Below are 144,179 nucleotides of genomic sequence, written 5' to 3'. Positions count from 1 at the left end.
ACAACGCTTCTTACTATCTTTATATCTTTCATAGCCCAAAGTTACCATCCATCGTCTTAGACTTTCACACCTTTGGAGTTCACAACTCCTAGCTCATCTCCTTCTTATCTTCTTAAAGGTAGATGGTACTGCCTTCTGTTTGTGTAACCCAATCCTAAGTTCTAAGTCTTCTATTTCCCGAGTTTAACTCTTACTCTTTGGTTTAACCTTTAGTTTTCAAGTTTGATCTTTGAAGATTCCTTCACCATTGATCTCGAAAGCATCCACTTGGCGTAATTTGTTTCCTTCTGGTTGCATCAGCATTCACACTTGTCTTTTCTTCACGATTAAGAACCTTTAAACCTTCGTCTTTAAGCTCCTGTTGCTTCTTTTTCTTCATATTTGTCTTTAGTTGCACGAAGATTCTCTTCAACTTTTGGGGTTTGCTTAGGTTTTGCAGACGGTGCTGCACGTGCGAGGATGCCTCTCTTTTCGAGCAAGGACAGCTGCAACTGACTCTAAACTGCACGTGGAGTAAACTCTTCATCACGTTCTTCGATTGTCTGGATATGCACGCTACTACTTTCCTTCTTCGCAACAAAAGATCTATTTACTTCTAACTTCTTTTCTCAAAAGCAAGGATCACACAGGTAAAACACACATACAGGATGTAAGCATAACTCTTATACTTATCACATTAACAACTTTCACATAACTTTGAACTTTAAACTTTTTAACTTCTCAAGGGTATTAACAAGACTAAACAAGCAACCACTTAAACGACAAACTTGAATTCACCAATTAGGTGCACACTTGATTTGAAGGAATTTCGACTTCACAAAAGAGGAAAGTAAGAGATTTCTAAATTTGAAACCCGAGAGAACTATTAGTTACAACCCAAGTCCTGCTTATCAAAGTCAAGTTTTTCCAAGATTCAACAAAGTCTCGTGAACAAAACTGTTGATCGGATCCCAAAAGAAGGGCACAACATGGAATAGTCTCAATGAAATAACTCAATACTAACAGATTCTAAATGAAGATGTAACAAGGATTTAATCTCAAAACAATAGATCAACACTAGTGGATTCCAAATGAAGGTATAAAAGAGAGATGATCTAGAATCAATAGCTCAATAGCTCAATTGCTCAATAGCTCAATAACAAAGAAAGAATGCTACACTGGACGATCTCAATACTATAGCAACTTGATCCGAGTGTACAAAAAGGCACATAGTCAATACAATAGCTCCTTAAGAGCAAAACACTTCCAAGAATACTTATCAGACATAAGCTCATAGGAATAACTCAACAAATATGGATTCCAACGGCATAACAACAACGAATAGATCTTGGCTCAACGTCTCAATAGATTCCAACAATATGGATTTCAAGGGATATAAGCTTAATTCAAATACAATGAGATCCCAAGAATAAGGCTTTCAACAAGATCTTACTAACTTCAAGATTCAATTATACTAGCATTGCAAGTCAACGGAAGCTCACAAGAATACTTAGAAGGAATTTATAAGCATTCTAGATACAGATTCAACAACAAATCGTGGAATGTCAAGAATAGACATTAGCAATGATTCAAGGCTCAACTCAAACAAAACAACTTCTCATACTCAACTCTAGACATTAGATAGCTTCGATAGATATTGAAAGCAAACTGGAAGTAGTCAGAATGACTCAGGGATCAATATCAAGCTACGAGAAAATTTCCAGGAGCATAAACTCAAACTCGATGATAAATTTCAAGAATTATCATGCCATTAACAACAAGGGATTTGGAATGGAAGTTTGGCACAATGAGCACAACAAGATACTCAGGAATTAACTACTTTTAACTTCTCTATTCTTTAAGCAAGGCTTACAACAAGTAAGGCACATAAACAAGAATCAAGTATAAGCTCTTATACTTTTCACACTAGCAACTTTTACAAAACTTCCACTTTCAAACTTTAGCTTTCAAAGTCTCAACTTCTAGCTTTTCACTTTCAACATTGGAACTCTTGGTTTTTGTCTTTCAACTTCTCACTTTTAACTTCTCTACTTTACTTTCAAAAGGTAGATAAAAGCTCTTTAAACACGTTGATAAAGCACATAAACAGATAGGCAAACGCAAGGGAACTCACAACCTCATCGTGTTCCTAACTGATACTTAGAGCTTCTCTTAACTCTGATTCTCATACTCAGTCACTAAACTTAGAGTCTTTCTTATCTCAATCTTCATAACTTAGGGCTATTTCCCTAATCTTATCCTTCTTAGGATTTCCACCTAATGTTCTCTTCTTATATTGTCTTTCTTAGGACTTCAACTTAGAGGTCTTTCCTTAACTTGTCCTTCCTAGGACTTTCACTTAGAGTTTCTATACTCAATCTTAAGGGTTAAACTTCCTAAGTCTCTCGCGGTTCATACCGCTCTGATACCAATTTGTAACACCCCACTTTTCGAACTCTTGATTACAACTCTAAGCAGTCATTAACATAAACTAAGCAGCGGAAATAATAACTAGAAAGATAACTAGTGGGAGTGTCACCGCCACAACCACCACTCCGTGGTGATTGCACAGGCTAAGGGCTAAAACTAGAAATAAAATAAATATCTGGCATCCATATAGAATACTGAAACATAAGGGGGAAAACCGTCACCCCAAAAGTCTACATCATCCTCAAAAACATAACCTCCATAATGAGTCTAAAATCCATAACAAAATCATAAATAACTAGAGTTTAGACATCTCAAACTACGAGACTAATCTAACTCGATCTCTTCTCATTGCTGGGCCCACCTGAAAGGGGTTTTGCAAGCAACACATAGACAAATAGGAAAACACCCGTTAGCACGAAGCTAAGTATAACCACACTCAACCTTGTAAAGCATTCTAGCATTTACTTTGAAAACGTTTGATTTCTTTATAAACAATAACTCATCTCAAATCATCTTTAGATCTAACACATACTTTCGAGATGCTTGCACCCTATTATATCAGCTGGTATGCTCATATATATATATATATATATATATATATATATATATATATATATATATATATATATATATATATATATACACATAAGACTGTTCACTTAAATTCATCAGCATATAAACTTCTCAAATAACTTAACAAGTAATTCATGCTTACAGATAGGATCATGCTAATAAACCATATAACAGGTATTCTCATGCTTTCATATTCTCATCTCATAATTTGATAAACAAGAATTCTTGTAACACCCCCGATTTTACCATACTTTTAAAACCAAATTAAAGCTTAAGGAAGAGATAAAGTCTACTCATCAAGATTGAATTAAAGCAGAAGCTAAAAGACAAGTATAGGAGATGTTATGCGACACCTACACATCTATAGGTGCACAGGTTATGTCTAAACAAAACGTTATAGTCATACTTATAAAAATCCACGGCTCACAAGTCAAATGTCTAACTAAAACAGTTATAAGGAGTTACACTAACTAACGATCTGCTAGCGCGCTCTCCAAGATGCTACTCAAAACCTGTAAAGCAACATAAAGATAGGGGATGACACCCGGTCAGCGAACATTGCTGGTAACCCATCAATACGCGTTAAATAGCATATATAAATAGTATAAGCCAAAACCATTTTCGAAACGGAATACAGTATATATCATTTCAAAATCCATAGAGTGAAGTCAACTACAAAGACTCACTCACACTCTCAAAGGAAAAAGGGAAATCCACATCCCTACGACCATCAACAAGACAAGAATACCAACTCTAACTAATACAATTCGAGATTTATTCTATTGATCACAAAGTAGAATACATCAAGACATGCTTAATAACAAAGAATACACGATCACACATTGGCAACTACATGTCACAAATATCATAGTTCCAACCTTATACCCTGTTCCAACCTTATGGCTACCCCCGGGCCTTATTTTAGTTCCAACCATTACCTCTTAGTGCCGCCCTGTACTTCTAAGTCCAACCTTTTGCCTCCGAGGGCCGTCGCCCCCCCGCCAACATTTCCATCGATCTCTCAGTACACGAGGGTACCATTCAATATCATATCACAAAACCGCCAATCTCATGAGCAAAGCTCAAATAACAAACCACCAATCTCAAACAAGGCCACACGAGGACCGCATCAGTACCAAGAAGACTAAGGCCCCATAAACCTTAATCAAACATCAATCTTGGTACAACGATTACACACGTTCATATCATAGGAATCAATTAATGAATCACAACAAAGATATGAAACCATACTCAACAACGAAGGATCACAATCCGACACCAAACGATGGTCAACACAAGTTGCCACTCTCAATAGGAAAGAACAAACCGCACACACTAGCATTTCAACATCAAACTAGCATGCTTATCAAACGGGTAAACCAAAAGTAGTTCCATAGAACATACAAGACTCAACATCAATCCAACAAATCACAAAGTTGGACCACAAGCACGATTCAAGACACCAAATCCTACATGGATTCCTAACATACCGTTCTAGACATACGAAACATCAAGAAGACTCACAAATCGCCCAATAAAACCACATCGGGAGGTCAAAACATCAATACCGAGTCAAAAGAATCACGGGGAACAAATCCCCGACTATCAACAACAACGTTCCCCGCGGGTGGGGCCACGGGTGGACCTCCACACGTGGTTCCGCCCGCGGGTACGAGCCCACACACCATATGTACCCCGCGGGTGGGGCGGCGGGTGGTGCATTACCCGTCGTTCCGCCCGCGGGTACACCCTGTGCTCCAAAATAATCCCTTCGGGGATTTTCAACAACAATTCTAAATTCAAGTCCAAAACACCCAAAATCTCACACAATACAACAATATGACTTGAACCCAAGAAATAGCCAAGCAATGGCATACAAGAACCCTAAAAACAAGCTCTAAACATGCATTACCACAAGACAATGCATCAAATCTCACATTTCAACACAAGAATCACAAGTAGAAGCCAAGAAATCATCATATAAGTAAGAAAATAGGTTTTATAAAGCATGGGTTACCTTTGTAGCTTAAAACTTCACTTTCTCACCCTTAGAAAGCTTCTCCTAAAGCTCTTCTCCAACACCAACTTCATAAACAAACCAAAAGACAACAAAGATTCTATTTTAGAAAAAGACAACTAAAAGGATGCTAAAAACACCAAGAGATCAAGGATCTTACTCTCCCCTATGCTCAAGATTAGGAAAGTATGAATCTTGGAAGACAACTTGTAGGATTTAGGATACCCAAATTTTGGCTTGGAGAGTAAGCTACCAAATTCTTAGGGAGAAGGTAGAGATTTTGTGTTTAGATTGTTGGTGGATAAATGAAGAGATGATGCTAGGTTAGCTTGAAGCACAAACTTTAGGTAGAAAGACACTTTTGCCCTTACTAAAATTGGAAGAGTAAGGAGACAAGGGAACAACTCACTAGGCATAAGGTACAACCCTTTGACTTTGATTGACTAGTCAAATTCTAGTCCTTCGACTATTGGATTTTCAGGATTTTAGGATTAAATTAACAATAAGACTAGGATTAATTCTCTAATTAATCATTAACTAGAGTTTGAATTTACAGGGTGCACCAGAAGGCTTTCTCATTGTGTGTGCACCAGAAAGCTTTCTCACATGCAAAACTCAATCCAAACAAGTCCAAAACATTCTCAACAACTCATAAACAATTAGTAGATCACTTCTAAGCATAAACACAACAAAATCTCATAGTTTCTACTCATTTCTACTCAATAATAAGGCTTCATAGAGCCAAATTTCAAGAAGGAATCCATGGGGTTATACCTCTTGTAGCTTCCTCTTCTTCTAGCTTGGTTCCCACCTTCTTCCTTAGCTAGCTACAACCTCCTTCACCTTCTAAACATCTCAACAAACCACACAACCCAACTGAAACTAGAATCTCAGAGAATGATGAAAGCTAGAAGGGAGAATGAGTGGATGGAGATGATGTAACACCCCGTGTTACGACCCCTAAAATCAATTAATCATTTAACCAATTATCCAAAGAAAGAATTAAATTACAATAATCAACTAGGAAAAGGCCCACCATAGTCCATGGGCCCTCACCTCTAAACCCAACCCCTAGTCCTAAAAGGAATAGAGTTAGCAAGCCTATAGTATTTGGGCCCTAATTAGGACTCTTAGATATATAAATAGGGGACATAGGAGGCACCTAGAAACCCCACCACAATAATCCCTGACCACACAAGGAGCTCCAAGAATTCCCCTAGGAGAAATCAAGAAAGAAGAAAGGCTTAGAGAAAGACCCTTCATAGCCAAGGAAATCAATTAAGGCTAAGAGGTAACCCATGTCTCAACAAGACCTATTTTCTTAGTTATGATCTCCATCTTAGGCATTCCCCTATATTCTTGTGTCTTGATGAATTGTTTATGATATTGATGGCGTGATCTTGATAATTGGTGATATGGTTCTATCTTAATAATCTTGATGATGATAAGGGTTTCTTGATGATTGTGTGATATTCTTGAGGAATTCGGATTCGTGATAATTATGTGGTATTCTTGATAAATTGTATTGGTTCTTGATATTAAAGGATGAATTACGTTCTTGATGATTTAAATATGGTTAGAGCCTTAGGATGTAACGTGAAACTTGTGTGGTGTTATTCTTGATATGTTGGGTGGGAATTCGCATGTTTGGGCGTTAATTGTATTTAGGAAGCATGATAGAATACGTGCCTTACGTTTCTCGCTTTTGATCCGCTAATTGTCTACGTGGTGTCATCGATTGCGTTTAAAAGTGTCTGAGCATGATTTCGGGTTCCACAATGGGTCCCGGGGCGTTTATTGTGAAAGAGAGTCAATGGGGGGTAGGTGGGGGTAGGGGACCCGCCACCTACCTGCGGCCAGAATCGACGTCGCTGGCAGCAGGCAGCCGGCGGGCAGGCGACTGCCCGCCGGGCACCCGCTGCCCGGAGTCTCGTCGCCGGCGGGTGACTCTTCACCCACCGGCTACCCGCTGGAAACTCCCCCACTTCGGGATCCCGGCTTCCCCGTTTGATGTTTCCCCCGACCCCTGTGGTGTCTCAACGGACTCCATCTATCGTGCCTATGTCTGGTTTGATGTTTCGGGTACCGTTCGTAGGATAAACGAGTCTTATATATTGCATGCTAGTTGAATTGGTATCCCGTTGGCCTAGGTGAAAGAAGTATGAACCCCTTAAGATTATTCCTAGTATGTGAATGATCACGCATAGGTTTCATTATACGATTTCTCCCCCTTCCCAATGTGTCAATGTGGGTTGCATGTACTTGTTATGTGTTACATGTGCATGATACCCCAATTTGGTTGCGATCAAATTGGTTATTCCTGAGCTGCGGTTCAGAAGCTGGCTGCGGTCAGATTTACACTCTCGGGCTGCGGTCCACCGTTTGGTTGCGATCAAACGTCTTACATGAGCTGCGGTTCATATTCCTGGCTGCGGTCAGATGACTACTCTTGGGCTGCGGTCCACTGTTTGGTTGCGATCAAACATTATGATGAGCTACGGTTCATCGGTCGGTTGCGATCGACGCCTTCGTGTTGCGATACGAGGCAGGGTGCTGCGGGGCCGTGTTAGAGCTATATGCGCTGACCCTCATGTATGGGCATGCGATTGGTCCTGTGGCGCCATCAAAGTGTGCTATGTGATGAGACATGGATGGTTTGATGTTATGAATGCGCGACCATAGGATACATGCTAGTAAACCGTATATGCTTGATTATGATTATTGGATGTGCTTATCTCTATCTGTCGAAGTCTGTTCCCTATACTAGTGCGTTGTATGTGCTTGGTTATGACTGTTGACTGTGCTATCCCTATCTGTCGAGTCTATTCCCTGTTTTAAAAGCTAGAGTCTCTTAGGATATATCTTCATGCTTCGAAATTGTTTTTCTTATATCTATGTATATATCTATATGTACTGTATTTCAACGCGTTGGAGTGGGTTACCAGCATCTCTCGCTGAACAGATATATTTGGCTTTCAGGCACAGATGATTAGACACTGGAGCGCGCTAGAGATTCGAAGCATAGAGTAGATAGTTTACCTTTCGGCCTGCGTGCCATGTTTATGTATTGATACTATTTGAGGATTCTAGAAGTAAGCCTGTGCACCTGAGTTCTCTAGCTCAGGTGTGGCATAGCACCCCGTACTCTTATGTATGTTTTGGGATTTATGAGCATTTATCTTTATTATATAAGCTTCAAAAGTTTAAAATTTTCGGGGTGTTACAAATGAAGGTTGAAAACTTACTATGATGTCTTGGTGTTCTTGCAGGGGAGGGAACTCAATGGTGGAAACAAAGAGGCTAAGTCTGATAAGTGCTCAATATATAAGAGCACAAAACCCTATGATGATCTCCTATGATTGGTGGATAGCAAAAGAATAAATTTGCTTGCTCAAAATATCTCAGACAAAGCTTATAAGAATCTCATGATTCACCTTGTATCATGGACCATGGGCTAGAAATGCTAACTTTGAATACTTTGGGGTTGAAAATGAATTTTCTCAAAAAGCTAATTTGATGAACCCTTGTTTAAAATCTCTTTTGATTTCTCTCGGTCTCACTCAGATAAATTTCTCGATTTAAATCTTGGTACGCGAAGTACCCAAAAATTTAGGAATTTTCGAATATAATCAATTTTGGTGTTGAATTAATTTAAAATGTGACGAAAATATTTTTTTCAAACACCAATTGATCGCAAAAATTTTTAATGGCGTGAAAAAAAGGCTGTTTTGGGATTTCTTAATACCGGATTTATAAAATGAAATTTTGGGTTGTTACAAAACCGCTGTGGGCAAAAAGAACAAGCGAGAAAAAAAAATTGGCAACCGGCTATAACCACATGTAGCCAATTAACACACAGTAATACAACCATAAAGCGGTCATGTCCGCCATGTGACACCATGCACACAGTAAGCACTAAATCGAAACGTAAGGAAGGTGGAGAAAAACGATTGACAATGAAGCAACACAAAGCATGACTAAAATGAAGAGGAAGCGAGTCGCATGGCGAGCGGCACCCGAAGACAGCGACTGAAACAGAAGAGGTACACGCTTGTCACCCGAAGACAGCGACCGAAACAGAAGATGTACACACTCGTCACGGCACGAGAAATTCTTGAACAGTAACTACAATAACACACCATGAAGTGCCATCAAGCGTATAATCATTCCATAACTCGAATAGTGTGAATACAGATTTGTGTACAAAGCTACGTACAAACTAAAAAACAGTTAGTCCGCCAGACATTTTTAGATAATCGCAATGTATTTTTGACCAAATCGAACAAAGAACAAAACAAAGATGTACAAATGATTTCAGGCCCTTAGCCGGCCGAAATAAGTAATGGCACACATCCACGTGCAAACGAAGATGACGAATGACCACTGTAAATGAAAGCAATTAAGAGAAAAAGCAGCAGGAAACACAAAGGCAAAAAAAAAGTCAACGACAATGAACAACCGTCATAAATTAAAGGAATTAATTAGGACAACGATAGGAAACAGAAAAGAGAACAGAGAGTAAAATATACCTTAGGTTACCGAGGTTAGACGAACAAAATGACAGAAGGACGAAAAGAGTGAGTTCAATTATCAATCATCTATTATTTGTATCCGTAATATATATAGATATAGACTGACGAAATACATAAAGAGCAAACATGCAAAAATATCGCTTACAGATTTCGCCAGCAACTCCGTTGAAATCTCGGAAATCAAGTACGACCGAAGTAAGTTGCAAGCTAAAGAAAATCGAGAAAAGGTCATCTAAATCCAGAAAAAACATGTAACGAAATAAAAAAAATACAAAATTTTGTTCAATATCAGTCTACCAAAGTACGATGAGTATGGGCGACACGTGATGGGCAAAAGGTGACTGAGCAAATGACCGTAGAGACGCGGGGCCACATGGCCGGAATAGTATCACCTCTGGCGTCTAAACAGTTTGCTTACTACGACCATCGACGCATCGAGAAGGACAAAATAAACCAAATTTTGTCAATGTACAACAATCAAAACTCAACGTACAAAAATTTCCGCATGAAAAAGTCATAGGCGAAAAATAAACTGAGCCTTTATAATATACATATATATCTACTATACTAATAAGAGCTCATGAGAGTTAGAACTATAATGGGTAGAAAAAATGACGGTCAAATTTTTTTAATCAAATGAATGGCTCAGATTGATCAGATTTTAATATTTCCTTGAGATTTCCTAATTTATCCTTAATTATATAATTATCCGTTAACTTTTCAGTTAAATATTATCTTCTCCGTTATTTCTGTTGGTTCACTGTTAACTTACTCATCGATTTCAATAAGAAATGTCTTAGGTTCGAACCACATCCCAATCAAAGTTGGCATAATTAGTACTCTATTTTACTCTTATTGAATTAAAATAATAATTTAGTAGCTACAACAAAAATAATAAATATGCATTTCTTTAATTTAGAATTATGTGTCTACAATGTCTTTATTTAAAAAAAAAAATTATTCATTATCAATAAATTAAATAAGAGAAATAATTTCATTAGTTATATTGTCTTTATTTTTCTCCAATATAAAAATTTTTTACATTCAAATTCATCAATTGATTATATTCGTTACATTGTCCCTATAATGTCTTTATTCAAAAAAAATTATTCATTATTAATAAATTAATTAAGAGAAATAATTTCATTAGTTATATACGTATATTGTCTTTATTTTTCTCCAATGTAAAAATTCTTTACATTCAAATTCATCAATTGATTATATTACCTACATTGTCTATTATCTTTTTTGTGCGCTATTTTTAATTAAATATCAAACTTATAATACAAAATAATGTTATATATTTATTTACCAAGTATTTTATTAAAACCATGAAAAAATTAAAAATATATAATTAAGCCAATAATATTAACTACTTGAGGGATTTGTTGACAAAGAGAGTATTCAAATCACATAACAAATTGACGTGGTAAACTATCTCTCAATGTCCTTGTTTGGCAATCAGCAGTTAGCGATTAGCGTTAGCGGATTTGATCAGCGAATTATATCAACGATTGGTAAAAAGATATTTGAAAAAATTAGCTGTTTAGATTAACATGTAAAATGACCTAAGCGTATAATAATAATAATAATAATAATAATAATAATAATAATAATAATAATAATAATAATATTTTTTAAAAAAAATAAAACAAATAATAATAATTTAATAAAAGAAATAAAATTAAAAAAAAAAATAGAGCATATGGGGAGCCGAACGGTCGGCTCCCCTTAATTTTCCACTTTTCCCACATCAGTGGGAAAAGTGGCATGGGAGCCTTGAGGCTCCTATAAAAGGAGCCTTAAGGTTCCAATTAAAAAATTAAGCTTGCCCATCCATTGATGGGCAAGCAGTGAGCCAGCGAAACTGCCTCTTGTTATTCAAGGAGTCGAAATTGCTCTATAGTATTTTTTTTTTTTTTTTTAATATAGAGGTATTGAGATATTTTGGGGAAATCATTTTCAAATACGCTAAGTGAAAATATTGTAAATTGCAATGTTTGTATTTCCAGTGGCTTGGAACAAATTGTTATTTCAAACTGTTGAATAACTAAACACTTTCTTTAGCATTTTGATCTTTGAGTTACATCATATTTACCAATAGTCCAATATTTTTGGGTTACGTTATAATTAAAAATTTTAAATTTTTACTACTTTATTTATATTTTTCAAATTAGAAATTTCGTTATCCATAATAATTTATTCAACAATAATGGTTGAACTAAATGAACACTAAGCAAAACATGTAAAGGATTGGTACCGTTGATCTTGTATATATGTGCATTCATTAAATATATTAGAACCCTTTGCAACAAAAATAATTGGTTACTATTTAAAAAAAGTTTATTAACAATTATAATGAATCTCATATATATAATATTGTATTCATATACTATGAGTTACATATTTAAATAAACAAATTCGACATTAAATTACTTATGTATGAACTTCTCATATATAATCTTGCATTGATATACTTTCAAATATTTATTTAATTATAAAGATTAGATATTAACTCATTCGCGCAACGAGCGTGTAAAACTAGTATATATATATATATATATATATATATATATATATATATATATATATATATATATATATATATATATATAGGAAAATACTTGATGTACTCCTTTTAAACTCTCAACTTGTATTTCCTCTCACGTGTCTTTGATGTAGACACTTTTCTGTGGACCCACATGATGAAAAATAATCAATCCTGATTTCCACATCAGTGAGTATAAATAAGCACTACAAGAAAAATGCACATAGACAACACTAGAAAGACAACAGTTATTAAGAAAAGTGTTGTCTTTTGTATAAAAGACAACAGTTTGGTCCAAAACCGTTGTCTTTGATGCAACACTTTTGTCAAAGACAACGGTTTTTATATAACCGTTGTTATAAGTGTGTTGTCTTTGTGCATTTTGTGAAAAGACAACACCACAACGACAACGGTTTTTTAAAACCGTTGTCTATGTGCGTTTTTTTTTTAAAAGACAACGGTTTTTTTAACCGTTGTCGTTGCTGTGTTGTCTTTAAGCGCACTAGAATACACAACACTAAAAAGACAACGGTTGTTTAAAACTGTTGTCTTTGTGCGCTCTTTTTTTAAAAAACGACAACGGTTTTATTTAACCGTTGTCGTTTGTATGTTGTCTTTAAGCGCACTAGAATACACAACACTACAAAGACAACGGTTTTTTAAAACCGTTGTCTTTGCGCATTATTATTTTATAAAAGACAACGGTTTTATTTAACCGTTGTCATTTATGTGTTGGGTTTAATAGCACTTGAATACACAACACTACAATGAACTGACTAAGTCTCATCATCTATGTCATTTAACCGTTGTCATTTAGTTTAAGGCTCATCATCTATGTTACTTAATGAACTGACTTGTAGTATTGTTAGAATTAGTATGAGAAACTTTCTTGGTAGTTGTGTTTGATACCCCAATGGTAAGAACCACCTTGGATTGCTGGAACATCTCTCTTTAGTTTTCTCAAGTGAGACTAGACAGTCAAGGAGTATTGCCTACCAAGTGTAAGGTGGCAATCTTCACGTGATTCTTTCCCTTGGGAAGGTATCAACCATATAAGTATTAGGAATAGTAATATACATTTTATGTATTAGAGGTTTACAATTCTCTGAATCATTTTCATATGTTATAGGTTCTCCAAAGCACCATTTATGAGGTTGACCTACACCGAATTCTTCAAAGCATTCACATATACCTACAAGATCTTGGTATGGAAGAAATCAGGAGGAGGTATGTATAGACATAGTAAATAGATTGCATGATTATTCTTGTTTGTCTGGAATTTTGGTATATCTTGCTGAATGCTTGGCTCTGCTTCATTAATTAAATATTTTCTTCGGGTTTTGGTTTGATGGATTACTCAGAGCTGGAGCTGATGACAAACCATTACGAATGGTAAAAACAGTTCTACACGAACTTGTTAAGCTTCGTGGTACTGCCATAAAGGGTATGCTATATGCATGCTAGCTATCACAAAATACTATAACTTAGGGACGAAAAGTCTATTTTTTTTTCTTTTAGTTCATTCATTTCGATCATGCAGCATGCAGCTAATTTAATTATTTAATTTAATTTGCAGACAATGAAATTTACAAGTGCAAATGTGAGTAGTGATGATACTCTCCTCTACCTTTACCATAGAGAGGACATGTCAGAACTGCTACTCACTGCAAACAAGTTTGAGGTTGATGATGATGCAATACATCAACAAGTTGACCAACAAATCAATGCTCACTCCTGCTTGCAAACCATAAGAACATGCCGGACATTGATGATAAAGATTCTGCTCAAGCACAGGTAATACATTTCATTTCTATTTCGTGTTTAAAATTATTCTGATTTGAATGTTTCAAAGTGGAAATATGATGCATTTGATGCTCCAGACTTCGATGATAAAAATTCTGTTCAAGCACTGGTATTACATTCCATTTCTACTCTCTCTTCCTTGTTTCTTGCTGTTATTTAATTGCAGAATGGTTCTAGGTTTTTAATGCTTTGTTAGCTTGGGTTTAAGCCTCTCTCTTTTTCACTTGATTTGGACAGTTATTGATGATAAATTTGATTTTTATTTTTTATTTTTTAGAATATATAAGTTTGTTGCTCTCAAATTTGGGTGTAGAATGCATGTGAAAGCTCGAAATTTTGGGCATTTTAGTGCTTGATGTTTTGTAATTAATAAGGGATTTCTTTGTCGTTTGTGTTTAAGTTTCATGCATTATATTCTCATGAGATTTTATCTGAATTGTTTATCAAATTTGGGTGTCTAGTAATCTCTCAAAGACTTGAAGGCTAAGACAAGAACCTGAATCCTGTGTATCTGATTTGTTAACATTTTTTTTTGGGAGTGCATTTGTATTGCTTTTTCAAGTGTCTTTCTTTACTTGTTGGCTACACTTGTTATGATTCTCTTTAGGGAACTCATTATCTTGTTATGAACACGTTGAGTATGAATGTGGTGAGAGTAAGAGGGCAGTTTCATTTCATTGCAAATTATTTATATCTATACTAATATATTTTCTTACTTTTTACATGTAGTTTCAACAAGTTGATTATGACAAAACGGTTATTGATCTGGTGCGATCTGAATGGGCCGATATTCTATCAAGTCACATAGAGTAGGTATGATTTGGTCATTCGAACGTTGTGATCATTTGGACTTGAATTGGTTCGGGGAATTGTTTTTTGTGTAGTAGTATTATGACTTGGATGATAATTAGAATTGGTCATGGAAGTCTTTTGACTTGTTATTTTGAACCTTATTAGCTTGTGCACAATTATGTAACTACACTTTGCAACATATGGTGAATGGATAAATTGTTTTTTTTATACGATTATAATTTAAGCAGGTGAAAAACGGTTAAAAACCGTTGTCTATTTTACAATAGACAACAATTAGAAACTGTTGACTTTTCTACAAAAGACAACAGTTTATGGGTGTGACAAAAGCGATTTCAACAACACACAATAGACAACGGTTTATAACTGTTGTCTTTTAAAGAAAAGACAACAGTTAAAAACCGTTGTCTATGTACGTGACTTTTAACAACACTGGTTTCAACAACGCTTAATAGACAACGGTTAAAAAACTGTTGTCGTTGGTAGAAAAGACAATGGTTATTAACCGTTGTCTATTGCGTGACTTTTAACAACACCGATTTCAACAACACTTAATAGACAACGGTTAAAAAACCGTTGTCGTTGGTAGAAAAGACAACGGTTAATAACCGTTGTCTATTGCATGACTTTTAACAACACCGGTTTCAACAACACTTAATAGACAACGGTTAAAAAACCGTTGTCGTTGGTAGAAAAGACAACGGTTAATAACCGTTGTCTATTGCATGACTTTTAACAACACCGGTTTCAACAACACTTAATAGACAACGGTTAAAAAACCGTTGTCGTTTCTAGAAACGACAACGGTTATTAACCGTTGTCTATGTGCGTGACTTTTAACAACACCGATTTCAACAACACTTAATAGACAACGGTTAAAAAACCGTTGTCGTTTCTAGAAAAGACAACGGTTATTAACCGTTGTCTATGTGCGTGACTTACAACAACACCGGCTTCAACAACACTTAATAGACAACGGTTAAAAAACCGTTGTTGTTTCTAGAAAAGACAACGGTTAAAAAACCGTTGTCTATGCGCGGGACTTACAACAACACCGGCTTCAACAACAGAAACTATACCCCTACGACAACGGTTAATAACCGTTGTCTATGTGCATTTTTCTTGTAGTGAAGGGAGTAGAATTTTGGGAGTCTATGTAGTAGAACTCATATATATATACTAGCATTTTGTACGCGCGATGCGCGAAAACTTATGTCCAATATTAAAATATTTGTAAGTAACAAAATTTAAAAAATTAGTTAAAATTATGTTTTGCAATTTCTTAAACTGATGATACTTTTGAATTATCATATATTTGAATAATATAGTGATCAAAACAAAAAAAATAAATTATACTTTTATATAATAATAATTTACAAATAATACTAAGCTAACACTCACATATATGATATATTGATATGGATACACAAATAATATACATACATACATACATATATATATATATATATATATATATATATATATATAATTTAACATTCATATAAATATTTAATTAAAATATAATTTATAATTAAATTAATTGTTATATGATAATTTTAATAAAATTATAATTAAAAATAGGAAAAAGATATGATAGATGTAGGTGTATGGTAAGATTGGTAGATACATTAAAAATTAACGGTGTTATAACGATATAAGGGTGATTTTGTCCAATGCAAATGAATGTAAAACAATTAAAGCACAATGTATACATTTATTTGCATATAAAAAAAGGACAAAAATCAAGGACATAACTTGTATTGACACTTATTATGTTTATATATATATATATATATATATATATATATATATATATATATATATATATATATATATATATATATATATACTATACTAATAATAGAGCCCAAAAGAGTTAGGCCTATAATGGGTACAAAAAATGATGGTCAAATTTTGTAATCAAATGAATGACTTTAATTTAGAATTATGTGTCTACAACACTGTCTTTATTCAAAAAAATTATTCATTATCAATAAATTAAATAAGAAAAATAATTCCATTAGTTATATTGTCTTTATTTTTCTCCAATATAAAAATTCTTTACATTCAAATTTATCAATTGATTATATTCGCTATATTGTCCGTACAATGTCTTTATTAAAAAAAAAATTATTCATTATCAATAAATTAATTAAGAGAAATAAATTAAATAAGAGAAATAATTTTATTAGTTATATTGTCTTTATTTTTTTTCAATATAAAAATTCTTTATATTCAAATTTATTAATTGATTATATTCGCTACATTGTCCTTACAATGTCTTTATTCAGTGAAAAAAAATTATTAATTATCAATAAATTAATTAAAAGAAATATTTTCATTAGTTATATTGTCTTTATTTTTCTCAAATGCACAAATTTTTACATTCAAATTCATCAATTGATTATATTCACTACATTATCTATTATCTTTTTTGTGCATTATTTTTCTAATTAAATATCAAAGTTATAATACAAAATAATGCTATATATTTATTTAACAAGTATTTTATTAATACCATGAAAAAATTAAAAAAATATAATTAATAAAGCCAACCATATTAACTACTTGAGAGATTTTGTGACAAAGAGAGTATTCAAATCACACAACAAATTGAAGTGAGAACTACCTCGCAATGTCCTTGTTTGACAATCAGCAGTTAGCGGTTAGCGTTAGCGGATTATACTAGCGGATTTGACAAGCGAATTTATTTAATTATTAACATTGGGTAGAAAAAATGACCGCCAAATTATTAAATCAAATGAATGGTTCATATTGTTCAGGTTTTAATTTTTTTCTTTTAAGATTTTCTAATTTATCCTTAATTATATGATTATCCATTTAACTTTTCCGTTAATTCACCGTTAGTCTAATTCTAATATTAAAGTCTAATATAGAATTATAACTACACCATTAATCTAATTCTAATACTAAAGTCTTAATAGAACTTAACCACAAATCCTAATGTCGGAATCTCCTCAAACAATATTAGTATATATTTAATATTTTATGCCCTAATTTTTATTTATTCTCCCTTATATCCCGTATTTGGTTTCAACTATACCTATACAATTATTTTATTGACAATTATAATCAATCTTGACTATTATATCTTGCATTTGTAAACTTAGAATTACCTATTTAACTCGCACGGGCTTAGCTCAATGGTTTAGTGGGTAGTATTTGGGAGAAGAGACCAAGGTTTGAACCTTGGCGGCGGCAGTGCGGGAATTATGTCCAAGATGGGCAGATTCCTTGTGCGTATCAGCATTTGGCCCTGTCTGCTGAACCATTGAGTCACCGTGATTACAACTTCCCACAATGCTCTGTCGGGCCGGAGTGTGGGGGGCCCTTGGGGTTACAACTTCCCACAATGCTCTGTCGGGCCGGAGTGTGGGGGGCCCTTGGGGTTGGGGACTCAACCTTTGGAAGAAGAATTACCTATTTAAATACGCAAATTCAACCTTCAATTATCTATGCATGAACAATTTCAATATAATCCTGCCTTAATATACTTTAAAGTACTTATTTAACAAAAAAGCATTGGCCATTATCCCAATCGCACAATGCGCGTAAAAAACTAGTATATTATATATATATTAATAAGAGCCCAAGAGAGTTAGGCCTATATTGGGTAGAAAAAATGGCGGTCAAATTTGATAATCAAATGAATGGCTCAGATTAATCAGATTTTAATTTTTCCTTAAGATTTTCTAATTTATCCTTAATGAATATGATTATCCGTTAATTTTTGTGTTAAATATTATCTTTTTCGTTAATTTCTGTTAGTTCACCGTTAATTTACTCATTGATTTCAATAAAAAAGGTCTTAGGTTAGAACTACATCACAATCAAAGTTGGCATAATTAGTACTATATTTTACTCTTATTAAATTAAATAATAATTTAGTAGCTACAACAAAAAAATAATACTTTACATTCAAATTCATCAATTATTATATTCACTACATTGTCTATTATCTTTTTTGTGCACTATTTTTTAATTAAATATCAAAGTTATAATACAAAATAATGTTATATATTTATTTACCAAGTATTTTATTAATATCATAAAAAAATTAAAAAAAGAAATATAATTAATAAAGCCAATCATATTAACTACGAGATTTGTTGACAAAGAGAGTATTCAAATCACACAACAAATTGAAGTGAGAACTATCTCGTAATGTCCTTGTTTGACAATCAGCAGTTAGCGGATTATATTAGCGGATTTGACCAGCGAATTATATCAACGGTTGGTAAAAAGATATTTGAAAAAATTTACTGTTTAGATTAACATGTAAATTGCCCTAAAGGATATATATATATATATATATATATATATATATATATATATATATATATATATAATCATTATATATTAATTTAATACTTAATTATATTTTAATTAAATTTCTATGAATGATAAATATATAATTCAAATTATAATTTTTAATTATTTATATTTATCAATGTTTTAATATTGGGCATAAATTTTTGCGCATCGCGCGTACACAATGCTAGTATATATATATATAAATAATTAAAAATTATAATTTGAATTATATATTTATCATTCATAGAAATTTAATTAAAATATAATTAAGTATTAAATTAATATATAATGATTTTAATAAAATGATAATTAAAAATAAGAAAAAGATATGATAGATATAGGTGTATGGTAACAATGATGTGTTATTAAAGTTAGAATTAAAAACTAACGGTGTTATAACGGTGTAAGGGTAGTTTTGTCTAATAACATTGTAATGTACAACATTTAAAGTAAAATGTATATATTTATTTGCATACAAGGAGATGGACATAAATCAAGGATATAACTTTCATTGAGGCTTATTATGTTTTTAGATATTTAATAATAATAATAATAATAATAATAATAATAATAATAATAATAATAATAATAATAATAATAATAATTGCTTTAGAAAATAAAAATAAAAAATATATATAATTAAGCCAATCATATTAACTAATTGGGAGATTTATTGACAAAAGAGTATTTAAATCACACACCAAATTGAAGTGAAAAAGTACCTAGCAATGTCTTTGTCTAGCAATTAGCAGTTAGCTCTTCAATATTAGTACATATTTAATATTTTATGCAGTAATTTTTATTTGTTCTCCCTTATGTGATATGTCTCGTATTTGGTTTCAACCATACCAATACAATTATAAAATTGACAATTATAATCAATCTTGACTATATTAACTTGCATTTATAAACTTAAAATTACCTTTTATGCTACTAAATTTAAAATTACTTATTTAAATACACAAATTCAACATTCAATTATCTATGCATAACAATTCCAATATAATCTTGCCTTAATATACTAGAAATACTTATTTAAAAAAAAAAAAAAAAAAACACCCAAAACTAGTAACAAAAATAAAATCTAAAATCAGCTAATTGTACCCCTAGTTTAGTAGTTCCAGTTGACTGCAGTTCTGTGCCATCGCTCCAGTAGTTCCAGCCGACTGCAGTTCTGCCGACCGCCGCTCTTGTTTCCTCCGACCAGCCTCCACCGCTCCAATCTTCTCCGTCGCTCCGTCTCCTCCATTGGCCAGGTTTGTTTTATTTATTTATTTCAAAAGTATTAAGACAATAAGACTATCCTGTGATTCTGTGAATTTATTTTGTTGTGTGAAATTCGTTTTTTTCTCAGTTTTGTTTCCCCAGTAGCCAGTAGAGTAGTAGACAAATACTCAAATATTTATGTTTGATGTTTTCTGTATCAGCACTTAAATGTTTATTGTTGTAGATGTCGATAGAAAATATGTCTCCTTTTTATAATTTGAAGATTTTCGAAATTTGTTTAAAAACTTATGTTAATTCGCTGATTAACCTAAAAAAAAAAGTTCTGTTATGTTAATTCGGTAACAGAAATTTCAGTTCGGTTAACAGTTAAATGGTTTAAAAAGTTTGGTTGATTCGGTTCGGTTAAACAACTGATTTACCGAATGCACACCCCTAGTTACACCCACATTGCATTCAAAAGAAAAACCCTTCGCTAAGTCTCGGTTTTTCTGAAGTTATATATTGACTCATGAATCTACTATTCTGTAGATTGCATATTGATTGACTTAGGATAATAATATAGTATAAAAGTTAAATTTTGATGTTAAAATTTTGATTTTGTGATTCTTTTCATGTGTAATTCACATAGTTGGTAGCTAGAGTGAGTGTGCATATACATATATTTGTTCTTTCTCCATTGGCAATTGGTATTGTATGACTTGAATTTTTGGAAAACTTTTGATCTTTTTTTAGTGAAATACGAGGAGAACATGAAATTATTTGTATTTTTTTATTAAATACATTGATGTAATAGAAAGAATATTTTTAGTTAATTTTTGTCCCAGGATGTGAATATACCTACAAACAGTTCTTTCGAATTTGCCCTGTACTTCATACTTAGCTCGATCATAGTCATGAACTATAGGCAATGGCAAAGCCTATAGAGGCAGAGCAGTAGCTTCTAGGTCAAAGCCAAGCTGATACAATAAACCAGACAATAGAAATGCAACTCAGTTTATCCACCATTGACCAAAACTTCAACTTTCCTATGTTTTGAATTATTTAGAAGTTTACCCTTAGATTCCTTTATCCACCATTGACCAAAACTTTCTCATTCTATGTACTTGGTCAATTGAAATGCAACTCACTTCAAATTGTATCTGCCATTAGCTTTGTTGGGTCAGGATAAAAAGATGGTTGAAGTTATTTTAGGCATGCCTGGGCCATGGGCTGATGATATCTATGAAGTAGCTGATCATTATACAACAAAAATTGGTGGAGTTCCAGTAAGGATATTTGAATGTCTTTGTTTTGATTTATTGTTTTATAATCTTCTCTTTAGATCTATAAACTACTTTTTTCTTTTAGGATTGGCCTGTTTCAGTTAGCATGATGAGGTCCCATCTGCTTGAGTGCAGTGCATGTAAAAGCAATCTCTGTCTCCTTGCACAGGTTTTACAATTTATAACTGTTTTATTTACTAACTGTGTCATTCTTTATTTTATTTTATTCAAGAAGGTTGTTAAACTTTTGTTTTATATTTCTCCTTTCATTTGGTTTTCTCAGGTTTATGCTCCTATTTCAAGCAAGAATGCCAGCATTGAAGAACGTGTAATTTATATTTTTGGTTGTGCTGCACCAAAATGTGGGAGCTCACCTGTAAGGTCTCTTTAGAATTCAATTCCAGTATGGATTTAGTTAAATGCCATAGTTGTTCTGGTGATTGGTTACACTTGTGATTTCTGTTTGCATATAGCTGGAGAGCTATTCGGGTTCAGAAATCTGTTAGTGGTGAAGGATCAAAGCCCCCATCTGATGAGTCTGCCCATGCACCTGCATCTTCTGTTTCTACTACAAATAATGACTGGAAAAAGGATTTGTGGACATTTGATTCTACTGAAGAGGAGGATAATGAAAACAATGATGATATAGATTTGGAAGACTTGAGTAGAGCATTTTCTGAAGCTGCAAGCCTTGCTTCTCAATCCAAGAAGCAAATTCACAATCATGAATGTGATGCAAAACCTTCACCTTTAGGCCACACAGCTAGAGTGATTGATGAAAAAATCCCAGGTAGATTCTGATTCCACTGAAAAATACATTCATGTGATGGTATTTTATGCCAGTACCCCCGTTTTGCCTTTCGGGTGATGGTCATAACCTTGTCACTTGTCAGTACTGATTAACATAATGCAGGTTGCTGAATAGAGCTACTTATATTTTATGCTTAGGAGAAGCAATACCAATAAGATCTAGTTTGTTGAGTCTGTTCACTTGCTTTGCCAAAATGTGGTCTCCTAGGAGCAAATTTAGTAAATTTCTGTGGATAAAGTGTGAATTTGTTCATGATTCAGCCAATAAAACAAAAATGGTGCCTTGAGGTTTTAATAAAAGTGATAAAATTTCAAAGGTTTAAGGCCATATCTAATGTGTTTTTGGTGTATCACCTTCCTTTTTTTACTTGGCTTTGGATTTGTTAGTCTCTTTTTCAACTTGAAATAGTTATATTGTCGATTTGTTAAGTGCAGTGCTGCCTTGTTTCTATATACATGCTGAGGAGGAGAAATTCTCTAAAGAGAGCAGTTCTGCATGTTCAAAAGACACTCTGCTTTCTATCAAGGAACAAAATGCTGATTCTGATCATTCAAAAGATGAAATGTGGGAAGAAGAGAGTTATGAATATGACAGAGCACCAAATGCGGACAGGATTTACCTTAAATTCAAAAAGCGAATGGACTCATACCCTCAGCAATGTTTCAGGTAATAGCATCGGGAAGCTAGGATCTTTTGAGACTAATCAAAGCGCTTGTAATTTTCCTAGCCTGAAGTAATAATATATCTGTAGTAGTTGCTTTCTTGATAGTTCAATTTACTCTGAACTTGGTTTGGATTATCATTGTTTTCATTACACCTATAATGCATACACATTCTTTCTATCAATTGAGCCATTCTAATTTTATACTCAATAGTAAGCTCCATTCTAATTTTATCAGTTGCCCAAGAGAACATAGAAAGCAAGTTGATTGCCCTTGCTTATTAAGTGTTAATCATAAGATTTTTGTTTTGTTTTTTTTTGTTTTTTTTTTTTTTTTAACAATGAACTTTATTTTGTAATATAAGCATCATATTCACTTTCATCTTTTCTACCCCATTACACCCAGATACTCGTATGGTGGAAAGACACTATTAGCCTCTGCGGAGCACAGTGATCCTGGGATGTGCAGGCTCTGTGGTGGATCTAGGCACTATGAAATGCAGCTGATGCCCCCATTGCTATATTTTCTACATGAAGCGACTAGCAACCAACTGAGACAATCTCTGGAGAACTGGAACTGGATGACTTTAATTATCTACACTTGTTCCGAGGTGAGCCTTTCAATCTATTTCACACAATATATTTGAAGCTAGATATAAGGGTGGTCATAGGATTGAATTCTAGTGCTGGGGGCATTGGTTTTTTGGGCTGTAAAAGATTGAGAAAGTATAAAACAGATTCTACCTTGTAAAGAATCATGAGTGTTTCAAAAAAATTTAAAAAAAAAAAAAAATATATATATATATATATATATATATATATATAGGGATGCACTCAGGTGCGAATAAGTGCTCAGGAGGGAAATGCGAACGAATCAGCGCGCGGCACGTGTCCAGATCTAATAACTTAAAAAAAAATGCGGTGGCATTTTCATAAATAATTGAACATCGAAGTGCAAGTAAAATCACTTACAAGTGCACCTACTTTCACCTATAAGTGCATGTAATTTTGCCTTGTTAGCATTCACTTTCCGCAAACATTCATGCACCTGGGTGTGCTTATAACTATTTGTGCAACTATTTATAACTATAGGTGCAACTACTTATAACTATAGGTGCACCTACTTTCACCTATAAGTGCATGTAATTTTGCCTTGATAGCATTCACTTTCCGCAAACATTCATGCACCTGGGTGTGCTTATAACTATATGTGCAACTATTTATAACTATAGGTGCAACTACTTATTACTATAGGTGCACCTACTTTCACCTATAAGTGCATGTAATTTTGCCTTGTTAACATTCATTGATTTGAGTTCAGCGGGTAGTAATACCCCTGAAAACCACTCGCAAACATTCATACACCTAGGTGCAACTACTTATAACTATGTGTGCAACTACTTAGAACTATAGGTGCAACTAAGTATTGATGCTCAGTGTAAATTTTTACTTGCACCTATAATACATTTTACATTTTATAAGCTTGGCCGACTGGTGCAGCTTCTTCCGGAAAAAGGTAGCTGTGAGTATTAAGGAGATCAGCTACTTCCGATATGGTCAGGGGAGCACTTTTGGTCGTGAGGGAGGCAACGAGTGACCGATATTCTGGCCTGAGACCCCTGAATAGGTGCAGGTTCTGCTCGTCCAGTCCTATCGGCCGACCGGCCAGTGCGAGCTGTTCGACGAGAATTTTGGCACGTCCGAGATACTCGGATGTCGACGAGTTCCCTTGCTGAAGCCCCTGGAGTTGTGTCAGTAAGCTGAGGGTGCGGGAACGCGACGTCGAGCCCAAGGCTGTTTCGACCGAGACCCAAACCGCCCTGGTAGTGTTGTGGCCGATTGCGAGGTATAGTACCTCCTCCGCCATGGACGAGTACAGCATGCTTAGAATGGACTGGTCCTGTTGGACCCAGTCGGCGTGCAACGGATTCACCACCGGGGTTGCCATCGGCGTGGTCGGGGAAGGCAAAAACTCCGGCGGACACACACTCGTTCCGTCGACAAAGCCATAGAGATTTTGGCCTCTCAAGAACGGGACCAGCTGCGCTCTCCAGAACAGGTAGTTCGTGGCATTCAACTTTAGTGAAACATAGTGATGCGCCTGCTGCAATACACTGGCCGGACGTCGGTCAGGTTGCGCAACTGCTTGGTTCTCTCGTTCGGAGGAGTCGGCGGGAGTGGGGTTGGATGTGACTGTGGGTGGGTTGGCCATTGGATCGTATTTTAGGCTGATACCAAATGAGAAGGGAAAACTCAGGATTCAATATATATTCCCGGTGAAGAAATATTACAAGGCTTATATAGTAGAGCTGCCCACCACAATAGGTGGGGGAGCTTGACACAGCTAAAGACTCTACTTTATTATAACAAACTAATAACAAACTAGTTGACTTAATATGTAATACATTTTACTTGCACTTCGATGTTCAATTATTTACGAAAATGCCACCGCGTTTTTTAAAAAAATCAGTGTTTCTCATCCATTAGATCTGGACACGTGGACGAACAGAATTCATTCCTATTTCGCGCCTGGGCGAAGCATTCGCACCTGAGTGCGATTCTATATATATATATATATATATATATATATATATATATATATATATATATATATATATATATATAAAAGATGTATTTGGTGAATAATTTTTTGAAAAGCTTTTAGCCCTAGTCAAAAGAAGCTAATTTTTCTGAGTTCTATGAAAATTAGATCTTCCTAGTTATTTTATTTTATTTTTAATATGGAGTATTAAATATAAGTAATATATAATAACTTGTATTAAATATATTTTATATTTATATGATGTATATGTATACTTTAATTAATTAATATTTTTTTTTATGAATTAAAAATGTAAAAATCTAAACTGCTACTAAGAAACAAACTTAACAATAGTAAAACACATTAATGTTGTTATATATGAACTTGTCTGTTCGAATATGAAATACTCCTATTAGCTAATGACCAATCATTTAATATTGCGAAACATATTTGGATCAGTTATTATGCTGCTTCTTCATATAACCTTACTGGGGTCATCTTTGCAGAGTTGTTCAAACTATTCCTCTGAAGAAAACTGTGGTAAAGATGGGTGGATAGTGGTAAAGGAGGCCATTGTTGTACAATATGAATAGAAAGCATTATATTATATACACGGATCACAATATAACAGTTACTATTGTGTTTTATTTCTCGTAAGCCTTCTGAAATTTTAGTTTGGTTTGTGATGATAGTTCAATACTAGAATTTGAAAACCATGATAATTTTTCTGGAAGCCAATTGAGTGCCAATCATTATTGTGTCACCATACTATTAAATAATGTACTTTTAGTATATTAAAAATGTACATTGTATCCAGAAAAAATATATTATTTGAGTACTGAAAGTACATTATTTTGTGTAATGTACATTCAGTACACGAATAATGAACTTTTAGTATATTTAAAATGTACTTTGTGTTATATTTTACACATCACTATGGATAGTCTAAGGTCCACACAATAATAATTTGCCATTGAGTGCAGGGTCACCCATCTGACGTGATTAAGTGAAAGCCTATCGTTCTTGTAATTTGTGGTCTAAACGAGAGGAGTTTGATTCATAAAGTGAAATTTTGAGGGTTTTAATAATGTGAATAAATCAAATGAGCGTTGGGGAAATTTCTTTATATAAAGTCTTATGATAGTTTGGTTTTAATTAATTGAAACTTGTGTTGTGTGTACTTTAATCGGTGGATCATGGTAAAAAACATTATAATAGTGATGATAGATTGTAGGGGTGAAAATTGAACATAGAAGTAGAGCACATAGTTAGCATCTGCTAACGAAACTTGAAATAGTTTAACACACATTTTGAATTCTCATGCCGATTATTTCAAAAAAAAAAAAAAAAAAAAAAAAAAAAAATCCCATGCCGGTCAATTGGGGCCTTGGGGTGGGTATTTCGGTTGGGTTATTTAAACTGAATTGAGTCGAAATTAAACTAAATCTAACGATTTGATTTTGATTTATTATTAAAATTAATCTGTTTTATATTTCTCTTTTAATTTGATTTAAATATATATATATATATATATATATATATATATATATATATATATAGAATTAGTTGTTAAAACTTAAAGTGTGGACTTTTGTGCTTAAGGTGCGTGAGATTTGTTCTTAATGTGAGTGAAGTTTGTGCTTAATGTGCGTAGGGTTTGTGCTTAATGTGTGTGAGGTTAGTGATTAATGTCATTACTTGTTGAAACTTAAGGTCTGTGAGTTAGTACTTAAAGTGCGTGGGGTTTGTGCTTAATGTGCGTGAGATTGTGCTTAATGTGCGTGGGTTTTGTACTTAATGTGCGTGAGTTTGTGCTTAATGTCAGTAGTTGTTGAAACTTAAAGTTTGAGAGTTAATATTTAAAGTGCGTGGGTTTTGTGCTTAATGTGTGTGAGGTTGTGCTTAATGTGTGTGGGTTTTGTACTTAATGTGCGTGAGTTTGTGCTTAAGATCTAACACTTAAAGGTGCATGTTTCTATCCCTTAAGGTGCGCCATTTTTAGCTTATGCTTCTTTGTTCCAGACACGCGCACGTTTTTTTTTTTTTTTTTTTTTTTTTTAATTTTCATTGATTTGAGCGGTTAATCTAAATTTGATCAACGGCTCAGATCTAACCGCACAATCGCACGGGAAGCTATGCCCACACCTAAACCCTTCCCTATATATATATATATATATATATATATATATATATATATATATATATATATATATATATATATAATTTTCCTTCCAAAGTGTGAAAGCATTTATTGTATATATATCTATTTATCTATCTATATAATTTATTGTATATACATCTATCTATATCTATCTATCGTGACTGAAACTCAAATTTATTAGGGCAAAACGATAAGAACATGACTGGAGAAGCTCTCTCGGAACAGCGATCGAAGGAGGATCGCGATCTGCTAGAACGGAGTACGAAGAAGCACAAAAGAACTGACGCCTTATCGTCCAGCTATCTGATGGACACGGTGGAGAAACCGCAGGCTAATGTCGACATCGTGCATGAGACACCCACGGAGGACATGGTGGAGGCTAGCACGCCGGCGATCATGCAGGTATCTCAAGAGACAAACTCATTAATTCCCATAACGATTCCTAATCTTTCGCAGGTACCAGAGACGCCCCAACGGACATATGCTCAGAGTGTTACTGGCCAACAAGCTCAGGCCGTGCAATCCGTAGGCCGTAGCAGAGGATGACGAGGACGATCGCGAGGCGGAGGCTGATGAGGACGATGATAACCCGTTGTGTCCGACTACTCGACTCACAAAGAAAGAAGTGGAAGAGATCAGGGCACCATGGAGAAATGCGATCATCATCAAGGTGATGGGCAGATCAGTGGGGTACGCATATTTGTTGCGGAGGATCACAGCCATGTGGAAGCCTAAAGGGAGCTTAGATCTGATTGCTATTGACAATGGTTACTTCATCGTGCGATTTGAATCTGTAAATGATATGGCATTTGCTATGTATGAAGGGCTGTGGATGATATTGGATCACTATTAATTGTTAAACTATGGGTACCAGATTTCGATCCTTTTTCAGACGTCACGGAGAAGGTAGTGGTTTGGGTAAGGATTCCATGCTTACCAGCGGAATATTACAACATAATTTTGTTAAGGAAATTAGGAAATAAAGTGGGAAGAACCCTACGCGTGGATCAAGCCACGAGCAACTTCTCACGAGGAATGTTCGCAAGGATCTGTGTCGAGGTTGACATTACGAAACCATTGATCTCGAAATTCAATTACAAGGGCCGCGTCAGATCAGTCGCCTATGAGGGCATTCATATAGTGTGCTTTGCATGTGGGATATATGGGCATGCACCTGATGAATGCCCTAAGAAACCCAAGGCTGTGCCGGAAGCAAAGGAGGATCGCCAGAGAGAAACGGAGGGGCAATCCAAATACGCAGTTCAGGCCGTTGCAAGACAACGTGGGATACAAGTTGGTGCTGAACCATTCAGCGCATGGATGATTGCACCTGGTCGTAGGGCGTGACCAGTAGAAAGAAACCAACGGGCGATGGGAGAGAGAGTTCAGGCGAACAACTCCGTGCGAGATGGCAGAATTCAGTCATCCAGATTTCCACCATTGGCAACAGAAGGTGGTGAGAATGAGGAACCTGGGGACACTACAGCGGAGCATCGGACTGGTTTGGATGTGGCAACAGAGCGGGTAGTGTGACAACCCAAAATTTAATTTTCTAAATCCAATTTTAAGAAATTCTAAAATAGCCATTTTCACTCCGTTAAAAAAAAATTTGCAATCAATTGGTGTTTGAATAAATTATTTTGAACACATTTTAAATCAATTCGACACCAAAACTTATTTTTATTCCAAAATCTTAAATTTTCGGGTACTTCGTGTACCAAGTTTTAAACCGAGAAACCAATCTGAATGAGACCGGGAGAATTCTGTGAAGCCTTAAACAAGTGTTCATCTAGAAAACTCTTTGAGAAAATTTCTTTTCAACCCCAAAGTATTTTAAATAGCAATTCTAGCCCTTAGTCCATGGAGCATGGTGCACCACTAGACATCCAAAACCCTTTCCTGATTCATCTTCTAGCCAATGGAAATTACAATTTTGCCATCAACCAATCATATGTGTAACAACCCAAAATTTCATTTTATAAATCCAGTATTAAGAAATTCCAAAATAGCTTTTTCACTTCAATAAAAAAAAATTTGCGATCAATCAGTGTATGAATAAAATAATTCCATCGCTTTTTAAAATTAATTCGACACCGAAGAAATAAATTCCATTCGAAAATTCCTAAGTTTTCGGGTACTTCGCGTACCAAGATTTAAAACGAGAATTTTATCTGAGTGAGACCGGAAGAATTAAAAAGGGATTTTTTTTGAACAAGTGTTCATCCATATTGCTTTTGAGAAAATTCACTTTTAACCCCAAAACAATAAAAGATAACATTTCTATCCTATGGTTCATGTTACATGGTGGACCACAAGACACCCAAAATCTCTTATTGATTCATCTTTTAGCTTGGAAAACTACCCCTTTGTCCTCAACCAATCATTGTGAATCATCTTAGGGTTTTGAACCCTATATAAACCACCTTATTTCATCTCATTTTCCTGATCTCATTCCTTGCCTCTTCCTCACTATTTTTGTCTGCCAACAACAAGGAGAAAAACAACAACCTAGTAAGCTTGTTCATCCTGTATTCTAGTCTCTTTTCTCTTCTAGTTTCCTTTAGTCTTTGAGGTTTTAGGCTAAGGATAGAAGGTGTTTGGGAAGTGTAGGTGGTGAAGGAGGCTCAAGCTAGGTCAAGAGGAACAAGAGATCCAAGCAAGAAGATTAGACTACAAGAGGTATAACCCCATGGATTCCTCTTTAAATTTGGCTCTGTGAAGCCTAGTTTTGAGTAGAAATGAGTAGAAACTATGAGTTTTTGATGTGTTTATGCTTAGAAGTGATTTAGTATGTGCTTGTGAGTTGTTGAGATTGTTTTGGACTTGTTTGGATGAGATTTTGCAGGAGAAATGCCATCTGGTGCACAACACAGTGTGCACTAGATCAGAGTGGTGGCCCTAGCTGCGGCCCACCAGAAGGGCCGCCGGCTAGAGCCGTGGTGGCACGGGACTAGGGCACGGCCCTAGAGGAGGGCCGTTGCCTAGTCCCGGCGCTTCAACGGGGCTCCAGGGGCGAACCATGAAGAGTCCCGCCCCAGGTCCCTGAGTATTGTTTGTGAAGGATTTTTGTGCAGTGGCCGGGCCCTTGTGGCTCAACTACGTGACGTTTCAGACCGAGTGTTACGGGCCCTTGTGGCTCGACTCTTCGGGATCGTCTCGACGCACATTTTGGGGCTTTGATTTCGTTGAATTTGGATTAAAAACAAGTATGTTAAGAAGGATTTTGTGAAGAATTGCTACACAGTGAATAATTTGCTAGTTTACTGTGTATGAAGAATTATTTGATTATTGTGATCTGATGATATTTTATTGAATAAAGAAGCATGATCCTTTGAGAATATGATTTATTATGAAAGTATGATTAAATTGTATTATTTGATCAATGAGAATAGAAGCATATTTGTTGAGTGAAATGTATATATAGAAATTGCTATGTTGCAAACCGAGCATGATGCTATATTCTTGAATATTTCATGTTAGTTTATACATGATTTAGAAGCATGTTATAGAGCATTTTGACATTTCACATGAGTCATATTTCAAAAATGCATAAGGGGCAAACGTGAGTCCAAGAATACTTTCAAAAGCCATAACCATGTGGTATATCATTCTTTGATGCATTGAGAAGTAGTAGAATTGTTGCATGCATGAGATTGATGCAAGAGAGATATATTTATGTATTATCTATATCGGTGAGGTTTTGGAGGATACCGTTTGGACTATGTTCCTCTCGGGAGATTATTATGGACATTGCGGTCCCAGTATATGTAACACGGCGTATTCACACGTTACGAGGTTGGAAACTTCTCGCCAGGCTTGGAATCCTGGTTAGGGGGTGTGCACACTAATAGTTCGATACCCGATTCCACATAGTTTGAACCACGAGATTGGTTCCGTAGACGGTAGGAGATATTGGGTCGGAATTATACCGTTCCCAATGGGGTGAGTCACACTTCTGTGAAACCCTAAGCCGTCTACGAGTATAAAAGGAAGAAAGAGAGTCAACAGAGACTCAAGAAAGAGAGTCAACAGAGACTCAAGTATGAGAGTCAATAAAGACTCGAGAGAAAGAAAGAGAGTCAAGAGAGACTCGAGAAAGTAACAAAGAGACCTCCATAGAAAGTACTCTAATTTATAAATGGAGTTTTTTCCCAAAATGGTCCCTTGACTATCGCTCATTCTCAATTTTGCATTTCGACTTTTAATTGCACCCAATGTGGTCCCTTGACTTTTAAAAACTCCCCCAAATCGATCCTCCGTTAGAAATTCCGTCTATTGAGTGTTAAAATGAAGGGCATTTTCGTCCGTTTACCTATTATATGCCTAATATACTCTGAAAAATAGTCGATGGACCATTTTAGGAATAGTCGAGGGATCATTTTGGGAAAAACTCATTTATTTATTTCATTTTTGTTTATTTCCATTTTTTTAAAGACTATCAAATTAGAATTTCTATAAATTTTTTTTTTCTTACAAATATAAATAGTTAAAATCCACAATCAAAAGTCAAAATTTTAAACTTTCTCTACAAATTTTTTCCTTCTATCTAAACATATCAACTTCCCTCTATTCCTATCAAGTTTTACAATAAGTTCCGGAAGTTTCAAAAATATAATACTCATATACTTTTTATGTTCACATACACACACACACACACACTTCAATAGACAATCAATCACTATGTATCACATTAAATATTATTTTTACCAATAAAAATAACATTACTATTTTTATCAGTTTAGACACCCAAAATGTACGCTTCATTTCTCGGTCAGTATGCCTTTGAAAATAAAATTATTATTTTTACAATCAATCGATATGCTTCTAGCACTTCTTGGAACTGAGAAGTACGCGTCACTTCTCGGTCAATGACAAAATCTTAGAAAATATTTTTACAAAGTTGGCTTAACTTGACTTGCAAGGCCATTAGTTTCATTCCAAAGTTAGTACAAATCATAACTACCATTTCCAAATGCCTATCTACCAAGAAGTACATCATGCTAAAGAGAGTCTACAACTATGGCTATCAATTTTATGTGTTAAAGGACAAGTAAAATAAACCAAATACAAAAATAATTAGCACAAAACAAGCAATTCTAAACCTAAAGCCTCATCATTTTTCAATATTACAAGTTCTTGTCATTTTGAAGTTTGTTTGTATTTTATATATGAATATTAATAAACTTAAATTTGAAAGTTAAACTTGTTTACCAAAGTACGAAACTTATTGTAAAACTTGATAGGGATAGAGGAAAAATTGGTATGTTTAGACAGAAGGAAAAAATTGTAGAGAAAGTTTAAAAACTATTTATATTTGTAAGAAAAAAAATCTATAGAAATTCTAATATGATAGTCTTAAAAAAATGGAAATAAATAAATGAATTTTCCCAAAATGGTCCCTCGACTATTTTTCAGAGTATATTAGGCATATAATAGGTAAACGGACAAAAATGCCCTTCATTTTAACACTCAATAGACGGAATTTCTAACGGAGGACCGATTTGGGGGAGTTTTTAAAAGTCAAGGGACCACATTGGGTGCAATTAAAAGTCGAAATGTAAAATTGAGAATGAGCGATAGTCGAGGGACCATTTTGGGAAAAAACTCTTTATAAATGAGTGTATGAGTATATTATTGTGCTAGATTGCATAAGAGTATGATTATATTATTGCACTAGATTGCATATGAGTATGATTATATTATTGCACTAGATTGCATAAGAGTATGATTATATTATTGCACTAGATTGCATATGAGTATGATTATATTATTGCACTAGATTGCATAACAGTATGATTATATTATTGCACTAGATTGCATATGAGTATGATTATATTGTTGCACGAGATTGTATAAGAGTATGATTATATTGTTACACGAGATTGCATAAGAGTATGATTATATTGTTGCACTAGATTGCATATGAGTATGAATATATTGCTGCACTAGATTGCATAAGAAGTATGATCATAATGTTATACATGATTGTATGCGAATAGAGCATCGTAAAAGATTGTTTAATGAGAAGTTTAACTTGAGATATTCTTTAAGCATGATTATCGTGTTGTAGTAGAAGCTCTACTTATCAAGTTATGTGGCAAGAATGTGAAAGCATGTAAATACCAGTTGTATAGTCCTTTAACATGATCCAATCTGTCAGCATGAGTTACTTGTTAAGTTATCTAAGAAGTTTATAAGCTGTTGAATCTACATGATCAGTCTTATACATATACGAGAATGCCAGCTGATATTATAGGGTGCAAGCATCTAGAAAGAATGTGATAAATCTTAAGATGATTTGAGATTAGCTTATTGCTATAAAGATATCAAATGTTTTCGAAGTATATGCTAGTATACTTTACAGGGTTGAGTGTGGTTATACTTAACTTCGAGCTAACAGGTGTTTTTCCTGTTTGTCTATGTGTTGCTTGCAAAACCCCTTTCAGGTGGGCCCAGCTATGTGAAGAAGTCGAGTTAGATTAGTCTTGTAGATAGAGTAATCTAAACTCTAGTTAGGTTGATGATTATGTTATGGATTTAGACTTATGACCTTATACTTTTGATGATGTTGTAGACTTTCGGGGTGATGTTTTCCCCCCTTACTTTTCCAGTATTTATATTTAGTTCCTAGACTTAATCTTATTTCTAGTTTTACCCCTTTTAGCCTGTGCAATCACCAAACAGTGGTGGTTGTGGCGGTGACACTCCCACTAATTATCTTTTAGTTTTCCGCTGCCTAGTCATGTTAATGACTGATTAGAGATGTAATTAAGAGTTAGAAAAGTGGGGTGTTACAATATGAGATCAACCTAGGATTTTGTGCTCCTATAAATAGAACACTTATCAAACTTTTGCCTCCTTGATTCTCTTCCTTGTCTTCCCCAAGCCAACATTGCAAGAAAACACAGTAAGCTTCCATTTCTTCATTCTTCTCCTAGCTTCTTTGATTTCTAGCTTCCATCTCTGAGAACTTAGCTCTTAAGACTTGTTGGTTGGTTTGTTTGTCATGTCTAGGAGGTGAAGGAGGGTGTAGCTAGTTGGGAAGAAGGAGAAATCCCAACAAAAAAGGAGGAATCTACAAAGGTATAACCCATGGACTCCCTCTTTAATCTTTGGCTCTGTGAAGCCTAATATCTTGAGTAGAAATGAGTAGAAATGGTGGATTTTTGTTGTGTTTGAGCTAGGAAGTGATCTAGTATTTGTATATGATGTGTTGATAATGTTTTGGATGTTTTGGACTTGCTTGAATGTGTTTTGCAGATGTAAAGAATCATCTGGTGCACACACAGTGTGCACCAGATGAATGTGATGGCCCTAGCCGCGGCCCATCAAGGGGGCCGCCGGCTAGTGCCGTGGCCAACCGGTCCTAGGGCACGGCCCTAGAAGAGGGCCGTTGCCTAGGCCTGGCGATGTGGCGGATTGAGAGGGGCGGGCCATGAGGAGCCTCGCCCCTTGGTCTCTAAGAGTGGTCTGTGCAGTGGTCGGGCCCTTGTGGCTCAGCTACGTGTCGTTTCGGGCCAGGTGTCACTGGCCCTTGTGGCTTGGTACCTCGGGGCCGTCTCGACGCACGTTTTGGCTTTGATTTCGTCGAATTTGAATTAGAAATGAGCATGTTATGATGGATTTATGGATGATTTTGCTACACAGTATGCATTTTGAAGTTCAATGTAAAAGGGAAATGTCTTGCCTTGTTGCTTGATGTTTATTTTTGTGTTGAGTAGAGAAGCATGATCACTTTGAAAGGAAGTGTTTTTCGATCAATGGGATTTGGAGTATATTTTGATGTTGGAATTATATAGAATTTGTTATGTTGCAAGCATAGCATGAGATTGTATTCTTGAGAATTTTATGAATTATAGATGGATTTTGAGCATGTTGTAGAGTATTTTTGCATCTCAAGTATATCATGTTTTAAAAAGTGCATAAATGGCCAACGTGAGCCTAAGTATTACTTTCAAAATCCATAAGCATGTGGTATATCATTACTTGATGCATTGAGAAGTTGTTGAGTTGTGGCATGCATAAGTTTGGTGCATGAGAGATATATTTATATATTATCTATATCAGTGAGGTTTTGGAGGACCCCGTTTGGACTATGTCCTCTCGGATGATTTTATGGACATTGCGGTCCCAGTATATGTAACGCGGTGTATTCCCACGTTACGAGGTTGGAAACTGCCCGCCAGGCTTGGAATCCTGGTTAGGGGGTGTGCACGCTAATAGTTCGATACCTGATTCCATAGAGTTTGAGTATAGAACCAAGAGAGTAGTTCGGTGGACAAGAAGAGTATTAGGTCGGCTAGACGCCGTGCCCGGATATGTTCATTCATTCACACTATGGTGAAGTTCCTACCTCGTCCATTTATAAAGAAAGTGAGTCATTGTGACTCTAAGAAAAGAAAGAAGTGAGTCATTGCAACTCAAAGAAAAGAAAGAAAGAAAGCAAGTCTTCATGACTCAAAGAGACCTCCACAGAAAGTATTCTATTTTACAAACGAGTGTATGAATATATTTATAGTATTGCACGAGATTGCATTTGAGTATAGTATTGCACAAGATTGCACTTGAGTATAGTATTGCACAAGATTGCATTTGAGTATAGTACATGTACGATTGCATATGAGTATAGTATTGTATGAGCTTGCATAATGAGAATGATTAACCGAGTTTGTTTATGAGTATAATTGCTTAGTTGCATTTTGAAGTCTTATATATCCAGTTTGCATGATGTGAATCTGAAAGCATGAAGTTAGTTTTCGTATTGATTAGTAGTATGAATTCGCTTGTAAGCATGAGTTCTTTAGGAGGAATTGTTAAGATACTTATGTGTTAGAATGCTTGTGTTGTTAAATCATTTACCTTGAAGCATGCCTGTTGATATTATAGGTTGCAAGCATATAGAAAGTCTGTGAAGTAACTATAGTTGTCTATGTATTGAGATTGTTGATTATGAATGTTATCAAATGTTTCCAAAGTATATTCTATAGTACTTTACAGGGTTGAGTGTGGTTATACTTAGCTTCGTGCTAACGGGTGTTTTCCTATTTGTCTACGTGTTGTTTGTAAAATCCCTTTCAGGTGGGCCCAGCGTTGAGAGGTGATCGAGTTAGACTAGTCTAGTATCTCTAGTAGTCTGAACTCATAGTCTTTTATCATGATGTTATTTATCGGATTTATAGACTTACGTTGTTTTGATGATGACTGATGATGTAGACATCGGGGTGTGTTTTTTCCCTTTATGTTTTTAAATTAAGTTTTATGGATGTTAGTTATTTGTTTTTATTTCTAGTTCCATCCTTAGCCTGTGCAATCACCACGGAGTGGTGGTTGTGGCGGTGACATTCCCACTAGTTTTCTTATTAAGTTGTTTATCCGCTGCTTAGTTTATGTTAATTGTGGTTTAGAATTGTAATTAAGATTTAGAAAAAGTGGGGTGTTACAGGAAGGGACCACGCCGGGATATGATAAACATGCGCAGGCTGCACCGGTTGGGGGGAACAAAGCGAGAAGGCCTAATGTGATAGTCGTTGAGAAACGGATCGCAAACGAACTAAATGAAGTGAGCAGAACATAGAACTAAGGAGGAGAACCCGCTACAAGAGCCCGACGAGGTGGTAGGGCGGGTTCTAGGCGTGGTGCGGAGGAGGACGAGCACGTGGTCATAAGGGGGCAGCAAGGTGGACTGGTGATCCAATCATCAAGAGTGTTCAGCGGGGAGGAGGCAGGAGACTTACCATCGCCTGTCTGGCAACCCACGAATGAACATCATACAGACCCGCCAGGAAATGTGGATGCAGAAGGTGATGTGGTGATGGATCTTGACGGGACCCCGACGCATAATGAGGAAGTGGGGGGCCTTAGGTGCCCAATGAGAGTTTGTCCTTCGTGTTTTGGTTTTTGCTGTTCTTTGCTTTTTGTTTGTTTTCTCTCCCTCTGGTTTTTATGAATTTATTACTCTGGAACTGTCAAGGGGCGAGTGGAAAGCCATTCCATCGCGCCCTCAAGAACCTGCTTCAGGTCTATAGACCCAGTACTCTGGGTCTTTTTGAGCCTAAGGTTTCTGGCCAACAGGCAAACAATATTTGTTCTAAGCTCGGGTTCTCAGATTGGATCCAGGTGGAAGTCATTGGTTTTAGTGGGGGCATCTGGGTCTTCTGGAAAGACCCGGTGCACATCTCAATATGTTACACTCACCCCCAGTTCATGTTGTTACAGGTTGCACAAAGTGGCCAACTCCATTGGGTGTTTGCGCCAGTCTATGGAAGCCCGACTCACCACCTAAGGCGTCGACTTTAGAGAGAACTATCTCAATCAAAGCGGGGTTTGCATGGCTCTTTGCTCGTAGCTGGAAATTTAAACTCCGTCGTTTCAAAGGAGGAAACCAACAACTATAGTTCGTACTCCACACAGCAAAGCTCAGATTTTGTTACATGGATACAAGACGAAGGACTAATCGATCTTGGCTTCTCGGGACCCAAATTAACATGGGTAAAGGATGGGTCAAAGGATGTTATCACAGGGGCACGCCTTGACCGGGCCCTTTGTAACATAGATTGGCGTGTCCAGTTCTCTGAAGCGACGGTGGAACACCTGCCTCGAATTGCTTCCGATCATGCACCGCTCCTGCTTCGTGTTCATAGGGCTCGGAATAACACTAATAGAAATCATTTCCTTTTTCAGGTTGCCTGGCTCACCCACGAAGACTTACATAAGACAGTACAACGGTTGTGGAGCACAAATCATGATCTCCTAGCAAATGTACAACAGCTGGCTACGGGCCTATCCGTTTGGAACAAGGAGGTCTTCGGCAACATCCACAAGCGGAAAAAAAGTCCTCATGTGTCGTTTGAGCGGCATCCAACGTCTCCTAGCCGAGAACTTGCATGGGTCTTGATCAAGCTAGATCAAAAGCTGCGCCGCGAGTTTGAAGAGATCCTTTATCAAGAAGAGCTATTGTGGTACCAACGCTCCAGAGAAGACTAGATTACGTCGGGGGATAGAAACATGGCCTATTACCATGCTGCCGCTACTGTTCGGAATTCTCGTAACAAGATCACGAGGCTTTTGGACAGCAATGGCGTCTGGATTACTAAGGACACCAGGCTCCGGGAACATATCCAAAGCTTTTATATTACTTTATTTACCAAAAGCACGGAGGCTGCGGGAGTTTCAACTCTGGAAACGCGTTTCCCTCGTCTTTGGCGCATCGACTGGAATCTTTTCAATCGGACAGTGTGGTTTTTGTGTTTTGGAGAAATGCATGTGCATGTGTATATTACTGTTTCTGGAGAAATGCATTTTTTATCATGTATCTAATCACATGGTTTGTACTAATGTTTAGTGGTAGCTAGTGTGGACACTAGTACTGCTATTAGTTGATCATGAATTGCCTAATCTCAATCATCTTCGTCTTGATAGGTTGTGATAATATAAAAAAACAAATGTATGTGCATACGGGGCAACTAGTCTGTGCAGATTACTGTGTTGGTTAACAGTTTGTATTTGAATTTAATTGTAATTTAATTTCTGATTTATTTTCAAAATAAACGTGCAATAGACATTTTAACCTCTAACTAATCACACGCCGCCCTTCCAATGCACAGCATTGCATTTCACGCTACTCACACCCACCATTCCGTCCAGCCAAACGCACACGCTTCCATTACTAAAATGCACACACAACCACCCATACGCACACGCCGGTCAATTACTACGCACAAACTACTTTCATAATATGCATCATAGTCCAAAAAAACAAACGCCCCTTACTCCCGCACAGTCTACCCCATACCATTCATTCTAGCCTAATCATGTTTACGCATGTTCCATAACCAAACACCCCAAAACACCAATGTCATTTACTTCCCTCACCCAAAAAACAAATACGCCACTAAAAAAAAACCGCATCATGCGCACACGTTGTTGACAAATATGCACCTACCTATGTTCGTCTTATCATCCAACATCACAATCTATAATTTACGCTACCACTACCTCTTTAAACATTCTGTGTCCTACCGCACTCTAACAAATAGGTTACTCACGCACACACGTCCCATTCTACGTTTTTTGTATTATGATGCATTCTAAACAAACACGACAAAAAATGAAACCTAAAAAATGCACAGAGCGGAAAAAAGTAATGCACAAGCCTGTTGACAAATATGCATCTACCTATGTTCATCTTATCATCCAACATCACAATCTATAATTTACGCTACCAATACATCTTTAAACATTATGTGTCCTACCACACTCTAACAAATATGTTACTCATGCACACACGTCCCATTCTACGTTGTTTGTATTACGATTATTCTAAACAAACACGACAAAAAATGAAACCCGAAAAATGCACAGACCGAAAAAAAGTAATGCACATACCGGAGTTGCTAGAAGCCATTCCCTATTCTTGATCTGCGTTCAGGTATACACTCCCAGTGGTGCGTTAAGGGTCAACACAGATCGTCAAATAATTATTAATATCCATTTCCATTCATATTCTCCTAAAAATAATTCAAAAGATTCCAATTCAAATCTATCCATAATTAAACAAATAACTACAATTACTATTTAATCCTTTTGGTTTCAATATATCCTTATTTAATTGAATATTTTATTCTAATCTGCACCATTCATGAAGAATGAATCAATGGCTATTAGGAGATCTCATCATTTCATCTATAATAGGGGTGCACCGGATTCGAAGCCTATATATATATATATATATATATATATATATATATATATATATATATATATATATGTGTGTGTGTGTGTGTGTGTGTGTGTGTGTGTGTGTGTGTGTATTCAAATGAGGACAAGTATATTATAGAGGACTGTGAAGACAGATGAAGTGTGTGCCATTAGCCGGTATGTGTGTGCATGACCGAATGTAGTCGTGTGCCACAATTTGTATGTCACGTGCTAGATTTGTTAATTTATAGATTCTGAGTTCAAAATCTGTTAGAAATAAAGTGTAATTGTTTTGATATGCCAAATATGTATTTGTAGAACCCCCAATTTTACTTTATTGGTCTAGTGGAGTCTTAGACCATGATCGGGAAATTATTTAAGTTGCAAAAGAGAAAAAACAGAGGAAGATGCATGAAAATAGAAGAAGAAGATATAAAGCCTAAAATCAAGAATTTGTCTGGAGAAAATGACAAATTGAAGAAGAATAATAACATGAAAATCACGTCAATGCTGCTCAAAAAGATATCCAGGAGAATTTTCGTTGAAGAAAATTAAGATTGGAAGATTGCATGAATTTGACTTGGAGATCAAGCATCTATGGAAAGAAAGAAGTACATCCAAGAAGATTGGAGATTTAACCAATAAGTTGTACGGACGAAGTGGAAGATGCCTGATTTATTATGTGAAATGGCTCAAGTTCGAATCTGAGAAGCCAAAATTAATTAAGTCTGATGGAGTTGGGCGCTAGTTTGGCTTTAGGCGTCGCAATTTCACTTGGGTGCACTTGGGAGCCAATTCAAGTTGTAGCCGATTTCAGAGCAATTGAAATTGGGAGCCAATCAATACCAGGAGAAGTCTGGGAGCCAATTTCGAAGTCAAAGTCAAATAATTCAAATTGGGAAGCAATTGAAGCACCAGGAGTAGATTGGGTGCCAATTACAAGTCAATTGCAATTATTGGGTGAGAGCAAGTGGAGTAGTAGGATTACACCACCTCTGAACCACTATAATTGTCTTGTGTTCTTTACATACTGCTCTTTACTTGCTTCACACGAGATATAACTCACACAATACACACTTTATCTTTATTTAATTCTGCTATGCACCATACTCTAACAATCTAGTTAAGAGTTTTGGTTTATCTCTGGCTTGGCAATTGTTGTGCTATGCGAAAAAGTTTGAAAGTCTATTCACCCCCCCCCCCCCTCTAGACTTTCACCTTACCTCTTTTGGGACCAACAATTGGTATCAAAGCCTGTAGCCTATTTGAGTCAGCTTGTCTTTCGACAAATACCAACCTTTGGTATTGAAACACGGTTCCTAATTGGGTCAACTATTTTTGACTGCTAGGCTGATCCATTCTACAAAGTGTGTGATTGGATTAATCTTTCATATCTCTCGTGATGATGATGAAGAAAGATTTAGCTCAAAATCTATTATTCTCACTTGATAAATTTGATGATTGGAAAATTCGTATGCAGGTACACTTATCGGCTTTACACGATGAAATGTGGGAAGTTATTTCCACTGACCCTATAGAAATATTAAAAATCAATACGGCGTTTGTTATATCCCCGGATGCTCGACAGTACGTACAAAAGCCTAAACCGGAATGGACATCGGATGATAGAACACGGAATAATCTTGACAATATTGCCAAGGATATTCTATTCAAAGCTGTGGATGATACAATATTTCCGAAGATCCGAAAGTGTGCTACTGCTAAAGAAATATGGGAAACTCTCATCAAGATTGGTGAAGGAGATGAACAAGAGAAAGACAATAAGCTCACAATCGCCATGAAGAAGTTTGAAGATTTCAAAATGCTCTCAAATGAAAGTGTTGCAGACATGGAAGCTCGAATGATCAAAGTTCTTGGAGAGATTAGTGATCTTGGCAAAAATATTAGCCAAAAAGAAATTAATCTCAAAATCCTACGAGGCTTACCATCTGCATGGGATATGAAGGTTACGGCTATGCGCGATCACCGAGATCTAAGAATGTTGTCAACAGACAAATTATTTAGTGATCTAAAAGCATATGAGTTCGAAATGAAGGCCAAAGATGATGATGTTCATGAAGCTCGAAATTCTGCTCTAATAGCCGAACAACCGTCAACCTCCAGGTCAGTAGAAAATAATGTTGATTTTATGACTGACGAACAGTTTGCTCTTTTTGTTAAAAAATTTAGAAGGTTTATGCGAAAAGGAGACAACAAAAATTCCGCTCGTGGAAAATTCATCTCTCGCATATCACAAGAAGAAAAAGTGGAAGAAAAAAAGGATTTATGCTACAATTGCCGCAAACCCGGACATTTTAAAATAAATTGTCCATATCCGATCGTTAGCAAGTATCAAGGCAAAAATGTTGAATCTACGCCGAACAAATCCGAAAGCAAAAGGTTCAAGCACAATAAAAGAAAAGCTCTCGTTAGCAATGAACCGAATGAAAATGATGAATCGGATGAATCATCATCAAGCGATGAAAGCTCGTGTTCGGATGATGATACGGCACTAGTATGCAAGTCAATTGAGTTGAGTACAAGTGAAGATTGTCTTATGGCTCTTGAAGCAGAGGAAGAAGATGTAACATCTAATTCTTTCAATTCTGCTAATTCTTCTTTTTCTCATGAATCGATTGACAATCTAATGCGAGAATGTCAAGAGATTATGCTCACTCATCCTCAACTCAAGGAGCGCAATAATATTCTAATTCTTGAAAAAGAAGAAATGAATAAAAAATTGCAAGATGCTTTACTTGAAGTGAGTAAATTGAAGAATGAAAATATTCATCTTCAAGAAGAGTGTAAAGCAAGAGAGGTTAGAGAACATAACCTTCGGGCAACTATTGCTACGTTCACTAATTCATCTAGAATTATAGATAAAATGGTGAGCATGCAAAAGCCATCAGGAGATAAAACCGGAATCGGTTATGACTCCACATGTTCTCAAACCCCTCCAAATCTGACTAATTCTACTACTACTTTAAATAATAAAGTTCAAGTGGTAAAATTTGTTAAAAGTCAGAATAGCACGATGAGACAGGGACTTGGCTATCATGAGAAAGCAAAGTTGAATGTTAAAAGGCGGAAACAATTCAATTACACGGCAAAGCAACAAAAATTCTTCAAGCAAAGATATGCCAAAGAGTCATGTGCAAAAAGATTTCATAGCAAAGAGGGAAGCTTTTCTAGAAATAGAGTTGGGAGATTTTATCCCACACAAAAGGATTGGTTGTGTAATAAATGTAATGCTTTTTATAGACCAAAGCAACAATCATCTTCCCAGGTGCCAAAATATAAAGATGTTTTTCAAAACCCAGCGCCAAAAATGTTTCTCAAATGGTTACAAATCGCCTCATCTTAATCCAATAAGATCTAGGTGGGTTTCGTTACCTAAAATCACTAACAGTAGAGGACCCAAACAAGTATGGGTACCTAAAGTTAATTAATCTTTTTTTTGCAGGATGTTTGGTACATCGATAGTGGTTGCTCACGTCACATGACTAGAAATAAATCATATCTAGTGAATTTCAAAGAAATCGATGGACCAGAAGTTATATTCGGAGGAAATCAAAATTATGGAATTACAAAAGGAGTTGGCACGATCAAGAAAAATGGATTAAAGATTGAAGATGTTTCTTTCGTTGAAGGCTTGAAATTCAATTTGTTGAGCACTAGTCAATTTTGTGATAAAGGCTATCTTGTAGAATTTTCTAAAGATAATTTCCTAATCAAAAATGAGCTCACAAATGATGTAGTACTCTCTGGAAAAAGACGAAAGAACATGTATGTTGTTGATTGGAGTACAAGCAAAGATTCAGTGTGCTTAATGGCCAGAAATTCGAATGAAGCTAATTGGGAATGGCACAGAAAGCTCAACCACTTAAACTTCAAGACTATCAATTAGCTTGCAAAGAAAAATCTAGTAGAAGGCTTGCCGGATATTATCTTCAAGAAGAACCAAGTGTGTGATGCATGCCAACGCGGAAAGCAAATCAAATCATCATTCAAATCAAAGACACACGAGTCAATGTCAAGACCGCTAAGCTTACTACACATGGACTTATTTGGACCGGTTGATCCAATAAGTGTAAGTGGTAAGAAATATACACTCGTTGTTGTTGATGATTTTTCTAGGTACACTTGGACCGTGTTTCTCAAGAAGAAAAATGAAGTTGAGCAAGTTCTACCGAAGTTGTTGAAGCAACTACAAAATGAGAAAGAATTGCAAATATCAAAAATACGAACGGATCATGGAACCGAGTTCATGAATGGAGTTATACAAGCTTTTTGCAATTCACATGGAATTTCTCATCAATTATCTGCCGCAAGAACACCGCAACAAAATGGTGTTGCCGAAAGAAGAAATCGGACGCTCAAAGAGGCCGCACGAGTGATGATCAGTGCTGCAGGTCTCCCGAAACGATATTGGGCAGAAGCTATCAACACTGCTTGCTACACTCAAAATCGAAGCATGATCCATAAGTAGTTCAAGAAGACGCCATATGAGCTTTATAAAGGGAGAAAACCAAATATTGGTTATTTTCATATTTTTGGATGCAAATGTTTTATTCATATTAATGATAAATTGCATCTAAAAGCTTTTGATGAGCGTGCAGATGAAGGAATTTTTCTAGGATATTCGACTACCAGCAAGGCGTTCAGAGTTTTGAATAAAAGATCAATGGTGGTTGAAAAATCCATACACGTGGTATTTGATGAAAAATCATAGATCAATAATGGCGCTCTGGACGAAGAATTCGAACAAAATGGTAACAAGTGTCATATTGATTTTTGTGATACTAATGATGCGTGTGAAGATGATGTTTTGCAGGGAATGGATGAGTTGGAAATTAATTCTCTACAAAATTCCATCCCTCATCCAGAAGAAGTTGGAAACCCTTTTAATAATAATTTTGGAGGTGAAGCCGCACGTGAAAATGGAGATGCAGTACGGGTTGAGGTTGGTGATCCAGTTAGTGATCAAGTTACTGGTGAAGTTGGTAATCAATTTCAAGAAGAATTAATTGAGGAAATTCGAACCAACACTGCCAGTACACAAAAAATGGATCCACCCAGTACCATGCACCCATTTCAACCAGATTTAAGATGGCTCAAAAATCACCCTCCAGAATTAATTATTGGGAATATTCATGAAGGCGTGAAAACGAGATCATCTACCATGGAAGCATTGTTCACGTGTTATCTATCTCAAATTGAACCAAAAGAAGTGGGCGAAGCTCTTAATGATCCGAATTGGATAGATGCTATGCAAGAAGAGCTCGATCAATTCAAAAGAAATGATGTTTGGGAACTTGTTCCAAGATCGGCGAACCACAATGTTGTAGGAACAAAATGGGTCTTCCAGAACAAAGCAAACGAAGAAGGCGTGATTGTTAGGAATAAAGCAAGGCTCGTTGCAAAAGGATACTCTCAAGAAGAAGGAATAGATTTTAACGAAACCTTTGCACCGGTAGCCAGACTTGAAGCAATCAGAATTTTCCTAGCCTACGCCGCACACAAAGATTTCATCGTTTATCAAATGGACGTGAAAAGCGCATTCTTGAATGGTCTACTCGAAGAAGAAGTTTATGTCGAACAACCGCCAGGTTTTGAGGTAAAAGGCGAAGGTGAGAAAGTCTACAAACTTAAAAAGGCATTGTATGGGTTGAAACAAGCACATCGAGCTTGGTATGATACTTTGTCAATGTTCTTAATAAGCTGTGGACTCACCAAAGGCCTTGTTGACAAAACTCTATTTAGAATTCAAGATGGTGATCATATTTTATTAGTGCAAATCTATGTTGATGATATTATTTTTGGAAGCACTAACAATTCTTTGTGTGAGAAATTTTCGATGCTTATGCAGAATAAATTTGAAATGAGCATGATGGGTGAATTGAATTACTTCTTAGGCTTAAAAGTCAAACAACTGAAAGAAGGAATATTCATCAATCAAGCAAAGTACACCCGCGACTTGATAAAGAAGTTTGGCCTTGATGGAAAATCATCGATCAAAATTCCAATGAATACATCATTAAGGCTAGACAAAGATGAAGATGGAAAGGATGTCGATCAAACAAAATATAGAGGAATGATTGGTTCTCTTCTATATCTTACTGCAAGCAGGCTGGACATTTCTTATGCTGTGGGAGTGTGTGCAAGATTCCAAGCAAATCCTAAAGAAAGCCACCTCACCACAACAAAGAAGATCATACGATATCTGAAAGGCACAATCAATGTTGGATTGTGGTATCCAAAAGGTACAGATTTTACTCTAACGGGTTTTTCAGATGCGGATTTTGCAGGTTGCAAAATAGATAGAAAAAGCACTTCCGGGACATGCCAATTCTTGGGGGGAAAGCTTGATCCTTGGTTCAGCAAAAAGTAAAATTCCATCGCAACTAGTACCGCCGAGGCCGAATACATTGCTACAGGAAGTTGTTGTGCGCAAATTTTGTGGATGAAGCAACAATTGAAGGATTACGGAGTTAATTGTGATGACGTCAGTATTTATTGTGATAATACTAGTGCAATCGCTATCACTCACAATCAGGTGCTTCACTCAAAAACCAAACATATCGACATTCGACATCACTTCATAAGGGATCACGTTGAAAAGAAAAATCTAAAGATCGAATATATCCCTACGGAAAACCAAGTTGCTGATATTCTCACGAAGCCATTATACGAAACGAGATTTTCTACCTTAAGGCACGAGTTGGGAATGATCGAAATGAGCTAAGTATCACTGGACTTAATTTCTCTATTTAAATTGATACTTGTGGTCAAAATAAATTGTTTTATGTGATTATATGCATATGTTTATTTGAAATTTTTGTGTAATAAAATTGCAATATATGTTAGGAATGTATTTGTGTATATTTGCATGTGTTATTTAACGTGAAATCATATGCCATGCAAATTAATTTGATGAAATGTGAAATTCGTGATTATTTGATTCTTTGTTTAAAATTGCATGATTTAATGTGTTATTTTAGTCTACGAGTATTTGTTCATGTTTGTATAATTTAAATAATTTGTTTGCATGAACAATTTGCTTTAAAAATCTAATTTAATGTGTTTATTGTTTTATATATGTGTTTCGTGCATATATGGTTTATGTGTTATAATTTGATATAAAATGTTTTAGAAATCTGAGCTGAAAGTTAAATTTTTGTTAGTTTCTAAAATATTTTAGAATCTGATTTGTGTGCAATTTATATAAAGATGTTTCTAAATATTAATTTGGAATATGTGTGATAATTTTTCTAATTTCCAAAATGTGTTTAATTTTAATTGGAAATTGTCGTGTATATGTTAAATGTATATGGTTATGTGTGATTGATTATTTATGGTTTATTTTTGCTACTAACGAGATGTTTGAGTATGATTGTATCTGTGGAACACGTTTTTGAGAAGGAAATCAGGAGATAAAGGGGGACAATCAGAGTTTAATTGGGTATCAAACCTCCACCCATAAACTCCTACCCTTTCTAAACCTCCACCCATCTTAAACCTCCCCCCATAATCATCTCCTAAATCAAATCTTTCCAAACATATTTACCCTCTCTCTCTCTCAATCGACACCCGCATCTCGCCTGTCAGAAAAATCACCCTCTCAATCGATCCCCATAAACAAATCTCAAGGAGATCAGAACTCAAATCCTTCCTAAGTGTCTCTTCAAATCTCCACCCTCTACACCTTACGTGCATTGGGTATTTCTAAAGAGGTGTGAGCATTAAATGCCCTTGTCTGCTAATGATGATATCTTCTCTTTCCTCGTAACACCCTCTATCAGATGACTCATCTACCCTAAACTCACCCATTCGACACCCCTCAACAAAAGAGTACAATTGAGAAGTTTCATCTCTCTCTTTAAATTCGAAAAACCCTTCGAATCACCCTCCTCATATAAACCCCTCACTTACCTCTCTGAAAAGTCTTTCAGACATTCAAATTATCATAGAACTCTCTCTCTCTCTCTCAAAATTACATCGTCGCCTCTTCTATCAACCGATCTGATCATCATGGCTCAATCTGGAAGAAAGCAAATTGATCATATTCTAGCCCTCTCGCAACAAGTGACTAATGGGATGGTACTCAACCCCGAGTTTTTCAAACTGGGTTCTACCATCAAAGATACGGCCGAGAAAATTCTTCAAGCACTGAAGGACTGCGGACTGTTTGATTTCTTCACCTATAACTACTTTGGAACATTTGAAGAAGATGTAGCCGAATTCTATCTACATGCAGTCGTGGAAAAAGATTCGATCAAATCTCGAGTTGGAGGATCAGAAGTTTCAATAACTGAGAATGATATACACAAGTGTTTTAGTTTTCCTGAATCTCAGTTAATGCCAGAATCTCACAGCTATGTTGTTCAAAATTTTTGGAACGAGATTCGTGGTTCTACGGCTCCAATCTTCTCTGATGTATCCGCTCATAAGAACGTGTTGAAGTTTGAATATGAGATGTTGGTGGACATGATTTACAAGATTCTTGAACACAAACTGGGAAGTACTGAAGATTTGACCGCATCAACAGTGTGTTTGATTGACGGAATTATGAAAGGAATAAAATTCAAATGGGCAAGATTTATCTACAGGAAGATGGTTATATTTGTGCAAGCTGCCAAACCAATGAAGAAACCTGCTGTGGTGGATCGTTTCTATCAGAATGTTGGATATGGTCTCATCATTGGAGAACTGCTAAGGAAGAAGACAATTCCAATGAGAAAGCACAAAAATATTGGAATCTACCGAGTACTCTTCAGAAAATTCAGCCCGAATTTTGGAAAAAGATCAAGCCAGAGAAAAGGACAAGAAGGTGCCAGTTCTACAAGTTCAAAAACACCTCAAAGTTCAAGATTGAGAAGCAGCAAAGCAATCTCAGCCTCAAGTAATCAAATTGGATCAAGTAATCGGTCCGGAAGAGATCAAGAAGCCATCAGTACGGCTATGACTGTTGTTCCACTCAAATATGCCAAATCGAACATGTTGGCCGAAGGAGTTGACGATACAACAAGAATGGAATTTGCAGGAGTTGATGTGCAAGTTTCTAATGATCTACAACGAAGGCTCTCGAGTCAATCTGCAGCCGAAGGAAGTGCAGGACCTATAGTGTTTGACTCAGCTCTCATTCAAGATGATCCGGAGCTGTTGAGAGAATTAATAATGGTGCAAACTTGGAGAGAATGGAAACTTGAAAGATATCACTCTTTCATGTCAAAAATCACCCCAGATTTGATACGGAGTGAAGACTTTTCATTGGAATGGTGCGGAACTAACGTGATGCTAGATGCACTCAACATGGATTTGAATCAAGTCTATCATATGAAGCTACACGAAAAGACAACCAGACAAAAAGGAAAAGCACCAATCAAAGGAGGAAATACAGCTCAAGACCGTTTAGCCAAACAAGAAAGACAGAATGAAATATCACTTCAGTTAGCTCTACAAAGGTTAGTCTATGACACACACCATTATCCAGGTAATACATCTCTTGTGGATAATGAAATTTTTGAAGAAAGAACTGAAGGGACGGCACTCATTGATGTACCAATCATGAGCACTGAAAATCATATGGACATACCTGTGAAAGTCCATGATGCTTCTTTATTGATATCTAATTTGACCCTCACAACAATTAATGTGAATTTGGAGTGCAATGAACGACTTGTGGGATCTGATGAAATTGAAGTGTCAGTACGAGAAGAAGTAAGAGAACAATTGTCAGAAGAAATAAGAAGAGATACACCAGTTGAAGTTGCAGTAGAAGTTGCTACTGAGAGTAGACAACAAATCACAGAGAATTTATCCAGTGTATTGCCAGTACACCATACCGAGTCTACCATGCCTATCATGGACCCTGTTCTAGAAAATGAAGATTTATTTGCTGACAACTACACAAGAACAGAAGTTTTAGAAGAAGAGATTGGTGATCTCAATCAAGAAGCCGAATCACCTGAAGAAGAAGAAATGATGCAACTTGTTGATACACCCGTTCTCACAGATCCGAGAAGGAGTCCATTCGGATCTCCTCAAAATTTTGTGCAGACAAGTGATCAAGAAGATGACATTTTTACATCCTTATTTGACAAAGTTGCCGAATCCGGTGATGTTGTTTGTCAAACCATTGGAGAGAAGTTGATTGAACAAAATCAAAAGATGGATCAACAACACACGGATACACGAGTCAATCTGAAGGAATTAATGGAGTATCAAAATATTTTGAAGACCCAGATTGACAAAGCTGAAAGGATCTTGAAAGGAGAATTAACAAAAGGCTTACTTGAAGTGATCCAACTCATGAAGAAAGAACGTGAAACAGCTGAAAAGATTCACAACGAACGTCACTTGCGACAAATCAAGGCGATACAAGATCAAGAAAGCCGAATCAACAAACTTGAAGTTGAGCTCACAGTTGCAACAAACAAGCTGGAAAATGTACAAGCTGTTTCCATTGAAACACACAATAGTGTTGAAACTGTGAAGGCAAACCAAGACCGAGATTGTAAAACCCTTGCACTTTTGGTTGATAGCGCCAAAAGCGGGGAAGAAATTCTCAGTCACTTGGCTTTGCAACAACAAGAATTTATTCTTGGAAGCCAACAACAGCCAGTAATATCGACCCAAGGTCGAGGCCAAAGCCGCGAACAATCCTCACAAGGACCATCTCAGATTGGTTTTGCTCAGTTCGCGAATCCTAGTCTTGGTACGAGTACATCGAAAGTTGCTGAAACTCGTGGCTGGCTTGAATGCTCTAAAGGTCCCGCCACTCAGACAACAATATGGACTAAGGAAAATCTACCAAGAATGATCAAAAAATTGCCTGCAGCCGATCAAGCCCAATGGATCTCGGACAAGAATAAAGAAGAATAAGGCAAAAGGAAAAGAACCGAGATGTGGTATGAACTAAGAGATTTCACTGGAAATATGGGCATGAATCTTGGAGAAGAAAGAAGCTTCGAAGAATGTGTTTTATGGTGGGAAGCTGGAGTTCTTCAAGGTAACAATATCAAAGAAGCTTTTGGATATTACATGGCCGGGCAAGTTACACAAAGATTTCAGAATGCGAAGTTCAAAGATGATTTCTTCAAGCTCAAAGAACATGTCAAGAAAATTTTGAAGAAAGACATTGGAGTGAAGAAACCCAAAAGGTAATCTGAAAAATCTCTTAAGCTGATATTTTCACTATTTTCGAACCTCTGTTGCGTTTTTCTCTAAAATATTCGAAATATCTCAATAATAATTTCCCATGGTCTATTTTGAGTTTAGTATTTTATTTGTTGTTATAATTAGACCTTTGTGAATTAAAAAGACAGGGAATGTCAAAACGCACATAAAAATTAAAAAATGATGATCAAAAATAAAATAATTAAAGATGCGTTTAGGAGCTTGTCTAAAAATTAATTCACAAGTTTCTTTTGATTGTGTCTAGAAAACCATTTGTTAAACTCATCTTGGCTTTGTCAAATAAAATTGAGCAAAATGATTATTTTTTCAAAGACTTAAAGCCAATGACTGAGTATAGGTTTTGGCATTATCAAAAGGGGGGAAATTGTTAGGAATAAAGTGTAATAGTTTTGATATGCCAAATATGTATTTGTAGATCCCCCAATTTTATTTTATAGGTCTAGTAGAGTCTTAGACCATGATCGGGAAATTATTTAAGTTGCAAAAGAGAAAAACAAAGGAAGGTGCATGAAAATAGAAGAAGAAGATATAAAGCCTAAAATCAAGAATTTGTTTGGAGAAAATGACAAATTAAAGAAGAAGTTGAATGATATGTAAATCACGTCAATGCTACAAAAAGAATATCCCAGGAGAATTTTCGTTGAAGAAAACTAAGATTGGAAGATTGCATGAATTTGACTTGGAGATCAAGCATCTATGGAAAGAAAGAAGTACATCAAAGATGATTGGAGATTTAACCAATATACTGTATGGACAAAGTGGAAGATGCCTGATATATTATGTGACTTAACTTAAGATTGAATCTCACCATTAACAATTTTACAAGGTAAAATTTGAGAAGCCAAAATTAATTAAGTCTGATGGAGTTGGGCGTCAATTACAAGTGAAAATTGGGAAGCAATTTCACTTGGGTGGCAATTGGGAGCCAATTCAAAAGACCGATGGCTTTGGCTAATTTGAGAAGCCAAAAGAAGCCAAAATTAATTAAGTCTAATGGAGTTGGGCGTCAATTACAAGTGAAAATTGGGAAGTAATTTCACTTGGGTGGCAATTGGGAGCCAATTCGATGGCTTTGGCTTTGAGCGTCAATTACAAGTGGAAATTGGGAAGCAATTTCAGAGGACTTGGGAGCCGATTTCAGAGCAATTGAAATTGGGAGCTAGTTTCACATGGAATCAATTCAAGTTGGGAGCCAATGTAAAATTGAAATCAATTGGGATCCAATTCAAGTTGTAGTATGGGATGCAATTTGAAAATTGGGGACCAATTAAAAGAAGGTCGGATGGAGTTGGGCGCTAGTTTGGCCCCAGTTTGGCTTTGGGCGTCAATTACAAGTGGAAATTGGGAAACAATTTCACTTGGGTGGCAATTGAGAAGCAATTGCACTTGGGAGCCAATTCAAAGGACTTGGGAGCCGATTTCAGAGCAATTGAAATTGGTAGCTAGTTTCACATTGAATCAATTCAAGTTGGGAGCCAATGTAAAATTGAAATTGGGAGCCAATTCGAGTTGTAGTATGGGATGCAATTTCAAAATTGGAGACCAATTAAAAGAAGACGTTGAGATCAAATTGAATTGAGATGAAATTCAATACCAGGAGAAGTCTGGGAGCCAATTTCGAAGTCAAAGTCAAATGATTCAAATTGGGAAGCAATTGAAGCACCAGGAGTAGATTGGGGGCCAATTACAAGTCAAAGTCAATTGGGTGTCAATTACAATGGAGAAATTCAAATTGGGTGCCAATTACAAGTCAATTGCAATTGGGTGTCAATTACAAAGGAGAAATTCAAATTGGGAGGAAGTTCAAAGCCAATTTGAAGTCTGAGAACACCCAGACGTGAGAATGAAGAAGATGAAGAAAAACTTACAGTAAAGAATTTCTCACAAGGAAAAATACTAGTCTAACTAGTATGGGATTAAATTGAAGAATATTTTTGAAGTATTTAAATCCCAAGAACCACTTCAGAGCTGATCAGAGAAGCCATTCTACACAAAACTGAAACCCAGATATTTCCAAGAAACGTGAAAAAACCAGAGGAATATCAAATGAAGTTTGGGTACTCATTTGCATGAAGTTGAAGCTCTACCAACAGCTAGCTTATCTCTTCTGACATTTTGCCAGAAGATAAGATAAGATCTCTGACAAAAGATACAAGAATTCAAAAATGAGATCGTTTCTTTCCAACGGACAAATTCTCATTACCAGCTATAAAATGATGAAGATATGAAGACTTGAAGATCACGAACACAAAAAGAGCGATAGAGCAGAGTACACGAACTCACAAAGAAAAGAGCAAGAGCAAAAGTCTCATTTGGTACAGAGCATACTAAAAGAAATCTTCAAGTGAGAAGTCTGAGAAAAGAAAAAGAACTCAGAGAGCTTCAAAGAAAAATATTCTTAGAGTTCTTAAACAGAGCAAAACAGAGCAAAAAAAATCAAGTGCTTTACTTGATACTCTCAAAGAGAGAAAACACTCAGAGCGTTCCAGAGAAATCATTCCAGAGTGTTTCATCTTCATCAAAGAGACCTGCGCATCATTGAAGATCAACTACAGAGTCTCGAAGTTGGAAGCAAGAAAAAACTTGTTTTGGAGCAAAACAAGAGAAGGGAGGAAAGTAGCACGGAGCTGTGAAATCCTGGATTGTCACACGGAGCTGTGAGATCCGAAGCAGCAGTGTCGGAGGCACTGGGCGTGATTAGTGCGGGCTTTGTGATCAAAGCACTAGATCACGGGATACGTTTCTACCGGAGTGTGCAAGATGGGGGGGGGGAAGTAACGTGGAGTCGTGAAATCCTGGGATAGTAGCGCGGCGACGTGAAACCCGAAGCAGCAGTGTGGTGTCACTGGGCGTGATTAGTGCGGGCTTTGTGATCAAAGCACTAGATCACGGAAATTCATTGTATCTTGGAACCAAGAAGTAGTGGATATAGTGAATTGCTCTTGGAGATAAGAGCAAGTGGAGTAGGAGGATTACACCACCTCGCGAACCACTATAATTGTCTTGTGTTCTTTACTGTTTTCTTTACTTACTGCTCTTTACTTGCTCTACACGAGATATATACTCACACAATCTCACACACACTTTATCTTTATTTAATTCAGCTGTGCACCATACTCTAACAATCTAGTTAAAAGTTTTGGTTTATCTCTGGCTTAGCAATTGTTGTGCTGTGCGAAAAAGTTTGAAAGTCTATTCACCCCCCCCCCCTCCCCTCCTCTAGACTTTCACCTTACCTCTTTTGGGACCAACACTTCTTGCAAACGGAGCGCCTTCCCTTAGCCTTGATCATCCGGATTGGCCGGGGAGACTTACCTCTCTTAGAGCCATCTCTTTGAAAACTTCCTGATGATTCGGCATCGGTAGCCATCAAACTACTAACCACCGATGAAACACTTCCGTCAAGCTTCCTCTTACGGTTCTCCAGGATTCCTTTCTGGACTTGCTGAAATCGGTAAGGGTCGGTTGCACAAAGGTAGGCCTCCTTGACATGCGCAGGATAGAACCGGTCACGTAACTTAACCTTCAGGTCTTCCCAACTGAACTCCGGGTCTTGTCTACAAACTGGCCTTTCAAGCATCACCACGAGTCCGCTTCTTGCCTAAGGTAGAACATAGCTAACTCCACTTGGCGATCCTCCGGGCAACCACAGTTTCGAAGATCTTGTTAAACATTCGGATCCACTCATCCAGCACAGCGGGATCCTCTTCACCGGCGAAGATCGGGGGACGGAGACTTGCGACTTGGCGTACTACGTCCCGATTCTCATTCTGAAGAGGGTGGTTGATGTTGAGGAGGGCATTGCTCAGCTTCCGGGTGATCTGCATCAGTTGATGAAGGCTTTGGGCTAACTGCTCGCTGGTGACTGCTTCTAAAGACCTTGCACGACGTGTCGATGGTGCTATCCTCGACTTCTACAGCAACAGCACGATAACCGGAGGAAACATAGGACCCGCTCCCTTACCTGGTGCCTTAACTAAAGAGAACCAAAGCTAAAAGGAAAACAAAGCACAGAAAACACAACAGAAAACGACACAAGAACTCACAACCTCACCGCGCGTCCTAAAGTCCTAAGCCTAAACACTTAGATTCTTACGGTCGCTTAGGGTCTCAAACCACCCTTAACCACTTAGAAGTCTAGACTCTATCATCCTAGGCTCAAACCTAGGCTCTGATACCAACTGTAACACCCCCGATTTCCATACCAATTTAAACTTAATCATGCAGATAATTCTAACTATAAAAGCATACACAGCGGAAGACTAGATATGGAATATATGGAAAACGTAGAGTGCTATGCCACGCTCACTCAACAGTGAACGCACAGGCGTAAACATCTGCACAAAATCCACTATCCAAAATAAAGTCAATGACAGAAGGACTAAAGTCTAACATCGGCGCACATGCCAAAACATAACAAAGTTCAAGGGGTCTAATCTAATAGTCTCTAGACCGCGCTCTCATCTACTCAGCACCTGAAAGAAACACATAAAATATGGGATGACGCCCGGTCAGCGAATGATGCTGGTAACCCACCAATACATGTGAAATATCATATGTAGATAGTTTATATGTATACAAAATCGTTTGCGAAACGGGATACAGTATATATCAATTTCAAAAGCCAAGATAGAGATCAACACAAGACTCTATGCACTCACAATAAAGATAAGGGAACACATCCCAAGACATCAAGAAGCAATAGCGACTCACAAGAACGGCTCAAGGCATAATCTACCATCACACAGTAGATTAACACCCGACATGCATAACACAAGAGAATAAGGACACAACCATTGGCAACACATTGCCTTTGTGACAACACATGTCACAAATAGAGAAACACACAACAACGGCTACACAAGCCTTCGTGACATCACCCATCACGAATTGAGATGCCTTCCTTATGCCCGGTTCCAACCTTATGGCTACCCCCAACCTTATAGCTAGTTCCAACCATTACCTCCAAGACCCTTGTACTTCTGAGTCCAACCTTTTCCCTCCTGGGACCGTCGTACCCCACCAACAATCCACCAACAAGACCACCGATTCATAGTACACAAGGTACCGATCACACACACGGCAACACATGCCACCCAAGAAATACGTGAACCCATCACTCAGGTCACAAACTCCATAATCGCGTCATGGCCACCACGAGGACCACTACCGTACCTTGGTGACTAATGTCTCATACCATTAATCGTGCAATCCAGGTACAGCCACACACACCACACCACAACAGGAATCAATCAACGGATCACAACGAAGATATGAAACCATACTCAATCAAGGAATGGATCACAGTCCAACAACAACGATGATTAACACAAGTCATCATCAACAATAGGAAAGGACAAACAACACACACGCTAGCATTTAAACACCGAACTAGCATGCTTATCAAACGGGTAAACCAAACGTAGTTCCGAAGAACACACAAGACTCATCACGGTTCAACGAATCACAATGTTGAACACTTAGCACGATTCAAGACACCAAAACCTACATGGAATCCTACCATATAGTTCTAGACATACGAAACATCAAGAAGACGCTCAAATAGTTCCACAAAAGAACATCAGGAAGTCAAAAGACCAAATACCGAGTCAAAAGAATCAGGGGAACAAATCCCCAACCATCATCAAAATACGTACCCGCGGGTGGGGCCACGGGTGGACCCCCACCCGTGGTTCCGCCCGCGGGAACCTTGTTCCACTAGCCGTGTACCCCGCGGGTGGGGCGGCGGGTGCTGCACTACCCGCCGTTCCGCCCGCGGGTACACTACCCTGTACCAAAACATCCCTTCGGGGATTTTCAACACCAAGCTCAAATCCAAGTCCAAAACATGCCAAATCTCACCAAATACAACAAAATGACTTGAATCAAAGGAATATACAAGCAATGGCATATATGAACCCTAATAACAAGCTCTAGATATGCATTTTCACAAGACAATGCATCAACACTCACATTTCATAGCAAAATCACATGTAGAATCTAATAAATCATCATATAGGTAAGCAAAATAGATTTTGTAGAGCATGGGTTACCTCTTGTAGACAAAAACCTTCACTTAACACTTCACCAAGCTCTTAATAAGGTTTACCTTCCACACCCACTTCAAGAACACACCAAAAGATCATAAAGATTCTATCTTTAAGGAAAACACCTTAGAAAACACTAAAAACACAAGATAAACATAGATCTTACCCTCCTAGATGCTCAAAGGTAGGAAAGGTGGAATCTTGGAGACAAACTTTGAAGATTTGGTAAAGCTCCAACTTGGCTTGGAAGAAAAGCTATCTAACTTTTAGAGAGAAGGAGGAGCTCAAGTTTAGAAAGTATAAGGGGAAAGAATGAGGAGTGTCCCCTAGGTTAGCTTGCAATTCTAACATAGGGTGAAATGTCTTTATTACCCTTACTAAAATGAAGAGGTGTAAGGGAACAAGGGAACTACTCACAAAGCTTTAGGTACAACACTTGACTTTGGGTTGACTAGTCAATTACTAGTCCCCGACTATTGAATTTTCAAGAATTTAAGGAATTAAATTATCAATTGGATTAGGATTAATTACTCAATTAATCCCTTCATTGAATTTGGATTACGAGGTGTCACATCCTCTCCCCCTTCAAAGAAGCTTCGTCCCTGAAGCTTGGGTACGACGAGTTAAAACAAACGATGAAATGGAACAACAATGTGACAAGAGTGTCAAGAACATCCTCTTTTGATCAAAACTCAAAGGATTCAGAAGACATCAAAAACAAGTAAGAAGCGGTATCATTGCAAGGATTGAAGGATATAACAAACGAAGATAATGAGCATAACAAACTCTAAACCAACCACAACCATCAACTTCTAACCAACACCCAATATCTAAACAACTAGCTCCTAACACAAGCCACTAAACCAACTAACCAACCAAACAAGCAAGCAAAAACGAACACACGAAGCAACAACAAACAACTAGCAACGGTGACAACAACTAGAAAGATAACAGCAAGCTAAGGAAAGGAGACGAGATTGCCACAACTCCACCCTAGAAGGACTCGCTCTCCGACTCCTCAGTGTCTTCATCAGACTCTTCGTCGGCTCTTCCTCGGCCAGAACTGGCCTCAAGCTGGTCCAACCTCTGGTTAACTGCGACGGACGGCGTCTTCATAAAAGCGAAGCAACTAAACCAGCTACTCAAACTACAAGCTAACAACCACGGCAAACAAGAGAGAACAACTAAACGCACAACTGAGCAAACAACTACCAACGAACCTACTAACAAAACAAGCAAAGGACGCAACAAGGTTCCACAACGAAAACGGTCGGCTTGCGAAACGGATGACAAAGCTTAAGAGATGGGTTGCAAACGAGGTTTTAAGCAACAAAGGTGTTCGCCACTAACCAAAGTTAGAGAAAATAAGGGTTTAAAGCAAGGTAGTAAGATTGATAGTGTAACACCCCCTAATTTCCATGCTAATTAAAGCCTTAAACATGCAGATATCTAGGCAAAACATCAAACACAGCGGAAGACTGAAAAAGAATTATATAAACTGGAAACGGAAGGGGTGCTATGCCACGCTCACCCAGAGGTGAACGCACAGGCTAACATCTGCATAATTCATAAGCTAAAACCATACATGTCCAAAGTACTAAAATCTATCCCTGGCACACAGGTCATAACAACACAAGATGGGAGCTACACTAGCAGGCTCTAGACCGCGCTCACGTCTAAACATCACCTGAAAGAAACACATAAAAGATGGGACGACACCCGGTCAGCGTATAATGCTGGTAACCCACCAATACATGTGAAATATCATACATAGATAAGATATACGTTTGTAAAATCATTTGCGAAACGGAATATGTATATATAAGTTCCAAAACCGAGAGCAGAAGTCAACACAAGACTCTAAGCACTCACAATCAACAATACGGGAACACATCCCAAGACACAAAATGAAATAACGACTCACAAGAACGGCTCAAGGCATAATCTACCATCACACAGTAGATTAACACCCGACATGCATAACACAAGATAATAAGGACACAACCAATGGCAACACATGCCTTTGTGACTACACACGTCACAAGAAGAGATACTCACAACAACGGCTACACAAGCCTTCGTGACATCACACATCACGAATTGATATGCCTTCCTTATGCCCGGTTCCAACCTTATGGCTACCCCCAACCTTATGTCTAGTTCCAACCATTACCTCCAGGACCCCTGTACTTCTTAGTCCAATCTTTTCCCTCCTGGGACCGTCGTCCCCCACCAACAAACCACCAACAAGACCACCAATTCATAGTACACAAGGTACCGATCACACACACGGTGACACACGCCTCTCCAAAACACATGAACCCGACACACAGGTCACAAACTCCATAATCACATCATGGCCACCACGAGGACCCCACTACCGTACCTTAGTGACTAGTGTCCCATACCACTAATCGTGCAATCCAGGTACAGCCACACACACATCACACCACAACAGGAATCAATCAACGGATCACAACGAAGATATGAAACCATACTCAATCAAGGAGTGGATCACAGTCCAACAACAACAATGATGAATAACACAAGTCATCATCAACGATAGGATGGTACAAACAACACAGACGCTAGCATTTAAACACCGAACTAGCATGCTTATCAAACGGGTAAACTAAACGTAGTTTCGAAGAACACACAAGACTCATCACGGTTCAACGAATCACAATGTTGAACACTTAGCACGATTCAAGACACCAAAGCCTACATGGATCCCTACCATATAGTTTTAGACATACGAAACATCAAGAAGATGCTCAAATAGTTCCACAAAAGAACAACGGGAAGTCAAAAGACCAAATATCGAGTCAAAAGAATCACGGGGAACAAATCCCCAAACAACACCATATTTTTCCCCGCGGGTGGACTCACGGGTAGACCCCCCACCTGTGGTTCCGCCCGCGGGTACACACCCACCGGCCTTATGTTCCCCGCGGGAGGGCAGCGGTAGGCCACTGCCCGCGGGTACATACCTGTGCCCAAAATAATCCCTTCGGGGATTTTCAACACCAAGCTCAAATTCAAGTCCAAAACATGCCAAATCTCACCAAATACAACAAAATGACTTGAATCAAAGGAATAGCCAAGCAATGGCATACATGAACCCTAATAACAAGCTATAGATATGCATTTTCACAAGACAATGCATCAACACCCACATTTCATAGCAAAACACATGTAGAATCCAAGATTTTGTAGAATCTTTATGATCTTTTGGTGTGTTCTTGAAGTGGGTTTGGAAGGTGAGCTTTGTTAGGAGCTTGGTGAGGTGTTAAGTGAAGGTTTTTGTCTACAAGAGGTAACACATGCTCTACAAAATCTATTTTGCTTACCTATATGAATATTTCTTGGATTCTACATGTGTTTTGCTATGAAATGTGAGTGTTTATGCATTGTCTTGTGAAAATGCATATCTAGAGCTTGTGTTTAGGGTTCATGTGTGTCATTGCTTGGCTATTCCTTTGATTCAAGTCATTTTGTTGTATTTGGTGAGATTTGGCATGTTTTGGACTTGAATTTGAGTTTGGTGTTGAAAATCCCCGAAGGGAAAATTTTTGGTACAGTGGTATACCCGCGGGCGGAACGGCGGGTAGGCGTCTACCCGCCGCCCACCCGCAGGGAACGTTGGTTTTGGGGAAAGGTTCCCGCGGGCGGAACCACGGGTGGGGGTCCACCCGTGGCCCCACTCGCGGGTACGTATTTTGATGAAGGTTGGGGATTTGTTCCCCGTGATTCTTTTGACTCGGTATTTGGTCTTTTGACTTCCTGATGTTCTTTTATGGAACTATTTGAGTGTCTTCTTGATGTTTCGTATGTCTAGAACTATATGGTTGGAATCCATGTAGATTTTGGTGTCGTGAATCGTGCTAAGTGTTTAACATTGTGTTTCGTTGAACCGTGATGAGTCTTGTGTGTTCTTCGGAACTACGTTTGGTTTACCCGTTTGATAAGCATGCTAGTTCGGTGTTTAAATGCTAGCGTCTGTGTTGTTTGTACCTTCCTATTGTTGATGATAACTTGTGTTATTCATCGTTGTTGTTGTTGGACTGTGATGCATTCCTTGATTGAGTATGGTTTCATATCTTCGTTGTGATCCGTTGATTGATTACTGTTGAGGTGTGGTGTGTGTGGCTTTACCTGGATTGCACGATTAGTGGTATGGGATACTAGTCACCAAGGTATTGCAGTGGTCCTCGTGGTGGCCATGACGTGATTATGGAGCTGTGGCCTTTGTGTAAGGTTCACGTATTTTTGGAGAGGCATGTGTTGCTGAGGCATGTGTTGCCGTGTGTGAAATCGGTACCCTCGTGTACTATGAAATCGGTGGTTCTGTTGGAGAGGGGACGACGGTCCTCGGAGGGAAAAGGTTGGACTTGGTGTACAGGGGTCTTGGAGGTAAAGGTTGGAACTAGACATAAGGTTAGGGGTAGCCATAAGGTTGGAATCGGGCATAAGAAAGGCATATCAACTCGTGATGGGTGATGTCACGAGGGCTTGTGTAGCCGTTGTTGTGAGTTCTTCTATTGTGACGTGTGTAGTCACAAAGGCATGTGTTGCCGTTTGTTGTGTCCTTATTCCTTTGAGTTATGCATGTCGGGTATTAATCTATTGTGTGATGATAGATTATACCTTGAGACTTCTTGTGAGTCGTTGTTGTTCTTTGTATTCTTGGGATGTGTTCCCGTGTTCTTGTTGAGAGTGTTTGAGTCTTGTGTTGACTATTACTCTTGGTTTTGGACTTATATATATGTATTCCGTTTCAAAAATGGCTTTACAAACTTATATCTTATCTATGTATGATATTTCACATGTATTGGTGGGTTACTAGCATTATTCGCTGACCGGGCGTCGTCCCATGTTTTATATGCTTCTTTTAGGTGATGCTTAGATGAGTGCGCGGTTTAGTGCCGGCTAGTATAGCTCCCCTCTTATGGTTTGTGGCTTGTGAGCCAATTTAGACTTAGAACTCTGTTATGTTGGTTTAGATGTTAAACAATGCAGATGTAGCCTGTGCGTTCACCTTTGGGTGAGCGTGGCATAGCACCCCGTTTCCTCTGTTATATATATATCCTCTTCCAGTCTTCCGCTGTGTTTATGTTTTGGTTTAGATATCTGCATGTGTTAAGGCTTTAAATAGCATGGTTTTAGGGGGTGTTACAATGGTACTTTACAAGGTTGAGTGTGGTTATACTTAGCTTCGTGCTAACGGGTGTTTTCCTATTTGTGTATGTGTTGTTTGTAAAATCCCTTTCAGGTGGGCGTTGAGAAGTGATCGGGTTAGACTAGTCTAGTAGTTATAGAAGTCTAAACTCTTAATGTTTTGATTATGATGTTATTTATCGGATTTTAGACTTATGTTATTTTGATGTTGATTGATGATGTAGATATCGGGGTGTCTTTTTCCCCTTATGACTTTTGACTAAGTTCTATAGATGTTAGTTATTTTATCTTTAGTTCTAGTTTCACCCTTAACCTGTGCAATCACCAAGGAGTGGTGGTTGTGGCGGTGACATTCCCACTAATTTTCTTATTAAGTTGTTTATCTGCTGCTTAGATTATGTTAATTGTAATTAAGATTTTAAAAAAGAAGGGTGTTACATTGTCCCTACAATGTCTTTATTAAAAAAAAAAATATTCATTATCAATAAATTAATTAAGAGAAATAATTTTATTAGTTATATTGTCTTTATGTTTTTCCAATGTAAAAAATTTTTACATTCAAAAAAATTCATCAATTGATTATATTCACTACATTGGCTATTATCTTTTTTGTACACTATTTTTAAATTAAATATCAAAGTTATAATACAAAATAATGCTATATATTTATTTACCAAGTATTTTATTACTATCATGAAAAAATTAAAAAATATATAATTAATAAAGCCAGTCATATTAACTACTGAGTGATTTGCTGACAAAGAGAGTATTCAAATCACACAACAAATTGAAGTGAGAATTACCTCGCAGTGTCCTTGTTTGACAATCAGCGGTTAACGTTAGCGGATTATATTAGCGAATTTGGCCAGCGAATTATATCAACTGTTGGTAAAAAGTTATTTGAAAAAAATTAGCTGTTTAGATTAACATGTAAAATGACCAAAGGGTATACATATATTTAATAATAATAATAATAATAATAATAATAATAATAATAATAATAATAATAATTGTTTTAAAAAATAAAAAATATATATAATTAAGCCAATCATATTAACTATTTGAGGGATTTATTGACAAAAAGAATATTCAAATCACACAACAAATTGAAGTGGGAAACTCTCGCAATGTTCTTGTTTGGCAATCAGCAGTTAACTGTTCAATATTAGTATATATTTAATATTTTATGCCCTAATTTTTATTTGTTCTCCCTTATGTCCCGTATTTGGTTTCAACCATACCTATACAATTATTTTATTGACCATTATAATCAATCTTGACTATATTATCTTGCATTTTTAAACTTAGAATTGCCTATATAAATACGCAAATTTAACATTCAATTATCTATGCATGAACAATTCCAATAGAATTTTGTCTTGATATACTTTAAAGTATTTATTTAAAAAAAAAAAAAATCATTGGGCATTATCTCATTCGCGCAATGCGCATAAAAAATTAGTTAGAGATATAAATGCCCAAACCTTTTAATATAAATAAAATAACTTTGCAATTAGTTTACAACAATTAAACAAATACAGTTTACAAATAAAAGTATGTACGTTTATCCCAATGTGAAGTCATTGAAAACATCAGCATATTATTTTTATTTTATTATTATTATTATGTTGTGATTTACAATTTATTATATATGTTAATATTTAAAAACATTACTTAACATAAATCATATTCGTGCATCGCACCGGTACAATACTAGTATATTAAATAATTATATATATTTTATTTATTCAAATGTTTTAATATTTAAAATTTACCCATATATATACACACACACACGGAGGAATAAGAATTTGATGCCCGTTGCTGCCTCTCTCTCCAAAATCTGAAGAAAGGAGCAAAAATGGCGTCGCCATCACGCCTCCAAGTTCTCTCGTTGTTCCGGTCACTGCTGAGGACGGCGCGTGACTTCCCAGACTACAACATACGAGAGTACACCAAGCGCCGTACCATTGACGCCTTCCGCCAGAACAAGGCCCTCTCAAACTCGTCTCTGGTTGCAGCCGCCTTCTCAGATGGAAAGGCACAGCTCGAGATTGCCAAACGTCAGGCCGTCGTCTATGGCCTCTATGCCTCCAAGATCAAGAGCGTTATGGAATTAAAACACTGATTCCAAGATTCAATTTTCCTTAGTTTTTGTAATTTTAGTTTTAAATTGCTAAACGTTGTGCCCTAGAGCTAGGGTTTTCTTGAGTTCGGATATTGATCATATGCTAGAAATTGAACTCTGTTAACTTAATTTCTGTTTCCATTTTAATATTAATTAATTCTACCTGCTTATTGATGTGATGTGATGACTGATGAGTGCATCTTGACAGAATCTTTTGATTTTCCATGAGCAATTGGTGAGGGTTTTGATTTCACAGATAGAGATTAGCTTGAAAATTATGGGAGTAGCATTGCTGGCTCTAGAAAACCCAAGAATTGCTCATAATTTAATGCCAATAGAACTTTACTTGCCTGCCAGAAGATAATCTCCAGAAGGGTGAATTGACACAGACCTTACATTATGAGTATCCTGACAAAATATGAAATCTGAACCTTTATGAGAAGGACTGTAATACCACAATTAAAGATCTATTTACTAAGGGCGTGTTTGGTGCTTTGAACACTGTTAGGATCGGATAAAGTATCTTGGATGTACTCCTCCCTTTTTCCAAAAAACAAAAAAAAAAAATCCTTTTCTACATGGTAATATTGATTTTTACTTTAGGATAAAATCTAGATTTGCCTTGTGAGTGGACTCATTTGTTCCCAACATATTCTGGGAAGAGAGTGATTTGCACATTGCTCTATAAGTTTTGTTTCTGTGTTTTCTCAACTAAAGCTGTTGGTCTGAAGGTTGAGATCTAAAATACTCATTTTCAGGCTGCAAGAGCCGTTGCATCAGCTACAATGACACCATTGACTGTTGAAACTCCTCCTAATAGGATACTTGAATTGGTTGCAAAGGTATGTATTGTTTATTAATGGTTGCCATTGTTACATCTCATTTCATGGTTTATGTTTTTTTCTCCTACTCCAGAGTAGGGAAATAGGTGACAAAATTGACATCTTGAAGTTCCATGTGGTTAATAGGGTCTTGCAGCTGAGAAGGATGAAGTGTTAAGAGGAGTTTCTTCAGCTGCACCTTTTGATCCAACTCTAGCTGCTGGATATGGCTCCATACCAGCCCCTCGGGCAATTTCTGTTGATTTTAGGCAATAATTTCCACCAAACTGTAGTATCTTACAATCTTTTGAACTGAACCATCGCGATGAAATGCTTCTTTATATGATTTTGTTTAAAATTTAATTTTTTTTATTTGTTGAATATTTGTTTTTTTTTTTTGTTTGTTTGTTTGTTTTTGGAGCTGATAATTTTGATCTATAAGAGTAGTATGTGCATTATTGCTAAATATCTGAGTATGGTTAAGATAGCTGATAATGTGTTCATCTTCCTAAACAGTTCTGCACATGACACCAAAGGCTCATCAAAAAATTTTCCAAAACATGAAAGTCGACATATTTCTGAGCACAAGGTATGTGTGTACCTTCAGGCTTCAGCAAATTTTGCTTCGTAAAATTAGGTTCATCTTTGTTTTTACTGCTTAGTTTAATTGAAAACCTGCTTAATGCAATTATATCTAACAAAATAATTCAATTTATTGTAGAGTATTGCTAGATGTGCAAGATTTAGTTGTGATGGAAGGTTTCTTGCTACTGGAAGTGCAGACCCGCCAATCAAACTCTTTGAAGTATTGTTCTCTTTTGTTCTTTTTATCATCTTTTTCTTTATTTTGTCCTTTATTTATTTTGGTGCTTATGAGCTGCAATCTTCTTGTGAAGGTTTCAAAAGTGAAACAAATGTTGCAGTCAGACTCAAGAGATGGCCCAGTGAGGCCAGTTATACGAACATTCTATGATCATACACAAGTTATTCTTTTGTTGCAGTTTAGATGATGTTCACTGTCATTGAGTAATGATTGCTAGTTACCCTATGATTTTCTTTTTGCATTTCCCCAAATTATCCTTATTTATGTTCTGAGTTTGAATCAGAAAATTTAGTTTCAGTGTTTACCATTTTGGTTGACTATAACCAATCATTAAAATGACATAATGTGGTTGGTGTGAAGAGTGTTCTTCCCTGCTGCATGATGGAAGAGTGGTATGCTGAATGCTTTGAGACTCTTGAGTGATTGAACTGTTCTAATAACAATTTGATATTTGTGGAGCTGGGTTTTATACAAGTGGATATTTGGATGATGAAGGAAACACCACAACTCTTTCGAGTGTGAGTAAACCCCGCCTTGTGACCCTAGCCGGTAAAGGACCACAAGGGAGTAAACCAGCCTAGGTTACCCATAGCTGACCAGTTCAAACCAAGGGGGCAAGGATTTGAACTCCTGACCTTGTGGTTACAAGCGTGACCTTGCCATCTTGGCTGGGGTTACCCCTACAAGTGGATATTTGTTAATATTCGAGGTGGATAAAATAATTTTCTTTACCCATTATGATGTTCTTGTAAGTGCTTCAATAATCATATCTCATTGTGTTTGTGGAGTCTGGAATTCCCCTGCTTACCTACTTTCTTTTTTTTTTTTTTTTTTCTTTTTTGACACTTGTGCAGCCAATTAATGATTTAGATTTTCATCCTCAAAATGCAGTTGTGATTCTGGGGCAAAAGATCACACCATCAAGAATGAGTTTGTTTTTCAGTATATCCTTCTATAGTTCTGTTCTAGACTCTTTTATTTTCCAATTATTGATTTCCACTGCCCCAATAAGGCTGTCGTGCTTAATATCTATTTTTTGAGTTAATACCCAAAATAGTTATCGACTATAGTGATTTTTCTCAATTTTGTCCTAAACGACTTTGGTGACCTAATGTAGTCCTAGACTTTTGTGTTTTTGCTCAATTTAGTCCTCCGTTTGTTATTCCGTCAAATTGGTGTTAAATAAAAGGACAATTCAGTAATCTCAATATTGGTCTCTCTTTACTCTTAGACTTGTGAAGTGTGAAATCCGTCTTTCTTTTGCGAATTACTCCCAGACCTGCAGTGTTGCAAAAATCGCGCCTAGGCGCCGATTAATCAGTGCCTAGGCGCTAGGCGGTCGGCCTCCTAGGCGGACCCTAGGCGCCTAGCGATTTTTTCAACATTGCAGACCTGCGAATCAAATTTTATATTCGCAGGTTTGGAAGTAATTATGGGAGTAATTCGTAAAAGAATGAGGGTGACCCGGGGGTCCGGGTTATACAACCCGAATATATGTCGAATGTGATGAACGGATGATAAAACGATAAATATTATATTAATTGAGCGAATAATGCTATTACAGAGGTTTGAGACGTGTAATAACGTTACAAGTATTGTGTGAAGGTAGAAGATGATTGATTAGGACACCGGGGGTGTTTATATACTCCCCGGCCGCTACGGGCCCTGGGTTCGCAGGAGGAGCTGCGGCCCGTGCCGCGGGACTCGCTCCGCGCGAGGACCCAGTCCTTGGCTGAGCACGGAGCTCGGCCAAGGGGCTGACCATGGGCTCGGCCGAGCCCATGGGGCCAAGCCCACGTGGCCGAGCCCATGGGGCTGTGGCCGAGCTCGTGGGGGTCGGCCGACACCGAGCCGACCCCCTGCTGGGCCGACCCCGGGGCGGTTCGCCATGTGTCGCGGGTGGGTGTCGGGTCCGACTCGGTTCGTATCGCTTTGTTCCGATCCCGCTCCGTGATTATTCCATCAGAGGGATTTCACACTTCGTAGGTTTAGGAGTAAAGAAATGTCAATATTGAGATTTCTGAATTGTTCCTTTATTTAACACACGGAATAACAAACGAGGGACTAAATTGAGCAAAAACACAAAAGTATGGGACTACATTGGGTCAACGAAATTGAGAAAAACCATTGTAATCGAGGACATTTTGGATATTAACTCTCCATTTTTTATTTCAAAATTTAAACATAAGAATATGAAAACTACATGGGGCAATTAAGGTGGAATAGAGGAAGTATAATTTAATCGTAATGATACCTGGAGACTTCTTCAATTATAAGTGAAATAATCAAATAATCAGACTTCTTGCTATCATTCAAAGGAACCTCCCATTGATTATGCTGTAAAATGCTTTCTTCCTTTCTTGCAAATTCTTTGATATTTCAAAATCAGTAGCAACAAGAGCATTTAGAGTCAGGTCTCTTGGGCTTCCTTTTCCAATTCAATCATCAATTTTAAAGAAATTTCTTAGTAAATAGATCTTTATTTGTGGTATTACAGTCCTTTTCATAAAGGTTCAGATTTCATATTTTGTCAGGATACTCATAATGTAAGGTCTGTGTCAATTCACCCTTCTGGAGATTATCTTCTGGCAGGCAAGTAAAGTTCTCTCGGCATTAAATTATGAGCAATTCTTGGGTTTTCTAGAGCCAGTAATGCTACCCCCATAATTTTCAAGCCAATCTCTATCTGTGAAATCAAAACTCCCATCAATTGCTCATGGAAAATCAAATATTCTTTAATCTTCTATTAAAATACGGTGTGTTACACTTGCTGTTTGCTTTCAACTCATAAATTACTCTTAGAGAACCTCATATCCTTAGGAAATATGATATGTTGTACGTGACTTTTGCTTTAACTCTTTGCTCTAGACAACTAAGAAATTTGATATGATATCTTCTAAAGGGGTGATCCATTGGAAAAAAATGTCGATGACAATCAAATCAAACATGTATTACGCCCATTTTTTAAATAAAAAGATTTAGTATAATGATTGTAATAAGGACATGTTAGTTTTCTTGCAGTTTGCCATCATAACATACTATAAGCAGGAAAGTCATTGATGGTCCACACTAACATAGCTCACATCATAAAGTTTTGTTTTAATGAGACATCATAAGTTAAAACTCTTGTCTCCCATAACAATTAAAGCTCATCGATTAAAGGCTATAGATTCACATCAATATTGGCCTTTGGGTTGTGCTCCCCAGGAATAATACAAGTTAAGAATGTATATGAGGGAGTCATAATACAAGTTAAAAATGTATATGGGGGAGTCATTGAAGTGTAGCAAAAATGAGTGATGGTGAGTGTATGGGTGTGTTATGTCGTCCTCAGGGGTTGGGGGATATGGCACGCAATATGCAATCACAAGCAACTAGGCACTAGCATAAGGAAATCAGCATGAAGTAAGCAAAATATAAGTTTAAGGAAATGATAAGACTAACACATATACACAAAGATAAACACAAAAAAATATAAGTTTAAGGAAATGATAAGACTAACACATATACACAAAGATAAACACAAAATAAAAAAATAGGACTCAAGTTAGGAAGTATTATCTTCTAGATGCATAGCACAATCTAAGGATTAAGGGAAATCACACAACCAAGGATTTGAGAGGATGCACGTAGGAATCCTAGTCTATAAGTCACTCACGTGAGCAAATTAACAAGGATTAGAACAAGGAATTGTCCCACTCTCGTGGTGAATCAACTCCAAGTTCTTCAAGAACACAAAGCATAAAAAATCCCCAATTTCCCCCATTTTCATAGGAAAAATCGGGTTTATGCAAGGGGTGGCTCGAATTCATCACCCAACTCTCGTTGAGGCAAGGAATCCTCCAAAAACAAGTTAATGAATGTGTACATCAAACATTAACAAGATACAAACACAAACCATTCATAAACTCAAGAACCCTAGGTTAGAGTTCTTCCCCTTTTTGCAATAATCACAAATCAAGCATCAAGATAGGTAATACAACCATAACTCAAGTCCAACATACTAACTACTCATGATTTAATACCATAAAGAACACAAAAACATAAGTGTAAAGAATAAACATTGCAAAGGAAAAGAGATAAGGGAAAGAACACTTCTCTAAAGAAATTGATGCTAAATCTTGGAATCCAAGTGTTGAATCCTTGAATACAAGCTTGAAATATGATAAAGAACCTAAATCTACACCTATTCTGACACTAAAATATGAAATGAAAGAGTAGAAAATAGTTAGGGTTCGAATGGGGTTCAAAACCGAGTAAAAATGGGTGAAAAATCAGTTAAAAAGGAGCAGAGGCGGGGGGCTTGACGCGTCGAGCATTTACACACTGTAATTGCGACCTCACTGCCAATTCTCGACGTGTCGTGTAGCACTCTGCAACAAAATATTAGTTTGTAGGCTTATTTTGACCCTTTTTCCTTCTGAATAAGGATTTGATGTCTTCATGAAAGTTGTACCCCTTCGAGTATTCTTTCAAATGGCGCAAGAATCACTTCATTTGGACATTCCTAGGCCGAGATCTTGTCAAATTACCAAATAGTGGTCAGTTTTGGGTGAAATCTGCAAGTTTGGAACTTCAACTTCAAGGATGATTTTTACTACCTTGGCTTCCTTTTTAGGCTTTGATGTCTGAATACGAGTTGTAGCCCTTTGAGTCTTATTTCCAATTGGACAAGAATCACGTAACTTGGATGTTTGTAGCTCGAGATATGGTCCAAAGACTATGTCATCGACGTGCAGGCCGGGAATTGCAATTGCATGATCGCTTGCTTCTCTTTGCTTTGGTTTGCCCAAATGACCAAGACCATTGAAAGCACCACTCTTAGGCTCCCTTGGAAGTGTTTTGTCCATCCTCTTAGCTTCTCCTTGGATCCCATGGACTCTAAATGTATCCATAATGCTCCACTTGACTCCAACATCCACCAAAGTGCATGATATTACTCATCTTTGCTTCCAATGCTTTCCAAACCAAGCTCTTTGCAAAATAACACAATTTAATCATAATCTCATGAAATTTGGAGTGATCTAAAACCAAAATGGCTTAGTGAAAGGGGGGAAAATATAGACAAATATACACTTATCCGTCATACACATTGAAGGTGGAAGATTATATGTAACAACCAGAACTGGCCAACAAAATATGATTTAGCATTTAAACCAAATGGAGAAAAACCATCAGCACACAAACCTAGTTTGACATTCCGAGGACTTGCTGTAAAGTCAGAATATTGGCTATCAAAGTGTTTGCATGCCTCACCATTAGAAGGATGGCACATAACACCTGATTGGCCGTTGGCGACAATTTTCCTAATAGCATCTCATGTGCTCAGCAGAACTAGGTAATGCATACAATCGCTGCAATCTAGGGATGAGAGGTAAGTAATGCATCCTTTTCTTGGACACTTCTTTCCCACGAGTAGAATTAGGTGGACGTGGTTTAAAACGAGACTCACCACAAAACTTACATTGTCTATCATTTAGACTTATAGTATAACATGCAACTTTTAACACAATAATCGATTTTCACATGAGCAAGACCAAGCTTTGAAATCAATTTCTCTGATTCGTAATACCTAGACGGTACTCGATTATCTGGACCCATTATATGGTTATTGTACTCAAATATTTGATTCGTTGCTAGTTGAAAGGTTGCCATTATATTCATCATCTTCAGAGCATATGACAACTCTGTTTCCTTAGTATAAGTAGGGGGATAAAGGTTGTCTAGCCGTGCTTAATAAATCATAAAAGTTTTGTGCACTTGTATGTAGATCTTCTTCTTGGTTATTTTGCACATTGAATGGAATAAATGATGAGCCACCTACATCAAACACCATTGTTTTATATTGATTGTTTTCTTTACTTATCTCTGAAAATTGTTCATTTACTGTGAGAATGGGCTCACCATGACACGCCCATACCCAATAATACAGTTCAAATCCCTTCCTATACAAATGAACGCGGACTTCATCAGCAAATAAGTGTACTCTATTCTTGCATTTACTACATCGACACCTAATTGTATTTGTTGACTCGTATAGTGAAAGTGTGCATGCATAATTAACAAATTCCTCAACACCAGCTAAAAGCTCATACGTGTATCCCCTCTTTCCAGACAACAATCGATTATACATCCATTTTCGATGTTCTGGTATACTATCCATATACACCTAGTATAAAAATAAAAATATTCATATATATATATATATATATATATATATATATATATATATATATATATACATATATATATATATACATATATATATATATATACATATATATATATATACATATATATATATATATATATATATAGATGTACATATATATATACATATATATATACATATATATATATATATATATATATATATATATATATAAAAGTGTATGTCCATATACACAAACACAAATTAAAAGCTACTCCATATTATTTTTTAACTCATACATGGATTTAAAATATACTTTGTCGAAAATAACTCTATATGTTGTTACCTATGCTAATTTCGAACAAAGAAGCAAGTTTTACTGTAGGGAAGAGAGCAAAAATATAAGAAAGTTGAAGAAAATGAGCTAAAATACGTAGCTAGAGACTTAAATATTCCAATTTGATGTTAGATGGTATTTAATAATACCTACCATTTTGCATTTTACCTGCCGATCAATTCTGTTTTCCGTCTAACTCCCAACATATATATATATATATATATATATATATATATATATATATATATATATATATATATATATATATATATATATATATATATATATATATAAAGTGTATGTCCATATACACAAACACAAATTAAAAGCTACTGCATATTATTTTTTAACTCATACATGGATTTGAAATATACTTTGTCGAAAATAACTCTATATGTTGTTACCTATGCTAATTTCGAACAAAGAAGCAAGTTTTACTGTAGAGAAGAGAGCAAAAATACAGGAAAGTTGAAGAAAATGAGCTAAAATACGTAGCTAGAGACTTAAATATTCCAATTTGATGTTAGACGGTATTTAATAATACCTACCATTTTGCATTTTACCTACCGGTCAATTCTGTTTTCCGTCTAACTCCCAACATTTAGTGTCGGTCAAAACTTGTGACAATCACTCAGCTATTGCCATTGGAGAAAATCATGTTTTTCATGAAAGAACAAAGCGTATAGAGATAGATTGTCACATTGTCAAGCAAAAAGTTAGTGAAGGATTGATAAAATTGTTGCCTATTCCTTCTCAACAGCAAGTGGCTGATGGATTTACTAAGACTTTGCCTACTCCTGCTTTCCACTTGTTCCAACTTAAGCTGGGCCTCCGAGACATCCATGCCCCAGCTTACGGGGGGGGTGATGAAGGATTAAAATTGGAGTAGAAAGATATTTTTGTAATTTTCTTTTCTTCTTTCACTTGGCAGTTATAACTGCTTTTGTTTCCCTTCTCTATATGTAATGTTCTCTCTGCTTCTCTCAATACACAGTAACAACATTCCTTCTTCTCTTCGTTTTCCTCTCTATCAGAACCTCATGAACACATTCATCATTCAACCCTAGCTTAGCTCACTGATTCCTACAGAATTCTTAGATTAAGCTAAAAAAAATATCTGAATATTATGCATTTAGAAAAACCCTAATTCAAATTTTGAATCATACGAGAAATAAGCTATTAGTTTAACAATCTCATAAATAACTATATGAAATTATAAATAAATTTACAGTAAACGAAATAGAAATAGTAAGGGTATATGATAACTTAGCTCAATGAAGATTTTTCGACTTTTTGCATATTTCAACATCTAGATCATCGTTAAACTTCAAAATTATGAACTGAAAACGAAGATCTTTGAACCATATTTCTAGATCTGTGATTTTAAACCACAAAAATCATCGCTAACAAAAGACGTGACCTAGGATTTCAGTACAGAGACTTAATCGTAATTGGTATCACGATTAGCTCTCCAAAATACCAGATTTTGGCTAAATTCGAACCAGGGGAAATTAGGATTCAAGGCACAGCTTCTGACAGAGCCAAACAGATTTCGAAGAGTCGCTATCAACAAATATTTAGGCTTCGAAAACGTTTTTATATCCTCTATTCGGCTAAAGATATTGATTATAGACAAACAAAAAAAAAAAAAATTGTTTAACTATTTTAAGTAAGTGTAATTAAATTATTTGACTATTTGTTAAACTTAATAGATTAATAATAATGAAGAGGTAATAATCGTCAAGGTCAACGCATCTGAAAATTAAATGTAATGGATGTTCTATGATTTATTATTGTGGAATAAAATAATATTTGCATTATAATTATATTTTATATTAAAATATTTAAAGTTATAATACAAAGTCTTAATTTATGAAAAAAAAAAAAACAAATTATGTTAGTAAAGAAATAAAACTTGGTGCAGAATTTTGTGTATTGAGTTGCAGATAGAAAAAATTTGGTGTAAGAATATACTGAGAATATTAATTCTGGTGTAAAATCTGTTGCAGAATTTGGATTAGGGCCGATTATGAGAAAACATTTTATATATGGTTTTATTGGGTTCGGGTTATGGGTTGCATTATTGGGTTAGTATTGAGCTTGATTATTTAGAAGAAAAAAAAAAAACTGAACGAAATAAAGTTGGGTCATTTGTCATGCCATTGAGAAATACCGATCACTCATTGAGAATATGTAATGGTACAAGGCTTATTGTTAGTGTTACAAGGTTGGTCGATCATGTTTTGGAAGCTCAAATCATGTGTGGATCGAATATTAATGCAGGAACAAATGTTTTAATTCCTTGAATGTCGTTAACACATTCTGATTCAAGATTAAATTTCAAGTTCCAAAGAAAGCAATTCCCTTTGATGCTATCATATGCGCTATGCCATGACAATAAATAAAAGTCAAGGGCAAACATTATCACACGTGGGTTTGTTTTTGAGAAAGCATGTCTTTAATCATGGTCAAATGTATGTAGCAGTATCATTTCTAAGTAATCCTAGGTGATTAGAAATTTTGATATGGGGGATAATGTACCATTTGTAAGTACAATTAAAAATGTCGTATACAAAGAAGTTTTTCAATAATGTGTAATACACTTACAATTATAGTCTCTTTTTTTTTTTTATCACTACTGTTAATCTTACTACTATATCATATATCCGTGCACGGGTGCAACTACTAGTATTCTAAAACGATGAAAATGTATATGCATGGGCGGCCGGGCGGGGTGGTGACATATATATGTCAGTGGAGCAAATTACACTTTTGGTCCTGTGACTATTAGGGGTGTGTTAATTTGAGTACGTGACTTTTAAAACTAACAATTTAGTCCTTTAACTATCATTTTTTTAGCAGATTTGGTCCTCCAGGTCAAATTGCCGGTGGAATTTGGCCGGAAAGACGTTCGAATTTTTAAATCAAACGCTATTTTTTTTACAATTAAAAAGACCGAATTACCCCCACTAATATTTGATTTAAAAATTCGAATGTCTTTCTGGCCAAATTCCACCGGCAATTTGGCCAGGAGGACCAAATCTGCTAAAAAAATGATAGTTAAAGGACTAAATTGTTAGTTTTAAAAGTCACGTACCCAAATTAACACACCCCTAATAGTCACAGGACCAAAAGTGTAATTTGCTCTATGTCAGTGCTAAGCTACTGGCGATAATAGGAGCCATGGGGATCGCCTGACCAGCCCACGGTCTGTATTTGCAGCTGAAGCTGGTTAAAACTATTTTGCATGCCCTTGCCCATACACCCAATAAGCTTGCACATCATGCGATACGGCTTCCCGATCCACCACGGAGTCCATAAGACCGTCTTTAAGGAGGCAATAAAGAAGCGTGCACAATAGGTAATGCCAAACAGCCCCAAAGAAATATACATTAACACCGAGGCCGTGGTCTTGTGCTCCTCCCCGCCCGGTTACGTGCAGCATGATGAGGAAGCTGACGGACATGAAATACAGAGCCAAGTGTAGGAAAACGCTGTACAGAACAAAGGGGAGCACAAATAGCATCACCCCTAAGGCGAGATTGAAGGCCAATGTGTTCATAGTTACAAACAGAGTGAAATGATGCTCGTACTTTTTGTGGACATTATTGGTGCTTGGAGATGGAGATGGAGATGGGGTCAACATAATCTTAGAATCGGTGCTGTGTAAGACGGCGGCGGGGGGCGTGAGAGTTGCTTGGTAGACGGCGGTGGCTACCAGCACCGCCACCACTAGCACCACGTTCCAAATCATCATTGACATGCCTTCGTGGACGTGTGCGGAGTAACGGATGAGCTTTTGCATGGGTGTCTCCGATGACAGGAAGAATTTGAGGCGATTTATTCCCTCCTTTCCCTTTGCGTTGGCTATTATTTCTTTACTGTTCTCTCTGATTTTTTTGAATGCTTTTCGGATTATTTTTGGCCTCTCTACACCTGACTCTGCAGACTAAATAAATAAAGATGTATTAGATCAAGCACGCCAACAACTAACTAAATTAAAGCTACTAGGGAATGCCCAACTTTATTTCCTCGTAACAAATTTTGAGGGCCAGGGTGCGGAAGGGCCTAACAATTCCCTAGTCACCAATGGCTGGACTTTGCTTAGCTATTACCAATTTATATTGTGGACTAGGGTCCACATAGCATTATGGACTCAGATCAAAACGACGTCGTTTTGATACAGTAGTTTCTCATTTCTCATGTTTCAACACAACTTTTTATTCTATGTACAAATTCAATATCTCGAGATACAGAATTTCATAACACGAGACACAAAAAATCATAAGACATATACACATGTTATATATATATTTACTTATTCTCAAATCTTATTTATGTAGATAATATATGTCCTATAGGCACATAATTTCATAATACAGACATAAATTCGTAAAATAAGACACACAATATGTTGTGGGTTACACAACTACTAATCTATTTCAGGTATAGAACCCGTACACTTAAGGTACAGAATCTATACACTTAAGTTACATAATTGTATAACATGAGATATAGAAACGCATGGCATAACACAAGACACATACACATGTTTTATATTTACTTTAGTTCATGTACATAATCAATATTCTTGAGATATATAATTGCATAACATAAGACACAAAAACGTATAACACAAGACACAAAAGCGCATGTTATATTTACTTTATTTCAAGTACAGAATCCATACACTTAAGGTACATAATTTCATAACAAAAGACACAGAAACACATAACACAAGACACATACACATGCTTTACAGTATATAAAAAACATATAACGCGAAATGAACAACAAACAGTCACTGTCAAAATTAAAATTCAAAACTACGTCGTTTAGGACTAGGGTCCATAGTGGACCTCAGTATAACAATTACAATATAGTTCCCCAACACCGACCAAGTCTTAAACCCTCGCTCCCAGCACTTGCTAGCAGTCTTAACTGGACAGTTTTTACTCTGGCTCTGATATGATCCAAGCGCTTACCACCAAAAACTATAACTAATAGCAAAAGTAAAACTTTATTTCCTTATAACACCATTACATTTTCAAGAGGAGGTGCTGGACTCGGTCATCTACTGACCTCTGTCCAATCATACTTTAGCCACCAATGGGTGGAATTGACCGGTTACTAGGCTCCGCCCAACAAGATGAAATTAATATAAGCTAAGCTAAAAACACACACATATCCCTGCAGTAGAGAAGTGTGTATAAATGGCGTATGATGATGCCTCATCAGGAAAGTTAATGGAGTGTTGTGCAGCCAGAAGAAGTGCAGTGTTGCCGTTGATATCTTCCATGTATAAAAGATTGATGTTACCAGTCCTCCAAAGCCAACCAAACATCACTCCGAAAGCGTCAAAACTCCTTGACTCAATTGCCACATGCATTGGGGTTTTGCAATCAACCGTGACATCCTTAACAGCTTCAGGGCACGCCGTGAGGAAATCAATCAACAGCTCCAGTTTCTTGGCGTCATCATCGTTACTCACGGAGACCAAGTAGTGCATCGGCGTCATCTTTCCCCTGCCGCCCACCCGAACCAGCCCGCTGTCCAGTTTTACCATATGGCCAGCGGTTTTGAGGTGGCCATTTTGGAGGGCCATGTGTAAGGGGCTTAGGCCTTCGCTGTTGAATTTCTTGCAAAAAGATGGCATTATGGCCATGGTTTCCACGGCGAAAAGGGTGTTGCCATTTGCTGCGGCCACGTGCAGTGGGGTATCCACGAATGGGATATCATTGATTTTCTTTAGGATCTCTGGGTCGTCTTGGATTGATTTGTATAGGGCAGTGACGTTATTTTCTTTAGCCGCCGCTGTTAACACGTCCCAATGGGATTGGGAGGGGGAGGACATTATATCGTTAGGTTACTGTTTCTTGTTGAGTTGACTAAATACTACAATATAATATCATATACAGAAACTCTTAGAATCAAATGTTTTTATATTACGCAAACATGTACGTTACGTTCTTCAAAAATTGGAATATTGTAGTTGCTTAGAGATGTATGCTTGATTTTGGGTGGACACATGCCTATCATTAGTAAATAGCCTTATGAAAAAAGTTCATCTATGTTTGCTTTTTACTTTTGCTTTGCTTGCTTGTTTGGTTCATTAATACCATTATTGTATTTCTAGTCTTTATGAAAAAAATACATTCTTTTTATATAAACCGCATGCTATGCTTATGCTATTAGTTCACGGCAAATTATTGTGTGCACCATGGTCCACAAAATGTTATTGTGGACCATGGTCCACACAATGTTATTGTGGACCATAACAAAAAGTACATTTTTAATATACTAAATGTACATTATTTTTGTACTAAATGTACATTATAAAATATAATGTACACTCAGAGCAAAAATAATGTACAATCCCTGAATAGTGAATACAATGTACATTATTTTTGTATTGAATGTACATTATTTTATACTGAATGTACATTATTTTATAATAGACAAAATATGGTCCACACAATAATGATTGTTAGTTCACTAACTATTCTTTTATCGCATATATTCCGATCCAATGATTCATTCAAGACTTCAATTAAAAAGTAAAACATGATATGATGGTGGAACATTGGAAAGGTAGTTGGGCTGGAGGTTAATAAAAGGCCAAATTAAGCAATAATTGATACGTGGCTATGGAAATCGTTGGATGGAGGTTAATGAAGGGTAAGTCTAGCACCTTACTTCTTGAAAATGTGGCAGTTTATAAAGAAATAAAGTTATGCCTTCAATGTGAGCTTAGTTTTTGACGTTTGATTATCTAACAAGTGATATCAGAATCAGATCACAGATTTGAGATGCGGTTAAGACTGACAGGTGCTGGGAGGGGTAAACATTTGATCCTAAGTCCTAACACAATCAAAGAAACATATATACATGCAATGTAACAGAAGCATGAATAAATTTTTAATTAAATTTAAGTTCAAAACAACGATTGGTGCTTTACCTTTATTGTTAGAAATTTCTTTAAGAAAAAATCTTCTCTCTAAAAAACTCTCTCTAACGGCTCTAGGTTTTCCGGTTCTTTTTTTTTTTGGTAAGTTTTCGCACCTTGCCTTAGCCATGGAGGCCAAGGAAGCGCCTCCGCCGGCAGCTGCCGGTGACCGGTCGGGTACTATGGATGGAGGAACGAGGGTACGCGAGCGGTTTAGACCCACGTTACGTTCCTTTGCGGAAGCTACTGCCGACCATCCTTCCTTTAAAACGGAAGTCCCGGGAACGGAAGATGAGGAAAACTGGTTCGAGGAGGAGATTGTTATCACAGAAGATAGTCCCCACGTCCCTAGGGAGGGGGAAGAAGGAATCCAGTGGTCAAGTTCTCCAAGGCTCTCAGGGCCGATCTTATAAAACCATGGAGAAACGCACTGCTTGTGAAGTTCTTGGGCAAAACGGTGAGCCGTGCGCTGTTCCAACAACGCATGACACGGTTGTGGAATCCCCAGGGGAAGATGGAATGTATCGACTTAGGATTGGGATGGTTTATCATCCGATTCCAGTTAAAAGTTGACTGTTTTCATGTGTTGCTTGATGGACCTTGGAAACTCTTCGATCAGTATGTGGTTGCGCAGCGTTGGAAACCTAACTTCGACCCTAGTAATGAAAGGCTCGAACGGCTGGCGGTTTAGATTCGAATTTCGGGGCTCCCGGTCGAATTCTTCCGGGAGGACGCTGTCAAGGAAATCCTCAGACAAGTGGGCTCGCCGTTGAAGCTTGATCAACTGACAACAGGGGTGGATCGGGGCAGATTCGCAAGGGCGGCTGTGGAAGTCGACCTTTCTAAACCCCTCGTTGCGGTCGTGCGAGTGGAGGATCGGCTGCAGAGGGTTGAGTTTGAAGGCCTCCATGCGATATGCTTCGGCTGTGGGGAGGTGGGGCACATATCTGAGTCTTTTCCTAAAATACAGGTGAACGAAGAAGGTGCAGTTCCGACTTCAGTTCCCCAGTCGGGGGATGGTAGCCATGAGGCCATGCACGTTGAGGAGACCGTCATCACGCCTACCAAACCAGTGGAACGACATGGTGCTTGGATGATTGTCGCCCGTAAAAACAAGGCCAAAGAGAACCACAAACCCAAGGCCAAATCTAATAGTAAAGCGGCTAGCAAGCAACCAGCTCAGAGAAAGCCGGCGGATCAGCAAGTCGCCCGCAACACGCACGGGCTTGGTAGCAAAAATAAAAACCAAACTCCCAATAGGCAACAGGGGAACAGCTTTGGTGCCTTGAGGAATCTGGGTGAAGGTGTTGAATCGACTCAAGCCCACAATGGGACTGATCGTTCACCACCAACGAATCAGAAAGGTAAAGGTAAGCAATCTCCTTCCCTTGAAAATGTGTTTTCTTTCATGCAGGCGAAGCAGAACATGGTTGACTACGATGCGAACTCCCATGATCCCAGCAATCGCTCCCGCGAGTTCTCCCATTCTGTTCGTGGGGGGTCTCAGGCTGGGGGGCGTGGCCGGAGTTGGGGTAGAGGTCGTGGTGGACGTAGTTCGGCTGGAGAGTCGCATGAGACTTCGCATGGTGGTTTTCGGTGGTCGGACCACTTAGCGGCAGGGGGAGTGTTCCAGTTTGGAGGACTCGGGGTTGGTTCGGGCTTCTCAAGTTCTCGACCCCCCGAGTTTGATATGGGGGCTAGTGGCTCTGGTTGTACGCAAGGGGAAGGCGGTCATCAAACTTCCCCTCTTGCTAACAGTAATCAATGAAGATTGCTTCTTGGAATTGCAGGGGCATTGGCAACATGTCCGTGAGGAAACATGTCAAGTTGCTTCTCAATATGACAAAGGCTGATGTTCTCTACCTCCTGGAGCTGCGTACCAACAAGATTGGTGCAATGGTTGGTATGGTTAATAATTTAGGTTTTTCTAAACATTTTCTTGTTGAGACGAATGGTTTTGCAGGTGGTCTTCTCCTGCTTTGGAAGCATGGTCAGATGAATATTGACATCATTGGCCAGTCCTCCCAAGCAATTCATGCTAGTGTGAAGGACGGGTTAACGGAATGCTTGATCACTTTCGCGTATGTCAGACCCAACGTTTTGGCAAAAACCCGTTTTTGGGAGGATTGCAAAGCGTTCAATAGTTCTACTCAAAGTCATTGGGTTCTGCTTGGGGATCTTAATGATATAGCCTCGGCAGAAGAACAATGGGGTAGTGAGGCTGTGAGTCAAAATGCCCTGCAACGGTTCTGTGATGCTTACAACAGCTGTGGGCTCTTTGATATGGGAGCTTCTGGTTCTAGGTTCACGTGGTGTAGGCAGGCAGGGAACCGTGTGGTGTAGATGCGCTAGCTTGACAGAGTGCTCTGGAATTTTGATGCACAGTCCCTTTTTCCCGGAATCAAAAACGGTGGTCCTCCCCAGGCTTCACTCCGATCATCACCCTATTTTGTTTATCAGTGATGCGGGGGACCCCCCACCTAGCAGTGCGCGTCCTTTCCGTTTTGAGGCGGCCTGGCTTGGGAGGGAGGATTATAAATTAATTTGGTCAAACATGGCAACTTTGGGTGATTCCAACATTGAAACCTTTATTGCGGGGGTGATTGATAAAAGTAAGTCTTGGAACAGTACCAGCTTTGGTAATATTTTTCAACGTAAAAGGATCTCGGAAGGTCGTATTAAAGGGATCCAACAAGCTCCCAATTATCAAACCTCTGCGGAGCTTCAAGCTTTGGAGAGGCGGCTTGTCAAGGATCTTAACGAGGTGCTCGATCAAGAAGAGGCACTCTGGTTCCAAAAATCTAGGATGAGTTGGATTAAGGATGGGGATAGAAACACCAGATTCTATCATAACTACGCCCTCATCAGAAGAAACAAGAGCCGTGTCAGATTCCTGAAGCTTGGTGGCAATTGGACGGCGGACTCCACGGCCATTTCCATGCATATTACTAATTTCTTTACCACTCTTTTTAGTAATGCTAATCTTGCAGGTGTTTCTGGGATTGCCCCCGTTGATGCTGCCTGAAAGATCTCTTCGGCTCAGGCGCGCAGTATTGTTCGCAAGGCTACGCTGGATGAAGTCAAACAGGCGATCTTCGGTATGAAAAGGTTTGGGAGCTCGGGTTCGGATGGTATTCCAGCGGCTTTCTTTCAACATTATTGGGAGGCTGCGGGGGCGACGCTTACTTCCATGGTTAATCAGGCCTTAGACACGGGGACCGTGCTGAAATCTCTTCTACAGGCTTTTATCACCCTCATTCCGAAGAAGGAATCACCGGAGTCGGCTGCTGACTTCAGGCCTATCTCTCTTCTTAATGTTGCCTTTAAAGCGATTTCTAAAGTCTTGGTTAACAAGTTAAGACCTATTATGTGCAAGCTGATTGGGCCTCATCAAAATAGCTTCCTCCCGGGGCGGTCTACCCTTGACAATGTGATTCTGACTCAGGAAATTATTCACACTATGCTTAGAAAGCGGGGTCGTAAAGGGTACATGGTAGTCAAGGTGGACCTTCAAAAAGCTTATGATAGTGTTGATTGGGGTTTCCTTGAAGACACTCTCCTTCAGTTTGGCTTTCCTAGATTATTTATTAATTTGGTCTTGTTTTCCCTCAAAGAAAGTAGTATATCCATGCTATGGAATGGTGGCCCTCTTTCACCTTTTTCTCCCGGTAGGGGTCTTCGCCAGGGGGACCCGCTAGCCCCATACCTTTTCAACTTAGTTATGGAAAGGCTCGCTTATGATATTCAGCGGCAGGTTTCCTTGAGGGCCTGGAAGCCAATCTCAATTGCTAAAGGTGGGATTGGGATCTCCCATCTTTTCTTTGCCGATGATCTCATGTTGTTCAGTGAAGCCACGGAGCATCAGGCTAGAGTGATGATGGACTGCCTTGACAAGCTTGGGAAAGCCCCGGGCTTAAAGGTAAATCCATCTAAATCCCAAATCTTTTGTTCTCCTAACACTGGTACAGGTTCGAAACAAAGTATAGCGGCTGTCACGGGGATCAATATCACGCCCAATCTTAGTTCCTACTTGGGGATCCCGATCCTGCAGAAATGCGTCTCTAAGGACATGTTTGACTCCGTGTTAAGCAAGATGAGAGCCAAATTGAGCACTTGGAAAGCCAATTCTCTCAGCATGGCTGGAAGGAGAGTCCTGGTTCAAGCATCACTGGCCACCGTCCCGTCCTATGTCATGCAATCCATGGCATTACCGGTAAGTACTTGCAATAGTATTGATAAAATTTGCAGGAACTTTTTATAGGGCCATTCCGAGGACTCGCGTAAGATTCACACTGTCAATTGGGAGGATATTTGTAAGCCAAAATCCATGGGAGGGCTCAGCCTGCAACATGCCCGGGATTTCAACGCTGCTTTCTTAACTAAACTAGCTTGGCAAACGCTGACATGCCCGGATAAGCTTTGGGTTCAAGCTATGCGCGACAAGTACGTAAAGAATGGGAATTTCTTAAGCATGCCGCATCGCCTAACGTGTCGTGGGGTTGGAGGAGTATTCTAAAAGGTAAAGACATTTTAGCTAAGGGGACTAAATGGAAGGTTGGTACAGGTAATAATCTGAATATTTGGAGAGACTGGTGGGTGGGAGACAAACCACTCAAAGAGCTCCCGGGCATCAGTATACCCCCAACGATGGAGCATTTACAGGTGAGTCACCTTATTACACACGAAAAGTCGTGGGACTTAGCCATTCTTGAGGGTATCGTTCCGGCTGATACGATTGACGCCATACGTGGAATCCCTATTGCCCGGGAAAACATGCAAGACGATGCTCTTTCGTGGCCTTATTCAGGTACGGGTCTCTTCTCCGTTAGGTCCGCCTTTGATTTTATTGACGAGGAGGGTGATAACAGCTGGCTTTGGCGTATTAAGTGCACTGAAAAAATCAAATTGTTCCTTTGGAAGATCATTAACAATGGGTTGCTCGTCAACATGGAAAGGAGGAAGCGGCGACTGACTAGCGATGGTGGCTGTCCGAGATGTGGAGACAATGAGGAGTCCCTTAACCATTTATTCAGACGCTGCGACTTTGCCCAAAAGTGCTGGACTGCATGTCAACCGCCGGGGATCTTCAATGCGGTGTCCTTTTCCCCCATTTGTCGCTGGGTTAAACAGAATTGCAGCAGTAACAGTTCAAGTCACGATCAAGAGGGCTGGTCCATGCGCTTCCCCCTCATGCTTTGGAACCTCTGGAAAAGCTCGGAATGATTTAGTCTTCCAAGATCGAGACATTCAGCTTGGAGGAGTGGTCTGTAAAGCTCAACGTGATTTTGAGGAAGCTAGAAGGTTCCTGTCTCAGCATCTCAGTCTGATGCTTGGTAAACAATTGTGGGTACAGTGGAAGCCGCCTGCTATTGGGTTGCTAAAGCTCAACACAGATGGATCGAGGAGGGCTCCGTCAGGTATGGCCAGCGCTGGAGGATTGATCAGAGACCATGCTGGCGCCTGGGTGGTGGGTTTCGTGACTAAGATTGGGATCACGACAAGCTTCATAGCGGAATTATGGGGCCTCAGGGAAGGTCTTACCATTGCCAGAAACAAAGGGTTCCTCAGGATTGTCGTTGAAAGTGACTCAGAAGCTATGATCAATGCTATTCAACGCGATGGTGACTCACGGCCTGAAGCGAGCACGCTCATCTCGGACTGTAGGGCCATTATGAAGCAACTCCAAGTTCAGGAGTTCACGTATATTCTTCGCGAAGGGAACCAGTGTGCAGATTTTTTTGCCAACATGGGTCATAATGGCGCCTGGGGTACCTCAATCTTGGATAGTCCGCCGATCAGCATTGCGCCCCTCTTGGACAAAGATGCTGGGAACGGAGCCGTTAGAAGAATCTATTAATCCCGGGACCGCTTAGGTCCCTCTTTCTCACCAAAAAAAAAAAAAAAAAGAAATTTCTTTAAAACTAATTCACTTGAAGCGAATATGACCTATTTGCATGTTTGGTTCACTCAAATTGCATTGCATGTTTATTTTAACTCTTTGTTATTATCGTGTTCAATTGCATATATGCTAATACATGTATGGTAGTTAATGTATACTTGTCGAACTAGTTTTATTATATCTGTTAACTAATAAACTCTTGATCAATATAATTATATATCATGTGAACCATTCCTATTATGTGAACATGTGAACCCTACACATTGTTGAGATGTGAGATTGGACGGTTAAGATCTGAGGAGTGGTACATCCGGTGCAATTGTGCATTGGTTCACTGATGTATATTTACCAGGTCAAACATTATACACCACATACAAGATCGACCAAGATCAACGGTGCATAATGGTACATAGGTTCACATAATAGCATTGGTTCGCAATTGAAACTAAATAAAAAAGTTTCTACAGGTAAAAAATGCGCACAAAATCCAACCGTAGCTAGATGCATTCCAAAATCAACAGCCAAGATTCAATATTAATTAAAAAACGCGCAGGTAGCATATTTGTAATTTTGAGTAAGTAGGTTAGATTGTCTTTTGTATTCGAGTACACAATTTTCTTCTTCGAGTGCACAATTTTCCTTCTTCAAGTGCATATTTCTCTTCTTCGACTGCATCGGTTTTGCTTCAGTACTTAGTTTCTCCTTTGAGTGCACATCTTTGTGCCTTTGAGTGCAAACATTTGGCCTTCCAAGTGCATATTTGGTAGCCTTCAAGTGCATGTTTTGTAGCCTTCAAGTGCATATATGTTTTCATTTCTAAGAGTACACAATTAATTTTCGTCTAATTTTTCATTTTAGTATCTTTTCTTTCCATTGCCTTCTAGTGATCTTCCCTATGCTTTCAAGTATTCAGTTTCATGCCTACAATTGCATATGTGTCTTACTATTGTGTTAAAAAAAAATAAAATAATACTTAGCATTTCATTGAACCATTTTTTTTCTTAAAATGCATGATTTTAGCCTTCAAGTGCACGCTTTGTAGCCTTCAAGTGCATGATTTTCTTTCTAAGAGTGCACAATTAATTTCCTTCGAAATTTTTCTTTTAGTGTCATTATATATATATATATATATATATATATATATATATATATATATATATATATATATATATATCCCTTGCCTTCTAGTGATCCTCTTTATGCCTTAGCTTCAAGTGCTCAATTTAGTGCCTACAAGTGAATGCGTGTCTTACTATTGTGTAAAAAAAATTTTAAAAAAATACTTAGCATTCAAGTGAACCTTGTTTTTCCTTCGGTGCAAATTTTTTTGCCTTCAAGTGCACATTTTTATGCCTTCAAGTGCACAATTCTGGACATTATTTGTTATATCTTATGCATTCTTTTCAATAACAAATAACTAAATATCTAATGAAACTTGTGAAATTTACAAACGATTTGTATGCATAATTGGTTTAATAACACATAAATTGAATAACCTCCCTTTTCGATACCATATATTGCCTCAATTGCACATCTATTTGCCTTCGAGTGCAATTTTTTTGCCTTCAAGTACACATTTTTATACCTTCAAGTGCATGGTTTTGAATTTTCAAGTGCACATTTCGTATACAATCGATTTTGAGTCATTAATCATAGTGCAAATCCTATCTCACCGCATTTTCGCACCGGAAGTCTTGTTCGCACCTGATCCTAAACATATATATATATATATATATATATATATATATATATAGAAAAACCATTCAAGTGTGAAACTGTGAATATTGTGTGAACGTGTGCACTTGTTTGAGCCGTCAATTTCGTATGATCAATGGTCGCGGGTGATGGTGCATGGGACCCTGTGCACCGCGTTTGAGGGGATGCATCTTCGCTAGTGACAATTGTGGGGGCGTTTTTGAAATTTTATTGTTTCAGTCGCAATGGGGCGTAACTAGGTGAGAAGAGTTCTAATCGGGGTTCCTCAAAGAATTCTAATTGGGGTTTATCACCTTCACGCTTTCTCGTCACCTTCATGCTTTCTCGTCGGTCGTCTGTGATCCTCTCGCGGTTGCCGGTTCATTGTCGATAGCTCATGGCTCGTCCCAGTGGATATCGCCGGTTGAATAGGGGTAGGTCTGGGCGTCCGTTTACGCCGGCGACGCCGCCGACTAATGGGTCGCACAGGGTTGCAGTGTGGACTCGGGTTTTCAAGCAGCGGTCAGGCGGACGACTTTCGCAATCGACGGCTCAAGGGATCTTTGATCGTCCGGCGTCCGGGGTAGCGTCCAGGGTCGCTGCAAGGAGACGGTCGGTGCAACGGACGGCGCAATTGGGTTAGTCCCGGTTCCTTTGCGTTTGATTTATTCTTATCTTTTTTCCTTTTTTTTTTGGTCGTTGGGGCCGAGATTTTGGGTGGGGGCACTGAATGGCAGTGTGTTTGTATGCTGCTGGGTTTAAGCTATGTACGAATGGATGCCTTCACTGTGATTGCTGATTGAATTTCGGTGTGTGAAAAATTTCCACGGTGCGGGGGGTGATTGTGAATAATTTTCCTAGTCATGCTATGTGGCTCATGAGTTTGTGATCTTTCGATGCTTAGAGTGTACAATTAGTTGACTGTACAGTAGGAGTATGTATGTATGTATATTTATGTGCAAATCAATTTAGGAGTACAGGAATTAATTTGCACTAAGGGAATTGGAAACTGACGCAGTTTCATCCCGACCAATTCCGAGGGCGGTGAACAGAGATTAGGTCCGACGGTTGTGCGGCAGTTTCCAATTTATCCACATGGGTGCAACTTCCAATTCCTGCGCAAATTTGGTTAAATAGCAGAACATTCTGGGTTTTTTCCTTTATAATATATAAATTTGTTCTCTGTCGTTGTGGTAGGCAAGCCCTTAAATTCAAGTTAGTGATTTTGTGTTGCAATATATATAATACTACCTCCGTCCCATTTTGTTTGTCTGGTTCGGTTAACGAGGCTTGACTGAAGCTATTTTTACTTCAATTTTTCATAATATTAAATTTATTTTTAGTATATAAAATTTATATATTTAGAAACTACATTAAAAGTACTATTAAACATAAAAAATCAAATTTAAAAATAATTAAAAATTACTAAAGAAAATAAGCAATGAAGGAAGAGTTGGATTGACCAATGAATAGTAAACAGGACAGGCAAAATGGGACAGAGGGAGTACTAATTACAATGCTCAAAGCTTAAGTTTGGTGTTAATTGCAATTAGTTAAGTTGTTGATTTTGCCTGCCAATCTTTGTTGATTTCAATGTTTTGCTAATTAGTTTGTTCTATGAACATGAGAATTTTACCAGGGATATTTGGTATCAAGCAATTTAACATATGTTTTATCTAATTAATGAGGGAATTAATTGTTCTAATGTAGCTTCTATTTTCGTTTCGTGGTTAATTTATTGGGTTTTTCTGCCTTTATGTTAGCTTGCATCTCCATTCAGTTTAAACCATGTTGATTGTCGTTTAGTTTAATCTATTCGTTATTATGCTTTCTGGTTTAATTTTGTTTTTTTTTTAACTTATTGTGTTTAATTGATCGTTATCTTTGGCATTTGGTTCTCGCATTTTAAATTATTTAAGTTATTTATTTACTATATAGAACTTAAATGCTGTCTGGTGCTCACCTGTCCCTTTTGCTTTGTCTCAGGTCCGGATGCACAACATGTGGTCCGAGTAAGGGATGACGGAAGTGAGTTTGGTGAGGATTTCTACACCCCGCCACGGGTCCTCGAGGATGTGGGGTATGAAGGGTCTATGCGTGATGTGCATGGACACGCGGACTGCCGGTTTCCCCTAATCAACACACGGGGGATGCCCAAGGAACTTGTGCGGGTAGTCGGTGAGCTAACACCACGGCAAAGGCAGGATGTCACTAGTATTGGAATGGGGGAGCCTTTTGGGGTTGCGCATCAAGGAGTTGTCACTACGCCTTGGCCATTGGCTCGTGTCTTGTTTTAACCCTTCTGAAATGAGATTGGAATTAGGCAATGGGAGATACATCAAGATTACCAAGGAGGACGTTGCAGCTGTGTTGGGGCTCCCAAATGGTACAATACCGATCGTAGAGCGCGACACCCAAGTTGTAGGTCCTGAACTGCAACAATGGAGGTCCGAGGTGAAGCAACAAAGAGGGAGGGTCACAATCAAGGCGTTGAGCACATTGCTTTTAGGTCTCAAAGATGGTGGGGTTTGGTTCAAACGACATTTTAGTGTCGTTGCTGTAAGCACCCTTATTTCAAGCTCCCCCAATGGATATGTAAACCAAAAGATTGTGCACGTGTTTAGCGATGTAACCAAGATTAAGGATCTGGATTTGGGCGGGTATCTTTTGCACTCATTAGTTACCACCCATGGTAGTTGGTCTGAAAACACCGCCCGCAAATTCACGGGACCATTGCTCTTTTTAACTGTAAGTGTGGATTTGTGTTTATAATTTATGGGGAAATGGGCTTGGTAATTATCGTTTGCTAATGTTTGGGTAATCTTGTTGGTGCAGCTCTTATATGTCGGTAGGGTGGTGGTCAATGCACGAGATGTGCCGAGGACAATCCCAGTGTTGGACGGGTGGACCACGGAGCAGATTAAAGCACGGGAGTGCTGGGAGGTTAGTGCAGGGGCGTTTGGCAACGGCCAGGTGGAAGCACCGCTGCGTGCATCGAGCATTCCAATGACCACGGGATCAGCTAGGACGATACCCCGGATATCCCAACCACAAGGGAAACGAGAGAGTAGTTTGCACTTTGTGACCCCGGTGTCTGCGTTGGCGCACAACATGGTATTATAGGAATATTTGTGCTATGTAGTTGTATTTTATGCTCGAAAGCATTTACTTGGTAGGTTGATTACACGTTTCCTGTAGGGATTTGATGAAGAGTTTGCAACCATGACTGGGGACTTACTCTCAGCTGCTTCGCGAGTGGTTGATATGGTACAACACCATCCTGATCTAGCCCGTGACCACAAAGATTTGGGTCGGGTCGCTGCTGCAGTGGATTTGTTGCTCGGGATCGTTCGGGAGCCCGCATGTAAAGAGGCACCTCAACCCCCTCCCTCGGCGTCGGCACACCACGAGGAGGCCATGTGGAATGATCCTGAATTCTTCAAGGAGTTGGACCGACTGGAGCTGGAAGCGATAGAGTCTATCGGGGGGTTCGATGCTCCTAGTTTTAGCCTAGGGGTGACACAAGACTTGGCTATGCAAAATCTGAGAAAAAACAGGCCGCTACCCTTGGATGTCGCCCCACCATCTCCCCAGGTTTGTGTTTAAACTTCCCCATTGGCGCGCTAGTATGTTTACTTATGCGTATGATGTAATTAATCCGGTGCTAGGTACCTCTCCAGATGCAGCAGATAGGGCCTGGGCTACAGCCATCCCCCCGATGTGTAGGCCCCACGAGGCGGGATGTGGCAGATCGGAAAGGGAAGGGCCCGTTCGTCCAGGGAGAGTATCAGTTTGGCAAGTTTTTTGGCACCAACATGGGTTACCCTACCATTCCGATTCCACCTGTATACGTCGTCTGGTTGTGGGTGTTTGCCTGCCCGCACGGTGACGGGTAAGTGGGTTTCTAGGATCTAAATACTCTTTGTTATCACGTTGTTTGGTAAGTGGGTCTTCATGTGTGGGTATAACTGGTGATATGAATTCAAGCTGTTGAAATTTGTCTACAACATATGCTTTACATTAAACCACCCAGTGCTTTGTGGCCATGTGTTGCTTTGCTGTGAATCTTGGACTCTGCATTCCTGCCCAAACTTGGAACCCCATTTTTAAAGCACAGAAGTATTTATTCACATTCACATAATGCACCACACAATCCCATATAAGTGTTGTATTAATTCACCGTTGAACCTGTCTGAAGACTAGTAGTTAATCCATCTATAACATCAACATTTTGGGTTATTTGTGTAGCAATGAGGTGCTGTTCCAACATATCATGCGAAAAGCTAAATGGGCAGATTTCAAAACTTTGAAGGAAAAGACAAACGTGGCGAAGACTATAGTGGATGCATGGTGCAGCGTGCTCAATTATAGAGAAAAAAACCAAGGGTGGAGGGGAACCTACCCGCATCTTTTTCACTACTAGTACCACGGCGAGTATCTAGAACCCTCTCGCATGGGCCCATTACTCTTCTATTACACCCCAATGAACTGCCTGTGTATAACACTATAACACATTCCTCATTGCAGATTGGCACCGTCGTGTCTATTTCCGCAAGCCAAGATGAGAGGGTAGCGTGATTTACAAGGCGACTAGATGAGGAACTCAAGTCTACACACCATGTAGGGATAGCAACTATAGATATGGTGAGCATTTATTAATTTTGAAATAATCTCACACAACGAAGTATATACTAAAAAAAACAAAAAAAAAAGATCAAGAACTAACACAGTCATATTATTGTTATCTAGTTTATTTTACCTATAATGCACAAGGGCCGGTACTACATGATGAGCATAAGTTTCAAGCACTCCAGGTTTGATATTATCGATAGCTTATCCACAAACAGAACGACCAAAGAGTTGTTTGCCGGAGCGCCACAGGAGTTGGTACGTGGCTGTGATAAAACCACAATGCAGTGACCTCCAATTAAATCTATGAAAATATATTTTACTATTCTTCTTGAATGTTGTGTGAGTAGTGGCTATTCTGTTGTTTATTGTGTTTAAGTTGGTAGTTATTGATTATGTTGTGGTAGTATATAGTATGTGCATGTTCATAATTAAAATAATTAGGTGCACTGGTACATACCATTACTTATGTGGAATAAACATAAATATAAATTGTTGGAACTAACTTACCAAATTGCTTTTGTGCAGATTGACCTATTAAGCGTGTACCTGGATAGTAAACAACAAACGCTGCGTGCATTCCGGCTAGAAAACATGAAGCCAAAAAGGATGCAGATGGCGTGGAGAGACACCATGTCTACCCTCGACTCGACGGTGTTTACAATGCGGCACATGGAGGCATACACTGGTCAAAGTTGTGCAAATTGGGACTGTGGATTGCAGCGGGGAAATAGCCTCCAACTACTCGAGCTACGGAAGCGTTTCATGCACAACATACTTTTGTCCGAAGTCAATGAACAGATGCAGGGTGTAGCCTCTCGCGTCGGGCAATATGATATCCAGAGGTTGGCACAACTCTAACAATGACTGCCAAACAGATTACACTGCGACCATTGCATCAGTAGTTAGTACAGATTTAATAATGATAGATTGGTGGAACGTCAGTAGTTAGTACAGATTTAATAATGATAGATTGGTGCATTTAGGTTTGGGCACCGACAAGTTAGTCGTGTGTGGGTGTTATTTAGATATGGTTTTTTTAATTATGAAACATATGGTTTTTTTTTTTAATCACAGTTCCACGGTTGCAAGCACCACATTACTTTGTTCTTCAGCATTTCTTTGGGGTAAAACCACATTACAAATTTTTTTGTTCAGTCCAAGATTTACGAGCCATGCCAATTGAATAAGGAATTAAGAGGGACTAACTTGTTAAAACAATTTGGACGTATGAGGCGTGTACCTGATTGTTAATACAGTTTTCATACTCAAAACTCGATGCATGCATACTAGATTAATTTAAAATATTCAATCATGGAGTAATGATGTTGCTGCTTTGTTAATACAGTTTTAATACTCAAAACTCAATGCATGCATACTAGATTAATTTAAAATATTAAATCATGGAGTAATGATGCTGCTGCTGTACGGGGTGGTAGCATTTACACAATGACCTTCACACGTTAGAAGCAAAGCTTTGCGTCTTGGTTTTGTACGGGTGGTAGCATTAAACACTATGAACTTCACACATTTGAGGCAAGGCACTACATTTTGGGAATACAGGCTATCGAATATCAAAATCAAACATGGGGGTAAATAAACACTACGCACACTGTGTTGCAACAATTATTGTCAAGCGAACAACGTTACCAACTCCAATTTCATTTGCTCGGTTGGGTCAAACATATGAAAGTAATTCTAAACCAATTTAACTAAAATGAAACAAACATTATTCATGAAGAAAGGGACCATGGGTTACAATTAACTAAACCATATTGCACCTGGAAGGACAACTACGAGCATTATGACGGGCGTACTCACCGCACAACCCACACTTTCGGCCAACTTTGCCACTGTTCTCTATGGCTATCTCCCGACTGCTTTTAAGACGCTTCCCACTGCCTTTGTTCTTAGCTTGGGCTGGGGCTTTAATGGTTATGTTTGTGGGTGGCTGCACCCCACATAATGTCTTGATCGCAGCACTATTACCATTTGTTGCCCCGGTGGTTGTACCATCACTCGCAAATTCCGCCCGCAGCTCTTTCAATACCTGCACCATCCGAGCTTGACGTGTCGTGCTCTCACCCACCAGCCCAGCACACGTGTTTATTTCAGACCACAATTCTGTTGCTCCTGATTTTGGGTGGTATTCTTTAGAACCTCGCCCTCTACAAGAATCGCAGCTCAGGTGTTTGCACCAACGATCCACAATGCACTGCGATGGTAACTGCTCTAGCTGTGCCCCCTTGAACACTAAGAACATATGCCTGCAAATCAACCCCATTCGTTCAAACATCTTGCAGCTGCAAAAAGTACTACACCCGTCCGGGGTGAAGTGTACGGTGTACGTGGTGGCGGAATCACCTGTGATGTCATAAAAGATGCCCCCACTATCCTTACGGATACCCACAACTTGGCAATAGAAACATGCAGCTTCAATCTCCTGCTGCATATCGTAAAAAATAGCGAGTGTGAACAATTGAGCGACCTCTCGCTCTAATGCCAAAGGAGTTTTAAACTCGGGCAAGTACCCTTCGCACTGAGCATCTAATTTAGCTTGCATGTGGCGCTGAGTTTCAAGGACGCTCTCGAACTGCATCTAAAACTGAACCAAACTAGAATGGGGGCGGGTGAACTTCCCATAAACACTGTCCTGTGCCTCAGACCGAGATGTGGTGCGTATGATGTTATCACATCTGTGCATGTTTTTATAGCTTTTCTGATTCATTTTAGAAACAAAGTTATTGAATCATGTCCATTTATTGCTTGTTTTCCTTGCTTTCTCGTTAGATTATGTTTTTACACTTGTTTTGAATGTCTTACGGTGTTCGGTAGTGTTTTTCTTCACCATTACAGGGTGAGCGTGAGAGCAAGGGGAGAATTTCAAGCATGAAATGATCAAAAGAGGAAGAAGTCGAAGCATCAGCAATTCGACGCGTCGAGCCCATGCCTCGACGCGTCGAAAATTTCCAGTAGCCTCAAACATCGCACAGGTTGGAGGCTCGACGCGTCGAGCAGATTTTCGACGCGTCGAGATCGCGGGCAGCTGTTGACTTAAAGGACTCTTAAATTGAAGCCATCAGGGTTCTACTATAAAGGGACCATCTTCTATCAACCCTAGTTTCTGTCTTCTTCTGCGATTTGGGTGTTTTGAAGGCAATCAAGAGCAAAGCACAAAGAGGACCAACTTGAAGATTTACAACTAGCTTTGGAATAGAGAACTAGCTAGAAAGATTCGGGAGAACTCTTTCACTCTTACTCTTATCCTCGTTGGTATTTGTTTATCTTTGAGCATTGAATTTACTGTTATTATGGCCATGAGTGGCTAGATTCCTTAGGGATTTTTGGGTGAATTTGTTTATGAACCTATGTGCCTTGTTCGTCAATTTCTTAATATGTTTATGTTTGGTTTTATGATTTGTGTTGCAGTCTTGTCTTAACCTGTTGTTGTTGGTAATTAAAGGCCTAAATTACTAGCTTCATAGTCAAATTTGTGTCACCAATGGGAATTGGGGCATAAATTAGGGCACACACGATTGCACCTAATAGTTAGACCTTGGGAAAGGGGAACTTATTAGGGGAAGTTAATTCCAGATTGTTACTCATCGGGAGATGGTAGTAATTAGGAATAATTGAATGCTGATCTTTGATCTTATTGGGTGTTCAAGCCATGGGAGTGGAAATTCACTAGGAATAGAGATTACGGGAGTAATTCGATTCCACTTTGCATTCCCACACAGATCTTAATTCCGAACCAGACATTACAAACGTTAATTGGCACTAGGTGATTAAACATTGTGATCCCAAGAATCCCATTTTGCTCTATTGTTTACGAAACCTTATTATTTGTTTAATTTCTTGCTCGCTATTTTATGCAACCAATCAACCATCAAGTTTCGATCAGACTAGCTCTTATAAGTAAGCAAGTAATTAGTATTTAGTACTCCATCTCCCTGTGGTTCGACAACCCGAATACTCCGGGTATTATTTGTTTGCCCCAAATTACAGTAATCAAATTGGCGCCGTTGCCGGGGAGGTGGCGCTACGTACTAATATTAGTGAAAGTTTTATTTTCGGAGACTAGTTGTTTTTAATTTCCTTTTCTTTTATTTTAATTCGTTTTTTTATTTTCGCTAATCGATAACGAGTTTCTTGTGTTGAGCTGTGTTTCTGTTATCAGCGGACTTGGTGTTATATGCGAACTCGCTCTTCAGGGAACGAAGGATTAGAACCTTTTAACCCAGAGATCGAAAAGCGAGCCAAGCTCTTAAGGAAACAGGTTAGGATGGCGAACAATGGGAATCAGAACAATCCGGCTCTCGGTGGAGAGGGAGTCAACCAACCACTACGCATTGGGAGGCCCATTTCAGATTACGTTGCTCCAGATGCAGCGGGACATGGAAGTATCAATGTGCCAGGGGTTGATGCTAATAATTTTGAGATAAAACCGGCTATAATTCAGATGGCTGCTTCGGATCCTTTTGGTGGGTCACCAACGGAAGACCCTAATGCTCACATTGCAAAATTTCTGAGGATTTGCAGCACTTTCAAAATTAACGGAGTCCCGGGAGATGCTATCAAGCTTCGCCTCTTTCCATTCACTGTAAGGGACAAAGCTAACAGTTGGCTTGCCTCTTATCCGGCGAATTACTTTGAAACTTGGGACCAGTTGCACAGAGAGTTCCTTAAGAGATTTTTTCCCATATCCAAGACTCAGAAAATGAGGAGATCTATTCAGAATTTCAGACAGTTAGCTGGTGAGTCGTTGGCAGAGTCATGGGAGAGATTCAAGGAGATGAGGATACAATGTCCTCATCACGGTATTCAGAATTGGGATTTAATGATGGCCTTCTATGAGGGACTACTGGACAATTCAAAAATCCTAGTCGATGCTTCATCGGGAGGATCATTTACAATCCTAGAGCCAGATCAAGCTGAAGAATTGTTGGAAAAGGTTGCGATGAATGGGACGACTTGGTATTCAGAGAGATCTCCCCAGAGGTTGATAGGAGGCGTGTCTGAAGTTGATCAGATATCCGCTCTATCGGCTAAGTTCGACAATGTGGCCACTTTAGTTCAGCAGTTGGCTCAGATTACTATCAAGAATCAAGCTTCGGGTTATGATTTTAAAGCTCCTACGCCTTCAAGACCTGTACTGATGTGTGAGTTGTGTGGAGGAGAGCACAATTCAGAGGAGTGTCTCAGTGTTGATTCTCAAGCTACAATGGAGCAAGTTGATGTGGTAGGGTATGGTGGTGTTCAACCGGCATACCAGCAACGAGGAACCTACAATCCGAATGCATCGAGGAATCATCCTGGTTTCTCTTGGGGTAATCCAGCTGGGGCGGCTAATCCCCAGTACTTAAACAATAGAAGTCAACCACCAGGATTTCAGGGGCAGCAAAATTTTAGAGGAAATCATCAACCGCAATTCAGGCAGAACCAAGGATATCAGGTTCCAGTAAATCAGTCCAAGCCTAATGCGGAAGCACCAGTCCAGTCGAATATGGAATTATTATTGGAAAAACTGGTTAAAGGTCAGCTGGAGGTTACAGAGAGGTTGGATCGGATGGACACTCGCCAAAATATGTTTGAAAATCAGCTAGCGAATCAACCATCTATATCAAGTACTAAAGTCACTGGTAAGTTGCCAGCTATGCCCGAACAACCAAGAGAACACATGAACGCTGTCACCACTAAGAGTGGGAAGCAATTATTGGACCCACCGTATCCAAATGGGGAACACGAGGTCAGGAAGAATCTAGGGGTTGAAAATGAGAAAGTGAATGAGGGTGTTATTGCTCAAGATAAGGAGGATGAGATACAAGAAATTGAACCCGCAAAGAAGCATACACCACCTCTACCCTTCCCACAAAAATTCCAGAAATCTAGGGAAGAGGAAAGAAGAGCAAACTTCTACAGTTTGATCAAGCAACTGGACATCACCATTCCTTTTATTGATGCTGTGACCGAGATTCCCTCGTATGCTAAGTTCTTGAAAGAGATTTTATCCAACAAGAGGAGAGCTGAGAATCGTGAGACAGTGGCAGTAAGTGAAGAATGTAGTGCTTTAATTCAAAACAAGCTTCCTCCAAAACTTAGGGATCCAGGGAGTTTCTCTATCCCTTGTGTTATCGGAGGATCACTTGTTCAAAAGGCTTTATGCGACTTAGGGGCAAGTGTGAGTTTGATGCCTTATTCTTTGTGCCAAAAGCTGCAACTTGGAGAGCCAAAGCCTACATCCATAACTCTTCAGTTGGCAGACAGATCAGTGAAATATCCTATCGGAATTCTGGAGGATGTGCCAGTGAAGATTGACAAATTTTACATTCCGGGAGACTTCGTGGTTTTAGAGATGGAAGAAGATGCTAAAATTCCTATTATCCTTGGGAGGCCATTCTTGGCAACCGCTGGAGCTATAATCAATGTCAAAAAAGGAACTTTAGTTCTTGAGATTGGAGAAGATAAAGTTGAATTTAATGTTTTTGAATTGGCTAACAAATCATCTTGTCTTGATTCTTGCTTCTATGTAGACGAAATCGACTCATGTGTTGCGACTTATGAGAGGGGTAAATGGATCTCCAATGACCCTTTATAGCTCGAAGGTGAAAATTCCACAAGGAATGAAGGCTTGGAGGACGGTACGAATGATGAGGAATCACAGGAATTGCCACTAGCATTCCTTGCCCGTAACCCTGAGGAAAAGGAACCACCACAGGTAGAATTAAAACCTTTACCAACAAACTTGAGGTATGCTTATCTTGGTCCAAATTCTACGTACCCAGTAATTGTAAGTGCGCATTTGAAAGATGATGAAATGGAAAAGTTATTAAACGTGTTAAGAAAACATAAGAGAATCATTGGATACACTATTGATGATATTGTTGGAATTAGTGCTTCCTACTGCATGCACAGGATTAATTTAGAGGATGGGCGTAGACCCAGTGTTGAGCACCAGCGTAGGTTAAACCCTACGATGCAGGAGGTTGTGAAGAAAGAGATCCTAAAATTGTTGAAGGCTGGCATCATTTATCCTGTTCCTGACAGTAAGTGGGTCAGCCCTATTCACGTGGTCCCAAAGAAAGGGGGGACAACTGTAGTCCGCAATGAGAAAAATGAGCTCATTCCTACCAGGTTAGTCACTGGTTGGAGGATGTGTACGGACTACAGAAAGTTGAACGATGCCACCAGGAAGGATCATTTTCCTCTTCCATTTGTTGATCAGTTGATTGAAAGGATGGCTAAGTACTCTTACTTTTGCTTTCTTGATGGTTTTTCGGGGTTCTTTCAGATCCCAATCCACCCTGATAACCAAGAGATGACTACGTTTACATGCCCTTATGGCACCTTTGCATATCGAAGGATGCCATTTGGGTTATGTAATGCACCAGCTACATTTCAAAGGTGCATGTTAGCCATTTTTTCCGATTTAGTTGAGAAGACTATGGAAGTTTTCATGGATGATTTTTCTGTCTATGGTTCTTCGTTTGATAATTGTCTAGATAATTTGGATGAGGCATTAGGAAAGTGTCAAGAAGCAAACCTTGTTCTTAATTGGGAAAAATGTCACTTCATGGTACAACAAGGGATTGTTCTTGGACACAAGATATCAGAAAAGGGCATTGAAGTTGACCCGGCCAAGGTGGAAGTCATAGAGAAACTGCCACCACCGGTTTCGGTAAAGGGAATAAGGAGTTTCCTTGGCCATGCAGGGTTCTACCGGAGATTTATCAAAGATTTTTCAAAAATCTCTAAACCTTTAACTCAATTGCTTTTAAAAGATGCTAACTTTGTTTTTTATGATGCTTGCCTTGAAGCTTTCTGCAGATTGAAGAAGGCATTGACAACAGCTCCCATAATGTCACCGCCAGATTGGAACTTACCTTTTGAGATTATGTGCGATGCTAGTGACTACGTTGTGGGGGCCGTCCTTTGTCAAAAGAAGGGCAAGTGCCTACACCCAATTTACTATGCAAGCCGTACTCTGGATGCGGCTCAGGTTAATTATGCCACAACAGAAAAGGAGATGCTGGCTGTGGTTTTTGCTGTTGATAAGTTTCGGTCCTACCTAAACGGGTACAAGGTCATTGTCCATACCGATCACTCAGCATTGAAGTACTTGATGAGCAAAAAGGAATCCAAGCCAAGACTGATGAGATGGACCCTTCTGCTTCAAGAGTTTGACCTGGAGATCTTAGACAAGAAGGGAACGGAAAATCTTGTAGCTGATCATTTTTCCCGATTAGAGAACCAAAACGAAGTGGCTGAAGGAGAGGAGGTTCCAATCAATGAGTACTCCGTGGGAGAGCAACTGATGGCTCTTCGTGCTTTTATGCCCTGGTATTCAGATTTGGTAAATTATGTGGTTTGTCAACAATTTCCACCAAATGCTTCTAGGTCATTGAAGAAGAAATTACAAACTGATGCAAAATTCTATCTTTGGGATGAACCGTTTCTATACAAGAGATGTGCAGACGGAATATTAAGAAGATGCTTGCCCGAGGACGAGGTAGAAAGTGTCTTAAAGCATTGTCATTCATCGCCTTATGGAGGGCATTTTGGTCCTTCTCGAACCGCGCAAAAGGTTTTACAGTCAGGATTTTATTGGCCCAGTATATTCAAAGATTCACATTCTTTCGTATCTCGTTGTGATAAGTGCCAAAGAGTAGGCACAGTGGGAAGGAGAAACGAGATGCCTCAACACAGTATTCTTGAAGTGGAACTATTTGATGTCTGGGGTTTGGATTTCATGGGTCCATTCCCCAAGTCTTTTGGTAATGAATACATCTCAGTGGCAGTAGACTATGTCTCCAAATGGGTTGAAGCCATTGCTTGTCCTACTAATGATTCCAAGGTTGTTATTAAGTTCATCAAGAAGAATATTTTTGCAAGGTTTGGGGTACCAAGAGCTTTGATCACTGATAATGGGACACATTTTTGCAACAGAGCGTTGGGGAAAGTTCTTGAGAAGTATGGAATTCATCACAGATTCTCCACACCATATCATCCCCAAGCCAATGGTCAAGTGGAACTGTCAAACCGAGAAATCAAATCCATTCTTGAGAAAGTGGTCAATCCATCTCGAAAAGATTGATCCGCGAAGCTTGATGATGCATTGTGGGCATATAGGACCGCTTTCAAGAATCCTATTGGAACTTCACCTTTCAGACTTGTTTATGGGAAACCTTGTCATTTGCCCGTGGAGTTAGAACACAAAACCCATTGGGCAGTCACGACGCTCAACATGGATTTGCAACTCGCAGGTGAGAAGAGGCTGCATCAACTAAACGAACTTGATGAATTCAGGCTCGAAGCCTATGACAATGCGAAAATCTACAAGGAGAAGACCAAGAGGTGGCATGACAAGCACATTCTAAAGAGAGAATTTGTTCCAGGAGACGACGTCCTTCTATTCAATTCAAGGATGAAATTATTCCCAGGAAAATTAAAATCCAAGTGGACTGGGCCACACAAAGTGATTAAGGTACATCCGTCGGGTGCCGTGGTGCTTCAAGGAACACAAGATGAATTCACGGTCAATGGGCAAAGGTTAAAGCACTACTATTCACCCGAGGAACCTAGGGTCAATGTGATACATTGTCTTCATCTCCCGACCTACATGTGACACCTGAAAGGAGGTACAGTCGAGCTAGCGACGTTAAACTTAGCGCTCCATGGGAGGCACCCCATGTTATCTTTTAATTTATCGCATTTTTATTTCTTGCTAATTATTTCGTTCTAGTTCGTTTACAAAATTTGAGTGTTTTTTCTGGTTTCTGTGGCAAACAGCAGTATAGGGGTTGTTTTCGACTAAGTAAAAAAGGCCAAAAATCGACTTAGGTGGGAAAATTCCATACTGGAATTCTTCGACGCGTCGAGCCCAAGGCTCGACGCGTCGAGCTCCCACTGATTTGATGAAATTGCCTACTGGAAATTTTCGACGCGTCGAGCCCAGTTCTCGACGCGTCGAAACCAACGTGCCTCGAAAATTTGCCTACTGGAAATTTTCGACGCGTCGAGCCCATGCCTCGATGCGTCGAAACCATCGCGTCTCGAAAATTTCCCTACTGGAAATTTTCGACGCGTCGAGACGCGACAGAACAGATGGGTTAAATCGCGACCAGCGGTCCATTTTTCTCCCCAAACTCATAATTTTCTCTCAATCTCCCACTCGCCCAAGATACCCCAGGTCCGAACCCTCTGGTTCTCCTCTCCATTCACTTCCTAAACCTACAAGGTAGCAACAATCACTCTTTTCTACTTTTAATTTCTTGATTTGGTGGTGCATTTTTGCTCTATTCTTGGGTAGGAGCCCTACCCGCGAATTTTTCCCCTGATTTTGAATTTTTAGTAGATAAATTGCCCATTGTTGATTACTAAAGATTGATTGTTGCTATATACATGTTGTAATTGTTGCATTAGAAACCATTGCACTCACATTTTGATCCTATTTTCTAGGTTTCTTCGTTGGTTGTTTAAGCTAAATTCCACTTTGTTTTGATAATTTTAATTTCTTATTTTAGTCTAGGATGGTTGTAGACCTTACTGCTGATGATAGGTATCCTTGTTTTGATGTGTGGTGATCTTGTGGGATGAATTTGATATGTCAATTTTACATAAAACTAGTGTTAAAGTTCATGCCCACAAGGTGTTTGATTAAATGCCCAAGTGAAGTTTGTGCCCTTGATTGAAAACTTTGAAATCCTTGCACGCACTTTTGATATTCTGGCTATAAATTCTTGATCAGGTACTTGAAAGTTTTGTTTTATTATTGAGTCTTGTAGGTTTTTCCTATGGCACCAAGAGCCCGTCAACCGTCCAAACGGCCAAGAGCCGAATCTTCGCAGGTCCGGGAACAACCACAACGTGCTGCACAATATGAACGTTTTGTAACAGACGCAGCGGCTCAACGGTACCATCAGTTGATATCTGCCCGGCCCGTTCTGAAAGAACGTGGCGCACATATAGTGGTCCCGGAAGCGTGGAATTGGGCGCCCCGATTCCTTGCTCAACCAGGAGATGCATTTACCAATTTGGTGAGGGAATTCTATGCGAATGCAAAGGATGGCCTCGAAACGAATGTTTGTATTGTCCGGGGCGTTCCGGTCGACTTCTCGGCGGAGGCCATTAATGCGTACTACGGTACGCGTAATTACATGGGCGATGATTACTTTAATCGAGATATGCGTCGTGGCCACATGGACCAAGAGTTGCTGAACCGTATTGCACAATTCTTTCACCCGAGGGCCGAATGGAATATCAGGGGGGGTGTAGCCTCCCACATGGACTACAAGTATTTTCAGACTGCTGACAGGGGAATCTTGGACTTCATCAAAGCGAGGCTTGTCCTAAATTCTCACAAGGGGACTGTCCGAAAGGACTTAGTGCTCCTTACCTACTGCATCCGGCAACACAAGACTATTGACATTGGCCATATCATCAACGGCAATATCCGCGAAGCTGCCGATGCGAAGGGTCGATTCTACCTCGGCCACTCCTACCTCATTACGCATCTTTGCCAGCTGGCTGGGGTTCCTATTGATGAATCCCAGGAGGTCAGGTTAGCTCCACAAGCCTTCATATCCGAGCATTACCTAGAGAAACGCTACAAGACCGGTCAGCAATTCGGGGAGGAGGAAGACGATGAAGATGATGAAGAAGGCGATGATGCGATTGCCCCACAGATGGCTGCACCTGCCCCTGCACCCGCCCCTGCACCTGCCTTCCCTCATGATTGGCAGGATTTCATGCGCAGAACTGATGAGGTGAATTGGTTCATGGGCACCTCCATACACCAGCAGAATCAGGCCCATCTCGGCTTCCAGCCGAACTTTCCACCACCACCACCTTGGCTGCAAGATCCTCGGTACATCCCGGACTTCTATCGAGGATACTACCCACCACCACCACCTCCGGATACCGACCAGTAGAAGGTTCTACGGCAATACTCCAACTCCTTTTCCTTCACTTAATTTATTACATTGGGGACAATGTAATTCTCTAAGTATGAGGGGGAAGGATTGAAGTATTTCCTTTCTTTTCCTTAGTCTTTGCACTTTTATTTTATTTTCCTTGCACTTTAATTTTATTTAGTCTGTTCTCGTATTCCATTTCGCCCCCTTCACTTGAATTCTTGCTTGAATGACTCATGTGCCTCTATTTCCATTAAACTGTTGGTCTTGATACTTAATTGCTCTCGCTCTCTCGTGTCGGGTAGTGGTCTGTTTTGGTGGAACTTGCTGCATCTCATTATGCCATGGATGAAATCATAGTGTAACACTTCAGTGATTTATTTCCCTTGCTAATATACTTGTCACCCACTCATAATCGGACTAATTTCTTGATCTAGTGGTTAGTGCATGTGCTAGCGAAAGTTTATGTGGAATTTCGACAATTAGTTGGCTTACGAAGGCTTGTCTCATTACTCCTCAGGTTTAGTCTAATTTTCGCATATATTGAAATGATTTAGGCCATCCTTTGTAGCTCATAGCCTTTAAACCTGTCCCTACGTATGTGTTATCCTTTGTGTCCCCTTTGAGCCTTTTATTTTCTTTATAATAAGTGCTAAGCACTTATTACCCCTTTGTGATTGTTTTTCTTTGATTTACCCATTATCATAACCCTTAGCCCTTAGCCAAATATTTCCCTTCCACCCTTGAGAGAATGAAACTTTTATCTTCATCTTTTCCGTAAGAAGAGTTTTGTGGAGTTGTGCTACGATAAAAAGCAGCTAGTGTTACAAATGTTCAAGTGTGGGGGTCATGAAAGTTTGGATTGAAATTATCTTGCTATATCCAAAAGATGTCCAAAGACAAAGAAAAGTAAAAAAAAAAAAAAAAAAAAAAAAAAAAAAAAAAAAAAGATTGAAAGCTTTTGAGTTTGGATCCCCACTTTACCAAAGAGTTGCTAAGTTCTTAAAAGGAAGTTGCTCCTTGGAATTATGATTATCTCATCTCTTCCAGATTTTGAAAAGCTATAGATAATTGTGTCATTCTCTCCCTTTGTTATCATTCCTTACCTTTTTTTTTTTTCTATAAACCGTGACCCTTAGCCCCATTACAAGCTTAATAAAGACCTATTTGATCTCTACATGCAATGTTAGTTCTATTCAGGAGGAGTAGGAAGGGCAAGCCTAGGATGTTTTTCTGATGTCGTGTTTTGCATAAACCTAACTGAGTACGTGTGCACACTAGATTTCTCACTACTAACAATTTGGGTGCTTGTATGTTGGCTTGGGAGTAGAACGCGGGTGTCAAGCAGAGATGATTCCGGAAGCATGTGTCCTGCAGTGAGTTGGCTTGTGGTTTTGCTAAGTTGTGCACGAGAAATTGGGAGCGATCCTTGTGTTTTGACCTGTGGTTTGATTTAGTGCTTTGCTTGAGGACAAGCAAAGTCTTAAGTGTGAGGGGGTGATGTTATCACATCTGTGCATGTTTTTATAGCTTTTCTGATTCATTTTAGAAACAAAGTTATTGAATCATGTCCATTTATTGCTTGTTTTCCTTGCTTTCTCGTTAGATTATGTTTTTACACTTGTTTTGAATGTCTTACGGTGTTCAGTAGTGTTTTTCTTCACCATTACAGGGTGAGCGTGAGAGCAAGGGGAGAATTTCAAGCACGAAATGATCAAAAGAGGAAGAAGTCAAAGCATCAGCAATTCGACGCGTCGAGCCCATGCCTTGACGCGTCGAAAATTTCCAGTAGCCTCAAACATCGCACAGGTTGGAGGCTCGACGCGTCGAGCAGATTTTCGACGCGTCGAGATCGCGGGCAGCTGTTGACTTAAAGGACTCTTAAATTGAAGCCATCAGGGTTCTACTATAAAGGGACCATCTTCTATCAACCCTAGTTTCTGTCTTCTTCTGCGATTTGGGTGTTTTGAAGGCAATCAAGAGCAAAGCACAAAGAGGACCAACTTGAAGATTTACAACTAGCTTTGGAATAGAGAACTAGCTAGAAAGATTCGGGAGAACTCTTTCACTCTTACTCTTATCCTCGTTGGTATTTGTTTATCTTTGAGCATTGAATTTACTGTTATTATGGCCATGAGTGGCTAGATTCCTTAGGGATTTTTGGGTGAATTTGTTTATGAACCTATGTGCCTTGTTCGTCAATTTCTTAATATGTTTATGTTTGGTTTTATGATTTGTGTTGCAGTCTTGTCTTAACCTGTTGTTGTTGGTAATTAAAGGCCTAAATTACTAGCTTCATAGTCAAATTTGTGTCACCAATGGGAATTGGGGCATAAATTAGGGCACACACGATTGCACCTAATAGTTAGACCTTGGGAAAGGGGAACTTATTAGGGGAAGTTAATTCCAGATTGTTACTCATCGGGAGATGGTAGTAATTAGGAATAATTGAATGCTGATCTTTGATCTTATTGGGTGTTCAAGCCATGGGAGTGGAAATTCACTAGGAATAGAGATTACGGGAGTAATTCGATTCCACTTTGCATTCCCACACAGATCTTAATTCCGAACCAGACATTACAAACGTTAATTGGCACTAGGTGATTAAACATTGTGATCCCAAGAATCCCATTTTGCTCTATTGTTTACGAAACCTTATTATTTGTTTAATTTCTTGCTCGCTATTTTATGCAACCAATCAACCATCAAGTTTCGATCAGACTAGCTCTTATAAGTAAGCAAGTAATTAGTATTTAGTACTCCATCTCCCTGTGGTTCGACAACCCGAATACTCCGGGTATTATTTGTTTGCCCCAAATTACAGTAATCAGCGTACCAACCCACTCATTGGCAAATCTGAAAAGAACGCAGGAATCCAATGCTCCCGTTCTGCAAACAATTTACGAAACCACCGGTGCTCAGACAAGTTGTATTTCCCCATTAGCAACTGCCTTTCCACCTCAAACTCATCGTTGGAGATTCTTTCGTTCCAAACAATATAATTCAAACTCTTGCGAAACACCTCACTCTTTGATAAATCAGGTCCGACTTTCTCACTAACCTTCATCATAATGTTCCACATACAGTAACGGTGACGGCACTCAGGTATAACCTGCTCCATAGCAATATTCATAGCGGGGTCTTGATCGGTGACAGCACATCGGGGGGGGGGGGGGGGGGGGGGCTTTCCCATTGCATTGATGAATCTCTCTAGTAGCCAGCTGTATGATTCGGCATCCTCTCTAGTGATTAACCCTGCGGCGAAAGTAATGCACCGTTTGTGGTTGTCGACCCCAGTAAATGGCACGAACACCAAATTATATCTGCAATCATGTTATGAACGCATACAAAATCAAAGGCATGTAATATTTAAATAGTTTGAACGCATTTGCAGTATTATTAATGCATTTACTATTAACTGTCAGGGAAGTAGTATCATTTCCTTAGAATTTAACCAAGAGTTGTTACTGATAACTAGTTTGGTTAGGCATTAAATAAGTAAAACTAACATCTAAGCTATTAAAAAAATAGGACAAAAATAGAAGTTGGAATCTGGTACTGCGTCTTTAAATGGAAGCCAAAACACACATGTTCGTGCTGTATGTGGCATCAAATGAGATCACATCACCATAACAGGAAAAACTCCCCCTACCGATAGGGTCCGTCCAAAATAGCCGTGCAAGCCGGTTTTCTTTGTCGAGGTCGTAATCGAAAAAGAAGTAATCACAGAGTTCACGCTTTGTTTTGAATCTTTCGATAATCATCTCACCGTCAACCACATCAACATACGCTTGCAAGTCCCGTTTAAAATTATGGAACTCTGTCTCCGTTGCACCAACGTTCTCGAAAGAGCCGGTCACCTCCCTGCATAGCCTAAACCCGGTGGAAGAACCAATATTATCCTTAATACAATTTGCTAAAAATGTCTGTTGTGCCACATTAAGCGTCCTGTTTCCCCGCATAAATAATTTTGCACGCTCGGAGCACAAACTATGGTTGTGTTCCTCCACAAATGTAGACACCATAAACTCCCAGTACTCTCTTTCTTAAATCCAAGCTTAGCGCGACATCCAACTCTGTTAGAAATTCTTCTCCGTCGTTGCTTCTTGCTACCACTCCCATCACTAACTTGGAGTACGGGTTTGCTCCTCCCACCTCCTTTGGTCCCTTGTCTGCTGCACACTAGATGACGTGAAATAATTTTACCGTCACAATCTCGCTTAACACTACTATGCCTGATGTCAAATCCACCCGCTCGTCCATAGGCCTTGTAGAATTGGATTCCTTCATCAAGGGAGTTAAAACGCCGTCCGACGGCTGGCTGGAGTTCAACGTCCACATTAGGCTTCCAGTATTTGTTTATTGTATTATTAATCCTCGTTGTGTTGTGCGTTACATCCCCGGTACCTACAGTGGTTGCACAATAACATCATTAACCAATATCAACGTAACATGCCAAGTAAACACCATCATCGTTGGCCACGGTTGTTGGTTATATTTTAGTATCCTATAGATCATGCATGGTATTGAAATGCTTCGCATGTTCTGGGATTCATTCTTCCACTAAATGTGGGTGAACTGCACCAGAACTCAGTACATAGCATATCTGCATTCTCAAGTTATCAAACATATCAACAATGCACCCATTATGAATGCAAACAGTGCAACAGATGATCAAATATTGTCTTCTTCCCAGAAAGTACTCAGAAAATGCATTCGTTACTCAGCAAATGCATTCAAACGATTGCGATATTATAGTACTTTAATTTTGTGAACAAGTTTGATTTCTATTTGTCTTTTAAATTCCTAGGTGGGTGGGGATCACCTATCATTTTCATCCCATATTTCCATCATTGTTCTTCCGTGACGTGATCTATAGTCAGATGGAGCAATCAAACTTTGGTTTACTTGCATGGAAGATTCTTTTTTTCCTTTTGAAATTGAAGAAAAAAAGTGTTCTGTAAGGATGGTCACTGTTTCTCAAGTTAACAAACATATCTATTATGCACGCACTTCGGTATGTGAATGCATTGACCGGAAGGAGGCTAAAAAAACCACAAAACAAAAAAATAAAAAAACTGTACGGGGGAGGGGAAAGGAACCTGTCGCCGCATGCCCCGCCGCTACACCCGGCTAGAGTTCTTCACCGTGCGTAGTCATCACCTTGATGTCGGAGAGCATAGAGAATTGATCACCGTGAGACTTGCGTAAAGGGTACACTTCGTTGTCGGAGAGCAGGCAGGGAAAGCACAGTCCTGATCAGCGTGAAACTTGCGGAAAGAGTCCACTTCGTTGCCGGAGAGCAAGCAGGGAACGTAGAGATTAGATCACCGTAAAACTGGCGTAAATAGTTGTATTCAAATCCAACAACAACACGAGTTACCACAAATGCCCCGCGGTTAGCATGTATGCCGGTGCGTGGTAAGTATAAGCAGGATTATTAAAAGCGGTTGGATGAAAAAAATCAACGCACCGGATGAATGCACGAGTTCACACCTTAAGAATGGAATGCACCCGAAAGTTAGCCAATATATATATATATATATATATATATATATATATATATATATATATATATATATATATATCAAATGCAAAGTTGTTTCCGGGTAAAAAATGCACAAAAACGACAGTGGTTTTCAAAATACAGCAATAGTTAAGCAAATATACACCATCAACGTTAGGAAATGGACTAAAAAACACACACAAATTAGGTACGCATCACCAAAAACACACCATTAGGTATGACTAAAAGCACCACACACTGTTCGAAAATACACCATTAGTGGTTGAGAGTTATATAATGTATTTTTTTTTGGATGTATTGTGTATTTTTTGGTGTATTTTTGCATTTCATTGTTGTGTGTTTCTCTTACACTATTGGTGATTATTGTTAACAATGTTAGTGTATTCTAAAAACCGCCGGACGACCACACAAGAGGGTCTCGCCGTATTTGTACTTTTACATATATATATATATATATATATATATATATATATATATATATATATATATATATATATATATATATATCACCATTAGTGGTTGAGAGTTATATAATGTATTTTTTTGGATGTATTGTGTATTTTTGCATTTCATTGTTGTATATATATATATATATATATATATATATATATATATATATATATATATATATATATATATATATATATATATATATAAAAGAAAGTTCAAATGCGGCGATGTCTGATTGTGTAACTCAACACACCCAATGGTGTATTTCCGAACACTGTATGATGTTTTTACTGATACCTAATGGTGTGTTTTTGGTAATGCGTACCTAATTTGTGTGTATTTTTGTGGTGTATTTTCCTAACGTTGATGGTGTATATTTGTTGAACTAATGGTGACGCCGCACCGTAAGACACCGCCGCACTTGAACCTTCATATCTCTCTCTCTCTCTCTCTCTCTCTCTCTCTCTCTCTATATATATATATATATATATATATATATATATATATATATATATATATATATATATATATTCTTGTGCGGGTGAGGGCTTCAGGTGCGGTTGTGCGGTTTAATCTGAGCCATTCATCTCGCTTTAATCAACGTCCAGGATTATCAAAGTTTTAAAAAAAACGCGGTGGCAATTTGTAATTTTTGCATCTAGGTCAAAATTAAGGTGAGCGGATCTGTGATTAATGTGCGTGAGTTTTGTGCTTAATGTGCGTGTGATTTGTGCTTAATGTGCGTGAGGTTTGTGCTTAATGTGCGTGGGGATGTGCTTAACGTGAATAGTTGTTAAAACTTAAAGTCTGTGAGTGAATACTTAAAGTGCGTGAGTTTTGTGCTTAATGTGCGGGATGTTTGTGCTTAATGTGCATGGGTTTTGTACTTAATGTGCGTGAGTTTTGTACTTAATGTCAGTAGTTGTTGAAACTTAAAGTCTGTGAGTTAATATTTAAAGTGCGTGGGTTTTGTGCTTAATGTGCGTGAGGTTGTGCTTAATGTGTGTTGGTTTTGTACTTAAAATGCGTGAGTTTGTGATTAAGATCTAACACTTAAGGTGCACCTTAGCTTATACTTCTTTGTTCCAGGCACGCGTTTTTTTTTTTTTTTTAATTTTCATTGATTTGAGCCGTTGATCTAAATTTGATCAACTGCTCAGATTTAACCGCACGGGAAGCTATACCCGCACCTGTACCCTTCCCAATATATATATATATATATATATATATATATATATATATATATATATATATATATATATATATATATGTTAGGTGTGGTCATATGGTCAATTACAGGCTATTAGATTAGATAGATCTAATGAATCACATTAATCAAGATTCTTCCAGTATTTTTGCTCACATTCTCCTACACAGCGAACTGCAAGGGTAAACTCGTCATAAGGCACCAGAATAGGAAAAATCACATTGTTGTGTGTTTTATTTGTGTAATTGGTGCATTATTAGCCTTACTCTGCTGTACTTGTAGATTCCCATTGGTGCCAAGTTCGGGTGCGGCAACGCCTTCCCGTGTGATCAGTGCGATCGCACCAATTGTTATACAAATATACACAATCCATGTTATGAAATGCACAACAAAAAACATACACAAATTAGGTACGCATCACCAAAAATGCGCCATTAGATATAAATAAATACACCATACAGTGTTCGGGAATACACTATTGGTGTGTTTCACTGTGGTGTGTTTTATTACACTATTGGTGCATTTTATCAACACTATTGGTGTATTCTGAAACCCGGTCTCTATAAATGGCCACTGTAATTACCATAACACCCCCAAGCGCGAAAATCTTAAGAATTAGCCACTGCCGTTAGATTAAAACGATTCAACGGCACATATACGACCACACAGCCACACCTAATGACATGACCTATGAGCGCTTATATATATATATATATATATATATATATATATATATATATATATATATATATATATATATATATATATATATATATATATATATATATATATTAAAGCAATATGGTCTTGTGAAAATTAAATGGTGATAATCAACATTTAATTTTCACAAGACCATAATAATATTGTTATTGTGAAAATTAAATGTTGATAATCAACATTTAATTTTCACAAAATCATAATAATATTGTTAATTATAATAATAATAATAATAATAATAATAATAATAATAATAATAATAATAATAATTGCAATAATAATAATGATAATAATAATAATAATTGCAATAATAATAATAATGATAATAATTTCCACGAACAGTTTCTAATATATATATATATATATATATATATATATATATATATATATATATATATATTTATTTATTTATTTATTTATTTATTTATTTATATTTCAATTTCTACTAGCAAATTATTGTGTGAACGATGATCCACATAATTGTATGGATCATGAATATCAAATACATTTTTAATATATTAAAAATACATTATTTTTATATTGAAAGTACCTTACATACATATATAATGTACCCTTAGTATATTTAAAATAAATATACTTTTTATTGCATGCAACCCCAAAGTTCATAAGTTTGAAATTAATATATGGCATAGCTAGGCAGCCTAATATTTAAGATTGTTGATGTGCACATTGAGGACTACGGAGACAAAGATGCGTTATTCGTGGATTCATCGGATACTATCGAACAACACTCTCCAACTTAATTGACGTGAAGTGGCTTAGTAACATTAAGATTATATTCTTGAATTATTAGTTCTCATCTTTTATTGATTACACACTTAATTCGATAGTATTTGGAAGAAAAAATCAATGTTCGAACTAAGATTGTGATTTTGGTCTTTAAAGGTCAATTGTATGTTGCTACATCTAGAGTTAGAAATCTCAAAGGTCTACAAATTTTGATCCGTGGTGACTCTAAAATTGTAATTCAATTACTATTGTAGTTTACTAAGTTCTTAAAAAGTTGTAATATTAAATACTATGTACTAATTTTTTAATATAGTTTAAGATTTGTAGAAATCACCCACCTTAAATATTATTTTAATTGTAAATATATTTATGTTCATAATTTTATCATAGGAATTCACACATAATAATTATTAAATAACAAAAATTTTATATATGAATAAACCTCATATAGAGTATATTTTTATAACATATTTTCCGTGCATCGCACGGGACAAATACTAGTATATATATATATATATATATATATATATATATATATATATATATATATATATATATATATATATATGTATGTATATGTATGTATATTTATATATATTTTTTGGTTCCTGTGAGGTTAGGTTTTCCCGTGCGGTCAGTGCGGCATACACTATTAGGTATGCATAAATGCACCATACAGTGTTCAAAAATGCACCAGAATGAAATGCCAAAAAATACACCACACAACAAAAAATACACCACACATAATGGTGTATTTACGAACACTGTGTGGTGCATTTTTCATACCTAATGGTGTATGCCACACTGACCGCACGGGAAGACCTGACCTCACAGGAACCTGACCTCACAGGAACCTGACCCTATATATATATATATATATATATATATATATATATATATATATATATATATATGTATATATATATGTTCAAATGCGGTCGCGCCTTCTCCTGCGGTCGTGCCTTCTCCTGCGGTCGTGCGGCCTCTTTAAAAGATGCACCAATAGTGTTAGGAAAATGTACAACAATGAAATGCACAAATATACCAAAAAAATGCACAACACACCCAAAAAACACACAATAATTCCCCGCACCTTAATTGTGCATTTCCGAACACTAAGTGGGGCTGTTATTTATATCTTTTGATCAGACTGGTACGTTGTATTGCGATTCAATCTCTCCAGACTCTATAGCTGTTTATCTTTAATATAATCATCTAATATGATTTGCTTTCAAAAAAAAAATTATTACAAATGAAGAGAATTGTTATCGTGTATGTATGAAGATTTAGTGGAGGGGATTTGTGAAAATTTTATAAAATAACTAATATGTCTTTTAATAATTTAAAAATTTAAAGTGAAATGTTAGTTTTAATATAGAATCTGTTAATTGTGAATTAAAATTATCATTTTATATATAATTAAAAGAAAAAAATTGTATAATGTAACAATTCATAGACTGAATTTATAATATAGATATAATTAATGGACTAAAATAAACATTTTTCTTAATACAAATTGGAGGATTTGGATTTTGGAGGAGTGAAAACAATATATATGTATAAATTACAAAGAAAACCCTATACCATTCGTATTTGCAAAGCAGTCCACCCACCACCGCAATCTTCCATGCAGATCCTTTCCTCTTCATTCTTCAATTATAAGCGCCCCCATGGCCATCTCCCTATCGCTTTCCACTCTCCACAGATCTTAAACAAAGGTCCGTTCTCTGATTCTCTCTTTAGAATCGAACTGTTACTCTCATTTATGAATTTGCGTTTTGATTCGTTTGTACTTTCGTTGTCCTGTATGTAGATCTCTATTTCATTAAGCATCTTCCATTTTATTTGGATTTGTTATTTATATATCAGTTTTTGCTATTTGGATATGTATTTTTTATGCTATGTTAAAATGGCAGCCACAGAGGTCAATTTGTTTGTGTCGGTGTGTGCATTTTGTGTATTTTTTTATTTGAATTTTGAAGATTGTGTTTGGTTACCTTACTACCGGATTTGATTCCGGTGGGGTAATGTGGACTTCTGTCATTCTCATATATGGGTATGAGTTAATGGATTAAATCAGGATAGGGTGAGATGGATTTTCTGCCTCTACTTTTGTGTATAAAAATTCTCATCAAATAGATCTCAGTTGGTTGCTGGAAAATTGGAAGTTCTGGAACTCTGAATCTTGTGGAGTACTGAATACTGAAATCTTGTTCTAAGGCTCAAAATGTGTTGCAAAAGCATTTTCCAATGAAAAGGATCTCACATTCTCATGGATCTCATTTTCTCTCAATTTTTCTTTTGATAATTAAGCTTACTGTCATAAGGAATTTGATATGGACCTTTCATCTATAATGTAAATAAAATACTTTGGTTGGTGAAGTTATTTTAGCAATTAGTATTACTTTTCAAATAAATGGCTTTTACAGGGTCTTTTGTAGCCAAACAACCCAAGAAACACTAGCAAGGGCTAAAGGGGTTTTTTTTTTTTGGGCGTGTGGTATCAATTGAGATAGTTTTGTTGTATTTAAATTTATTTATTGTCTTCTTTTAATGGAGGGTGATGGAAGGTATAGATTAGAAGTATGTATTTTCTTCCTCTACAACTGTTAAATTTTATTACACCTCTTAAGGATATTGACTGGTGAATTTTAGTGCAGAAGTTTGCACTCAAGCCAGGGGATCATGGGTCGTGGAGTCAGTTTTGGTGGGGGGCAGAGTTCTCTTGGCTATCTTTTTGGTAGTGGTGAGCCTCCAAAGCCTACTATTAACAATGCTGAGGCTCCTCTGAATCAGGGGCCAGCTGTTAGTGCTGGAACTCCACAGAAATCGGTTGCACCTGCAGATGCTACCAAACAGATACCAGCTGGGGTACCCGGGAGCAAAATAAATAACTACTTCCGCGCTGATGGTCAGAACTGTGGGAACTTCCTTACGGTATGATGTATATCGTGTTATGTTTAAGCAGTATGCTGATTTTTATTTGCTTCATAGCCTTGGCTACCACAACACCTTGTCCTTCATTTCTTCCCTCCTCCTAGCTCTAGGAAAATAAACATACTTATTTTGAGGAAAATATATGTGCTATGGGGAGGGGAGGGACTACAAGAAAGCCTTTCTTTAGATATACAAGGGGCTTGTGCTCGAAAGCTGGTCTTACTCAACAAGCACCTTTATTAGTAAGGTTTCTTGTTTCCCACTCATTGAAGATTCTATCCTTAAGCTGTGAGTTTTTATCTGCAAATAAAAGTTTTGTTTTGGTTTTTACCTAATCTTTGGACCAAAGTTCAAATGGTGCTCTCTTATTTTATTTCCTTCGGCTTCACTGTTAGAAGTGATAAACCACTTAGAACTGCTCCTGGACCATTTATTGTTCTTTATTTCAAAGCTTAAGTAGTTTATTAAAAAAAAAAAAGATCACTCTGTTTGGATGCTTTCATGGTTTTCTAAAGTGATCAGAAAGTGAGAAGTTGGGTCTTAGGTATTGTGGTTAGTATATTGTGATAGAAGTCTGTCTTGTGAAGTATTTTATTCGGTAGTATGGAGTATTTTTTTATTTTTATTTTTATTTTGTACACTTTCTTGTAAATTAATGTTATGTTGGTAGACCCATCATGCAACAAAATATTGGTGAAATATGATGCCCGCCATCTTCACTTTGCAGGATCGTCCTTCAACCAAGGTCCATGCTGCACCAGGTGGAGGGTCCTCCCTGGATTACCTGTTTGGAGGTAGTGGCAGCAGCAAGTAGTGCCTAGTTCATTTCTAAGATGCCAATTTCTACCTATTTGTACTTTAGACAATCCAAAATTTGAATTGTCAATAACTTGATTCTTGGTTTGGCAGTGTGAATTTCCTGTTGTAAATCGACAAATTGTTGATGATCTTTCCATATATAATATTTGCATATCTCTTAAACTTTTCCTTTAGGAATAGTATTCAATGATTCTTGGTTTTTGTCTTTTAAAGATATGATAGAAGTGCTAGTAGGCAGTTATTGAAACTTGTAGGATACCTTCAGGCATTTGCTTTTCTACTTATCGTTTATTTGAATCAGACTTGACATTGCAGAGGAATTGAATTCGGGCTGGGTAGGATGAAGTGAGATGGTATAAATTTCTCATAGTGTGTGGTGAGATGAAGAAGTTAGGGGATGAGTTATACTTACAGCAACTTGAGGATTAGGTTCTTTTTTGCTCAGATTTTTTAGCCAAATAGAGTAGAGAAGGATGATGAAAAGGAAAAAAAAAAATTTTAAGATTTTTTCTTTTTAAATTTCAAAAAGAAAACAGAGAAAAAAAAAAAAAAGAAGGTATGCAACCTATTCCTTTCGAATCCTACAAAAACCTCTCCTACAATATCCTCCTCTCCCTATAACATCCTATTCCTTCTCTCTTCTCTTCAACAAATAACTCATGTTGTAGATGATCTTAGAAATTTTGGCAATTTATATTCTATCCTGACTAGTTGATAGCTTATTGTCAGGGTCGGCAGGGCCCCAATTTTTGGGAGCCCCATAGTTTCAAACAAAAAAAACTAATTATATGTAAACAGACATACAGTATATAAGGCATTAAGCAAAGCAAATGCCCCCAAAATTTGGGGGCCCTATATTTTTTTTTTAAAAAATAATTATATGTATACAGACATACAGTATATAAGGCTATCGTTATGCCATGGAACCGTGTTCACCATCCATGGTAAACACGGTCCCAAACAGTAACGGTGCCTACGGGCACCATTATCTTCCACCAATCTTTCTTTCTTCTTCTTCTTCTTTTTTTTTTTTTAACCGCGAGACTTTTCTTCTTCATATTCACATTTTGCGGTTTCACTTCCTTTTCGCGTAAGTTTTTTCAACACTCATAAATTATGAATGTGCAGGCATGGATTTATGGATGTGTAGTTATAAAATTATGAATTTTCTGTTATGAGATTATGAATTTTTTGTTATGAGATTATGAATGTACAAAAAATTTATAATTACATAAGTGTAAATTCATAATCTCATAACAGAAAATTTATAATTTAATAAATGTTTTTCTTTTATGAGATTATGAATTTTATGTTATGAGATTATGAATGTACAGAAAATTCATAATTACATAACTGTAAATTCATAATCTCATAACAAAAAATTAATAATTTAATAAATATAAATTCATAATCTGAATATAGAATGCAAAACGCCGTTAACAGCACATTAACTAATTTTTTTTCTGTAAAAACGATGTTGTTTGGGACCGTGTTCACCAAGCATGGTGAACACGTTTCCACGGCATAATTTGCGATATAAGGGAACGTTATGCTGCGAAATGGTGCCCACCTTACAAGGTGGGCACGGTTCCATATTCATAATTTCTATACTATAGATTTATAATTTCTATATTATAGATTCATAATTTTTATACTGTAGATTCATACTTTTTATATTGTAGATTCATAAGATCTATACTTTAGATTCATAGTTTCTAAACCGTAGATTCATAATTTAAATACAATAGATTCATAATTTCTATACAGTAGATTCATAATTTCTATACTGCAGATTCATAACTATATGTTCATAATTTGATATTTGTACTGTAGATTCATAATTTCTGTACTGTAGATTCATAATTTATAAACTGTATAGTTATCAAATTATGAACATATAGTTCTGAGATTTGTGAAAACGGAGTTCAACAATTGAAAATATGAACATCGAAAATTATGAACATATGATGAGAATATAATTGTGTTGTATTCAATGATAATGTCTGAGAGTACAGGGAGCGAATATATAGAGATGCTAGATAGAATCCTAGTCTAACACGAATAATATAGTCCTAGTCTAATATGGATAATAGAGTCCTAATAGTCCTAATACTCCCCCTCAAGCACAAGGTTGGTCAGCCAAAACATTGAGCTTGCAACGGAGTAAATTAAAACGTACAGACGAAAGAGACTTAGTAAAAATATCCGCTATCTGATCTTTGGTAGAAATAAAATTGACTTGTAATTCCTTCTTCGCGACTTTATCACGAACAAAGTGGTAGTCGATCTCAATGTGATTGGTGCGAGCATGAAACACCGGATTAGCACACAGATAAGTAGCTCCCAGATTGTCACACCAGAGTTTGGGCACAGAAGGTGGGGCAAACCCGATTTCCTTCATCAGAGAGACAAGCCAAGTAACCTCTGCAGAGACATCAGCCAGTCCTTTGTATTCAGCCTCAGTTGATGAACGAGCCACAGTATGTTGTTTTCGACAAACCCATGAGACAAGATTGGTCCCCAAAAATACAGCAAAACCACTAGTAGATTTGCGATCATCAGGATTGCCAGCCCAATCCGAATCAGAATATGCATGAATATCTAGAGAAGGAGAAGACGTAATCTTAAGACCAAGATGTAGTGTCCCATTTACATACCGTAACACCCTCTTGAGAGCCGCCCAATCCGTAGTAGAGGGAGAGTGCATGTGTTGACATAAACGATTGACTGCATAGGAAAGATCAGGCCGAGTTACTGTAAGATATTGCAGAGCACCTGCAAAGCTGCGATACTGAGTGGGATCAGTGTATGGTACCACGGCATCAGTCTCGGCCTTCGTGGTTGAAACCGGAGTAGCCACGGGCTTGCAATCAACCATACCTGCTCATTTTAGAATATCCTTCATGTACCGTTGTTGAGACAGAAGCATGCCATCAGACAACGAAATGGTCTCAATACCCAGAAAGAACGAGGGCACACCCATATCACGAACTTTAAACTCAAGAGCCAACTTGTCAATAATAGCAGTCACATGAGCCGGATCAGATCCCATAACCAAAATATCATCCACATAAACCAAAAAATATAAACGAGTATTACCATGTGAATATATAAATAGAGAGACATCCGTCTTGGAAGGTGAGAAACCAGCAGAAACCAGAAAATCATGCAAACGAGTGAACCAAGCACGGGGAGCTTGCTTAAGCCCATATAAAGAACGTTGAAGGAGACAAACGTGCCCGGACATCGTTTTGTCTTCATAACCAGGGGGCTGGCGCATATAAACCGTCTCAGCGAGATTGCCATTTAAAAAAGCATTGTGTATGTCCAACTGTCGAATAGTCCATCCACGAGAAATAGCTAAAGATAAAAGAAGACGTACCGTAGTCGGTTTAACAACGGGACTAAAGGTCTCAAAGAAATCCTCGCCGGCAATTTGAATGAATCCCTTGGCAACTAATTGAGCCTTGCAACGCTCAATCGAACCATCAGCCTTTCTCTTGGTTCTAAACACCCACTTACATCCAACTACATTCATACCTGATTTAAAGGGAACAAGCCTCCATGTATTGTTGTGCACCAAGGCATTAAATTCCAAATCCATTGCATCCCGCCATTCAGGAAATTTAACCACTTGAGTAAAACATGTAGGTTCAGGAGTAACAGCAGCATCAGATAAAGCAACATGATCATGTGGTCCCGAACTTCTCGTATTCATTCCATGAGAGCGAACGGGTGAGGGCGCGTGACGAGACCGACCACGAGGCCGGCCTCTTGGCCGAGGAGCCGGCTAGTTCGTGACTGTTCGCTCGGACTCGGTCACGGACTCGGCAGTAGCAGGCTGCTGGCGGTGGTGGTCAGAAGCGACTATGGGCGCGGCAGGAGGGTCACGAGCCGTAACAACAGTCGGATCACCACCAGAAACAATTGGTGCAACACCCCACGGCTCCGGGCGTGGTTTTGGAACCTGCGAATCCACAGAAGCAACAAAAGGAAAGACAGCCTCATCGAATCGCACATGGCGATGGATAAAAACCTTGTTAGTGTTGGTGTCTAAACAACGATAGCCACGAAAAGATGGAGGATATCCTAGAAGACACAAGGGGATGACCGAAACTGTAGTTTGTTGCGATTATAGGGACGCAGATTTGGAAAGCATAAACACCCAAAAACACGCAGATATGAATAAGATGGAGGAGACCGATGCAAAAGATAATGAGGAGATTTATCAGATAAGACATGAGTGGCATTTTATTGATTAGATAAACCGCAGTTTCAAAAGCATAATCCCAAAAACGAGACGGAACAGAGGATTGAGCCATTAATGCTAGTCCCATTTCAACAACATACCTATGCTTACGTTCCACCCTGCCATTTTGTTCAGGAGTATACGCACATGATTGCCTGTGACGAATACCTAAGGACGCAAGAGTGGAACCAAGCTTTTTATATTCTCCCCCTAAATCAGATTGAAAAGAAATAATCTTGCGAGAAAAGGAACGTTCAACTAGTGACCGAAACTTATCAAATATAGCATACAAATCAGATTTAGCACGCATGGGATAATACCACATATAACGAGTGTAATCATCCACAAACAACACAAAATATTTAAAGCCAGACGCAGAAAGTAATGGCGCAGGGCCCCAAATATCTGAATAAATTAATTCCAAAGGATGCGTACTAGTAGTTTCAACACGAGACAAAGGAAAACGAGAAGATTTTCCTAATTGACAAGAGGAACAGACATTGGGAAGATCACTAGAATTAAATGTACCAACAGACGAAGACGCTAAAATTTTACGTAAGACTCGAGAATGAGGATGCCCCAACCGCATGTGCCAAACGTAAGAGGACCATGCAGCAACAAATGCAGCAGGGGAAGCAGAAGACGCAGGCCATGTGTAGAGACCCCCAGACGCATGTCCCTTAAAAAGAACCTTCTTGGTCAAAATGTCTTTCACATAGAAACAAAGAGGGTGGAACTTAAAGAAAACATTATTTTCCTTTGCAACACGCTGGACAGATAATAGAGAAGAAGAGAGACCAGGGACATGCATAACCTCATGTAACTTAAAAGACATAGAATCAGTGGCTAACGAAGTAGAACCAACATTAACAATAGGCAAACCTGTACCATTGCCGACTCGCAGAGTCTCCGGGCCATCATAACTTGTCGCAGAAGTCATCAAAGAAGAATCAGGCATTGCATGATTTGTAGCACCATTGTCAGGGAACCACTGATGAGGATCGTTGGAATCACCATTATCACCAGATACGGCCACATTAGCCTGAAAACCCGGAGCCCCTGAATAACGCCGAAAACAGTTGGCTCCCGTGTGACCAAAACGGTCACAAATTTGACACGGATCATCATAGCGCCAAAAACAATTGGCTCCCGTGTGACCAAAACGGTCACAAATTTGACACGGATCATCATAACGTCAAACACAATTGGCTCCCGTGTGGCCGAAACCGTTACAAATTTGACACGGATCATCAACGTCACGTCGTTGACCGAACCGCTTCTGATACGATGTATCTTGGTTTGATGCCATCGGCTACTGCTACGAAGTGAGGAACATGGATGTTGGAAAAGAAAATCCTAGCTAACTGATACCAGATGAGAATATAATTGTGTTGTATTCAATGATAATGTCTGAGAGTACAGGGAGCGAATATATAGAGATGCTAGATAGAATTCTAGTCTAACACGAATAATATAATCCTAGTCTAATATGAATAATAGAATCCTAATAGTCCTAATACATATAGCTCTATAAAAAATTATGAATTTATCCTCATTCCTAATGAAGATTCGCCATAAATTATAATAAATGATAAAAAGTGGCAAAGACAAAGTAGTCGTAAGGTTAATATTTGATCGTTTTATAGTTGATGAATAAAAGTGACAACCGCACTAAAGTCATAAGATGTAAAGTGGAATTAGTCTTAAATGAAAAGCTATATTTACAATTTTAGAAAAAAGAAAATATAAGACTGAAATTAAATTACAAGCTCTTATTTTAGTCCTTCTATCATCAGTTTGAAAAGTAGGGAAGCCAACTAAACGTTGTTTGATTTTTGCAGCAACATCTTTAAATTTTTCGTTATTATGAGTATTGAATTGTCTAATTAATTAGGTAAGACTTAGCTAAATATATTCATTATTATGATTTTTGGGTGACAAGGGAAATACACAATTATTAACTGAGAGTGTGCACTAAGTAAATCATGTATTGTGACCTTAGCCAACGAGATAAACCAACTTAAGTTGGTCATAGCTGACCGGCTCAAACCAATAATATATTCATCAAATTTGAGCAGAATTGGCCTGGTCATCCTTATAATAATGTTTATTGAACTTGAAGAAATGTTTAATATTGTGAATTTTGAGTTAATTCCATTTTTTGTCCTAGATTTATACGTGACAATCTACTTTTAGTCATTTTTTTATTGTAACATTCCTTTTTTGTTCTAGTATTATTGTGACATGACCAATTTTGGTCCTCTATCACAAAAATCGTTGAAATTTTGTTAAATACAATAGCATTTCACTCTTCAATTATGAATTTTTTCAAACAATAAACATAAAAAATATAACGGGTTAACATGCTTTGTATTAAAAAGATTAAAGTGCCCTTCAATTTAACAAAATTTTAATGATTTTGTTGATAGAGGACCAAAATTGGTCATGTCACAATAATACTAGGACCAAAATGAGATATCTACTATACTAATAAGAGCCCAAGAGAGTTAGACCTATAATGGGTAGAAAAAATGGCGGTTAAATTTTTTAATCAAATGAATGGCTCAGATTGATCAGATTTTAATTTTTCCTTAAGATTTCCTAATTTATCCTTAATGAATATGATTATCTGTTAACTTTTCCGTTAAATATTATCTTTTTCGTTAATTTCTATTAGTTCACCGTTAACTTACTCATTAATTTCAATAAGAAAGGTCTTAGGTTCGAACCTCATCCCAATCAAAGTTGGCATAATTAATACTCTATTTTATTAAATTAAATAATAATTTAATAGCTACAACAAAAAAATAATATATATGCATTTCTTTAATTTAGAATTATGTGTCTATAATGTCTTTATTCAAAAAAAATGTATTCATTGTCAATAAATTAAATAAGAGAAATAATTTCATTAGTTATATTGTCTTTATTTTTCTCCAATATAAAAATTCTTTACATTCAAATTCATCAATTGGTTATATTCGCTACATTGTCCCTACAATGTTTTTATTAAAAAAAAAATTATTCATTATCAATAAATTAATTAAGAGAAATAATTTTATTAGTTATATTGTCTTTATTTTTTATTGATAATTATAATCAATCTTGACTATATTATCTTGCATTTGTAAACTTAAAATTACCTATTTAAATACGCAAATTCAACATTCAATTATCTATGCATGAGCAATTCTAAATAATCTTGCCTTGATATACTTTAAAGTACTTATTTAAAAAAAAAAAATACACACACACATTGGGCATTATCACATGCGCGTAAAAAACTAGTTCTACTAAAAAGGGACTAAAAGTGAACTACCACCTATAAATCTAGCTAGAATAAGAAAATAGAATTAACTTGTGAATTTATAATATTTTTTTTCATTACAAAGGAAGGGAATACCCATACAATGTGGGACAACCGGATATCAGTGTACCACAAACCACTTGGTTGAATTTATAATATTTAACTAGCTACACAAACTTATTTTGTTTAATTATTTGGCTCCATACAAGTCCAAGTATATATATATTTTTCTACTAATATACCAATATAATCAAGTACACCGTACCATACTTGGATACCGTCAACATCAATAGTAATAATATATGATATAATAACCAGATATATTATACTTTGTTGTACGTAATACTATTGACATTATATAAAAATATTAATATTAATTTGCTGAGGCCGGATCTGATCTCCTATGAAGCCTAACCTTGAAGCCATGTCGCATGTAGAGAATAATAGAAGAGTTTGGTTCCACAGGGTGGCCTTCCACAAGCTTAACTTGGTAATTGTGTATAATTGAAGCAGCGACGGGCTTGATTTGAGTGAAAGCAATTTCTTTACCCAAACAAGTCCTAGGCCCTGCATTGAACGCCATGAACTTGTAGGAAGGCTCATGCTTCACCGTCCCCTTCTCCGATATCCATCTCTCCGGCTTGAACTCCGCCGCGTCTTCTCCCCATATCGACTCCATCCTCCCCATTGCGTACAAAGGGATCATTATTTTCATCTTGGGGTGGACGGAATGGCCGGTGGGGAGAGTGTCGGTGTGGACTGGCTCCTTGTGCTGGAAGGGAACCGGTGGGTATAGCCTCAAAGACTCGCAAATGGAGGCGTGGAGATAGACCAGGGGCTTCAGCTCTTCTGCGTTGAAAACTCTCCATTTTTGGGATTTGGGGATGAGGAGGGTTTTGATTAGCTCCTCTCTGATTTTGGACTCCACGTGGGGGTGTGTGGAGACTAGCCATATGAACCAGGTGAGGGCGGAGCTAGTGGTGTCCCGCCCGGCTATCATTAGGTTCATTATGGTGTCTCTCAAGAACTTGTGGTCGTCTAGTTTTAAGTTTAACCCCATACTTTGTTGATGATGTCTCAAGTATGATGTTAAGAGATCACAACCCCTAATAATTTCCTCTTTGTCATCTTCTTGCCTCAATAATTCTTGCCGCTTCTTGGCTATGTATCCAGCTATGACTTGATCCAAAGTCTTGGAGGCTTGGGTGAGCTTCTTCTCCGTCCCAACTCCCACCCATCTCTGCAGCTTCCATATGCACTCCGGCATGATGTGGCGGACCAGAATGGCTTCCTCCGCATCATCCATGGCTTTGGAGAACGGAACCTCCGGGAGATGGACGGCGACGCAGCCAGGATCATAGCCGATGATGAGAATGCAACTGGTGTCGAAGGTGAACCTTTGAAACAAATCTTGCAGATCCAGCACTGCCGATCCCCCGTGGTTTTGGGCTGCTGCTACGTAGTGTTCCAGAACCGGGATCAGCCCTTGCTCAACCTTAACCCTGCTTGTCTCCAGCAGAAACCTGTTGATGCATGGAATAAATTAATTAACCAAATCAATAATTATTATAAGACAAATTATTTACTATTGAGTGGAAAAGACAAAGGTATAAATGACTGCATCATCAAGCCACTTCGATCGGCTATTAAGATCAAGTGCTTATTAACAGCCATCACATTATTTGAGATAGCTTGAATGCCAATTCAGCTTGAGGCCGGTCCCAGGACCGACTACCGGATCCGTCCTGGTAGCTAGCTTTATTTGCTCGCCTCTCCGGTCAGTTCGTCCCGGATTCCACTTCCAATATATATATATATATCCATCCCATCACCGGCCTACTTACCTGTGAAACCGCGGATGCATCATAAATCCCCTGGCAATCTTCCTCTGAGCCCTCCACATCTCCAAATCTGCATTGAAAATCCCTTCCCCCAACACCTCGAACATCTCCTTAAACTTAGGCCCTTTGGGGAAATTCATGAAGTTGCTGCTCATGACGTGGTGCACGTTCGCCGGGTCCACCGTGGCCAGCATGTCCATGTTGGCAAACCAAGGCCCCCTGTAGACGAAGGTCCCGCCGGACAGCCGCATCGAGTTCGTAACTCTCTGGTGGGCCTGATTTCTGTAGTACAGAAACCCCGGCAACATGCCCACAATCGGATAGTTCCGAGGAAACCCTTTGGTGTCCTCTCTCCAAACGTAAAACAACACAAAACATGCTACTGCTACGAAGATTTCAAAGTAGCCTATCACCAATTCTGCCATTTTATTTTAATTTTCTTCTCTGATCTGATCTGAATGTTTCAACCCAGAAAAGGTATTGCACTATATATAGTCAACAGATCAGATAATATCACCTTCAACCTTCAATTCTTAACTAAAGCTTCTTAATTGTTACGGATATGTATATCACATATTTGATGTCATCATTTCAATTTTATTTTATTTTATTTTATTTTCTAGCTTAATTAGGAATTAAGTATGGCAAATTATTGTGTGGACCACGGTCTAAAACGACCTCGTTCAATTTTATGAGTTAGAATAATGTAAATTAGGAATTAGAATAATGACGTATTTTATGTGTTAGAATAATGAAACCTCTAAAGTAAGATCGATAATCTACTTTTATGAGTTAGAATAATGTACATTATGTGTTAGAATAATAAAATCTTTGGGTAAGATCAATAATGTATTTTTATGAGTTAGAATAATGTACATTATATTTTAGACTCATTTTTGAACAGTAATCTACACAGCTGTGTAGACCGAACTATTGATTAAGTACTACGTACTCCCGGATACGGAGTAATAATATATTGAGTAAATTTTTAGAAGTTTTAGAGAAAAACTTGTAAGCACTCTTGTGATCAAATTCATACCCATATCTGTAATAACTTGTTCAAATTAAGGCCTGAAGCTCTTTGTATGCACATACATTAATTACATGATGAGCTAACTCAACTCACCAAGCTTATTAAGAGCTGGCATTGTTTTAATTGAATTTTATCATTGTAATATTCATTATATTGAGTTCAAACTGAACAACACCATCCCTGACTTATACTATACATATATTTGATCTTATAAAAAAAATAAAAAAATTGTCTAAGTTTGTTCATAACTAATCGGCTCAAACCAAGCTAGATCAGAAGACTTGGATTCGAACTCATGACTTTGTGATTACAAATTTGTATCCATAATTGTCTTGGGTGGGGTTATCCCAAAAGGAAAATTATTATTTTTGGATGCTACGGACTCTATTACATTGTAGTATCTGTTCAAACATACTTTCTCAACCTAATGAAGCACAAAGAGTCGACAGCGCCTCCACTGAAGCTCAATCTCATGACTCCCACATGGGAGAGGTCACTACATGCCATCTGAGCACAAAGTGCTTGGCAAAAGGAAAACTATTTATTTTCATGGAAAATTTTAGCGTGGATTGATAATTTATGCTTTAGGAGATGTACCTAAAACACAAGGTACAACCAACAAAGAACAAAGTACAACCTCCTAATTCACATTTAAATGCTGCATCTTTTTATGAATCTTTAAAATCTCCCTTATTCTGAGGCTCTGTTTGGCCGAACTTATTTATGAGCTTATAACTTATTTTAAGTTATTAATAAGCTATAAGCTCTGTTTGGTAATGTTCCCAAAATAAGCTCCTAGCTTAAAATAAGAACTTATTTTGAAACGCTACTTAAGCTACTAGCTTCCTAACTTTTTTTTTTTTTTATCTTTGTCCTTATTATTTTAAAGAAATGACATCATTTACCCTTCCCAATTAAAATCATTTTATCTTATCCTTTATCAACTTTCACGGCAATTATTATTATTATTATTATTATTATTATTATTATTATTATTATTATTATTATGAAAGAGATTCAGAACAATATTGCTACTTCATTATGGGATGCTAGATCATGATTATGCTAATAGTTTTATTTTAAAATGTTAATTTTTTTTTTGAAGACAAAATATTAAATTTTAATATCTAAACAAACTATTTTAAATTTTTTAAAAATGTCCTTTTTAGTCTTTTTATATTTATCAACTTATCAAAAGACTAATTTTACCAAACACTTTCTCAATTTGGTTTGTTATTTTACAAGGAAAAGTATAGTAACGGTATTTTTGCATGGGAAATGTAAACTTAGAAGGTTACGTTGCATGCATTAAATTTATAGTGTTGGTAGTTGGTACATAAACTGCCTGCCTGCCTCCTTGAAATCTACCACTGCTACTGTGCACACATTTATTGGTTTTCTTGTCATTTTCTCACCAAGAAACCGATGGAATCACACATTTTCCCATCCATCTCCTTTGCGTTTTAGTGTAAGAACAGATTCAGATAACTCATCTTCTCCCAAAAGTTTCCCAACTCCAATGGTCCCTCACACCCCTGCCCGACAGAATATTTAGAAAAATGTAAATTATAAGATGATTTAATAACTCACAAGACTAAACCCCGGTGTCAACAAAAGATCTGCCCACTTTAGACATATAACCCTACACTGTCACCGTCAAAGTTCCAAGCTTTGTCTCTTTTACCAAATACTGTCTATTGAACCATTGAACTAAACCCGTACAGGCAGATTCAGATAACTCAAGCCTAGCTAGCTTCATCATCTCCCCAACAAAGTCAATAATATCATTCATTTTGGATAATATAATTTACCAACAACAGAAAAAATTAAACTCTGCTGATGTACACGCTCTAGTAGGTGTCACCTTTTTGTTCAATTCCTGGAAAAAATATAGAGATTCATCAAAATAATAATAAAATATTTAAAAGATCAAAAATAAAAATAATAAGAATAATAAAATACCCTAGGCTGGTGGGTTACCAAATATGATACGGAATAGATCGTCAGGATGGTATCATTTTGACAATATCATTATTTAATTTTTTTAAAAGGTAATTGTACTTTTTTCCCCCTTCTTGGTGTTTAATTCTTTGTCATGTTTAAAAAAAAAAAATTAATTGTGATATTTTTAACATGTGATAACAAAATGTAAATGAATAAGTTTTATATGAGACTGTCTCATCGTAAAGCGTCTAACACTTTTTTTATGAGTGCATAAAAAATACATATATAAAAAGTACATTTTAACTAAAAATTATTATACATACGTCTCACGTGAGATGGTCTCACATAAAGATTACAAAATGTAAATTATATTGGATTAGCATAGTGTTGTTTGTATAGCTAGGGTAGAACTGGAGATATTATATTCATAAACTAGTGTATGTCTTTTCGAATTTCTAATAAAAGAATTTTATAATAAACTTATTATATTTGTTCAGGTTGATTTTCGGAAAAAAGTTTCAGAACAATTATCTGTAATTAAATTTTCATAATATATTTGTAAAAATATAAGTAACACCGTAACAATTTACTAGTTGAATTATTCATATATTTAGTCCAAATAAACCGAAAAAGACTAATTTGTTAAAAGCTATATATTTAAATATCTACTATACTAATAATCTAATTCTATTATTCTACTATATTTACATCTACAATACATACATACAATACAATTTTAATAAGAGCGAATAATGTTAGGCCCTTAATTGGAACAAAAAAAAATGTCGGTAGTATTGTTTCTTAAAATGAATGGCTCATACTATTTTGATTTTAGTATTTTTTTTTCAATGATTTTCCTTATTTACCCTCTATTATATTATTTTCTTCCCTTAAATAATTTAAATTCCGTTAGTATAAACTTTAGTAACAGAATATTTCGTTAACTATTTATTATTTTTTAACTTACTCATTAATTTTTATAAAAAAAAGTCTTAGGTTCGAACCCCATCCCAATTAGAGTTGGCATAATTGTTAAACATATACTACGAATATGCTAAAATATATTTTAAAAAATATATAATATAAAATTTAACATAAACTTTGTTTAAATAATTAGTCTGGCTAAATACAAAACATTCAAAGTTAAGCATCAAAGATTATATATCAAAGAACTTTAAGAATCATTTGATTTTTATGCATTTAAAAAAAAAAACAAATTTAGATTAAGTTTTTTTTTCGTTTAATTAATCTTCTTTTAATTATTTAGATCATAACAAAACTTAATATTTCAATTATACTTTTGCATTATTGGTATGATTTAGGTCGTTATAGTATTAATATTTTTTGTATGTATTTTTATAATGGTACAATTGTACATTACTTTACAAATATTATATTTTTTTTATCGGACAAAATTGTTTTTACATCATTGTCAGGTTTGCGCGACCTAATTACAAAGTTATTGATCATAAATACAATTACATCTGGACTCTAAAACGGTAGGATCATTTTCTGACAAATTGACAATGTTGATATCCCACTGGCTCCAATTGAACAATTTTCATAATTTTATCAATGCATGAAAACTTCTTAAGAAATTTATAAGTTATTTTTTACTATATCATTTATAACAATATCTATTGTAACTATATATTTTTGTAACAATTGTCATTGACAAACTCTCAAAACAATTTGTCTCAACAACGAATGTAAATTAAAAAAATCAATGATTTTATTATTGTTGATGAAAAGTATGTACGCCACTTTATTACTCTTATTAAATTAAATAAAGTAGTAGCTACAAAAAAAAAAATAATAATAATATGCATTCAATTAATTTAGAATTAGATGTCTATAGTTTTTTACGCGCATTGCGCGACTGGGATAATGCCCAATGTTTTTTTTTTTAAATAAGTACTTTAAAGTATATTAAGGCAGGATTATATTGAAATTGTTCATGCATAGATAATTGAAGGTTGAATTTGCGTATTTAAATAGGTAATTCTTCTCCCAAAGGTTGAGTCCCCAACCCCAAGGGCCCCCACACTCCGACCCGACAGAGCATTGTGGGAAGTTGTAAATCACGGTGACTCAATGGTTCAGCAGACAGGGCCAAATGCTGATACGCACAAGGAATTTGCCCACTTTGGACATAATTCCCGCACTGCCGCTGCCGAGGTTCAAACCTTCGTCTCTTCTCCCAAATACTACCCACTAAACCATTGAGCTAAGCCCGTGCGGGTTAAATAGGTAATTCTAAGTTTACAAATGCAAGATAATATAGTCAAGATTGATTATAATTGTCAATAAAATAATTTTATAGGTATGGTTGAAACCAAATATGGGACATAAGGGAGAACAAATAAAAATTAGGACATAAAATATTAAATATATACTAATATTGTTTGAGGAGATTCCGACATTAGGATTTGTGGTTAAGTTCTATTAAGACTTTAATATTAGAATTAGATTAATGGTGTAGTTGTAATTCTATATTAGACTTTAATATTAGAATTAGACTAACGGTGAATTAACGGAAAAGTTAAATGGATAATCATATAATTAAGGATAAATTAGAAAATCTTAAAAGAAAAAATTAAAACCTGAACAATATGAACCATTCATTTGATTTAATAATGGCGGTCATTTTTTCTACCCAATGTTAATAATTAAATAAATTCGCTGGTCAAATCCGCTAGTATAATCCGCTAACGCTAACCACTAACTGCTGATTGTCAAACAAAGACATTGCGAGGTAGTTCTCACTTCAATTTGTTGTGTGATTTGAATACTCTCGTTGTCACAAAATCTCTCAAGTAGTTAATATGGTTGGCTTTATTAAGTATATATTTTTAATTTTTTCATGGTATTAATAAAATACTTGGTAAATAAATATATAGCATTATTTTGTATTATAACTTTGATATTTAATTAGAAAAATAATGCACAGAAAAGATAATAGATAATGTAGTGAATATAATCAATTGATGAATTTGAATGTAAAAATTTTTACATTTGAGAAAAATAAAGACAATATAACTAATGAAAATATTTCTTTTAATTAATTTATTGATAATTAATAAATTTTTTTTCACTGAATAAAGACATTGTAAGGATAATGTAGCGAATATAATCAATTAATAAATTTGAATATAAAGAATTTTTATATTGAAGAAAAATAAAGACAATATAACTAATAAAATTATTTCTCTTATTTAATTGATTGATAATGAATAATTTTTTTTTTTGAATAAAGCCATTGTGGACACATAATTCTAAATTAAAGAAATGCATATGTATTATTTTTTGTTGTAACTACTAAATTATTATTTATATAATTTAATAAGAGTAAAATAGAGTACGAATTATGCCAACTTTGATTGGGATGAGGTTCGAACCTAAAACTTTTTTTTTATTGAAATCAATGAGTAAGTTAACGGTGAACTAACGGCAATTCTTAAAATTTTAACGGAATTAGTAATGGTGTGTGAGTATTTTAAGAAATTTTAGTGTAAAATTTAAATCTGATCAATCTTTTAATTAATCTGAGCCATTCATTTGATTAAAATCTGTGACCGTCATTTTTTCTACCCATTATAGGCCTAACTCTCTTGGCCTAGTTTTTTACGCGCATTACGCGATTGAGATAATGCCCAATATTATTAATTTTTTAAATAAGTACTTTAAAGTATATCAAGGCAAAATTATATTAGAATTGTTCATGCATAGATAATTGAATGTTACATTTGCGTATATAAATAGACAATTCTAAGTTTACAAATGCAAGATAATATAGTCAAGATTGATTATAATTGTCAATAAAATAATTGTATAGATATGGTTGAAACCAAATACGGGACATAAGGGAGAGCAAATAAAAATTAGGGCATAAAATATTAAATATATACTAATATTGAAGAGCTAACGGCTGATCGCCAAACAAGGACATTACGAGATAGTTTCACACTTCAATTTGTTGTGTGATTTGAATACTCTTTTTGTCAATAAATCTCAAAGTAGTTAATATGATTGGCTTAATTATATTTTGTTATTTTTTAAAACTATTATTATTATTATTATTATTATTATTATTATTATTATTATTATTATTATTAAATATATGTATACCCTTAGGTTATTTTACATGTTAATCTAAACAGCTTTTTTCAAATATCTTTTTACCAACCGTTGATATAATTCGCTGGTCAAATTCGCTAATATAATCTGCTAACGCTAATCGCTAACTACTGATTGTCAAACAAGGACATTGCGAGGTAGTTCTTGCTTCAATTTGTTGTGTGATTTGAATACTCTCTTTGTCAACAAATCCCCCAAGTAGTAAATATAATTGGCTTTATTAATTATATATTTTTTTAATTTTTTCATGGTATTAATAAAATACTTGGTAAATAAACATATAGCATTATTTTGTATTATAACTTTGATATTTAATTAAAAATAGTGCACAAAAAAGATAATAGACAATGTAGTGAATATAATCAATTGATGAATTTGAATGTAAAGAATTTTTACATTGGAGAAATATAAAGACAATATAACTAATAAAATTATTAATTTCTCTTATTTAATTTATTGATAATGAATATTTTTTAAAAAAAATAAAGTCATTGTAGACACATAATTCTAAATTAAAGAAATGCATATGTATTATTTTTTGTTGTAGCTACTAAATTATTATTTAATTTAATAAGAGTAAAATAGAGTACTAATTATGCCAACTTTGATTGGGATGTGGTTCGAACATAAGACCTTTCTTATTGAAATCAATGCATAAGTTAACGGTGAACTAACCGAAATTAACGGAAAAAGTAATATTTAACGGAAAAGTTAACGGAAAATCATATTCATTAAGGATAAATTAGTAAATCTTAAAGAAAAATTAAAATCTGATCAATCTGAGCCATTCATTTGATTAAAAAATTTGACTGCCATTTTTTCTACCCATTATAGGTCTAACTCTCTTGGGCTCTTATTAGTATAGTAGTTAGTAGAAATAAAGTAGTAGCTACAAAAAAAAAATAATAATAATATGCATTCAATTAATTTAGAATTAGATGTCTATAATTTTTTATTTAAAAAAATTATTTATTATAAAAAATTTAAAAATATATATAATTTCATTATTTATATTATCTTTATTTTCTACCATTCAAAGATTCATTACCTTCAAATTTATTAATTTATTATATTCACTATATTGTCCATTATCTTATTTTTTTTACATTATCTTGTAATTAAATATCAAAGTTATAATACAAAATATGTTATATATATTTATTTACCAAGTATTTTATACAAATATAATCAATATTAATATTTTGTTCAATACTTTAACATGATAACTTACGACACACATCTCCCAACGCATGAAACATGTAGGGAAAAAACGACCACTACCAAATATTAATAGATGCTTGTAAGATAAAGAGTTAATAGTACAACTAAGATCACATCATATACACAACAAGGCAAATCTAAAGCTTCCTACATCATAATCTCATTGCACGATGAATCAATCTATGCTACCACCAATAACCCAATTGCACATGACACACTACTAATAAAAAAAGAGGACATATACTGAAGATGAAGACAATGACAATGCTACCCAAAAGATAATTAAGAAGAATTAGAGAAATTTAAACCAAAAATAGTATTTATTTAGACTATCGTTTTTAGACTAAGTATTTAGACTAGCGTTATTACAAAGTTACAAACATTTATTTTAGTGACAATAAAATCAATATCTCATATATACTATATTATCTTGCATTTATATACTTTTAATTACCTATTTAAATAAATAAATTCAATATTTATTTACCTATGCCTGAACATCTCTGATATAATATTGCATTGATATACTTTGAAATACTTATTTAAAAATAATCATTAGGCATCCTAATTCATTTGTATAAAAGATATATTTTTGTCTAGATATATAGCAATTTTGTCATTTAAAAAAAAAACATAATATCATCGATTAAATTAACACATTATTGAAAACCTCTTTGTTGACGACATTGGTAGTCGCAACACAATCTTGTCCATCCTTGTCTAGAGCTAACATCTTCAGGCTATCAGGATGGGTGACTCTGGACAAAGCCACATAAAATTGTTCGTGATTAAAGACCGATTTTTTTAGCAATAACCCAATGTGAGTTAGTGTTTGACATTGATTTTGTTGATAGTCATGGCATATGCAAGCATCAACGAGAATTGTTTATGCTGGAACTTGAAGGGCAATCTCGTATCAAAAGGACTGAGAGACATTCGGGAGATAAGAACTTTGGTTCTTTCATGTGTCTCAATAGCTATTATTGCTTCGACAATGTGATTTACCAATCTTGTGATGATGAGTCGCGTCCTGTTGCAAAGACCAAGAGACTGGTCTATGTTTCGCAATAACATAACAGGTGCACCGACCTTTAATGTGAATGAATGATTATGAAGACCTGACAATCTCAAACTATTTAAGAATTCAGGAGTGTGTACTTCTGATAGATTTTCACTGTCTGATTATGTCTTACACAAAGAGTCACAACTTAAATATATTCGTCCTTCTGCAGTATTCATCAAAATTGATAACTCAGCAATTTGCTCCGAACTGCTAAAAACTAAAATAAGAAGGCAGGCTTCTTAAAATTGATAAAAAATGCTCATCCACTAAATACATCCAAAACTTATGTTGCATGGAATTTAAAATAAAAGTCGTTATATTCTAAACAAAACAATAAAAATGTTTTTCGAAAATATAACAATTAAAATGTTTCAGTATACAATTCTACTCATTTTCATGTTTACACAAAGACATTTTCTGAAAAATAAATTAAATACACACAAAAATGAATCAAATACACAAAAAAATGGATCAAATACACAAATACAATTTTCTGTTGTGCATGCAGCCAAACATTGAAAAGAAAAATATTTTTGGAAAAATAACTCATTTTTCAGAAATCATTTTCCTACCTTCCAAACAAACTTTAATCCCTGTACAATTAATTTGTTAATTGTCATATTAATTATTTGATAATGACCATGTTTGATTATTAACCAATTCGTCAAAATTTTAACAAATTCGCCAACGTTTTATTTTTAATCAAAACACCAAAAATATTATTTAATAACTCCACAATTTGCTATAAACTGTTAAAAATAAAAACAACAAATATACATTTTGGGAAAAGATTAAGATTAATCTTTTCCCATAATCCCCTAATAAATAAATAAATAAATAATTAATTAATTAATTAATTTAAATTAATAAATTAATTAAAAAAAAAAACTAAAATAAGAAATCATTAAAGTTTTTTATATAAAAGCTTTTTGGCTTCTCCAATACTTGCCCACATTGATGGGCAAACAAGTTATTTATAATTTTTTTTTTTTTTGTTGCCAAGTTATTTATAATTTAATTCTTTATAATATTAAGTTTAGAATTAGTATGTAAAATTTATATATTTAGAAACTACATTAAAAATACTATTAAACACAAAATATTAATCAAAAAATTTGTGATCAACCGATATAACAGTGGCTTTTCAAAATGAGAGGTCACGAATTTAAACCTCAGCGTCTATTTATGGACTATGACATTATAGAAATTGATTGATGAACAAGTAATTCAAAGCAGAAGAAATGAAGTGTTGAAAAAACAAAAATGTGTGCATGTGCAATTATACATATATAGAACTGATCTAATCCGCAGTGGGGTAGAGCGAGCAGTGATGTGAAAGTCGCAACTGCCTCCGCGCCCGATAATATAATGGTGATGGGAATAAAGCAAACATCATATAACAACCTTTTCTATAAATCATTTGATTTCTCATCGTCCACCAAAAAGATGGGGATGGACAACCTACATTATATATTTATATTACATGTGCTCCCTATATATCTATATCTAAAATCTAAAAACATAATAAGTTTCAATCCAGGTTATATCCCTAATTTTATGTCTGTTTTTTTCTGTTAACTTTTTTTTGTACCTTATGCTATAAATGTTGTACTACATAATTATTTGGACAAAAATATTCCTGTCGTTATAACTTCTGTTATCTTTCACATTATTATTATCATGCACTTGCATACACAATATCTTTTTCTTACATTCTTCAATTGGTAAGTTTGATTTTATTTAGATTTTAATTAAATGTTACCATAGTTATATTTAGTAATATATCATTTCTATAATTCTTACTTCATTAATATTAATATGAATTCTACAAATTTATATATAATATATATATATATATACACACACACACATACACACACACACACACACACACACACACACACACATTTATATAACTAAGATTTTAACATTAAGTATTAATATTGGGCATATATTTTTGCGCATCGTGCATATGAAATACTAGTAATCTACAATTTTAATAAGAGCCAATAATGTTAGGCCCTTAACTGAAACAAAAAAAAATGTCCGTACTATTGTTTCTTAAAATGAATGGTTAATATTATTTCTATCTACAATTTAAATAAGAGCCAATAATGTTATACCCTTAATTAGAACAAAAAAAAAATGTAGTACTATTGTTTCTTAAAATGAATGGTTAATATTATTTTGATTTTAGTAATTTTTAATAATTTTCCTTATTTATCCTCTAATATTATTTGCTTCCCTAGAATAACCCTAAGGGTGTTTGGTTGGAGGGGGGAATTATGTGGGAAAAGAATTGTAATTCCATGGGAGTTGAATTACTGAGAATAAAGTGGGAATTTAAATTCCAGTGTTTGGTTGACAGGAATAGAATTACTGGGAATTTCAATTCCAATGTTTGGTATACATGAGAATTGAAAGGGAATAAGTAGTATAAAGTCAAAAATATCCATTATTGTTGTTAGACATTAATTTTAGGTTAAAAAAGGAAGGGATAATTTTGACTCATCACTATCTTTTTTTCCCTGGAATTAAAATACCAGGGGGTGACATGGGATTTTAATTCCATGAAAATGGGGGAATTGCAATTCCATGGAATTGCAATTCCCTCCAACCAAACTACGGAATTTAATGGCCTTTGAAATTAGGTAGGAATTAAGTGGGAAGGGAATTTAAAATCCCTCCAACCAAACGCCCTGTAAATTCCGTTAGTATAAACTTTAGTAACGAAATATTCCGTTAACTATTTATTTTTTTCAATGTTCCGTTAACTATTTATTATTCTTAACATACACTCATTAATTTATATAAGAAAGGTCTTAGATTCCCACATCCCAATTAGAGTTGGCATAATTGTTAAACCTATATTATGAATATGTTAAAATGTATTAAGAAAAAATATATAATATAAAATTTAACATAAACTTTGGTCAAATAATTAGCCCGACTAAATACATAGCATTCAAAGTTGAGCATCAAAGATAATAAATCGGAAACTTTAAAAATCATTTGATTTTTTTTTTTCAAAAAAAAAAAAAAAAACAAAAAACAAATTTAGGTTAAGTTTTTTTTTTTTTTTTTTTTTTTAACGTTTAATTAATCTTCTTTTCATTATTTAGAATAAACTTAATATTTCAATTATGCTTTTGCATTATTGAAATGATTTAGGTCATTATGATATTAATATTTTTTGTATTTTTTTTTATAATGATACAATTGTACATTACTTTTCAAATATTATAATATTATTTTTTATCAGACAAAATTGTTCTAATATCATTGTCCATATTACAACTAAAATCTCAGTCATATATGTATCAATGCAAATCTAAAGCTTCCTACACCATAATCTCATTGCATGATGAATCCATCTATGCTGCCACCAATAACCTAATGACACATGACACACTACCAACAAAAAAATAAAAAAGAAAGGACATGTACTGAAGATGAAAACAATGACAATGCTACCCAAAAGAAAATTACGAAGATTTAGAGAAATTTAAACTAAAAATAGTATTTATTTAGACTTTCGCTTTAAGACTAAGTATTTAGACTAGAGTTATTACAAAGTTGCAAACATTTATTTTGGTGACAATTATAATCAATCTCTCATATATTATCTTCAATGTATATACTTTAAATTACCGATTTAAATAAACAAATTCAACATTTATTTACCTATGCATAAACATCTCCTATATAATATTGAATTGATATACTTTGAAATACTTATTTAAAAATAATCATTGGGCATTATCCCATTCGCGCAAAGCGCGTAAAAAATCTAGTATAATTTTAATAAGAGTCAATAATGTTAGACCCTTAACTGTAACAAAAAATGTCAATAGTATTATTTCTTAAAATAAATGGTTCATATTATTTTGATTTTAATATTTTTAATGATTTTCCTTATTTACCCTCTGTTATATTATTTTCTTATCTTAAATAACTTAAATTCCGTTAGTATAAACTTTAGTAACGGAATATTCCGTTAACTATTTATTATTTTTAACTTACTCATTAATTTCTATAAAAGAAAGGTCTTAGGTTCGAACCACATCCCAATTAGAGTTGGCATAATTGTTAAACATATACTGCGAATATGTTAAAATGTATTAAAATATATATAATAAAAAAATTAACATAAACTTTGGTCAAATAATTAGTCCGACTAAATACATAACATTCAAAGTTAAGCATCAAAGATTATAAATCAAGAACATTAAAAATCATTTGATTTTTATGCATTTAAAAAAAAAAAATTAGGTTACGTTTTTTTTTTTCGTATAATTAATCTTCTTTTGATTATTTAGAACAAAACGAAACTTAATATTTCAATTATACTTTTGCATTATTGGTATGATTTAGGTTGTTATGGTATTAATATTTTTTGTATGTATTTTTTAATGGTACAATTGTACATTACTTTACAAATATTAGACTATTATTTTTTTTATCGAATATAATTGTTCTTACATCATTGTCACACATAAGAATTTTATCAATGCATGAAAACTTCTAAATAAATTTTTACGTTAATTTTTACTATATCATTATAAAATATCTATTGTAACTATATATTTTAAATTATTTATTATCATCCTCTATTGACAGTAATTGTAACAATTGTCATTGACAAACTCTCAAAATAATTTGTCTCAACAAAAACGAATGTAAATTTTTTTTTTAAAAAAACAATGATTTCATTATTGTTGTTGAAAAGTATGCACGCCACTTTATTACTCTTATTAAATTAAATAAATTAGTAGCTACAAAAAAATTACATATGCATTTAATTAATTTAGAATTGGATGTCTATAATGCTTTTATTTTTTTTAAAAAAAATTATTCATTATAAAAAAATTAAAAAGAGATATAATTCATTAGTTATATTATCTTTATTTTCTACCATTCAAAGATTCATTACCTTCAAATTTATTAATTTATTATATTCACTACATTGTCTATTATCTTTTTTTTTTTTTTACATTATCTTGTAATTAAATATAAAAGTTATAATACAAAATATGTTATATATATATATATATATATATATATTTATTATTTATTTATTTACCAAGTATTTTATGCAAATATAATTAATATTAATATTTTGTTAAATACTTTCACAAGATAACCTACGACACACATCTCACAACGCATGAAACATGTATGAGAAAAACTACCACAACCAAATATCAATAGGTGCTTGTAAGATAAAGAGTTAATAGTACAACTAAGATCCGATCATATACACAACAAGGCAAATCTAAATCTTTCTACACCATAATCTCATTGCACGATGAATCCATCTATGCTACCACCTGTAACCCAATTGCACATGACACACTACCAATATAAAAAAAAAAAGGACAAGTTCTGAAGATGAAGACAATGACAATGCTACTCAAAGAGAATTAAGAAGAATTAGAGAAATTTAAACAAAAAATAATATTTATTTAGACTATCGTTTTTAGACTAGCGTTATTACAAAGTTGCAAACATTTATTTTAGTGACAATATAATCAATCTCTCATATATTATCTTGCAATTATATACTTTAAATTACTGATTTAAATAAACAAATTCAATATTTATTTACCTATGCATGAACATTTCCGATATAATATTGCATTGATATACTTTGAAATTCTTATTTAAAAATAATCATTGGGCATTATTCCATTTGCGCAAAGCACGTAAAAGAACTAGTACATACAATACAAATCTAATAAGAGTCAATAATGTTAGGCCCTTAACTGCAACAAAAAAATGTCGGTAGTAGTTTCTTAAAATGAATGGTTCATATTATTTTGATTTTAGTATTTTTTTAATGATTTTCCTTATTTACCCTCTATTATATTATTTTCTTCCCTTAAATAACCCTAAATTCCGTTAGTATAAACTTTAGTAACGGAATATTCCATTACCTATTTATTATTCTTAACATACTCATTAATTTATATAAGAAAGGTCTTAGGTTCGAACCACATCCCAATTAGAGTTGACATAATTGTTAAACATATATTATGAATATGTTAAAATTCATTAAAAATATATATAATATAAAATATAACATAAACTTTAGTCAAATAATTAGCCCGACTAAATACATAGCAACCAAAGTTGAGCATCAAAGATTATAAATTATGAACTTTAAAAATCATTTGGTTTTCTTGAATTTAAAAAAAAAAAATTAGGTTAAGTTTTTTTTTTTTTTTTCTTTTACATTTAATTAATCTTCTTTTGATTATTTAGGATGAAACTTAATATTTCAATTATGCTTTTGCATTATTGGAATTATTTAAGTCATTATGATATTCATATTTTTTTGTATTTTTTATAATGGTACAATTGTACATTACTTTACAAATATTATACCATTATTTTTTATCCCACAAAATTGTTCTTACATCATTGTCAGACATGCGCGGCCTAACTACAAAGTTGTTGATCATAAATACAATTACACATGGACTCTAAAACGGTAGGACCATTTTCCAAATAGTTGACAATGTTAACATCCTACTAGCTCCAATTTAACAAGTTTACACATCAGAACTTGATCAATGCATGAAAACTTCTAAAGAAATTTGTAAGTTAATTTTTATTATATCATTATAACAATATCTATTGTAACCATATATTTTGAATTATTTATTATCATCATCTATTGACAATAATTGTAGCAATTGTCATTGACAAACTCTTAAAAAATTGTCTCAACAAGAAATGAAAATTTAAAAAAATCATTGATTTTATTATTGTTGATGAAAAGCATGTACGATACTTTATTACTCTTATTAAATTAAATAAATTAGTAGCTACAACAAAAAAATAATACATATACATTTAATTAATTTAGAATTAGATTCTATAATGCTTTATTTAAAAAAAAAATATTCATTATAAAAAAATTAAAAGAAATATAATTTCATTAGTTATAAAGATGATTCCTTAGCTTCAAATTTATTAATTTATTATATTCACTACATTGTCCATTGTCTTATTTTTACATTATCTTGTAATTAAATATCAAAGTTACAATACAAAACATGTTATATATATTTATTTACCAAGTATTTTATACAAATATAATACATATTAATATTTTGTTCAATACTTTCACATGATAATCTACGACACATATCTCACAATACATGAAATATGTAGGGAAAAAACTGTCACTACTAAATATCAATAGGTGTTTGTATGATAAAGAGTTCATATTACAACTAAAATCTCAGTCATATACACAACAAGCTAAGGCAATTCTAAAGCTTCATAAGCTACACCATAATCTCATCATTGCATGATGAATCCCTCTATGCTACACCAGTAACCTAATTGCACATGACACACTACCAATAAAAAAAAAAAAGGACATGTACTGAAGATGAAAACAATGACAATGCTACCCAAAAGAGAATTAAGAAGAATTAGAGAAATTTAAACCAAAAGTAGTATTTATTTATACTATCGCTTTAAGACTAAGTATTTATACTAGCATTATTACAAAATTGTAAAAATTTATTTTAGTGACAATATAATTATAATCAATCTCTCATATATTATCTTGAATTTATATACTTTAAATTACCGATTTAAATAAACAAATTCAACATTTATTTACCTATGTATAAACATCTCCTATATAATATTGCATTGATATACTTTGAAATACTTATTTAAAAATAATCATTGGACATTATCTCATTCGCGCAAAGTGCGTAAAAAAACTAGTATACTAATTAGAGCCCAAGAGAGTTAGGCCTATAATGGGTAGAAAAAATGGGGGTCAAATTTTTTAATCAAATGAATGGCTCAGATTGATCAGATTATATTTTTTCCTTTGGATTTCCTAATTTATTCTTAATGAATATGATTATCCGTTAACTTTTTCGTTAAATATTATCTTTTCCGTTAATTTCTATTAGTTCACCGTTAACTTACTCATTGATTTCAATAAGAAAGGTCTTAGGTTCGAACCTCATCCCAATCAAAGTTGACATAATTAATACTCCATTTTACTCTTATTAAATTACTAGTTTTTTACGCACAATGCGCGATTGGATAATGCCCAATATTTTTTTAAAAAATAAGTACTTTAAAGTATATCAAAGCAAGATTATATTGGAATTGTTCATGCATAGATAATTGAATGTTGAATTTTCATATTTAAATATGTAATTCTAAGTTTACAAATGCAAGATAATATAGTCAAGATTGATTATAGTTGTCAATAAAATAATTGTATAAGTATGGTTGAAACCAAATACGGGACATAAGGGAGAACAAATAAAAATTATGGCATAAAATGTTAATTATATACTAATATTGAAGAGCTAACTACTGATTGCCAAACAAGGACATTGCGAGTTAGTTTCCCCCTTCAATTTGTTGTGTGATTTGAATACTCTTTTTATCAATAAATCCCCCAATTAGTTAATATGATTGACTTAATTATATTTTTTATTATTATTTTATTATTATTTTTTATTTTTTTAAAACAACAACAACAATAATAATAATAATAATAATAATAATAATTATTATTATTATTATGATGATGATGATGATCATGATGATCATCATCATCATCATCATACCCTTAGGTCATTTTACATATTAATCTACATAGCTAATTCTTTAAATATCTTTTTACAAACCGTTGATATAATTCGTTGGTCAAATCCGCTAACGCTAACCTCTAACTGCTGATTGTCAAATAAGGACATTGCGAGATAATTCTCACTTCAATTTGTTGTGTGATTTGAATACTCTCTTTGTCAACAAATCTCTCAAGTAGTTAATATTAT

The 144,179-nt window shown here is 36.4% G+C and overlaps 9 protein-coding genes across 11 annotated transcripts; 6 read left to right on the top strand and 3 right to left on the bottom strand.

The window, feature by feature from the left end:
* The first annotated feature begins 20,138 nt into the window (after positions 1-20,138).
* LOC109147313 (programmed cell death protein 2-like) lies at positions 20,139-26,260 on the top strand. 2 transcript variants are annotated; one of them, XM_019294977.1, is made up of 8 exons: positions 20,139-20,283; positions 21,418-21,519; positions 21,602-21,685; positions 21,800-21,897; positions 21,990-22,306; positions 22,762-22,993; positions 23,395-23,599; positions 26,037-26,260. In XM_019294977.1, exons 2-8 carry the CDS (start codon positions 21,427-21,429, stop codon positions 26,121-26,123), a joined length of 1,116 nt encoding a protein of 371 aa, XP_019150522.1. In that variant the 5' UTR covers positions 20,139-20,283; positions 21,418-21,426; the 3' UTR covers positions 26,124-26,260. The 2 variants fall into 2 exon arrangements, with proteins under 2 accessions (XP_019150522.1, XP_019150519.1); XM_019294974.1 differs by having other exon boundaries at positions 21,404-21,519.
* A 38,342-nt stretch (positions 26,261-64,602) lies between these two features.
* Positions 64,603-65,113, top strand: LOC109147331 (LYR motif-containing protein 4-like). Its single transcript, XM_019294996.1, has one exon. The coding sequence runs from the start codon at positions 64,673-64,675 to the stop codon at positions 64,937-64,939; it is 267 nt and encodes an 88-aa protein (XP_019150541.1). The 5' UTR covers positions 64,603-64,672; the 3' UTR covers positions 64,940-65,113.
* A 93-nt stretch (positions 65,114-65,206) lies between these two features.
* Positions 65,207-68,090, top strand: LOC109147462 (cleavage stimulation factor subunit 50-like). Its single transcript, XM_019295108.1, has 8 exons — positions 65,207-65,314; positions 65,698-65,781; positions 65,908-66,029; positions 66,277-66,349; positions 66,482-66,565; positions 66,657-66,743; positions 67,438-67,525; positions 68,002-68,090. Exons 2-8 carry the CDS (start codon positions 65,725-65,727, stop codon positions 68,088-68,090), a joined length of 600 nt encoding a protein of 199 aa, XP_019150653.1. The 5' UTR covers positions 65,207-65,314; positions 65,698-65,724.
* Positions 68,091-76,309: 8,219 nt separating this feature from the next.
* LOC109147446 lies at positions 76,310-78,925 on the bottom strand. The gene is made up of 3 exons (XM_019295107.1): positions 78,256-78,925; positions 77,970-78,071; positions 76,310-77,013 (listed from the first exon to the last, which is right to left on the bottom strand). The coding sequence occupies exons 1-3, from the start codon at positions 78,923-78,925 to the stop codon at positions 76,310-76,312; spliced, it is 1,476 nt and encodes a 491-aa protein (XP_019150652.1).
* Positions 78,926-81,781: 2,856 nt separating this feature from the next.
* On the top strand, positions 81,782-82,360 carry LOC109147437. The gene has a single exon (XM_019295098.1). The coding sequence runs from the start codon at positions 81,782-81,784 to the stop codon at positions 82,358-82,360; it is 579 nt and encodes a 192-aa protein (XP_019150643.1).
* An 11,645-nt stretch (positions 82,361-94,005) lies between these two features.
* On the bottom strand, positions 94,006-94,839 carry LOC109147414 (protein FAR1-RELATED SEQUENCE 9-like). The gene has a single exon (XM_019295067.1). It carries the CDS (start codon positions 94,837-94,839, stop codon positions 94,006-94,008), a length of 834 nt encoding a protein of 277 aa, XP_019150612.1.
* A 1,596-nt stretch (positions 94,840-96,435) lies between these two features.
* On the top strand, positions 96,436-98,838 carry LOC109147406. The gene has a single exon (XM_019295055.1). The coding sequence runs from the start codon at positions 96,436-96,438 to the stop codon at positions 98,836-98,838; it is 2,403 nt and encodes an 800-aa protein (XP_019150600.1).
* Positions 98,839-114,420: 15,582 nt separating this feature from the next.
* On the top strand, positions 114,421-116,721 carry LOC109147320 (protein SPIRAL1-like 1). 2 transcript variants are annotated; one of them, XM_019294983.1, is made up of 3 exons: positions 114,421-114,521; positions 115,464-115,740; positions 116,468-116,721. In XM_019294983.1, exons 2-3 carry the CDS (start codon positions 115,489-115,491, stop codon positions 116,552-116,554), a joined length of 339 nt encoding a protein of 112 aa, XP_019150528.1. In that variant the 5' UTR covers positions 114,421-114,521; positions 115,464-115,488; the 3' UTR covers positions 116,555-116,721. The 2 variants fall into 2 exon arrangements, with proteins under 2 accessions (XP_019150528.1, XP_019150534.1); XM_019294989.1 differs by having other exon boundaries at positions 114,453-114,521; positions 115,459-115,740.
* A 7,435-nt stretch (positions 116,722-124,156) lies between these two features.
* LOC109147543 (alkane hydroxylase MAH1-like) lies at positions 124,157-126,408 on the bottom strand. The gene is made up of 2 exons (XM_019295145.1): positions 125,960-126,408; positions 124,157-125,638 (listed from the first exon to the last, which is right to left on the bottom strand). The coding sequence occupies exons 1-2, from the start codon at positions 126,379-126,381 to the stop codon at positions 124,489-124,491; spliced, it is 1,572 nt and encodes a 523-aa protein (XP_019150690.1). The 5' UTR covers positions 126,382-126,408; the 3' UTR covers positions 124,157-124,488.
* Between the last annotated feature and the right edge of the window lie 17,771 nt (positions 126,409-144,179).

Source organism: Ipomoea nil, unplaced genomic scaffold (assembly GCF_001879475.1).
Source record: "Ipomoea nil cultivar Tokyo-kokei standard unplaced genomic scaffold, Asagao_1.1 scaffold0261, whole genome shotgun sequence".
Lineage (NCBI taxonomy): Eukaryota > Viridiplantae > Streptophyta > Magnoliopsida > Solanales > Convolvulaceae > Ipomoea > Ipomoea nil.
This window is presented reverse-complemented; position numbering and strand designations above follow the sequence as displayed.

Excerpts from the sequence above, each read along its gene's own strand:
- LOC109147313 (XM_019294977.1), top strand. The coding sequence starts at position 21,427 with ATGGTTGAAGTTATTTTAGGCATGCCTGGGCCATGGGCTGATGATATC. Across the intron at positions 21,686-21,799 it reads ATCTCTGTCTCCTTGCACAG|GTTTATGCTCCTATTTCAAG; the intron begins GTTTTACAATTT and ends TGGTTTTCTCAG. Across the intron at positions 21,898-21,989 it reads TGTGGGAGCTCACCTGTAAG|CTGGAGAGCTATTCGGGTTC; the intron begins GTCTCTTTAGAA and ends GTTTGCATATAG.
- LOC109147331 (XM_019294996.1), top strand. The coding sequence starts at position 64,673 with ATGGCGTCGCCATCACGCCTCCAAGTTCTCTCGTTGTTCCGGTCACTG.
- LOC109147462 (XM_019295108.1), top strand. The coding sequence starts at position 65,725 with ATGACACCATTGACTGTTGAAACTCCTCCTAATAGGATACTTGAATTG. Across the intron at positions 65,782-65,907 it reads TACTTGAATTGGTTGCAAAG|GGTCTTGCAGCTGAGAAGGA; the intron begins GTATGTATTGTT and ends TGTGGTTAATAG. Across the intron at positions 66,744-67,437 it reads CATTCTATGATCATACACAA|CCAATTAATGATTTAGATTT; the intron begins GTTATTCTTTTG and ends ACACTTGTGCAG.
- LOC109147446 (XM_019295107.1), bottom strand. The coding sequence starts at position 78,925 with ATGTCCTCCCCCTCCCAATCCCATTGGGACGTGTTAACAGCGGCGGCT. Across the intron at positions 78,072-78,255 it reads CTTCTCTACTGCAGGGATAT|TTATAGTTTTTGGTGGTAAG; the intron begins GTGTGTGTTTTT and ends TTTTGCTATTAG. Across the intron at positions 77,014-77,969 it reads GAGCGAGGGTTTAAGACTTG|AGTCAGGTGTAGAGAGGCCA; the intron begins GTCGGTGTTGGG and ends TTTAGTCTGCAG.
- LOC109147437 (XM_019295098.1), top strand. The coding sequence starts at position 81,782 with ATGAAGATTGCTTCTTGGAATTGCAGGGGCATTGGCAACATGTCCGTG.
- LOC109147414 (XM_019295067.1), bottom strand. The coding sequence starts at position 94,839 with ATGCAGTTCGAGAGCGTCCTTGAAACTCAGCGCCACATGCAAGCTAAA.
- LOC109147406 (XM_019295055.1), top strand. The coding sequence starts at position 96,436 with ATGCGAACTCGCTCTTCAGGGAACGAAGGATTAGAACCTTTTAACCCA.
- LOC109147320 (XM_019294983.1), top strand. The coding sequence starts at position 115,489 with ATGGGTCGTGGAGTCAGTTTTGGTGGGGGGCAGAGTTCTCTTGGCTAT. Across the intron at positions 115,741-116,467 it reads ACTGTGGGAACTTCCTTACG|GATCGTCCTTCAACCAAGGT; the intron begins GTATGATGTATA and ends TTCACTTTGCAG.
- LOC109147543 (XM_019295145.1), bottom strand. The coding sequence starts at position 126,381 with ATGGCAGAATTGGTGATAGGCTACTTTGAAATCTTCGTAGCAGTAGCA. Across the intron at positions 125,639-125,959 it reads ATGCATCCGCGGTTTCACAG|GTTTCTGCTGGAGACAAGCA; the intron begins GTAAGTAGGCCG and ends ATGCATCAACAG.